The sequence below is a fragment of the Euleptes europaea genome, chromosome 11, assembly GCF_029931775.1.
Source record: "Euleptes europaea isolate rEulEur1 chromosome 11, rEulEur1.hap1, whole genome shotgun sequence".
In the NCBI taxonomy this organism is placed as follows: domain Eukaryota; kingdom Metazoa; phylum Chordata; class Lepidosauria; order Squamata; family Sphaerodactylidae; genus Euleptes; species Euleptes europaea.
The window spans coordinates 5,849,966-5,992,067 of NC_079322.1; the positions used below are offsets into that span (position 1 = coordinate 5,849,966).

Below are 142,102 nucleotides of genomic sequence, written 5' to 3' on the forward strand. Positions count from 1 at the left end.
GTGTGAGAAAAAGCAGGCCAGGCAACGGTGGGAAACGGGCGACCCTCGGAGCCTCCCTGGGGGGGGGGGGCCCTTCAGGCCTCCCAGCCTGGATTTGGTGGTGGGTGGGGACGTACTTCTCAGCAGGGATGCCAACCTCCAGGTGGTGGCTGGAGATCTCCCGCTATCACAACTGACCTCCAGCCGACAGAGATCAGTTCGCCTGGAGAAAACGGCCGCTTTGGCCATTGGACCCTGTGGCATTGGGGTCCCTCCCCTCTTCAAGCCCCGCCCTCCTCAGGCTCCGCCCCCAAAATCTCCAGGTGTTTCCCAACCTGGAGCTGGCGACCCTCCCTTCCCCTCTGCAGGGTTGCCAAACTCCAGGCAGTAGCTGGAGATCTCCCGGGATCACAACCGCTCTCCAGGCGACGGAGGTCGGGCCTCCCGGAGGAAAAGGTAGACTCTACGGCATTTAACCCCACTGAAGTCCCTCCCCAACCCCCCCCCCCCACAACTCTCCAGGGGTTTCCCCAGCCGCAGTTGGCGACCCTCCTTCCCAGCCGTCCAGGCGGCAAAGCCTTCTGGACCCTTCTAACCCCCCCCCCGCTCCCCCCAGGCTCAGGAGGGGCTTCCAGTAACGGAAAGAGCCAGGCCGTGCTGAACACCCCCCCCCCGCCGCCCTTACCGGCTCGGCCTGGCCTGGCTTCCCAGCAGCCTCCGCTCGCCGGCACGTGACTCCCCCCCTCGCCCCCAAGCGGGCTGCAACCAGCACCAGCCCACCCAAGTCGAGGCGCGTTTGCAAGAGCCAGAAACCGGGGGGGGGGGGAAGGGGGGCTCCCACCCCCAGCCGCGGAGGAGGCGCCGTTCGAAACCCGGCCCGCAGCTGGAGCCGCCGGTCGAGGGCTTGAAGCGCAAGGAGGCTGTTTAAATACATAAATAAATAAAGCAGGACTTCCGTGTTACCTTCACGGTCTACGCACGTGTTCAATGTGCACGTTCACCCAAACGATTAATGCAAGGCGTCAGTGGGGCTGCCCCAAAGACCCCTTAATTGAAACACTGGCTTAAAAAGCAATCTAAAATCAAAGAGAATTAGGTTTTGGCGTAGCTCAAGTCCACAAAAGCGCAGGATAAAACTTTCTACCTGTCGCAGGATGGTTACAGAATTTTGGCACTGCTATCTTCCCAGAAGAGTTGGCTTTGATATCCCGACTTTCTCTGCCACTTAAGGCAGAATCAAACCGTCTTACAATCTCCTTCCCTTCCCCTCCTCACAACAGACACTCTGTGAGGTAGTTGGGGCTGAGAGAGCTCTTAAGAGAACTGTGACTGGCCCAAGGTCACCCAGCTGGCTTCATGTGGAGGAGAGGGGAATCAAACCTGGTTCACCAGATTAGCCTCCACGGCTCATGCGGAGGAGTGGGGAATCAAACCCGGTTCTCCAGATCAGAGTCCTCCACTCCAAACCACCGCTCTTAACCACTACACCACACTGGTTTTTATATACAGCTTTTCTCTACCTTTAAGAAGTCTCAAAGTGGCTTACAATCAATCACCTTCCTTTCCCTACAACACACTCTGTGAGGTAGGTGGGGCTGAGAGAGCTCTAAGAGAACTGTGACTGGCCCGAAGTTACCCAGCTGGCTTCATGTGGAGCAGGGAACTGAACCCAGTTTGCCAGATTAGAGTCTGCCACTCATGTGCAGGAGTGGGGAAACCAATCCGGTTCTCCAGATTAGAGGCCACCTCTCTTTAAGTAGGACACCAGGCTGGCCCTCCCCTAATATAAGGCATGACAGGCTGAAATGGTGACGCTTTCGCTGGACTGTGCTAGTGGAGGCAGCAAGGGCTGTTCTGCATGCTCCAGTTCTTTCCTTGGGAAGCCTTCCCTTCTCACAGAAAACTGACACCTCAGAGTGAAGGTCAGGCGGAGCACCCTTTTTCCTGACAGGCAGGTTTTTGATGTGCATCAAGGTTTATTGCGTGTGTGTTTATTTGCCACCAGTTGCTCCCAACTCATGGTGATCCTATTTATTTATTTATTTATTTTATTACATTTCAACCCTGCCCTTCCCAGCCAACAGGCCGGGACCCTATGAATTAATGACCCCCAAAACACCCTTTGGATGGTCTCATCATGTGTGTGCCGACTTATGGCGACCCCTTTTGGGGTTTTCATGGCAAGAGACTAACAGAGGTGGTTTGCCAGTGCCTTCCTCTGCACAGCAACCCTGGTATTCCTTGGTGGTCTCCCATCCAAATACTAACCAGGGCCGACCCTGCTTAGCTTCTGAGATCTGATGAGATCAGGCTAGCCTGGGCTATCCAGGTCATGTCTCATCATAGGGAGGACTTTAATTCATAGGGTCACCATGAGTCGGAATCGACTTGACGGCACTTAACACACACACACAAAACACCCTGTTGTTAGCCTTGCTCAGGTCTTGCAAACTGAGGGCTTCCTTGATCTAGTTGGGTCAACCCATGTTGGGTCAAGGTTTACTGGCAGGAGAGTGTCTATTTCAGCATGGGGGAGAAGCCATGGCTCAGTGGCAGAGCATCTGCTTGGCATGCAGACGGTCCCAGGTTCAGTCCCCGGTAGCATCTCCCGTTAAAGGGACTAGGCAAGTGGGTGATGTGAAAGACCCCTGCCTGAGATACTGGAGAGCCGCTGCTGGACTGAGTAGACAATACTGACTTTGATGGACCGAGGGTCTGATTCAGTAGAAGGCAGCTTCATGTGTTCAAGGGAGGGGCTGTGGCTCAGTTTGTAGAGCCTCTGCTCGACATGCAGAAGGCCCCAGGTTCAATCCCCGGCATCTCCAGTTAAAAGGGACTAGGCAAGTAGGTGATGAGAAAGACCCTTTTCTGTCTGAGACCCTGGAGAGCCACTGCCGGTCTGAGCAGACAATACTGACTTTGATGGACCAAGGGTCTGATTCAGTATAAGGCAATGCCCCTCTGCAGCCGAGGAAAAACGGAAGCCCCGTGTGCTCCTGCTGGTGTGAACTGGCCATTCTCTTCCTCCCTGTTCCTGGTTTTTATATACTTACACCACGTGCGCCTGCAGACATGTAAATACTGTCCAGGGTACTTATTTAAACTAAGCTAGTAAAAAAGGTGCCATCATTATCACAAGGCTTCTTCCTCACACATGAACATGAAGCTGCCTTCTACTGAATCAGACCCTTGGTCCATCAAAATCAGTACTGTCTACTCAGACTGGAAACGGCTCTCCAGGGTCTCAGGCTGAGGTCTTTCCCATCACCTACTTGCCTGGTCCCTTTAACTGGACATGCCGGGGACTGAACCTGGGGCCTTCTGCATGCCAGGCATCTCCAGTTAAAAGGTACTAGGCAAGTAGGTGATGAGAAAGACCCTTTTCTGTCTGAGACCCTGGAGAGCCACTGCCGGTCTGAGTCCAAGATTCATACACTCTGACATCTTCCCCTCGGTCGGGGATGCAAAGCACAGGCACAGCCCCCACGTGCCCCCTTTTCTCTCTCTGCAAAACAGGCTGGGGGCCCTATTAAACCGGACCAGGGGCCGCAATTGGCCCCCGGGCCGGACTTTGGACATGACTGTTGTAGGTTCTCGGGGCTGTGTGACCGTGGTCTTTGAAAAACGTTTGGACACCCCTGACCTACAAGAACCGAAAAAGTAAATGGTCGATAATATTAAACATATATTTATTTTATTGGCACTTCAACAAAACCGCAACGCTAACCCAGGGATACTAAATCAGAGACAAATCACAATGTCCATCTGTAACACAATAACATTGCAGCAAATATTATTTTACAGTTCAGTCTAGTCCAGACTACTGGGCAGTAGTATTTATTGATGGCAAGTCACTCGACATGCACAGATTAGCATCGGGCCCCTATGCTGGTGGGGGCCCCGGGCAAGGGCCCATGGGGCCCATGCGTGAAGGTGGCCCTGCCCGGGGTGTGGGGGGGGGGCTTCTGGGACCTCCGTTTTAATCCAAAGCGGCCTTGAACCCGCCTCCTCCTGGCATCGACGCGTTTGGCACGGGGCGGGGAGAGGCGGCGCGACCCCCGCCGACGCCCCTGGTTCGAGTCCAGGCCGCGAGCTCGGCCAAGGGGGCGACGCCTCCGCGGGGCCTACTCGGGAGTCAGGCCCGCCCGGCCCAGCCCAGCCCCAGGACGGCGTCCGTCGGAGGGCGCGCTAGGCGGCCGCGGACCCTGCAGCCGCGATTCTCTCGCCCCGCCCTCCCTGCCGTGGGGGGGGGGGGCTCAGGCCGGCCTACCTTGCAAGGCAGGCGTCGGGGTTGTCGAGGGAAGGCGTGTGGGCGTCGGCAGCGCCGCCGGGGCACACACACACCTCTCCTCGCCGAATGACCCGGGGTGTGTGTGTGTGCGCGGCGGGCAGGGGCTCATGAACGTGTGAACGAAGGCGTGAGGCCGCCGCGAGCCGGGCCAAGGAGCAGAAGGCAGGCCTTCCCCGCCGCGGGAGGCGGGCCGGCCCGGCCCGGCCCCCTCCTTCCTTCCCTCCCTCATGGCCTCCCCCGGCTCCGCTGGCGTCGCGCGGCCTCCCCCGCGGGCCGGGCCCATGTCGGGGCGTCGCGGCCGCTGGGGCTCCTGCCCGTGGGGGCCGCTGCCCGCCCTGGCCGCCGCCCTGCTGCTCCTGCCTGGACGGGCCCAGCCGCCCGGTAAGGCCCGACCACGACCCCCCCTCACCGCCGAGGCCGCCAGGCAGGCGCGCCCCACCCCCACGCGCGCCCCGGCGCCGGGCGGTTGAGCTCTGAGGGGGGAAACCGCCCCACCCATCCCCCACCGCCTCGAATGCCCGGCTGTGGCGGTTGGCGGCGGAGAAGCGGGGGGGGGGTTTGTAGGCCGACTTTCTCTGCCGCGTGAGGCAGAATCAAAGCGGCTCGCGACCGCCTTCCCCGCCCCACCGCAGGTACCCTGTGAGGTCGGTGGGGCGCAGCCCCACCGACCTCACAGGGTGCCTGCGGTGGGGAGGGGAAGGCGGCCGCGAGCCGCCTTGATTCTGCCTCACGCGGCAGAGAAAGGGGGTTCCCGCACTTTGTATTCCCAGCGACCTATTAAGAGTTTGAAAACGTTGTAAAAAACAACAACATCGCTTTAAAAGGGTTTTCGGATACCCCGGCTTATAAAAGGCGGGAAGACGCCTTCGCAGCTCAAGGGGCCAAACAAAGGGCGAACAGTATTTTTTTTTACAACGCTTCCAAACTCTTAATAGGTTCTCGTAGGTTGTCCGGGCTGCGTGACCGCGGCCTTGGGGTTTTCTTTCCTGACGTTTCGCCAGCAGCTGTGGCAGGCCTCTTCAGAGGAGGAACACTGAAGGACAGGGTCTCTCAGCGTCAAGGGTGTAGGAAGAGTAATATATAGTCAGATTACTTTTTTGCAGGACAATGACTCCGCTCAAACCCAACCCCTTTCTGACGATATATTACTCTTCCTACACACTTGACACTGAGAGACACTGTCCTTCAGGGTTGCTCCTCTGAAGATGCCTGCCACAGCTGCTGGCGAAACATCAGGAAAGAAAATACCAAGACCACGGTCACACAGCCCGGATAACCCACAAGAACCGATGAACTCTGACCGTGAGAGCCTTCGACAAAACTCTTAATACATCGCTGGGAATACATAGGGGGTTCCCGCACTCGTATTCCCAGCGACGTATTAAGAGTTTGAAAATGTTATGAACAATATTGTCCGCCCTTTCTGTGTATTCCCACCGATGTATTAAGAGTTTGAAAACGTTGTAAAAGATACTGTTCGCCCTTTGTTTGGCCCCTTGAGCTGTGAAGACGTCTTCTAACCATTTATAAGCCGTGGTATCCGAAAACCCTTTTAAAGCAGTGTTTTTTACAACGTTTTCAAACTCTTAATACGTCGCTGGGAATATAAAGTGCAGTAACCCCCATAGAAAGTGCGAACGGTATTTTTTATAACATTTTCAAACTCTTAATACATCGCTGGGAATACAAGTGCAGTAACCCCCCTAGTCGGCCTATACAAACCCGCTCTTCTTCGCCTTCTCCCTGCCTGCCTGCCTGCCTGCCTGCTGGTCTCACATCAGTCTCTTATAACAAAGGGGGTGGGGGGAATAATTGCTGCTGCATTGCCCCAAGCCCCCTGCATGGGAGAAGCACCCCCGTCCCCCTCCATTCTCAAAAGGACCTCCCATGAGGAATGCACCCCCACCACCACCCCAGGCGCTTCTGGGGCAGGCAAGCCGGGCCACGGACGTGCTGGTGCCAGACCTCCCCTGGGTCAGACCTCGTTGCCGGGTCGAGGGTTGACTTGAGCTCTCTTTCCACACACCCCAGACCCAGTAGATTTGTCACGGCGACAGCCCTGGGAGCTGAGAATCGACCAGGCCTGGCTGCAAGTTCACAATACGTTGCCTGGTGAGAACCTGACCATCTCTTGGCTCTCAGACTACTGCTACAAGGTAATGAGGACTCAGCTGCGTGTGGGTCTGTCTTCTAAAATACTACCCTAAGAAAGGGACAATTAGAATTAAGTTGCGTAAATTGCATGTGGCTGCGTGCTTCTTAGAAACTGGTATTTTTCTAGGTTTGGTCACTGGGGAAGGAAGATGGAGGTTTTGGACCGTGGGACAATAGAGGGGCCTCCAGGAACATTCTGAGATGGGACTGCAGTCAGTTGAGGGCAAGGGGATGCTTTGCCTTCTAGAATTTCTTCTGAAGAAGCCATCCCTCATAGCCTCTTAATTTTGTAGTTATGATGGTAGAGCTGTTAAAGTATCTTTCAAGTGCCCACTGCCTGCTAAAAGTAGGAGGGGCTGTGGCTCAGTGGTAGAGCATCTACATGCCATGCAGAATGTCAAAGGTTCATTCCTCAACATCTTCAGGTAAAAGGGTCAGGTATGAGGTGATGGGAAAGACCTCTGCCTGAGACCCTGGAGAGCGGCTGCCAGTTTGAGTAGACAGTACTGACTCTGATGGTCTGATTCGGTATAAGGCAACTCCAGGTGTTTCTTGCCTGGGATTCAGAAATGGAACTTTTTAATAGGCCCTTTCCCCACTTGCATAGGTTGGAGGCACAGCCGTCCCTATAGCTGGCCTCCTTGGTCCTTGTGAATGTTTTCACAGGCAAAATGGTGGTGTATGAAGAGAAGCCTTAGCATATCCAAATGCAGTCTCCCAAGGCTGGCCCCTGTGGAGAATTGGGGGTGAGTGGGTTGTTAACATTCAGGAGCTATGCAGATGATGTCGCATTGACTTCTCTCCAGGCAATCAGATCCCAAATAGATCAATTTAAAACATTGCCACTATCTTGCCATCAAGATACAGAGGAAAGATGGGGTATTATTACTGCACGAGTTTCTCTTCACATTTATCTTAGCTACATCTCTAACTGGGGTTTGCATCACTTGCCCAGAACCGCAACCAATTTGGGGGAATTAAGTTCAGTGTCAGGGGAAACCTCTTCCTGCTTCCATGGCCTGGCTAGCTTGGAAGACTGATGCACTTGCCAGTTCGGGGGAGCAGAACGTGTGGTTTTGGGATCTTTACCTGGCTGTTGGCCCTGCGAGCTCAAAGTGCTTCTGATAGGCTACCAGCAACCATGAAATGTGTGTGTAAAGGGCCTTCAAGTCGCAGCCGACTTATGGCGACCCCTTTTGGGGTTTTCATGGTAAGAGACTAACAGAGGTGGTTTGCCAGTGCCTTCCTCTGCACAGCAACCCTGGTATTCTTTGGTGGTCTCCCATCCAAATACTAACCAGGGCTGACCCTGCTTAGCTTCTGAGATCTGACGAGATCAGGCTAGCCTGGGCCATCCAGGTCAGGGCAACCATGAAATAACCAGATCTTTTCCAAAACAAGGTTTAGAATTTATTGAGGGAAATAGAGGGGTACAGGAATTGAAAAGGTATTCAAGCATAAGAACAGTGACACTGTTGTGTTCAGAAAGATGTGTGTATGAGGAGGGAATTGAGAAGAGAGAAAGCCCACCAGGAGGAGTGGGCTTTAAGGGGCTGTTAAAGAAGGGGGAAAGAATAAACAATCTGAGTCCAGAAGAGATGGATGGAGAACATTGTCCATTTCAGTGATCCAGAAAATGAAGGCAGGAGACTTGGGCAGAGCTTCCAAAGGTCCTGGGAGATAGAAGGTAGGGCAACAGAGGGACATCAAGTCTCCGAGTTGACTCTGAGGGGAGACCTGTGAAGAGTGCGTTAAGGGGTAGAACGTTTCCTCACAGGCTGTGTACTTCAAGTAACTGTTTCAGTGTTTCTGCCAAAATAACTGGGCAAAATATGCTTGACTCAGAGGCTACAATCATGCTGTGTTCTGTTGTTGTTTTTTAACAGAAATAATTTCATATTTATTTGTATTTTATATATTCTGTATATTTCTGAGCCTGATAGGGGCCCTGGTTTGTTCATCTTGGGTTGGTGTGATTTGATTTTGATCGTGAGAATTTGTACGAGATGTCTTTTGAACTATGCCTATTAAAGGTTAATGACTGTGTTATGACTGTGACTGTGTTAAAACAGAAATAATTTAACACGATTGCATTTTCCCAGTTAAGAAAAACAATTAAGTTCTGCATTAGGAAGACTTTCTGAATATGTTTCAGAAAAAGAAGGCTACAATTGTGGATCACTTAATGATTCAGGCCCTGGGTCTAAAATTTTCCGCATCTTGTTCCTCTCAAATCAGAGAGGTTAAAAGCTGAAATGTTCTTAATGGGGGATGTTTGTCTCAGTCCTGGCCCCATCAGGTGTTCACTGCAGCCACTAAGAACCGATAGCTTACCACTCTAAGTTTTAGGGAACTGCTGAACAATTTTAACCCGCAATTATTTTTTTATTTTTTTTTAAAAAAAGAGAGCACCTGTGTTTGCTTTTGACCTCCCAATGCTTCTGCTCTCTTTGAAGTGGGGGGGGGGCTGCTCTGTTTCTTGCTGATCCGTACTTGGTCTTCCTTGCCTCCTAGTGCTTGTTCCAGGAGCTGGGGCCTGTCCCATTTGAAGAGCCTGGTGTTGCAGTGGATTCTCAGCATCCAGTGAATCTGATGGTCAATAGCACTATGAAAGGCAAAGAGCCTTGTAGGTGGGTACCTTATCCTTATTTTAATATCATATGCCCAGAAGTAACTCACTGGACAGTTGCTGTCATGGGTGATGTCCCTAAGGCTGTACTACAGTTATATCTGTTAGTGATGCTACAGATTTATAAGACAGCCATGGAAGGACTGTACCCCGCACTGGTGAGGCCGCACCTGGAGTACTGTGTGCAGTTCTGGAGGCCTCACTTCAAAAAGGATATGGACAGAATGGAGCAGGTGCAGAGGAGAGCGACGGGGATGATCAGGGGCCTGGAGACCAAGCCCTACGAGGAATGGCCGAGGGAGTTGGGAATGTTCAGTCTGAAGAAGTGGAGGTTGAGGGGGGACACGATCGCTCTCTTGACGTATTTGAAGGGCTGTCACTTAGAGGAGGGCAGGGAGCTGTTCCATTTGGCAGCAAAGGATAGGACTCATAATAATGGGTTTAAATTGTGGGCAGAAAGGTACTGACTGGATATTAGGGGGGTAAATATACAGTAAGAGTTGTTCAGCAGTGGAATCAGCTATCTAGGAAGGTGGTGAGCTCCCCCTCACTGGCAGTCTTTAAGCAGAGGCTGGACAAACACTTGTCAGGGTTACTCTAGACTGATCCTGCATTAAGCAGGGGATTGGACTGGATGGCCTGTATGGCCCCTTCCAGTTCTATGATTCTGTGACTGAATTATGTTAGATATTAGTATTGTTCAAAGATGGTGCTGCTATATGAGCATTACTTCAAGCTAGCCAACAATGGCTGTTTTTTAACAGATGTGAAGTAAGTGAAATGGCATTATCACAAAACCAGTTGTTATGCAAGGAAGTGGGGGGAAGGTGCCTTTCCTTGCTGGGTTCCTTGTAAAGCACCCTGATAACCAGCTGCCATGACTAAGGTACATCCTGAGAACACCTAGACCAGGGAGTTCCAAACATTTACAGGCTGCCGCCCCTTTGGTTCCATAAACTCATCCCCAGTGCCCCCCACCCTATCAAAAGCATTATTCAGAATAGAGGTTTGCACAGCTTATCTTTCTTTATGTCTTTTGATTGCATTAAATGGTGAAAGTGACACATCAATACCAGAATATATGTTTGCCTATTAGATACTGGTTCTCAAATCATTTTTTTAAGGTTAGTTGGGTTGTATCCTAAAACATTTGGGGTTACGATGAAAAATATGGGTAATTGAGGAGAAATTTAGGGTAATAATAAATTCTGGCAATCAGATTACAAATTATGCTGTGTTCATATAGGGGGGAAATTTTGTATATTTTTGGAAAATCAGTGTACAAAATTGGTATACATATTTAAAAGTTTTATAAAATTCATTCACCCATAGAATAATGCTTGACTGAGAATATGTGCTTCTATGCCTGAAAATATATATAAACAACTATTGATGGATACTGGATAATACATTGAAATGTTTGACAGAAGTAAATGGTATACATGAAAGGTCCTGGATGACCCCCCCCAAAAAAAAAAATTAAGGGAAACTAATGGCTTCAAGGAATAAAGGAAATGGTCTTAATTTGTTGTCTCCTTTTAATACTTCTATTTTTTTTCTTTCATTTTATTACTGGAATTCTGAATAAAGACAATGTGTTATATTTTCTTTCTCTAAAAAATATTTTTGGTGAAAATGTATCCAGATTTCCTCCTTATATTTATATTTATTTATCATAATCTTTCCTCTTATTACTGGAATTTTTATACTCTAAATTTTCCCTGAATTACCCAATTTTTTACTTCAACCCCCTATTTTTTCCAAACTCCCCAACTGTTTTCCTTTTTGAAAACAGCCTTTGAGAAATTTTAAAACCTCATATAACCTAGAAATATTAATATTGGGCAGGCTGCGACTTGATAATCAACTGGTTCAGTAACCGAAAACACAGAAAATAAATGCCACACTCAGTACTACACTCCAGAAGGTTTTTTAGCCGTCTGCTGGCTATAGAGCAGGGGTGGGGAGGTGGTTGTGAATTTCCTGCTGTGTTCAGGGGGTAGGTCTTGATGACCCTGGAGGTCCCTTCCAACTCTGTGTTTCTATGATACTATTATGTTAAGGACTTAGTGAAAAATGACAGAGATAAAAACACACAGAGAGATTACAGTTTCTCAGAACGTGGTATACTGTTTTGATTAGAGCTTTGGTGGCGTATTTACTAAAGATTCCGATAGTTTCCACCAGCTTTCAGCACTATGCACATTGCCGTTTGTCAGCATAGTGCCAAAGCCTGATCAATTGTAAATAAGTGAACAATGCAGTCAAAGGGGCCCACCACCAGCACCCCCTGCTGCCCCCTTGCCTCATAGCAGCCCCTAGGTAATCCCACTCCCCCCTAGGGCGTGTACGTTGGGAACTGCTGATGTAGGCTGACCCCCCTCCCCCCGAGAAGGTACCCTTCTAGCACAAAAGTAGACCAACAACAAAGCAACAGGGTAGAAACCCCGGAAAATGCCTTATAATAAACTGTTATAAACTTAGGGGAGATATTAAGAGAAATAGCCCAGAGAAATAGATTGTATTAAATGAAGCAAAAAGGTGTATTATAAAAGATTGGGTGGGGAAGAAAAATGGTGGTTGGATTCAAAAAGGGCTGTGAAGAGGGCAAAACAAAAAATACAGGGAAAAGGGGCACAATAACACAGCACACAGCCTTTCAAATAAAAAGCAATACAATTGATCTAACTCAGCTAAGTATGTGTTACCTAGGTAGCAGGTTTGGCAGAGCACATGCAGAGTTCCTTGTAATAACAAGATGTTGGAGGATTCTTTAACCCCTATCTAGCTTCCTGTGGACCAGAGTTTCCGCTGAAGACTGAAAACAAGGGAAAATCCCAAATAGCCAGATATTTATGGTCATTGGAATCTGACCTAAGCCAGCCCCTCTCTAAGAGTGACGAGATGATTTAGCCAGACCCATGCAAAGCCCCGTCTCTGACATCAGAGGCCCCTGTTACCGGTCAGAGAATCTGGAGGGGTGAAGGTAGTGCTGGAGAAATTAAATGGGGATATAAATAGTATAAGAGACAGGTTGAAAAGAAGGTGTTTAGAAAACAAAGATAGTAGGGAGGAGAAAGAAGAGAGATATAATTTGCTTGTTGTATTGTAAACAGGTATGATCATGAGGAAAAGTGGAAGAAAAACATGCTTTAGTTTCACTTCCTTTCTCAATAATCCCCAGCATGCAGTTTGCCATTTTCACTTCTGCATACTGAATTGACATTTTCATTGCGTTATCCACTACCATCCCAAGAGCTCTTTCAATTCCAGTCTTGGCCATCAGTATATATTTGAGGTTAGGATCTTTTGTTCCAATGTGCATCACTTTACATTTGCCTACACTGAACTTTATTTTTTTACATTTTGCCCCCTCGCCCATTTTAGAGAGATCTTCCTGGAGCTCTTCTCAGTCCATCTTGGTTTTGACTGTCCTGAACAATTTGGTATCATCAGTGAACATGGCTTCTACACCCACAATTTCAAATAATTGATATTGGCACCAGTCCCAATATCAATCTTGCAATACCCTGCTCCTCACTTCCTCCCGTTGTGAGAACGGTCCACGTATTCCCACTCTCTGCTTCCGGCCATTTAACCAGTTGGCTCCATAAGCCTCTGGGGGCAAATTTTCACAATCCGTCCCATGCCCTTGCCTGGGGTGGGGATGTGAGCTGGTGTGTGTGCTAGCCAGAGACAACTGTTCCTTCAGCATGTCATTACCTGACCATGACAAGGATCTCAATTCTGTCCTCCTCATGAGATCGCCAAGAAACTGCTCGGCACAGAAGAAAAAATCTTGCACGTGCCCTTTCTTACATCTTGGGCCCACTCGAATCATCCCACGGTCACCATGTTGCCCATGATGAGTTCTTGCGCATTGCCAATTTTCAAGTTCTCATTTTAAATAACTTTTTGAGTATTCTTCCCTTTTCTCTTTCCAGGGTAAACTATCATTTTGGAGAATTTGGAAACTATTCTTTAATAGTCAGGAGTGACCATAGCAGCCAGAACATTTTGTGCGACATTGTTATCAATCAAAAACCTGTCAACAGCTACCTCCGTAAGTTACTTTATTTATGTAGGCGTTCATACCCTGCTTTCCCCCACATCTAGAGACTGAAAGCAGCTTACAAAAGAATGCAGAACTACGTCTCGGACAAGAACGTATGCAGTACGACAGTCCAGCATTGTTGCTGGGTGCTGGTTTCAGTAGTCCGGCTCACTCAGGGTTACAGGTGAGAAACCCCAGGCTAAGAGACTATCAGGAGCTCCTGGGATTGGCACATTTGGCCAAATGCCTGGAACAGAGGACGTACAGAAGCTCAGCCCGGGTCAGACAGCAAAGAGAAGAGGTGGAGAGAACGTCTGTTTGAACCTTTCCCTCTTTAGCCAGTTTTTCACTCAATTCTTTCCACCTCCAGGAGTAATCATTGTATAATTCATCTGACTTCCCCTCTCCGCCTCCTGATGTTGTTTTTCTTGTTGTTTTTAAATGGGGAAAGATTCATGAAACTGCTCGTCACAGCCTGCTTTCCTGCACCATCCCTTTGGACAGCAAGGCCTCGATTGCCTTGGTCAGCCTTTTGCTTCTGGGCCCAATGCAACGTGCCAGCTTTGACCGTTAAAACCTTGGCTGACGTGGGATTGGGATATCTGAAGGACCGCTGCCTAGTGATTTCCACCCTGTGACATCTTTCATTGGTAGCGGAGATGATTCTGATCACTTTCAGAAGCAGGGCTTCATTTGGGGAACTCAAACTCTGGAACACCCCTCCCCCCCAGGCACTTGCCTGGTACAAGCCTTATACGCTTGCCAGGTAAAGATGCTTTACCTGGACTTCCTGTTAAGTGTGGTTTATTTTAACTGTTTTCCTCTCTATATAATATATATCCACTCTCTGCTCCACTATCTACATTGCTTTATTTGCCCTTGCTCATGTTACAATTTAGCTGCTATCTTCCTGTGCTTTTATTTAGGTTGTGAGGTGTTTCTGTCTTCCAAGCTAATTTGAATGGGTAGTATTATCCTGTGCATTTGGGTGGAGTCTGAGTGCTTTTGTACCTGTTTTTTTTACTATATCCTGTAGCCTCCTGGCTGAGTGTCCAGGTGGATATAACAGTCATTCGAATGTCACTGCTGAATTCTGCACCAGTCAGGAGGTATCCTTGCAAGGGTCACCCTTCTTCTTTCTGTAGAAAGGGCTATTCACGTTTTCCTGCTTCTCCTTGGAGATGGATCTCAATTCTGTGCCTGGCCTGCCTGCAGCAGGGATGCCCTCTCAGCCCTGCTCAGTTTCTTCTTCTTGGGCCCTCCCCTGCCACTCTTCCCCTGATCTGTCCTCCAACATTAGCTCACTTGGAGCCAGAGCTGGGCAGGGAACGGGGCTTTAAAAGGATGTTTCCAGCCCCCTTCCTGTGGGTGGTGTGTGCTGCCTCTCTGTCACGGTCCCGCTGCAGGGTGCTCAGGTGTGGTGCAAGTAGGGGCACCTCTGCACCCCTCCCCAAATCAATCTGGGTGGAGCCTCTCTCTCTTCAGACCTGCGTGCCTGGATGAAGAAGGCAGTGGGTCAGGACATTCAGACTGGCTTAGGCCAGTGGGGGTGGAGAAAGAAGCAGCTAGAAAGAAGAAGCCCTTCCCCCCTCTCCATCCAGTCCAGTTAGGGCCAGAGAAGGGAAGGTTCCTGCCACAAGCCAAATGAGAAGCTGCTTGGGATTGGCCTGACACCACCAGCACTGCTATAGGGTGGGGCTAAGTTAACTGGCCCGCATCAACTGGAAGTGGCTGTGGACTCTTGAGGGCCGGATGCTGAGCTCCCTGGCTCCTCTGCTGCCCAAGCCTGCAGGGTGGCTCTGTAGCTCCAGTCACAGGCCACGTTGGCGGGGTTCATCCCTGCCTTGGATGAGATTGTTTGGGGAATACGGGCTGCTCCCAGGGCCAGGAAGAATATTTTGAGCACTTGGGGAAAAGAACCCCTCCTTGCCTAACTCAACTATCAGCTGGATTCATGAAAAGACCTTTCAGGAGGTGCCCCCAGGCCTGTCCTGATCAGGGAGGCCAGCTCTCTTCAAAGACAGTGGAAGTTCTCCAAAGACCAGGGGACAAAAAGATTTTTGGCCTTGGGTGTAAGGCACCTAAGGTCCCTATCGGGCCAGGAGAAAAATGTCCTCTCTCTTTAACAGAGGTTTAATGTATTGAAATGAGCAATTAATCTCTGGATCCTTGTACAATTAGTTACTGTGAAAAAGAAACCAGTTTCCTATTTATTTGTCTTGATAGTATACCTTATGGCCTCTATTTTCCTCTGTGTTTTTATTTACATTTTGTTTTCCGCCCTGGGACTTCAGGCTAAGGTACGTTAACGCAAAAGATGGGCTTCAGTTGTCAAGTTTCATACTGGCAAATAGAGACATTCATTTTGTCGTTGGCAGTAACTAGACCTCTTATTTTCTTTTGCACAGCTATTTTCTTTGCATTTCTCATCTATATGGGCATCTTCGCTATACTGGCCTTGGGACAGTTTTGTATAAAGTAAGTAGATCTCTTAGTGAAAACTTTTTAAGTACAAGTCAAGTCACTGCCTTCTGCATGTTTTTGTCCTGTTAATGCTTTTCTTTTGCACATCCTGTATCTGGAACTTCAGCGTATGCCCTGTATTGCCTAGCCTAGAATATTGAATGGTTTGCAAAAGGTGTTTTCTTGCTTTCTGTCTCTTATTATGTTCTAAGGAACATAATTTTCTTTATTACTCTTCAACAGCATCGAACCAGTCAGGAATTGGCTTTACAATAAGATGAATCCAAGAGAAACAGATCGTCTTATTAATTCAGTAAGCTCAGTATGAATTGTCTTCTCTAACACTTTCTTCTCCCCCTTCCCATGTTAACAATTTCAAAAATATACCAAGAGGTCATGTAAGTTCAGGCAGTTTGATAATTGGATTTTTGTGTAGTGCTAGCTAGTTTACAGTGCAATCCTGAACAGAGTTATACTCTTCTAGGCCCATTGACTTCATTGGGGCTAGAATGGTGTAAATCTTTTTAAGGTAGCCCTGTTCAGGTGAGTTCATACATGGATTGGGATCACGTGACAAGCACAACGTCGGTTAATGACTTCCCTTTGTGGAATTACTGACTTCAAAGAGCGATGCACAGAACTTGCGTATCACCTACCAGCATCTCAAGTGTACTTCTGTATTTACTCAAAAGGAAGATTGGGGTTTCCCCCTTGGGTGTGCTCCCAAGAAAAAGGAGGCCATCTTACATTTGCATACAATTTGCAAGTAGGTACAGTTTTTTAAATTAATGTGAATAACATTTTTAGGAGGGGGGTCATCCTACGTTCAGTCTAGATGCGCAGGTTTAATGAAGACATGAAATTAAGCCTCTTCCCGTTTCACCTCTTACAGCTCGAGGGTGGCAGTAAATACATAGTGGGAAGGGAAACTGCTTTTTTATATTTGAAAGGCCCTTCTTTAAAATGATTTCTGGGATCAAATTGTGGTTAGGAGGGCCTGTTGAGAGCCTCTTGGCCAAAGCCCCCCTCCCAATATACAGCCAGCTCTACAGAAAAAAATATGAAAAATGAAGACATCCCATAAAGGAACATGCTGCAGTAGAACATAGTAGTGAGGGCTTCACTTGCTAATCTCCCTTTGGTTTTGAATCTGGCAGCTGTATTGATTTAGTACATTAGCTGGATAAATGGTTTTCACTTGCTCAATTCCCCATTGGTAAACACGGGAATCCTAGTAGGGCACACGGGTGCAGCACGTGACTGATGAACTCATGGAATGCTGAGAGGGCATGAAAGGGTCTCCCTTCCAAGCTGTGAAGTCCTGGACCCAGGTCTCCCGTTGAATTTGGTAAGACAATGGGAAAAATAAGATGGTGTACAAATGAATTTTCTGAATGGGCAGAACTTTATTCAGACCCATGAACAACATTGCTACTTTTACCCTTTTTTCTTTGTTTTTAAGGAGTTTGGCTCCCCAAGACGGACAGATTCCGTTAGCAGTGATTTGCCACCGGGGGTGTGGAGCACTGGGACAGCCATACCGAGACTTCGTTCCCTGGATACGTTCAGAGGGTAACTTGCAGCTGTTGAGAATTTCTTCCTGTGTGTTTTAAATGTTTGAAAGTAAATTAGTAATGGCCAGAGTCACTACTCTTAACCATTTTCTGTGCTTATAGAGCCCTGGAGAGGAAGATGCACTTGGGTCGGATGGCTCTGCGCTCTGCCGGGGGCCCTGAGGCCACATTCCAGGCCATTGCCTGTAAGGCTGAGCCCACCCTGCAGAACCTCGGGAGAGAAACTGGCTCACCCTAGCAGGGTCTGGCCTGGAATGTGGCCCCAGGGCCCCCGTCACGACAGAGCCTGGGCCCGGAGTCCCAGCAGGGCCCTAAAGGGCCTGAAGCTGGTCTGTGGCTCTTGCCTACCAGTAAAGTCTGAGCCTGGGGCTGGTTATGGGTGTTCTGCCCATTATTTAGAGCATGCCCCCTGCAGCTGCTTGGCATCTGCCCAGACCTCCCCACTGACAACCATGGCTCTTTGAGGTTGCCAGGCAGCTGCGTAGCCGAACAGCTGGGACCCGCGCCCTCCTTAGCTGCTCCTGTCTCCCAGCCAGGATGCCCGGGATTATAACGTCTGAATTGGGAATCATGCCAGGGGGCAGATGCGGGATCTGATATTGCTGATCTGATAGCTGACATCGGGCCATCAGTATCCAGCTGCAGGCCCCAAAGGGAGAGGCCAGGGAACATCGCGGCCAGACTATAGCACTCGAAAGTTTTCTGTGCTGCCCTGCCATTTCAGAATTAGGTTGTGGCAAGATTTTTGGCCTTGAACAGAATTTAACGATGATTCTATGATTCTAAATTCTCCCCATGCAGTGTGAATTGGCAAAAGCCACAGGGGACAAGGAGGAGGCGTTGCTGGCTTGGTCACCTGCTTGGTTGTGCTCCAACCTTTACTGGTTGCGCTGGCGACATGGTGGTTTTAAAATGGAGTGGGACTACAAAGAGAAAACAAGACTAGGAAATGCTTGTTTAAAGGGCCAGTTACATTAAAAAGGTGGAGGACATTAATAAGGGGAGGGGCCATGGCTCAGTGGTAGAGCATCTGCTTGGCATGCGGAAGGTCCCAGGTTCAATCCCCGGCATTTCCAGTTAAAGGGACTAGGCAAGTAGGTGATGTGGAAGACCTCAGCCTGAGACCCTGGAGAGCCGCTGCCGGTCTGAGTAGACAATACTGACCTTGATGGACCCAGGGTCTGATTCAATAGAAGGCAGTTTCATGTGTTCATGTGACATTAGCTTGTAAATGTCTTCTTGGTCTTCTTCTTTTGCTTTAAACTACTTTCAGTATGCAACACAAAACTGCATGGCTCACAGATCAGTTTTTAAAAAGTAAATGCCGGGATCACAAAGGGGCAGTGAGATCAGGAAATTTTAAAAAGAGCTATTTATTTATTTACTTCATTTATAAGCCACTTTTCTTCCCATGTTCTCCTCCCCTCCACTCTAGCACTTTAACTACCACACCACACTGACTTTCTCAGTACTGCTCAGGGACAGGGAAAACAGCGACTTACTTAGGATATTGTTGTGTGGGAATCTTTAATGTCCCGATAGTGCCATAATCCCTCTGCCAGGGGATTGCAGAAAAACCGTGCCTCAGCATTGCAAAAGACCCTCACGTGGGAGCAACCTCCGTTCCAGGCAGGGTCGTGTTTTCTTGCCTGTATCTGCCCCTTGAGCTCCTCCCACCTGGCTGTCGCTGGAGCATCCTTCCAGGTGCCCTTCTGGGGAGAGGGAGTGGGGTTGCACCGTCATGCGTCAGTCCCAGCCTGCCTGGGTGTGTGGGGAGATGTGCAGACTCCTGTGCATGGGTGTGCATGTCTACACCTCTCTGTGCAGTTGGGAATCCTTAGCGTGTGCACAACCTCTTAACAACCACATATGGGTTGGGGGGTGGAGACTGCTCCGCTCCCCCCATTAAATTTGCCGACAATACAAGGCAAAAGCCCCTCCTGTGACGTCCAGATTCTCCTCTTTTGCTGCTGCTTTTTCTTCCTCAAACCCAGTTCTAGCAACTGTCTCTGCTATTCTGAGTTGTTTTTCAGGAATCTCTTTCCCCTGCATGTAGGAGCTAAAAATCCCCCCTTCCACTTCCTTCGTGGGCTGCCTTAAAGTTGCCCAGAGCTGGTGTGAGAGGAAGCAGCAGAGCAGAGCGCGGCCAGGTGTGCGGGCTTGCCCCACCTCTCCAGCGCAGGGGGCAGCTTAGGCTGAGTGGTGCCTCGGAAGGTGCAGGATTGGTGTTTCACCAGGAGCAGCCCATGTCAACAGGAGTGTAATAAAAGGACTCGCTTTGAACGGGACAGCCATTTTCTCCTTCACTTGTCTTGCTCAGGAACACTCAATGACATTGTTTATTGGGTCTCATCTGACTGCTCAATAAACTACTTTGTTGGATTACTAAACGGCAGTTTTATTAAGGATAACTAAACAACCAGCAGGAAGCCTGCAGGAGGGTGTTAGTAAGTGATAGTGTCAGTAGTGAGACAGGCAAGAGCGACAGAGAACCTAAAAGTTGCCCAAGCACAATGGATTGCAAGACAGACAGCCTTTTGGAGCCAGTAGAGAATGGTCCCCACTCCTGGCACTGTAACCTGCCTCTCGGTCCCATTAAAGCCACAGGGTGGGAGACGCTGACATGGATTTGTGGCTAGGGGAAAGGAGTCCTGGGCCGGTGCACTTTTAAGAGGGAAGAAGGCCCTGTCTTGAATCTGGTCCCCCAATATCTGGGGCAGAACTTTTTGACGTACAGCATGATTGACTGTGGGCCGTATTCAGAAGCTCCCTCGCAGAAGCAGGAGACTTTCTGCCCATACAAGGAAGAGATAGCGATTTCCACAGACTTCACTTGCGATGCTCCCCTCCCCCCCGCACCATGTCCCTCAAGGGCCACTGATCCACATAAGGCAGGAAGATCCATTCCTCAAGCAGAGCTCCTTTGTGTGTGTGGAGAGGGGGGAAGGGGGAATCTCGACCCGTTGCATCTTGGTATTTGCTGTGTGCCAGAGGAGCTGAGGACGAGACAGTGAGGCTTTTGCCCGAGATAAGCCACAGGTTGACCTAAAGAACAAGACTTCTGGGCCCTGGGAAAATGTTTGTGGCAAGAGGGCTCTTGGCCAGAGGGAGGTTCTGACCGGCTGCAGCGCCACTGACCTTCTTAGATGGGCCCTTGGCTAAACTTGGGAGCCCATGTTGTGTTCAGGGGCCCAAACAAGATGGGATGTTCTCTTTTGACACACATGTAGACTGAGTTGGTTTTTCAAGCAGCTTATCCCAAAGAGATCGTAGCATCTTGAAAGGTCAGGAGGCGCTGAATCCATTTGGCAGCTGCATTTCAAACGGTGGCGTTTGAGAATGGATTGATTGGGTATTCGCCGTGTAACACCGCCTTGCTTTTCACACCTTTACAGGTTGGCTCTTGCAATTATGGTCTTTGTGAATTACGGCGGAGGAAAGTACTGGTTCTTCAAGCATCAGAGCTGGAATGGTAAAGTGTTTTTTGTAAATCCCCACAGACAAGGCCCCAAATGCTTGGGGGTGTTTCCTGCTATGATACCATCCTGCAGGTGCCTCCCTGTTCAGCTGCTCTGGAGCCCTTCTGACAATGTCTGGCCTCTGTTCTCCAGTACCTTAGAAAACAATGAATGCAGCAGCCTAGAACCCCCAGGGTTGGTGTGTCGGGGCCTAACTGAATGTTGCATGCAAATTCAGGCAGCCAAACTCTAGCTGCCCTGCTTCGGGAAAAGCCACTACAGGCCAGGCCAGTAAGAACAGAGGAGCAAGGATAGAAAGATGGCATGGAAAGGTTTCCATCTCTCCTGTGGTCTTAATGACCCTTCCCCTGAGCTGCCCCTTCAGCGTTCCAGATGTACGTTTGGGAAGAAGCACGGCTGACCTGACATGAGCAGCTGCACTATATTTATTTTAGGGACTCTATATCCTGCCTCTCAAGAGACCTGCTCGAAGTAGCTCACAAAGTGAAATACTACAATGCAGTCATAAAAGAGTAGGCAGCTAGAGGGGTAGAAAAAAAAGAGAGAGCAGCAGCAAAAGGTTCTGGGGCTAGAAGCAGACTAAAAACAGCTGGAAAAGGAAACATCCCCAGGAAAAAAAACAATATTTTGGCCTGGCACCTAAAGGACAGTAAGGTGCATGCCACAGGCCAGGGGCCACCACTGAAAAAGCCCTGTCTCCGATTGCTACTTCCCTTACCTCTGCAGGTAGGCCACAGAGAGCAAGGCTTAGAAAGATGCTGTTCGCTGGGCAGCAGGGGAGGAGGCTGACTTTCAGCACAGAAGAAACAGCGAGGGGGGGGACTCCTCCTCCCTCCCCTCTTCTCCCCAACCTCTCCCCTCCCAAAGATGGTTTATTCGGAAAAGAAGGCTGACAGGCCTCAGTTGCGTGTGTCTGCATGCAGTGCTCAATTTTCCAGATTGGTAGCATGTTAAAAAAACAGATCTAGAAGATATTGATTAGCCAGTCCTTTATCATGAAGGTTGTGAAGAACGGGGCTTCTTCTCCCTTGAGGTTTACAGGGAACCTTTTAACCATTTTCCCCCCTTGGGAAGGAGGGAGGCTGCAGGCATGGGAAATGATTCCTGGCCTCACCTGAGTCACTCTCTTAGAAATGCAGATGGAGGTATCAGGAGACAAACTGCTTTGTGGGTCAAGCTCCCCCCCCCCCCTTCTCCAAGCAGGTATCTGAGACTTGGAGGTTTTAAAATGCTAGAAGGGGCTCCAGGAATAAAGTTTCTGGAGGTTCCAGGAAAAACCAGGTTGACCTGGTTAGTGGGTGGAGACAGAAAAGGATTAAAACTGCTGAGAGCCAGGAGGGAGAGCCTCTTTTTTGGCTGGGACACTCAGGGAAGGCAGAGCTCATCTGAGGCCTGGAGGAGGCAGCCATTTTGACCATGTGCTGGTGGCCCCAGGCGCTGATGAAGACTTCCAGGTAATGGAATCTAGATAGAGACTTACAGTACCCTAAGCTTAAGAGGCTGTCCTATATTCCAACATCTGATAGGGGATGTATGGAGAGAGGGACAGAGGAATTGTGTTTCTCCCAGTTCTTTTGGATCCCTTGCTCAATCTATTGCTGTGCTAAAAGTCTGCTTGGGAATGTTTTACTTTTAATAAATACTTTTCAGCTTTGAATGCTGACCATAGTTCTCTGTACCACATAGTCCTCCACCAGCTTGGAACACATTATTGTAAAATGGGGGGGCAGGAGGGAGGGAGGCTGGTAGTTGGCAAGCAGCTATTTCTCCACTGGCAACCCCAGGCACTATCTTGTCCCCATGGTGCCCAGAAGTGGGGTAAGGGGGAGACACCGAGGCAAGGCCTCAGGGTTTGAAAGGGACACTGGGGGAGGGATCCTGACCCCCACCCCAGTGGGCAAGTCCCACAATGGTCAGGTGGTGGCAGTAGTTACCTGAAAAGAGAAAGAGGCAACCCCCTCCAGGAGAGGTTGAGGATCCCTGGGAGAGGGCAGGAGTGGAATAGGGCCTGAGAATCTGATCAGGCCCATTCCACCACAAAGGTTAACAGCCTCCCTTTTTCTCTTTGTAGGACTAACCGTAGCAGACCTTGTCTTTCCATGGTAAGTAGTCCTGGATCTCCCATGCGTCTAACTGTTTGGTCCTGAAATTGAGAATGATCCATCTTCACTATACTTGCCGTTTTCCAACATTAACGTTAATAATTGATATTTATAAACTGCCTATGTAACTAGATACTAGGGAGGGAAGGTGGCATGGTATAGCCTGATCTCAGAAGCTAAAGCAGGGTCAGTTCTTGGAAGGGAGACCACCAAGGAACACTCTGCAGAGGAAGGGAAGGGCAAACCACCTCTGCTTCTCACTTGCCCTGGAAGTCCCTTGCCGGGGTCGCCAGAAGCCGTCTGCAATTTGACAGCACTTTACATACACAACTAGATACTGTTTGGAGAGTACTGTTGAAAAGAGAAGCCGTGCTACAGGCTTACGATGTAGAAAGACGAACTCCCTTTCCCTTTTCTTCCTGGCTTGTGCAAGCAGAGGCAGATATAAGAAGCATGAAAATGGGTGTGTTTTCAAGTACTGGCTGTTTCCACATCTGTCCTGGGTTCAATACTTTTGGGAAGCAGTTTTCCCTCTACGTCTCCATAGATTGTGGCGCATTTGTGTCCCCTCTGGCAGTTTCCCCAACTTTTCTCCAATCTTTCTCCAATCAGTTTGGGGTATGATTGCAGTCAGGTTTTTCCTCTTGCCTCCAAAATGCTGGAGTCGGCCTGTCCCACCCAGCCTTGCCATTCCGTCAGAGCAGGCTGTTTGGGAAGATCAGTATATGCCCCCTTGATTGGTTCTCCGCCTTCTTGCTTCTCTAGGTTTGTGTTCATCATGGGCACCTCCACGGCCCTTTCCTTGAGTTCCATGCTGAGGCGGGGCTGTTCTAAGGGGCAGCTGCTGCTGAAAATCCTCTGGAGAAGTTTCTTCCTGTTCCTGATTGGGGTCGTGGTTGTGAACCCAAATTACTGCCTCGGGCCTTGTAAGTTCTGAGAGATCTATTTCACTTCATGTTGTCTGAGGAGTGTCGCATCATTTCCCCACAGCTGTTCTTGGGTGACTGTGGGGTTTTTATGTCCCATTGCAAAGAAGAGTTTCGCCCTGTGCTGTGTACATGGAAACCCTAGGATTGTTGGGACTGTTACACATGTCTTTCTTCTGCTGGAAGGTTGGTAGGATGCCAGAAACAACAGGAGGGAAAATACAGCATCCCAGAACTCAGTTCAGAGGGCTGTTTGTTTAACCCTGCAGAGTTTCCAGTGTGGCGAGGCTGACTTCAGGTTCAAGAGCTGAGGAGCTGCACAGCCAACAGGCCGAGCCCTCGGCCCTCTAGAACTGTTGGCATTCTCACGGGCCATGTGGGAAACCCCCAGGTGCAGGTTCTCTGTGAATATGCAATCAAAATCTTGATTGCTTTATTTTTATCCTGTTCTCGGTGCTGCAGAACTTAAGTTTCATATACAACACTTTAAAAGTTTAATTAGTTCTTGCCTGCCTTAGTACCGGAAAAGGAATCACCCAGCTGTCTCCAAGATGCCCTCTGCCTCAGAGTGAGAAGTCTTTCTTCCCTCTGTCCCATGAGGCCCTTCCTGCTTGCCATTTGCTCAGCTTCATCTGCCACTTGGCCTTAGATATTGGTGACCAGGGACTGGAGGACATAGGAGCCCTCTGAAGTCCCTTTGGCTCAGAAGAGTCGCAAGCACAGATGCAGCTGGAGGTAGCCAGGGTCTGGCCACTGCAGCATCACGGTGAGCTTAGCATCTGTGCCAGGGCGCCCTGGAATTAAAAAAAAAGAAAATCTTGGCAATAAACTCTAGTACTCGCCTCCCCTGCGGCACTGGTGGGTAAAAGGAGGGCTCAGAGCAGCTCTCGAGCCTCACAGTGTTGCCAAAATATATTAAATCATAGATTTAAAATGTGTAGCCAGAACTAGGTGCTGGCTCTGGAACAGCCTGTTTTGCACGGCTTCAGGGTCTGTGTCTTCATGTCTCTCTGCCTGACGCAGCTCCCTTCCTTCTCTTGCAGTGGCCTGGGAGAACCTGCGGATCCCGGGGGTGCTCCAGAGACTGGGGTGCACATACCTTGTGGTTGCTGGGCTGGAGCTCCTCTTTGCCAAGCCTGGGCCTGACAGCACCGGCGTGGTGAGTGAAGGGCCTCCTCAGAGCAGCGACCCAACGCAGAAGGAACGGGCCCATCTGCCCGCCCTGCCTCAACACCCTTCTCGTCCGCCTGGGCCCAATGCAGGCGTTTCTGTTCCTAGGCTGCGTGTAGACGAGAGCTTTTCAGCCACCGCTGTATCCAGCTGCCCTTGCTGTCGAGCAGGGCAGGAGGACTCTGGTCAAATCCATTCTCTGGCTTTTGCAGGGCTCCTAGGAAAGCTGAACCAGGCGCCCATGTGCAGCACCCCTGCTGGGAAGGGGTTTGGAGTGGGTGCCTGCGGGAGAGGCCGTCCCTTGCTCTCCCCCCCCAATATGTAGAAGTATTTTATGTGAAATGTATTTATATTATAAACTCTATTACAAAAACTGACATACTGCTTTTAAATATAAAGAGACAGGTTCGTATTCCAAAGCAACTAATATCATCAAATAAATTCCCTAATAAGTCAAAAATGAACAAAAAAGTGCTGATATGATACTGAAGTCTCAGGTCCCATCCCAGCCTGTCAGTGCAACCCACAACCATCGCAGCACATCCAGCGTTCAAGCAGGAGAGCAGCTCTGATGGATCAGACCCAGAGGCCGTCGAGTCCAGCACCACAGTCAAGGCTGTGTTTCTGCTGGCCAGTAGCCCTTCGTTTGTGAAGATCGGAGAAATGCCTCGATGGCCACCGAAGGGTGGGAGGCAGCCTCTTACGGATGTTGAATCAAGAGATGCCTTGTCCCCCCGATTTTCACAAAGTGGAAAGAGTCATCATTCTCTCCCCGTCACTCCATAAAGCTTTAAGCCACCTGACTTCTCAAGACGCACAGTTCAGAATAGAATAAATATCTTAAAACACAGCGTAGGCAAGAGTGTCGCTTCAAGGTGACGGTTCATGTTGTCATCTTACCCCCCCCCCCCAATCCAGCATCCTGCCAAAAGGCAGAGGTTTTCACCAAAGAGAAAGGGGGCCGGGGACTTTTTCAAACAAACCACCCATGAAGGAAAACTGCAATTAGGGAGGCCTGTTGTGGTGACCGCCCCCCCCCCATGAGAACACCAGCACTGGCCTGCTGCAGCTGGTTCCAAAGAGTAATCATCTGTATCCCACACAACACGAGTTTAAGCCCAGAAAAATACCAGTCAGGTACAAAGCCATACTGGTCAGTGGGTGGACCTTTTAAAAAAAAAATCACTTCAAAATTATTTGATGAAGAGCAGCTTCTTGATTTTAAAGATATTGAAGTAGTACATGCTCATGTGGATCTTTATCTTTAAGAATTGTTCCAGCACAGCCTGACTCTGGTTTTTATGTTCATCAGTCTCTTAACAAAGTCAGGAAAAACATGGTCAAAACTAGTTCTGAAGATAATTTAATACTTCCTTAACACTTCCTTATCTCATTTGTACGGTAACAAGACGGTAATGGTTTTAAAGTAGGGCTCAGATTTCTAAGATGAGCTATCCAAAGGTACCATATAATACTATTCAAAACCTGTTGAAAAGATTGTAATTTTCAGAGTGAATAATAATTAAACTGTAGAAATTTAAGCCTGAAGAACAAAGATAGTTCAGATGGGTGAATATCTGCAAATATTTGGCTAGGTTTGGATGTATTCCTTACTGAGGGTCCGTGTTTTCCTTTTTCTGTTTTGACAGGAAGACGCTTTCCGGGACCTCATGCCATTCTGGCCCCAGTGGCTATTCATGATGGCACTTGAAGCAGTTTGGCTGTGCTTAACCTTCCTGCTAAACGTCCCTGGGTGTCCCAGGTGAGTTGCCCGTTAGATCCATGTTCGTGTCATTTGTTTTTTCAGTGGGTCTTTTTCCTTTTATTATTAAGCTGATAGGACCAAAGGTCTTAAGCATAAAACCAATACATAACAACAGATCAAAACAGACAAACCAGTATAACATGAAAAGACAAAAAAATTAGATCAGTAAAATAAATATACTTCATAAAATCTGTGACACATTAAAAATGATATATACAGTGGGTCTATACAATTTCTCATAAATCAAAAACGTTTTAGGGAGATCACTGTTGTCAGATATTTAGCAACAGCTCAGGTTGTTTCTTCTATAAAGGAAGACAAGGCCCTCAATTTGCAAGATCTGAGCAAGGCTGTTAAGGATAGGACATTTTGGAGGACATTGATTCAGGGTCCCCATGAGTCGGAAGCGACTTGATGGCACTTCATACACACGCAGGTTGTTTCTAGATTAAGATCTGCTACTAACAACGCTACCACCCAGGGCTCGAGAGGGAGCTGATATCTAGACAAAATAGGACTAATCCAGAGAGCTGGGGGGGTGGGGGAGACCGTTGACCACAAGAGAGCAAATCCTCATCTACACGAGTCTCTGTTGCACCAGATGCACAATCAACAGAAGCATCTTTCCCAGTACTAAGTGCCTCTGAGCTGGTGGTGCAGCTACCACTGGTGGGAAGTGGGCTGTCTTAAAATTACTAAGAATTTGCGGTTGCTCAGGCTCCACGTTCACCTGCAGCAGTGACGTTCTCCCCCCCCCCCGCCACCATGGATCATCCACCCGTGGCCGTTTGTCATGCTAGCAGGGACCCAGGACACTCAGTGGTTGCCCCCCTGCCCGCCCAGCAGGTGCCTTTGATGGTGTGCTTCCTGCTAACCCTATCTGCCAGGGATTATCCATTGTGCTTCTGTAACTTCTTTTTGTCCTTAAGACTTACTGGAAATGATAAATGTAGTGACAGAATGCCTGTAAACATATAAATGTCCACCTTGGGAAAAGTGAGCTTCTGGTTTCTGGTATGGCAGAGGGGGAGGCCAAAGGCTGAGAACCTCTGCTGTGGGCCCAGCTCCCTCAGCTGGGCTCGTTCACGCTGAGGGCTGCCCGCAACAGTTTGGTACTTGCAAGATGGGGGCATTTGACTTTTCTGGAGTCCGGCAGCTGTCTCCAGCCTTCCCCTTTTCCTTCTAGAGGATACCTTGGTCCTGGAGGCATTGGTGACTCTGGAGAATATCCCAACTGCACAGGAGGAGCAGCTGGCTACATCGACCGTTTGCTCCTAGGAGAGAAGCACATCTATCAACACCCGTCTTCTAGCGTAAGTGGCTGGATTTCCCACAGGCCGGTCAAACTACCTCAGAAATGCACATGGGGATTCTTCATCCTCCAGCTCACTGACTAATGGTGGTGGGCGGCGAAATAACTATAATTATTTGGAACTGAATACAAGGCCAGGAGGTTCCTTACTTTGCCAGGACTGACTGCTAAGATTGTTAGACTATAAGCATTTTGGCAATGGAACCATTTACTGCTTGCGTGCGTAGCAGTCCCTCATTGGAGGTCTTCAGGCAGAGGGGAGGCGCTCGTTTGGGTTTCCTGCACTGAGCTGAGCGGCTCCTTCCAGCTCACTGACGGTTTGGTAACAAGAATGCAGTTGTTTTCACCAGCTGAAGACAGGACCAGCAGGTGAAAAGTTTCACCCTTCATTTTGTTCAGAATATGAAATTCCCATAATCAGGGGCACCCAATGAAATTAACTGGCAGTAGCTCCAGGAAATTCTTCCTTACCCAACAAGTAATTAAATTGTAGCATTCACAGCCAAAGGACATTGTGGCGGCTATAAAAGGATAGCTCAGTCAGTGGCCACTAGCCACACTGGCTAAAGGGAACCTCCATATGCAGAGGCATACCCAAATGCCAGCACTAAGAGGCAGGTGAAGTTAATGTATTTGAAAAAAATTGTCATTCCTCTAAGAGACATTTGCACTGCTTGGCCTGGATCTTCTGACCAGCCTTTTCTAGTGACCTTGCTTGAGAAGCTGGCTCTTGGCTCTCGTTTGTGATTGTGACCAGGCCGGCAGGAGCCTTGAGGGAACCATTTGGCTTGGATTTCTGAGTTGTTGCCTCAGCCAGTTTCTGCTGCAGGGAAGATCCAGCAAAGCTTGAAGGAGGCTCTCCCAGTGCCTGCCGTTCTGCAATGCAGACACCTGGAGCAATGATCTTGCCAACCAAAGTTTTAGTTGTGGGGCATTCCAAGTTACCTGCCTACCCGGAGAGAAATTCAGAATAGCTTAACCAACTGGGAAGTGACAGAGTTAATGGCTTGTCCAGTTCAATTGTTCATTTATACAGTCCCCTAAATATTTGAAGTCTATGTTGCCCTGCTCTTTCACCCAAAACCCCAAAACTTATTTATTTTTGGTTCTTGTAGGTTGTCCGGGCTGTGTGACCGTGGTCTTGGTATTTTCTTTCCTGACGTTTCGCCAGCAGTTGTGGCAGGCATCTTCAGAGGAGTAACACTGAAGGACAGTGTCTCTCAGTGTCAAGTGTGTAGTAAGAGTAATATATAGTCAGAAAGGGGTTGGTTTTGAGCTCAAACCCAACCCCTTTCTGACTATATATATTACTCTTCCTACACACTTGACACGGAGAAACACTGTCCTTCAGTGTTACTCCTCTGAAGATGCCTGCCACAGCTGCTGGCGAAACGTCAGGAAAGAAAATACCAAGACCACGGTCACACAGCCCGGATAACCTACAAGAACCAATGAACTCTGACCGTGAAAGCCTTCGACACTATTATTTATTTTTATTTGCTTAGGTTATTAGGCCCGCCTTTCTCCCTTAGACTCAAGGCAGAATGCACAAAGTTTTATTTTAGTTTTCTGGGGATAAAACGTTCCAGATCTTTTATGGACTCATCTGAACCGGAGTGGGGAAAGAGGGGCTCCGGCATCAGCAGATCACAGTTCATGGGGGGGTTTAGGATCTCCGAGCGCTTCTGCAATGATGCTTACAGAGAAAATGGAGAGGCTTAATTCTGCTCACGTCCTGTCAAATGCTCAGAGCAGGGAGCAGACAAAAAATCTGATGGGAAGAAGAGAGCAGAGCTGCCAGGGAGTGGATTGTGGCTCTCCCTGCTGTGGCCCCTTCCGGTTCCTCTTTGGGTGCCACACCTCTCCCCTTTCCGCCCCCTCTAGACCTCTACAAGTGGGACGCAGGGCCAAACCAGAGATGGCCGCCACAAGGGAGGTGCCACCATTTGAAAGTAATTTAAAATGCTAAGGGGGCTAACCCTGATCAGGCCTGCAAAGTGGTGCTCTTGTCCCCCACCCCCCCCACACACACACCAAAGCGGGGGGTGGCATTTTAGCACTTGATAAGACAGGGCAAGGGTGCCTCCACTTGCCGTTCTGCAGGCCCAAACAGTATCAGCCACTCACGGCATTTTTAAATCACATTACGACAGCAGCCATGAGGTTGGCATCGCAGCCTTCCCGAGCCCAACAGCCTACTCTGATCTCAACCTGTACAGAGGGTCGCGGGCAGATGTAACATCTGAACTGAAACTGTCTCCCTTGTGCTCAGCTGCAACTGGCACTGGTCAAAGGAGCAGCAGCAGAATATTTCAAAACAGCACATTGAAAAGGGAAGACGGCAAAGGAGATTCAAGCTCCGGTAAACGTCCATAATGTACACTTACTCATTCCTAGGTGCTGTACCTGACAACAGTGCCCTTTGACCCTGAAGGAATTTTGGGGACCATCAATTCTGTCATCCTGGCCTTCTTGGGACTTCAGGTACCATCCATGTCCTCGCGATCTGCACAGGCAGAAAAGTGCCATTTCCTCCTGGGAACACGAGTCAGGTCACATTACTGTAAAAGGCGAGAACAGTCTTAGAGTGGTAGAGGTAGGGGTTCCCTTGTAGGCACTTGCTGCGGCCATAAACACTGCTTAATCTCCCTTGAGTGCCGATGGCCACTTTTATAGGGTACACAAGATTCATCTGAGCTCTGGCGGCGGGGGGGAGAGACACACCAGTAAACCCCAATGCACATCAAAGAGTGCAGAGGAAAACTGACAGTCAAAAAGGGAGGTTTGAAGGTTTTGCACAGGCATTGCCGTACTGCTTTGCACCTGTCAGCCCTTGGCCCACAGAACCAGAAATCACCACAAAGTCATATAGAGTCCAAACAGATGGTTTTTACTGATCAAATAGGCATACAGTGCAAACGGATAAAATGACAGCTCTGAGAGGCTCACTAGCTGGGAGATATTATAAGGCAGGCAAGGCGGGAGATTACACGCATGAATACAGTTTCCCAGGAGCTGAGTTCCCAGGCCTAGGCATGCGACCTTGGGGAGCAGACAACACAGCACAGAGACAGAGGCAATAACGAAACCGAGATAGCAGCCTGACATTCTGCTCCCCTCAAGGCCCCCTCCCAGTTCGCAAGGGGGCTGGCCTGTTCGGGTAAGCAATGTGAAAGGCGTCGACGAGGTCGGGGGCGGATACATCCCGTGCGCGCACCCATTCGTCATAGGCAGGGGGGAAATGTTTCCAACGAACTAGATATTGTAGACTGCCATGGTGAATACGGGAGTCAAGGATCTTGGAGACTTCGAAGTGTTCTTCCCCCCCCACCATGATGGGTTGCGCAGGCGGTGGGTCCGGATGCCACCGTGGAGAAGCAACATGGGGTTTGAGGAGGCTTATGTGGAAAACAGGATGCACACGCCTCAAGGATTTGGGGAGAGCCAGTTCCACTGTGACAGGGTTTATGACCCGAGTAATGGGGAAAGGGCCAATGAATTTGGCGCTGAGCTTATGGCACGGTTGGGTGGAACGGAGATTTTTGGTGGAAAGGTAAACCAAAGCACCCACTTGCAGATCACCCCCGGGGGAGCGATGTTTGTCAGCTTGCGCTTTGTATTTACGTTTGGCCCGGTCGAGGTTGCTAACGAGCCAGGGCCAAGTGGTACGGAGGGCGTGTGCCCAGGAGGCAATGTCGGGGTTCCCCTCCCCCTCTACATCATCTGTAGGAGCGATGGGACTGAAATCTTGTCCATACACAGCAAAAAACGGGCTAAAACCTGTGGATTGATGCATGGCATTATTGTAGGCATATTCTGCTAAAGGTAACAGTTCCACCCAGTTATCCTGGTGGTAGTTAACATAACAACGCAAATAACATTCAAGTACAGCATTGACACGTTCAGTTTGACCATCAGTTTGAGGATGGTATGCACTAGACAATCCCTGTTCCACCCCCACCAACTTGAGGAAAGCTTTCCAAAACTTAGAAACGAAACCACTTCCGCGGTCACAAATTATTTTACGTGGAAACGAATGTAAACGAAAGATATGCGTCACGAAGAGGCGGGCCAGTTTCTGAGCAGAGGGGATCCCTGCGCATGGAATCAAATGTATTTGCTTAGAAAACAAATCAGTAACAACCCACAGCACAGTTTTACCCCCACTGAGAGGGAGATCAGTCATGAAGTCCATAGCAATCACTTCCCAAGGTCTGCTGGGCGTTTCAAGAGGTTGTAGCAGTCCCGGGGGTTTGCCCTGCGATCGTTTCGCAGCGGCACAAACGGGACAGCTGCGGATGAAGGAGTCAATGTCGGAACGCATGCCCCCCCACCAGAACTGTCTGCGCAATAAGTGAAGGGTCTTCAGAAACCCAAAGTGCCCAGCTGTTTTGGCTCCATGAGCTAAATGTAAAACGTCTTTCCGGAGAGTTTTGGGTACATACAATTTTGAGTCTTTGTACCAGGACCCCCCTTGTTCCAAAACACCAGGAGGTAGGGTATGAGCGGAACGTTCTAAAAGGCACTGGTCCCGAAGGACAGTTAAAAAGGATTCGGAGATGGGGATTTTGGAGGGAGCCCCCCCGTCGGTCATGGAGATCTTAGAAACAGTTATAGGGCTAGTGCTTACGTGCGGCGGCGCGCAGACTGCAGGCGGCTGAGCGGTCGGAGGGGTAGGAGGGGCGGGAACTCCGGTCTGTTGCGGTGGCGGCTGGGCAGCCGGTTGGGCTGGCGGAGCTTGCGAGTTAGGGAAGGTGTGCTGATGCTGGGATCGGGTTTGCACAGCCAGCATAGGTAGGGCCCCACGTTGCATAGGGGTGAACAGAGAGTTGGTGGGTCTCTCGAGTTTTACCGGATATTGTGGTAAACGGGAGAGGGCATCCGCGAGAACGTTCTGCTTCCCAGGGACGTGCTTCAGGGTGAAACGGAACTGAGCAAAGAACTCCGCCCACCGTTGTTGTTTCGCCGATAGCTTATGGGACCCCGTGAGGGCAGCTAGATTTTTGTGATCGGTCCAAACTTCAAAGGGTACTGTAGACCCTTCCAAGAATTGCCGCCATAAAGTCAGTGCATGATGAACTGCAGAGGCCTCTTTCTCCCAGATGGGCCAGTTTAATTGAGCGTGCGCAAATTTTTTTGAAAAGTAAGCGCAAGGGTGAAGAAGACCGTCCGGTCCTTGCTGGAGGAGAGCCCCTCCCATGGCTACATCGGAAGCATCGACTTGCACAATGAACATTCGATTTGGGTCTGGGTGCCGTAGCACCGGCTCCGAAGTGAAGAGGCGTTTGAGGGCCAGAAAGGCGGCTTGGCATTGCTCAGTCCATAGGATTTTTGCGGAGGGTAAGGCAGCTGAGCTTACTTTTCCCTTAGTTTTTAGCAGGTCCGTAATGGGTAGAGCCACTTGGGCGAAGTTAGGGATGAATCCCCGATAGAAGTTTGCAAATCCCAGAAATTGCTGTACTTGCTTACGGTTGGTGGGGGGAGTCCAATCGAGAACGGCTTGGACTTTGGCGGGGTCCATGCGAAGACCTTGGTGGGAGATGATGTATCCCAAAAACGTGAGTTTGCTTTGGTGAAATTCACACTTAGCTAATTTAGCGAACAGTTGATGGTTACGCAGGCGTTGTAGAACTTCTCTGACCAGAGTCACATGCTCGTCCATAGTTTTCGAATAAATGAGAATGTCATCTAAGTAGACCACCACCCCACGATATAGAAGGTCATGTAGAATTTCATTGATGAGTTGCATGAAGACCCCCGGGGCCCCTTTTAATCCGAATGGCATTACAAGGAATTCATACATTCCGAAACAGCTAGAGAAGGCAGTGAGGTGTTCATCTCCTTCGCGGATACGGACTCGGTAGTAGGCTTCCACCAAGTCTAATTTAGAGAACACCCGGCCTTCCTGTAATTGTCCCAAAATATCCGATATTAATGGGATAGGATAGGCGTTGGTCTGGGTAACCGCATTGAGCTTTCTGAAGTCAATGCATAGGCGAAGGTCGCCCTCTTTTTTCCGGACGAAAAACGCGGGGGCCGAGTTTGGGGCATTCGAAGGGCGAATGAACCCTCTGGCGAGGTTTTTGTCCAAAAAGTCCCGGAGGACAGTGCGCTCGGAAGCGCTCATAGGGTAAATCTTACTTTTGGTTAATGTGCAGTCCTTTACTACTTCAATCGCACAGTCTGAGGCCCGGTGGGGGGGTAAGGCATCACATTCCCTAAGGTCGAAGACATCTTCAAAGTCCCGGTATACAGCGGGTAGAGCTGGTGGTACTGGGGCGGTAGAGGTTAATGCTGGAACGGGCGGAAATGGCAGAGCAAAGTTTTGCCGATGCTGGTCGCAGGTGGGACTAGCGAAAGAGATAGTGTTTGTTTCCCAATCAATACTGGGACTATGTCCTTTAATCCAGTTAATTCCCAAGACCACTTCAAATCGGATAGGGGCTATAGTGAAGTCTATTTGTTCCCAGTGGGAACCAATTCCCATTGCCACCCCTATGGTGCGGTGATCAACTGGACCCCCCTGGAATTGGCTCCCGTCCATTTGAGCAAATTGGACGGGGGCGGGTAAAGTTTCTGAGTCGGCTCTGAGTGCAGCAAACGTGGCTTCACTTATGAGAGTGCGACAGCAACCGGAGTCAATTAGTGCTTTGACGGGGATTTGTGGACCTCCGTTAAGTTGTTGTAAAACTGCATCCACGTAGACGGTGGAGTCCACTTCTTTGATTTTGGTAGGAGCATTCGGTTTGATAGGAAGATCCTGAGAGGTCTGTGGAGATGCTCCATTCACCACAGACCGGAGCCGTTTTTTGACAAGTCGAGGGGAGATTCCAGGTTTAAGGCTGGAGAAATCCAAGGGTTTTCCTCATCCGAAGAGGGAAAGCTGTCCCCCAATGGGGCACTTGTAATCCGAGACCCGGCGGGGTCGTTGGAAGCAGGCAGGGAGGCTGGGTCCCCGGCATGGAGTGCAGAGGGTGTGGGCCTTCCCGGAGCTGCGCTGCGGGTGGCCGCGGTGCCTCTGCGTGGTGGACGACCTCGGGCGCGGGTTGTCGTGCTGGGACGAAATAATTCCTGGCGGCGTGGGCAAACGGCTGCAAAGTGGCCCATTTCTCCGCATGTAAGACAGGCACCCCTCTGAAATCGGGCTTCACGTTCCTGGAACGGACGTGGGGGATTTCGTGGGACGAGCAGTGGTGCCTTGGGTTGAGGCTTTTGGGTGCCCTTCTCCTTGTGTTTTTGACGGACAAGAGAAATAAAGCGGCGGCGGCTTTCCACTTCCTCGGCTAATAGGATCCAGCCTTCGAGGGTATCGGGATCGCCCCGCATGTAAGACCAGTTCAGAATGTCAGGATGCAAGGCTTCCCTGAAATGATGGATTAGGGTGGTCTCGGGCCAACCTACAATTTTACTTGCCAGTCGCTGAAATTCATCGGCAAACTCCCGAACTGTAGCAGAGCCTTGTTTTAATTGTAAGAGTTCCGTTTTGGCTCTTTCCCCCAGGAAGGGGTCCTCAAACCTCCTTCTCAGGGCAGTCATGAAGTTGTTGAGGGAACGAATCGCACGAGAGCGGGTGTCAAACTGGAGAACCATCCAGTCAGCCGCTTTGCCTGTCAGGAGGGAAGCTACGTACCGCACCCGGCTATCTTCCGTGGGGAAAAATTGACCTTGTTCTCGCATATAACTGTCCACTTGATGCAAGAAACAAGGCAAAGTCTCAAGAGATCCGTCATACGTAGTCCTCAATTTGAGTTGCTTCCAAGGGCCGGGCGCGGGTTGACCCGGTTGCACGGGTGGTCCGGGCGGAGGAGCAACAGGAGCTCCAGGAGGCAAGGGTGGAGCGGGCACATTAGCAGGTGGTTGCACGGGTGGTCCGGGCGGAGGAGCAACAGGAGCTCCAGGAGGTAAGGGTGGAGCAGGCACGTTAGCGGGTGGTTGTACGGGTACTCCCTGACCCGGTATCGGAACGGGCTGTCTCTGAGCTATCAGGGTGTGTTGTAATTGCCTGTTCTCTTGAAGCATAAGTTCCATTACTTCCTGGAGTTGATCAACACGGTCGGAGAGCTCCCGATTCTGGGCTCGTAAAAGATGAACCTCCTCACTTGGGCCACCAGTAAGATGAGGCTTACTGGTTCGGAAGCTCGTGGCCCATTGAGAGCTATCCCCATATAAATCCTCGTCTTCAGACTCATCTGAGTCTCGACGTCGGTCAGCCAAACGGCGTGCGCGTTGGGTCGCACGCGACGGGACAAACGCCGGGGAAAAAGTTAGACCTGATAGTCCCAGTACATAGTCCTTGGGGCGCGTGTCCACGTTCGCCTGATTCCTAATCCTTGCTGCAGCCGCCCTGGCTGCTTCCGCCGCCTCTCTCTCTCTTGCGACCCTAGCCGCTTCGGCGGCTTGCTGATCCGCAAGAACTTTGGCGTTTTCAAGTCTTAGGGCAGCCTCTGCCGTAATGCGCGGCAAAAGTTCTGTCTCGAGGAGCAAGAGTATGGGGTCAGGTTCCCCGCCCAGCAGAGGTTGTACTCGAACCGCCAGTGCGGATGCCTCGGCTCCAAACGTCGGGGTCAAAACTTGAGCCAAGGTGGCTACCGGGGTGTCCTTTGTACATTCCACAAGGAGAAGAGCGGTGCTAATAGCGACTCGCTTGGCCTCAGCCTGGCAGCTGGCCGCATCCGGGATCAGGGAAAAACCCTCCGGTGGGGCTCCCGCCATGGTAGAAAGAGTTTGTCGAGAAATAAGATTGTCCAAAAGTCCAGTTAATATTTGTAAATCCTCAGTCGCCAATCGGGCATCGTCCAGTAATTGATCCAAGTCCTGAAGATCTAAACGGGCATCAGTATCCTCCGATGTTAACATCCAGAGACGTCCTGTAAGAGATTGCCACTGCGCCTGTACCAGTCCCCTCAAGCGGCAAACCTCTCGGGTCGTCCGGAAAAGTTCAGCGATTAAGTCCTGTAACAGAGTAGGATCCTCTGAGAAGGGCTCCAGGGTAGTAAATCACCTGGAGAGCTGCACAGCTCCCATCCAAGTGGCAGGCGAACCCCCCTGGGCTCCAGCCTGGCTAGGAGAACGGTGAAGATGAGAGAGAGCTGTCATAATGTCAGCCCTTGGCCCACAGAACCAGAAATCACCACAAAGTCATATAGAGTCCAAACAGATGGTTTTTACTGATCAAATAGGCATACAGTGCAAACGGATAAAATGACAGCTCTGAGAGGCTCACTAGCTGGGAGATATTATAAGGCAGGCAAGGCGGGAGATTACACGCATGAATACAGTTTCCCAGGAGCTGAGTTCCCAGGCCTAGGCATGCGACCTTGGGGAGCAGACAACACAGCACAGAGACAGAGGCAATAACGAAACCGAGATAGCAGCCTGACAGCACCACACTTCAGGTTTGGTAGGCATTAGTAGAAACCTTCCCTGAAACATCAGAGACCCTCTTGGCAAGTTAGCAAAACCTCTCAGTATTCTTTGGCTGGGATCATCTCCAGTCATTTCCTCCTAGTCCATTGGTCGGCTCTCAGCTGAGCTGCTCTTGCTGCTTCTAATTCCCCACATTTACTTTTAAGGCAGGAAAAATTCTCTTGTTTTACAAAGAACAGCACCGACAGATAATGCTCCGCTTTTGCGTTTGGACCGTAATAATGGTAAGTCACAAAGATTACCCTTTAATTCAGTACGTTAACTCCTTGATTCTTTCAAAGCCTGTGTTGTGTTATGGAAAGCGTGGCTCAGAAGAACCATCCTTTGGTCCTGTTCAGAGGCTTCTTCCTCAAAACCTCCGCTTCAGTAAACGGAGCTCCCCAAGGAACTCCCACAGCAGTCTCTGTTGGCGAGAGACCTTCTGATTGTGAAGGGAGCGCCGGTTGCTGCCTCCGTTCAGCCGCCAACTTGTGGGAATAGGAGTGGGGTGGAGGTGCAGAAATTAACCACTCAGGTTGGCTTCCTTGGGAGGGGGGTCCCAGCCAGGACCGGAAGAGGAGGAGCCGGCCCTCCATTCCCAGGCTCTCTGCTTCTGCTCAGCCGGGCAGCCTGAAGGGCTCCGGGACCACCCACGGGAGTGAAAGAATGCCCTCACCTCAAACGGCTCTTTTACAGGGTGTCATTTCTTCCGTCTTGACCAAATGCTCCACAGAGGAAGGCGTTATTCCTGTGAACAAAAACTTATGGTGAGTGCCCACAAAACAGCTGCTCTTCCTCCGTGCCGGCCCGTGGGGGGCTCTTCCTGAACCACCCCCTTGAACTGTCCCTGCAGGTCCATCTCCTACGTGACCACCCTCAGCAGTTTTGCCTTCACCCTTCTGCTCTTGATATACTACCTGGTTGATGTCAAGAGGGTGTGGTCAGGTGCTCCGTTTTTCTTCCTCGGTGAGTGCCCTTCACACAAAAATAAGGTCTCAACTGAGAAAGGAGAGGGAAGGCTTCAGTTCCTGCTTGGGATCCCTCCCCCCTTTTAAAAATGAAGCGGCAATTCAGTTTTTTACCATTGATACTCTTGGCTAGTTTCTAAACCAGGAATCATAGCTGAATTCCTTTGGGGAGTGAATCAGTGCCCAGTTTTTCAGATTTGTGCAGATGTTTCCCCTCTCTCTCGCAGAATGGACTGGCTTGTTTGATGGGTGCTGAAACGCCGTCCGTCTGCCAGTCATCGGGCACAGTGCCCCACGGCCGGGGTTTCCGTTCACCTGCTACGTCCGTGGTCCTTGTGGTGAGGGCAAGGAGTGGCACTTCTTGGGGCAAAGGAGCCTCCTTCCCCAGGCCGTTTTTCTCCCTGCAAGGGAAGGGACTTAAGTAAGCGGAAAAGCAGCTGCCCCTATCCTGTGCCTGAGAACAGCTCCAAGTGCTGCTGTTTTTAAAAGAATGGAAGTCACTTCCCTTGGGTTTTGCCTGTTGACTAGTTTGGCTCTGACTCACGACATACCAGAAGGTATCGAAGGAGGCTGGCTGCAGCCAGCTGGAAAGCGGGCCTAACGTCCCAGGCATTTGTGAAACGTGGAGAGAAGCAGTGCTGACAATAAGCTGCCCCTGTTCCATGTTCATCCCTGTTGTAACCTGGGAGAGCCACAAAATGGCCTCTGTGTTTGGACCCCCCGCCCCTACAGCGGTGGGTGGGTTTGCAGATAGTCAGGGAAGGGGCTGCAGTTAGCCTGGAGGCTGCTTCTGCTGCACAGGTTAGTCTCAACAGCCCCGCAGTCATATCATCTGTCCTACCGGGTATTGTTGGGTAGTAGTATGGCTGTCACATGGAATTGTCTTTCTGATAACCTCTTTTGTCTTTTAAGGCATGAACTCAATTCTTGTCTATGTCGGCCATGAAGTATTTGAAAACTACTTCCCATTTAAGTGGAAAATGCGGAATACACAATCCCATAGTGAACACTTGGCTCAGAACCTCATTGCCACTTCTCTGTGGGTAATCATATCATATGTACTGTATCGGAAAAGGATATTCTGGAAAATCTAATGGAACATCCAAGCAAAGGAACAGACAGACAGGGTGCGCGAACACTGAAGCGTCATCTCTGAACACCACACGGACTTACTTTTACTTTTTTTAAAAGGGATTGTGTGTTTGGTTTACATTCCAAATAGCCTTGAACTGTATATTGAAGGATACTTAAAATTTTGTTGACCAATGTGCCATTTGTTAAAACAAAGCATTTTTCAACCTACATATATTTGATATATTATTCCATTTCTAAATAAACATACCAAACAGCTCCTAGGCAGAAGAGTAATGTTTAAAGATTTGCTGTATGTTTGTATCAAGTTTTTGTTGTTGTTGTTTTTTAAAGCTCATTTAGAGAGCCAGCATGGTATAGTGGTAAAGAGTGGTGGTTTGGAGCCTGATCTGGCGAACCGGGTTCGATTCCCCACTCCTCCTCCACATGAGCAGCGGAGGCTAATCTGTTTAACTGGATTTGTTTCCCCACTCCTACACGAAGCCAGCAGGTGGTGAACCACGCCACGCAGCTCCAGCTGCAACCAGGGGTTCTCCTTCGGCAGGCCTCACTATAGATGCTCCCATGGCAAACCTGGGCCTTTGCTAGGGGAACAGCCTGGTTTGGGCCTCCTGTTTCTGGTCCTTTGCCTTCTAAGTCTGCCTGCAGACTCTCTTCCTGTATTCCAATCCCCTCCAATGAAAAAGCCTGGCCCTACCTAGCGGGCCTTTCAACATGACTTCCGAGGCCGCTTGGGCACAGAGCGAGCAACAGCTTCATCCTTCATCTCTGATCTGCTTTGGCTGCCAATAGGATATTTTTGCTGTTCCAAGAGATGGTTGATACTCCGGGAGTCTAGTAGCCCCTTAAAGACTAACAGTATTTTTATTGCAGTGTCAGCTTCCATGAAGCAGCTTCTAGGCTTCTGCAGATGGGCTGAAATCCAGTGCCCTGGCTGCAGGCTGCAACCAAATATCTCTGAAACAAGCACAGAGATCAAATACAGGACTCCTGGATTTATTAGAAAATGTCTTTTTATTTGCAATGGCAAACAAAGGATGCACTGAAGTACTGACAGGGGGAGCCGACCGCTCTAGAGTCCTGTGCCCCCTATCAGCCAGGACTGGGGCTCAGGCCAGGGTTTGAAGCAGCAAGATCTTCTCGTTAATGCAGAATCTGTGCAAAAGCATCATCAGGTTCTCTCCACAACGGGACACCTGGCGCTCCATCGCCAGGCGGAAATCTTCCTTGACGCCTTTGGTAATTCCCCTGGTCACTGTGTGATGCCTGCAGTTATAAAAACAACATAGTCGAAAAGAAAGCAGTTACTGCTTCCAACGAAATAAATTTGACACGATGTTAAATCCAGCTCAACCTAACCATTTTAATTTTCTTTTTTTTAGCTAGGCATACCTCCACAAATGATTAAAACCATGGACAAAGCTGAAACTGGTTTTAAATATTGTGATGCCCTTAAGAGGTCAGAGGAACTTTAGGGTAGCTTTGATGCAGCACGTTAAAAAACGCCGCTGCAACTGGCAGCTTGAGGATGAACATCCATCTGTGAGGATGTCCCCGGTCACGGGCTGCTCCCGCACCACCTTTCCTAGTATCCGCTGTTCTCCAGGGTGCAGCAAAAGATTGAGAGACCCACTCACTGCAAAACCTAAAAGCTCCCTGGCACCTCCTGGGGTTTCAGTGCCGGAGCAGTCAATCACTTCAGCGGTAACCCAAGTCTCCTGTATTTGCCAGAGCCGGTTGTTTTAAGTGAGACCACTTGATACCAAGGACTCCAGGTTCTCTGGTCATGCAACACATTTTCCCACCACCCACAAGTTACTCAGACACTGCACCACCAGCCACTGTTTTCCAAGTCATCCCAAGGCCTAAGATAGATGAACTACAGCAGGCGATCAGCATGAGCAAACCCCAGTGCCACACCTCTTCCACTGAGCAGGAGATGGCAGAGCAGCAATGAACATTGCTGAGCGCACCAACCAGGCAGGCAGCTGAGAGACAAGAACTGGGAAACCGCCCCCCCCAGGGAACCCCCCTGTGCAAAGAAACTTTGTTTATGAAGACACTTTTATCCAAGACATTTGCAACCATCCTTATCCAAGATCAAAAATGCCTCAATTGCAATGCGATACAAAGATCGGTGAAGTATAAAAGATGGGGTCTAAAATTAAACCTTCCGGCTCTATTAAACATATCCCAAGCTCCTTAACATACCAGCCTGCGGCAGAGGCTGTAGAAACAAATGGATCATATTTACTTGAATCCCACATTTCTCCCAAATGAGGACCAACACGGTGCTCTCTTCTTCCATTCTATCCTGACAACCACTACCCTGTGAGGAAGGTTAGGCTGAGGCAGCAAGACTAGGCCGAGACCACCTCGTGGTGGCAGAGTGTGTGCGTGTGTAGGAGGGGTTAACCTTGGGTTGCCCAGATCCTAATCCTGCCACTATGCCATGCTTGTTTGATCCCATGACCTCCTGCCATCTCAATGCCTCCATCTTACTCATGTGGTATTTTGAGAGCTGTGAGCAATTTGCTTTTCTTGCCTCAGCTGCAGAACAGATAATGCAGTCTCTGCTTGCACTGAAGGTTACCAGCAGAGCAGTGCACCACACAAGATTTTCAACAGCTTGAGGGTGAAATATTCATGTTTTGGAGACAAAACAGACTGGTGGGGAAATGGCCTAAGAAGCTGCTGGAACAATAATAAATACATTTAGCAAAGAGATGGCCTCCTTTCACTATATTTATTTTTAATTAAGCAATTGACTGGATATCCACAAAAATCTAACTGATGCACCATTATTATACAATCGTACAGAGATCCACTAAAAAAACTGAAGAACATGTACGTGTCAGCAATTTATGGGTAAAAAAACAAACAAACAAACATGGCTGTCCGAGGAATGTAGGCACAAATGAAAAACAAAAGTATGGATAAAACCACGGCGTTAACCAAGGGCTGATCACCATGGGCAGGAAAACATGTCGACAGAAAGACAGCACACTGTGAGCAGGGAGGCCCCCTGCGCGGTACCTGTCAGCAGTCTGTACGCTGGGCTGAAGTACAGGTATGAATTCCTGCTGCAGCAACCCCAGCGGAGGGCTAGAAGTCCTTTAAGAAACAGCAAACAGCAGCATTCAAACACCACCAACGTCATGCGTGCCACAAAAATCAATGCTCCAGAGACAGATACAGGCAGAGAGGCCCCCGTATGAGAGTCCAAAGCCCTCCTGCAGGTATCAGCAGACCTTTGTGGGGAGGGTGGAAACAGAAGAAGCCCCTGCCTTTGTTTAGCACGCCACATTAAATGGAGTATCGAAGAAACCTTTGCAGGTTAAAACTCCTAACTGCGTCATACTGGGCAGTTAGAAAAGAGGAACCGTCCAAATGTTTACGGAAACCTTTTCTGGATAATGGTTGTCAATACTCGTAAAAGCATTTTAGCAGGAGTGTTAGCTGAACTTTTCATCTCAAAGCATAATGTATTTCAAGACCTCAACTTTTCTTCCAACATCTGATGAGGTCCAGCTGATATTCACTGACTCGGTTAAGAGCCTACGGGTTACGGCCCAGTGTCACTACCGGGAAAGTGAGTTAATGCAGCTGTAAAAAATACTCTCTTTCGTCTTCATTTATCCCAGATGACTCCCTGCCTTGACTCAGCTGATCTGATTGTGTGGCTCCATGCCACAGTGACCTTGAGACTAGACTACTGTAGCACGCTCTACACGGGCCTTTTAAGTCAACTTGGAAGCTCCAATTGGTTCTGAATTCTGCAGCCCAGTTGCTGTTAGGAGCTAGGGGGAGAAGGCACATCACAGCCATTTTGCAACCACGTTAGTTACCAGTCAGGTACCAGCTTCAATTCAAGGTTCTGGCTGTCGCTTAACGAAGGCCTTCATGGCTTTGGACCCATAAGCCTGCAGGATCGCCTCTCCCACTACACCTCGTCTGAGCCAAGCCTTCTGGGGGTGCCACCCTGCCAATGGCAACCGCCCGTTCATGCGCATTCTCCGTGGTGCCCCCCACAGCTCGTGGCACAGCCTGCTTGAGGAGATCGGGTAGCCCCCCCTTCTCTCATTCCGCAGAATGTGCAAAACAGAACCGTTCAGGAGGGCATAAAGGGATTAGAACTGTAGCAGAATTGGAACAGCTCAGGATGATGCTTTTATAAGGGAATAGAGCTGCAGGGCTCTTGCAGTGCTTACTGTATGTGGCACCTCGCGGTTCCTGAATTGCCTCCTGCCTCTGGAACCCACTTTCTGCATTTTGGAATGTCACGCCTTAGACAGTTGTATTTATTTAGTTATTTTGCACTGTTTTTGGCATCTGTGATCTTAGTCCAACTGGATGTCTAACTGGATCATTTTCTATATTTTCTATACCTGCCTGAGGTCTCAGTCAGAAAGGTGGGCTATAAACAAAGAAAATAAATAAAACACCAACACGCTGCCCAAAGTGTACACAGCACCGTGGGCCTCCATCCTCTTTCAAAGACGTAGAAAAAACGGTACTGTCAGATTAGGCGTCCTTTAAGAAGTGCAGCCAAGCTGAACGTCACAACGGATGTGGGCATAACACCAGCTCGTCAGCCCCTTCAGGGCAAAGGGGGCGTGGGTGGGCCATGCGTCCAGTTCCACCGGCCTCTTTTAATCAAACGTTCTTACCTGCCACTTTTCTCCCCAAAGGGCTCTGTGCCTGTGTTGAAGGTGGGGGTCCCCCAGGGAATACAGACTAGAGGGCCAACACAGCAGCACCCCCAAGCTTCTTTATCCCTTCCTGTGTTCTATGTAGTTTAATTCGGCATATATGAGAACAAAATGGCAGTTGCCTTTGTCTTCTACGACTTGTTGAAAAGTAGAAATACACAACTGACCCGTCTTAGTCACAATGACTGAGCTCCATCAGGCAACACAGGTTGGGGGCCCACTGCTGTGACCACTAGACTATTTACCCCTAACTCTTTAGCTTGCATTTATTCTTACATAAACGTTAATGCTGCGAAGTAACCCAGTTCCCAAGTAGCTCTTGCACCTAAGAGACTGTTGGACATCTCACAAGGACAGAGGTGCAGCCAACACACAGCAGACTGTGTTTCATGCACTGTGACTAAAACATGGAGAGAGAAGGTGCTATTTTGTGCGACACCCACATTTAAAACAGCAGAAGAGGAAACAATGTGAATTGATCCCCAGCTGATCACCCCGAGCTGTAAATGGGCCATAGATACCTCCTCCCAGGTGAAAAATATACGAGAGGACATGCGGAACTCCTTAAATGTTCCTTGCACAAATCAAGCAAGACAAAAACAGGCACGGCACTCCTTCAAAGGCACTACTTCCCAAGTGCCCTCAAAAGTCAGTGGCGGGAAAGCCAGCCCTGACCAAAAACGGCGTGTGCCAGCCACAGACTCCTGCAGGCAACACTCCCCCACCCTCACTGTTTTCAGTTCTTGCTACTTCACTGTCCACACAGAGAAGACTTCCCTTCATCCACTGGACTGGTTGTCGGCTACAGAAGAACCTCTTCTGCCAGCTCTTGGGGGTTCTTCCATTCCCTTGGGATGGACGACATGTTGCGTCTCCCCTCTTCCTCCCCACCCCCCAGACACATATCTATATCTGGGGGAGGGGGGGGCTGGGTTCTGCAGCCGGCTTCAATGGCTGCCCAGGTGCCTCCTACATACATCGGCCCATTTCATGCCCAACACTAGCCTTAGCTGGCAGCAGCATCGGAAACTGCAGGCCACAGTCCCACAGCACACGCCACAAGCACAAACTTTCAGCACCCTGGTGTGGCTACAGGTTCAGATTTCCACTCTGCCATGTAAGCTCACTGGGTGACCTTGGGCCAGCCACCCACTCTTAGCCTAACCTACCTCACAGGATTGTTGTGAGGATAAAATTAAGGAGAGGAGGAGGAGGATATCAGCCACTTTGGGTCCCCACTGTGGAGAAAGGCGGGGTAGAAATGAAATAAGGAATAAATTGATTTCAAAATAAGAAATGAAATCCTGAGGGAAAGGCAGATACTTTCCCTGTCCTTCATTATTCCTCGTTGCGCCCTGTTGGCTGCTTGTTGACGGGCACACCAAGCAAAGGACTGATACCGTGAGAGATTCTGAACACAGGCTATCTGCCTTGTGCTAAATCTGGCCCAAGGCACAGCATGATCAGCATGGACTACTCTGGACTGGCAGAGGCTCTCCGGGGTCTCAGGTCAGAGGCCTTTCACATCACCCACTATGTGATCCTTTTAACTGGAGATGCCACTGGGGATTGAGCCGGCCACCCTCCGCTTGCAAAGCAGATGCTCCACCACTGAGCCATGGCCCAGTCCCATTTTGCAATTAGCCTGACCCCATTCTCAGCCCACAAACGGCCATCCTTTTATGGCAGTGCAGGTGACTGCATTTACATCTCTCTCTCCAAAGAGGACCCCAAATGGCTTACGTCGTTCTCTTCCATTTTATCCTCACAACCCTGTGAGGTAGGTTAGGCAAAGTGTATGTACATGTGACTGGCCCAAAATCACCTAGTGAATTTCACAGCAGAGGGGGAATTCGAATCCTGATCTCCCAGATCCTAGTTAGACACTCTGAGCACCCCCACTGCACCACACCGGCTCTCAGCAGAGCTTTAAATTGCCCCACGCAGAGCCGCTCGCTTTTATGATTTCCTGAATATCCCTGCTAATATGATCTTATTTTTTTTCTATTCTAGCTCCCCTGAGCTTTTGCAAGGTTGGAATATAAATCCTAGTTAAAAAAAATACTCATCTGGGCACATGTCCAGCACCCACAAAAATCAAGTATAAAGAAGCAAGTTTAAAGTATGAAGCAAAGCCACAGGTGTTGGCCAAATAGACGGGCAGCACCTGGAAGGACGGCCGAAGAGAAGATCGCCTAGTGGCACCATGTGAGCTGCCAAGACATGTATCACTGGACTTATCTGCAACATCACACAACACACCATCCTCACCAGTCCACTTGGAAGCAGGCTCCAAATCTTGTTAGAACAGGACCAAGTGAAATGGGCCACAACTTCTTCCCTCCACAGGAACACCTGAGAGGCTGACATCTACATCATTGTGAACCACTGGAAATAACACATTGCTAAACTTGTGTTAGAGATTAAGAGCCACATTCCTGCAAGCTGCAGAAGAAGACTTTTCCTGACCTACCAAAGTCATTGGATCAGCACTGCGGATATATCCACAGAAGACTGTTCATGGCTTTCCCTATGATGTAAGACTTCCAGAGGGATGACAGTCATCTGCACCAACAACAAACAGGAGCCTGGCATCATCTTTACAACTAACATTTTGTTTCAGCATAAATTTTCACAGACTTCCATTTGCGGCTGACAAAGGGAGCTCTTGTCCACAAAAGCTCATGCTGGAAGAAAATGCTGATGGTTTTCAGATGCCACCCATCTCCCACCCACAAAGGAAGGCTGCACCGGACATTCCCATGACAACCAGCCCTTCCACACCTCTAAACAAACTAGCAGGCCCATCAGATGCCGCCTGCTCTTGCCCGGAGAATTCCACACCATTGCTATGCTGGGAGATGGGGGCAAGGGGGGGATGCTGATTTCAATGCCCAACAAAAACATTTTCCGCACATGCCGAATACTGCACTTTCAATCCACTTTCAATGCACTTTAACAACAGTTTGCAAGTTGATTTTGCCGTTCCGCACAGTAAAATCCAGCTTCAAAGTGCATTGAAACTGGATTGAAAGTGCAGTATTCGGCATGTGTGGAAGTACAATAAGATAAAAACTCCTTCACCATGGCTTTGTATTAAGTCACTGCCGGCCTGTCCTAAAGCAGGGTCCAGTTAAAAATCACACTAATCCAAAAACCAAACCAGCTAATGGAGATGTCACACCTCATTAGTCACACCTCATAAAATCAGTTATCAAGGAACAGATTTAATTGTAGAGGGAAAAAATGTTCTCCGTACTTTATTAACATTCCCTGATTCGGCAACAATTCCAGGTGAATTTTCCCTCCTTCTTGGGTTCTTAAGTAGGCAAACTCTTCCAACATATCAATATCTGGAAAATAATTGTTCAGGTTCCATAAAGAAATACACGCTCCGAGGGGAAGAAACAAAGCCCGTGCCGCCTTCACGGGGTCTGTCCTGGGACTGGCTTCCCATTCCGGTTCCTTGCTCTTGGCCCTCCCCTCCCACCCCCCTGCATGGGGAAGTGAGCCGTGGGATCCTCCTCACTCCAGGCTCATTCAAGCAACACACCTCTGTCTTGCAGGCAGCAGCGGTGGCTCCACCCCGTCCCCCTGCACCCAGCCCCTGACACAGAGCACAGGCCCTGCTTCCCGTCCGTATCAGGAAACTCTACAGGCATAAACCATCTAGCTCGCTCTGTCCTCTGCTCCCCACTGCCTAATTCTAGCCCATCATAGCTCCACCCTAATTTCTGAAGAACAGATCACTCTTCCCTCTAGTAAATCTGAAAACAGACCTCCTGGGGAAAGCACCCTCTGTCATCTTTTGGAAAAGGATACTCGTCACATAGTTGAAAAAGTTTTCATACTGGAAGTTTCCTTGTAGGCAGACTTTGTTGATGGCTTTCAAGAACAAGCTCTCACCTCTTGGCCATTCGTGCTGGAGTAACACGATGACGTGGCCCAGGGCCATGTCGTCCCTATTGTCTGTGAATGCTCTCAGCTGCTGGGAAGAAAGAGGCACTCGACATACTTAGCACAATACACTCCAAGCCAACGAGGTTCCAAGAAGAAGCCCCCCTTCATATTTTACTTGGCAGAACCTTCGCTTCCGAGATCTGACAAGATCAGGCTAGCTGGGGCTTTCCAGGTCAGGGCAAAGACCTCCCAGCCTAGGTTCACAGGGCAGTCTATGTGTGTGTGGGCGGAGGGGTGGGTCCTGGAGATGGATCTGTTCAAGACTCACTGACTAGTCTCACTCTCTGGCTGCATTCTCCGGAGCGACAGATCCCTATTTGTTAGGAGGCTGATGCTTCTCCGGCACAGGGGAGGGAACCTCTGGCTCAGGTGTTCCCAGCCTGGCATCATGGTCAAGAGAGGCGGACTTTAATCGGGTGAACTGAGTTCGATCCCCCACTCCTCCCCATGAAGCCTGCAGGGTGAACTTGGGTTCATCACAGTTCTCTCCGAACTCCCCCAGTTCTGCCTGCTTCACAAGGTGCCTGTTGTGGGGGGAGGTGAGGGGATTGTAAGCCTCTTTGAGACTCCTTAAAGGTAGAGAAAAAAGGGGGGTCTAAAAACAATGTCTTCTCTTCTTCCAGTAATCCCAATGCTGCCCAGAGGATGGGGTACCTGACAGATGGGGCACCTGACAACCTTCCCTTGATTGGCCAAGACTGTTTAAAGGCAAATATCATTTTTGTAATTCAGGAATGTGATAAGAGAAGAGAAGCAGGAGGCTCCCTGAGGCACAGCTCAGGTGTTGCTGGAGGCTGCCCTGCAGGGAGAGGGTAGAAAGGTGTGGGGCCCCACTCACCGCTTCTTTGGGGACGACCTTGGATGGAGCAGGCCTCAACTTAGGGCTGGCTGCCACGGTTGGGCTGGGAGAAGAAGTTTGTCTGCATCCCTTTCCCAAACCCTGTCCCAGTGCAAGAAGCACCACACTGGGGAGAAGCAACCAATGACAAGCGCTGCAGGGGCCAAGAGTGTCGGCCTCATAGCTGGTCCCCCTCCCTGGCTAGATTCATTAGGAAGAGGAAAGAAGCAGCCGAGGACATCCGTGCTTCTGAGCAGAGTTCCATCAAAGCCCTGCTCTCCTAGCAGAGCAAGAGCCAAAAGAGGCCAAAAAGGCCATCTAGTCCAACCCCCTGCTCAATGCAGTATCAGCCTAGAGCCGTGTTGGCGAACCCCCAGCTGGGCGGCGGGAGCTTTGAACCGCACAGTGCTGCTTGCAGGAAGCAGCGCGGTTCAAAGCCCGCCCCTTCCCTGGACTGCCCAGCTGGGCGGCGGGAGCTTTGAACCGCACGGCGCTGCTTGCAGGCAGTGCGGCATGGTTCAAAGCCCGCCCGGGCAGTTCAGGGAAGGGGCGGGCTTTGAACCACGCTGCGCTTCCTGCAAGCAGCGCTGCGCGGTTCAAAGCCCCTGCCGCCCAGCTGGGCAGTCCAGGGAAGGGACGGGCTTTGAACCGTGCTGCGCTGCCTGCCCCCCAACCGCCCCCCCCTCCCAAGCGATCCTGACCCCGGAGAGGGCCAGGCTCACTCTCCCCGCTGCCGCCCCCTCTCCCGTGTGATCCTGGCCCGGAGAGGGCCAGGTTCGCTTTCCCCGCCCCCCCCTCCCATGCGATCCTGGCCCCGGAGAGGGCCAGGCTCGCATTCCCCGCTGCCCCCCCCTCCTGGGCACAGTCAGGCTGCCGCTTTCTTCTCCCCCGCCCCCATGCAGGCCAGGTCTACTCATTGGTTTTTATGCGCATAGAAACCAATGGGTAGACCTGGTCTCCTTGGGGGGGGGGGGTCTCAGTCAGGAGGCCAGGTCTACTGCCATGTAAACCAATGGGTGGACCTGGCCTCTGTGGCGGGGGGGGGGGGAACCCATCTCCATCCGGAGGCCAGGTCTACCCAATTGGTTTGAATGACATTAGACCTGGCCTCCCGACTGAGACCCATGGAGGCCAAGTCTACCCATTGATTTCTATAGAAACCAAAGGGTAGACCTGGCCTCCGTGACGGGGGAAGCTTCCCAATGGGGACTCCCTCCACCCCCACGGAGGCCACCCTTCCCTGGACTGCTCGCCGCCCAGCTGTTGGCACTTTGCGATAAATAAGTGGGTTTTGGGTTGCAGTTTGGGCACTCGGTCTCTAAAAGGTTCGCCATCACTGGCCTAGAGCATCCCTGATAAGTGCTTGCCAAGCTTTTGCTTAAAGACTGCCAGGGACAGGGAGTTCACCACCTCCCCAGGCAGCTGATGCTGTTAGGGGCCCTTGCACTAGAGGTTTCTTGGTTGGCTACAAAGGAGGTTCATGGCAGAGCAGAGACTTCCTGGCACTGAGCTCTCTCTTGGCCCCTGTGCTTCATGAGCTCACATCATCATAAAGGAGGAAAATCCCAAATAGGCCATGTTTATTCAAGGCAAGTTACATCAGAAAACTATCAGCCTTAAACAGGAGCCCCGACAATCCTGGCAATGCCACAAGATCCCTCTTTATTTTTGCTACAACTGGCCAACGTGGCTACTGCGTAAGCCCCCTGGAAGCACAGTGACAGCGACTGCACCACATGGCTCCCACATGGCAAAAGCCCCTTCCCAAGCCAAAAGCCAAAGCCATATTTCAAACAGAGTGTTTTGCTGTGCCTGGGCTGAAAACTGGCAGGGTTAATACCAAACAATATTTATCCCAGCTATCCAAAAAGGCCTTCCCCAGCAAGGACTCTGCAGACACGCTTTTGACAGTGAGCCTGGCCCTGTTTGCCAAGCACTTTCCCTCCCGTTACGGCCCTCCGCACCCAGTTCTCGGGTCTCTGTTCACCAATCTGAGGAGGCCTCTGAGGGGCATCAGCAACGGCCTTCACTCCCAAGGGTCCATACGCACCAGAGCCCTTCGGATCTGCCTTCGGAGGAATCCCTCCTAAAATCACCACTACTGATACCAGAAATTGAATGGCAAAAGAGGGGTCAGTTTTCCCATTACAAACAAAACAAAAACTTACCTTGAAACAGGCCAGCAGTAGCCGCAGACAATAAGGCAGGATGGCAGCACTGGTACACGGCCAGAGCTTCAGCTCCGAAACTACGGACAAACAATTGGGTGGGGGGGGGAGGAGAGGCTGCATTACCAAATCTCTGGCCGCGATGAGAAACAAGTACCAGAGGCCTAACTGTTGCTTCCGTAACAACCGTACTGCAGCTCCTTAACCAAAGGGGGCTGTTTTCACCAGGCCTTCATTCAGAGAACCCCTGCTGTCCTCCTGCCGAGGCCTGCTGCCTGGATTCCCCTGCAGTAAGCTTCCAAACAGCCAAGCGACCAGGCAGTTTGGCCAGGGGGGCAAAAACATTTGCACAACCTCCAGAGAAAGCGAGGATGCCTGAGAAGCCCGAGCGGAGACCCAGAGCGAGCACACAGCCCTCCTGCTCCTGGTGGCCAGCCATTCCTGCTGCCTTCTTCCCCAGCAGTGCTTGCCTGCAGAGGAGGAAGGGGCTGGTCCCATCTCCAGTACGCCAAGCAGAACTGAAGAAACCGAGAAGGTAAGCGTGGGCGGGGGCAGAGGACGGGGTCTTCATACAGCAGCAGCATCACACCGAGAAGAAACTGGCCTCCGCGTCACCAGTCCAGAGGCCACTGGAAAGGCTCCCTGGACTTTGAGCACTCCTGGTTTACAAACCACTTACTAATCTGGTATCAGGGAGTTGGTATGTCGAAGCTGCGCCCCCGAAATGTACATGTGGCCTGTTAAAATCACATCACAAGGATGCACCGAAGACGGAACAACACCTTCGTTAAAGTCCTGGTGGAGGAGGGGAGGGAGCCTTTACTTCGTCCGCCCTTACTGCGGCTTCACAGGAGTTGGGGCTCCGCGGACCTGAGCCGTCATGGCAAAAACCCAACCCCCAAGAGCTGCCTTCCCCCCAACCCCGTGGGATCGCTCTTCAAGGGTGGGATGTGTGAGTTTCACCACTTCTAAAAATGTCTTTGGCCCCTCCCCCCAAGCACTTTCTGGATGTGCTTGATTTTTCCCATTCTCTCTAAACAGAGTGCTGGTCTAGAGATAATAGTGCAGCAAGAGGGGGGAAAAGCTACGAAGCAGAGCAGAGGAATTTATCCCCCAGCAACGAGAAATACAGAGGAGAATGAAGCAGCATGGGCAAGGGGCAACCTCTGGATGCCTCTCCAATTCCATAATATGCAGCGGCTGGTCTTGCCAGCTGTGGCAACAGCTGCAGGCAACCAGGAAACAAAGTGCCAGCTGTGCACAGCTCTCTCCCGTGCACAATCCCGTAGCCAGGGCCTGCTCATGGCTAGGATGACGCCAAAAGACTCAGGGGCCACTCTGGGACGGCTGCTTCCAGCCCTCCCACAGTCCCACCCTTCCCAGACCCCTCTCCTGGACCCCCCCCCCCGGCATTCTTTCCCTAATCAACAACCAAGCAGCTGGTATCGAAAGTCCCAAGAAAACCCTTCCCTCCCCAACGAAGTGTGTAGTAGGACCAAAGGTTAGAGAGCTACATTTTAAACCATTTATCATTTGCAGAATACTCTGACTATATGGATATGAGTAAATATTCATAGCCAAGAGGGTTAGGCCACTATTATGCATCATGTCAGGTAGGGCTGTTGAAAAAAAAAATCGGTATAGTTCGGCTTCGGCAAAATTCGGCCCGTTTTTATTCGGCCCGTGCCGAAGTCCAAACTCCCCCGCTTCAGATCCCCGGAAATTCGGGGGGATCCGGAGTTCGGGGGGAAATTTGCCCCCCCCCCCGCGCGCCTTCAGGGGGCCCCCCCAGCCTTTATTTATTTATCTATTTAAAGCCCCCCCCCCCAGGTCTTGCCAGCCCCCCGCCAGCCCTGCCGGGAGTCCCGGCAGGGCTGGGGGGGGGGCTTTAAATAGATTTATGCCTCCCGGCTGGGAGGCGCAAATCTATCTAAAGGGCCGGCCGCGCGCCTCCAGGGAAGCTCCCTGGAGGAGCGCGGTGGGTCTTCAAAGAGAAGACTGTCTTCGCAGACAGTGCAGAGGGTTTCCAGCCCCCACCCCCAGCCCTGCCGCGAGTCCCAGCAGGGCTGGGGGCTTTAAATAGATTTGTGCCTCCCGGCCGGGGCCAGCACCGAATTCGCCAAATTTATTTGGGACACCCCGGGACCCCAGTTTCCCCCCCTTTTTGAGTTCGGTTCGTCCGAACAGAAAAACTGCCGAATTGCGGGAAATTCGGCTGTTTTTCGGTTCGGACCGAACCGAATCAACAGCCCTAATGTCAGGCAAGATTTCCTCATGCTGGGGGAGGGGAATATTACTTTTCAGAAGTGGCATTTTCAGTAAAACCCTTGCTACAAATACAGGACAGATTTTAAAGGCTTTCCATCAATCAATTCTGATCAGCACTTTACCTTTCCTGAATTTTGACTTCAATTTTGGCTGCTCTTCCTGGAGTTTAGTCCCCTCTTGTATGGGAAGGGCCATGTAACACATCAGGTCGAGGATCTTTTCACAGGTGAACTACAAAAGGAAAACCAGGAAGAGAAGAGCTCAAGGGAATCGTTGGAACCCATCAATGGCCTCGGGTGGGGCCGGCTTAGGAGCTTCCCACATGGGGGAGAAGCAGCCTCCCTCTCCGGGGATGCATGGACCGGAGCCTTGTTACTCACCGTGAGGGCTCCTTCTGTTTTGGGGTCGAAGGGCATCTTGCAAAGTGCGGGTATTACCATCACGTGCCCAGGGAGGCAGGACCAAAATTCAATTTCCTGTCTCCCTGGGCGGGAAACCCGCTAGTTCCAGTTTTCAGACTCGCTGAGCTAAAGGAGACAGGTAAGTGCATAACAACCACAGCAACAAGATACAACAGGGTAAACAGGTACTGTAAAGAGTAATAACTATTAACCACATGTAACCAGATGTGGAGAAACCAGAAGGCATAATGGCAAGGTGGCGGACGAAAGGAGAGCCTAATTACTAACACTCGCCCTTTGGAGGGATCCATTTGCCCTGCCCACCCTTATGAACTGAGAACAATCGAGTCTTGGATAATATAAATTTAGAATTTAGGCGGGCAAGATGCCCTTCGACCCCAGAACAGAAGGAGCCCTCAAGGTGAGTAACAAGGCTCCGTTCTCGTTCTGGGGGAAGGGCATCTTGCAAAGTGCGGGCTCTCCAAGAGCTAGATCACCCGGGTGGGATCGAAGACTGATCCAAGACATGCTGCAGAACCCTCCTGCCGAAGGCTGCATCAGCAGAGGCTATGGCATCTATTTTATAATGTCTTATAAAGATGGAGATTGTGGACCAGGTGGCCGCTCGACAGATCTCCTCCAGTGGGGCTTGCTTTTCGAAGGCTGCTGAGGTGGCTGCGCTGCGCACTGAGTGTGCAGTGATCCTGACTGGTATTGGAATCTTACTAGCCCAGTAAGCCTCTGAAATGCATTGTCTTACCGCGTAGCTGAGTGCAGCCCTGGACATTTTTTGCCCCTTTGAAGGATTGGTCAGAGAAATGAATAAGGCGTCGGAGCGCCTAATGGGTTCCGTGCGTCTGAGGTACACCTTGAGTGTCCTTCTTAGGTCTAAATGGTGCCATTCTTTCTCTTTAGGGTGACTGGGATTGGGGCAGAAGGACAGGAGATGGATCTCCTGGGAGCGGTGGAAAATAGAATTCACCTTCGGAATGAAGGTGGGGTCTAGTCTGAGGACCACCTTATCCCTGTGGAAGATGCAAAATCCTTTGCGTGCTGAAAGGGCCCCTATTTCCAAGACTCGGCGTGCAAAGGTGACCGCTGTGAGAAAAATGGCCTTCATCCTCAGCACCTTCAGGGGAATCTCCCTGATGGATTCGAATGGTGGCCTAGTGAGAGCTGTAAGCACTATGTTGAGGTACCAGGAAGGGAACCGGTGAACCGGTGGAGGTTTTGTTTGTACCACTCCCTTGAGGAAGGCTAGAATGTGTGGCTGTCTAGATGGTGAAGTGCCATCTACCGAGGTTAGAATGGTAGAAAGGGCCGTCATTTGCCTGCGTAGGATGGAGGCCTTAAGACCTTGATCCACGCCGTTTTTAAAGAACTCCAAGATTTTGGGAATCCCCGGTGAAAGAGGGTCTACGTGCTTTCTCCTACACCACAATACAAAGGCTTTCCATGAAGTATTATAAATCCTCCTGGTTGAGGGTTTCCTGGATTCAATCATGGTGTTAACAATGTCTATAGTGTAACCCTGGTCTAGCAACCACCTCCGCTCAATTTCCATGAGGTTAAGTGAAGCCAAGGGGGGTCGGGATGGGGACATTAGAGCATCTAAGGACTCCGCTTCCGGAAGTACCGAGTGAAGAAGCGGGGAAGGAGGTGATTGGTCTCTGAGGCAAAAAGGTCCACTGTGGGTGAGCCGAACCTCTCCACAATCTGTCTGAAGACAGACCTGTTGAGAGACCACTCCCCCTCGTCTAGGACTTGCCGGCTTAGCCAGTCCGCTTGACAGTTGAGTACTCCCCTGATGTGTTCCGCTGATAGGGATTTTAGGTGCGACTCTGCCCAGTAGAGAATAGTCTCTGCTTCCCTGTGTAGCCTGGAGGATCTTGATTCCCCGTTTGTTGACATGTGCCTTCGCGGACACATTGTCGGTGCGTATTAGCACATTTCTGTGGAAAATAATGTTCTGGAAATGCAATAGGGCCAAACGTATGGCTCTGAGCTCCAACAGATTTATGTGGAGCTTCTTCTCCCTGACTGACCAGAGGCCCTGAGCCGTGTGGTTGTGGCAGTTCACTCCCCAGCCTTCTAGGCTGGCGTCTGTATGGATCTGTATTTGATCCCAGGCAGGCCCCGCTGGCCGCTCCCAGGCTGCGGGAAGGCGAGCGGGCCGGCGGCGGCAAGGCATGCCTGCTCCCAGGCAGGCCCCGCTGGCCGCTCCCAGGCCACAAGAAGGGGCGCGGGCCGGGGGGGGGGCGGCCGCAAGACCTGCCTGCTCCCAGGCAGGCCCCGCTGGCCGCTCCCAGGCCACAAGAAGGGGCGCGGGCCGGGGGGGGGCGGCGGCCGCGAGGCCTGCCTGCTCCCAGGCAGGCCCCGCTGGCCGCTCCCAAGCCGCAGGAAGGGGCGTGGGGCGGCGGCGGGGGGGGCGGCGGCGAGGCCTGCCTGCTCCCAGGCAGGCCCCGCTGGCCGCTCCCAGGCCGCGGGAAGGCGAGCGGGCTGGCGGCGAAGGATGACGGCAGTGGTAAGTTTTCCCTCCTCCCTCCTCCCCCCTCCCCTCCCCTCCCGTATTGACCCGCATATAAGCCGAGTTGGCTTTTTTCAGCCCTTTTTTTGGGCTGAAAAACTCGGCTTATACGCGAGTATATACGGTAAGCCCTTTTGTTATTTTTCTGTTCTTGCCTGAGTAAAGCTGAACAATTTTCCTGAGCCAGACGATGGAGGCTCTGGCCATGATAGAAGTGGCTGCTGATGCCTGGATGGCCAATGAGGAGGCCTCATGTACCTTTTTTGACAGGATTTCCGCTTTCCTGTCTAGGGGGTCCCTAATGGATCCCATCCCGTCCTCGGTGGGACTATTGGGTGAATGAACCGCTGCCACCGGGGCGTCTATCAAAGGTAGTTGAAAGAGTGACATAGCTTGTGGAACCATGGAATACAGTCTTTTGGTGCTAGAGGGGAATTGTCTGTTGGCCAAAGGTTTGTCAAACTCTGCCTGTACCAGGTTCTCAAAAAACTCTGGGAAAGGTATTTCTTAGCTTTGGGTCTTAGATCTAGGAAAGAATTCCTTATCTCCCTTTTTTCTCAATTTTGGCTTAGGTTCTGAGGCAGGGTCAGGATCCTCACTGAGGTCCAGTGCCACCAGGGCTTTGCTCAGAAGTCCCTGAAAATCCTCATTTGAGAATAATTGGGGCTGTTGCTCTTCCTTCTTCCCTGCTTTCCCCCTCGGAATCTGCCGTCCCAGATGAAGCGTCATCATGGAGGAGACGTGTCTGGTCCCGTGGATGGGCTTTCATGGCAGCCTTTGTACGCCAGTGGGGGCCAGAAGGTTCCCCCCTTGTTTGACCTTCCCCACTGTTTGGGTGAACTAAGGGCGAGTTACATTCTGCGCTCTGCAGAAGGGGGGAGATGGAATCCCTGAATGCTTGCATCATCTGAGCCTGCTTATCTGATACCCCATTAAATAAGTTAAGTACTTCCCGACAGGAGAGTGGTTCCTCTGACCTGGGACACACTACGTTACCCTCAGTAGAGCGGTCTGGATCCGAAATTGAGCGCTCTCAACAAGATGGTCCCCGGAGTGCCGCATTGCCTCCGCCCCCTTGCCACGGCTCGTACTGCTCCTCGCGTCATTTTGGGGTGGCTGGCTAGAGCGCGCCTTTTTTGGCGGGCTGGGTCCTTCGGCGCCCTGCTCCGCGGTATAGCAAAGGCGGCCGTTGGAGCTCTCCCGTCGACTCCGCCCTGTCGAGGCGACGAGGGCCATGTCGTGGTCCTCCTCAGAGAGAAGGTCAGAGTCTGACTCTCTGTCTCCGTCCGCCATCTTGCCCAGCAGGGCGAAGTGGAACGGGGAAGGGGGGGAAAGGGGAGATGAGAGACGAAGTTCAGGAGAAGTCAGGGTAATTAAAGAGAGGACGGAGGAGGAAGAGTAGACAAAGTACAACTTTAAAGAGAAAAAATCTCAAGAAGGGATCGATAGGAAGAAACCAGGTCCTAAACAGGTCGGTGCAAACGATGAAGCTGCCTCCCTAAACGAGACAGGATGGAAACTGGAACTAGTGGGTTTCCCGCCCAGGGAGACAGGAAATTGAATTTTGGTCATGCCTCCCTGGGCACGTGATGGTAATACCCGCACTTTGCAAGATGCCCTTCCCCCAGAACGAGAAGAGCCGAGCTCTGAAGGGGAGCTGCCCAGCCCCCACCCTGGCCAGAGGACCACCTGCACTCAGGCAGCCCCAATCGGCCTCCCCAGTCCAAGGACCGACCACCCTGCTTCCCTTGCAGGGAGGAGGACTGCAGGAGCACCTGTGCAGCTCATCGGCAGAGCAGCTGGCCCAAGAGGGCTTCTCTCTCCAGGGCTCGTGGAGAGCCACGTTTGCGGCTCACGGCCTCCAACCCAAACAGCCATGTCCGTTTCCATTCCTGGCGTGAGGGCAGCACCTCAGGGAGCATCGCTGCTTGCCTGTTCTTCTGGCGGTGGCTGTTTCAAGGTGGTTCCAAGGTGGAAACCATCTCTGAATGACAAGCCCCGCAGGGCCCACTGTCCAGAAAGAGCAGGGGGCTAGGATTGGGAAACGGTGCTCAGAAGAGCTGCAAGCAGCATGTGGCTCCTGAGTCACCGACTGAACCTCCTCTTTACCTCAAAGGATGCCCTCCACAGCTTAGAGGTCAGACAACTATTCCCCTGCTGTACCAGTTGAACCATTTCAATCCATCCAAGGGCCAAACTACAATGTGTGTTTAATATGTGGTCCCCACAGAGACTTACAACAAGACACCAGCTGTGGAGTCCCCCACGGTAACTCAGTTTAGGAGTGGCACAACTGGGGACCAAATTCTGGTCAGAACTTCAGTGCAGGGAGGGCTTCTCCCCCCCCCCCGGTGCCATATTTCTGACCCAAACTGCAGCACACCATGAGCGTGTGAGATGCTCGGCCAACTCTGAGGCCCCTCTGGATGGAAGCCTCAGCCTTCCTGCCGCTCAGCTTGTTGCCTGAGATGAAGATGCAGGAGCTCTGTTCAGAGCCTGGCCTCCAGGGGGCAACAAAACAGAGGACAGAAGGTTCCAAAGGAATGTGCCCCTTGCTGGAGGCTCGATGGCAGGGGTGTCAAGCATAAGGCCTGAGGTCCAGATTCGGCCCGTTGACAACTCTTATCTGGCCCACAAGCCAACTGAGGCAGCCACCCGCCCCTCACTCTCTATCTGAGCTGGCAAGGCACGGCACAGCCCAATCAAGTGAAGTTTATGTCACATCGGGCCCTCGTAACAATGGAGTTCGACACCCCTGCTCTAAGGGCTCCTTGCAAAGGAAAGCAGGAAGGCACAAAGTGGCCACATCTTGGCCCATTTAGTAAACTTTGCACAGTGAGGCATGACTCAGAACAACAAGGAAATTTTCAGAAAACCAACACAAAGCTGCTTAGCAGTGCACAGAGCAGAAGACGACTGACTTAGGATGCCGTTCTGGCTGCACGGATCACTCTGGCCATTCAACCCAGTCCCAGAATAGACCGCTTGTGCCGGAGGAGTGGGAAGGCTTGCCTGCTGCAGTCTCCTGTTCACAGGCCTCCTTCGACCACAAACAGAGACTCTACAACCCCAATAAACTACTGTGTGTCTTATTTAACAAAAATGGGGAGGAAGTTAGAGAAAAGTTATTAAAACTACTTAACTACTTCAAAACAAAAAGTGTAGTTCCAGTTATTTTTACTAAAATGTTGGTAACTAGTAGTTCAAACTACAACGGTATTTTAAGAAGCGGTTCTAGTTAAAACTACAGTACAGTAACAAGGGTCTACTCATGTCCAAAGGCCTTTAGCTGGGAGGTGCCATGGATTGAACCCAGGAGTTTCTGCACGTGAAGCCCATGCCCGGACCGCTAAGCCACGATGGCCTCAACAGTTGCGGCCGTGGACCCGGAAGGAAAGCAGAGAGACCACCAGGAGCACAGCCACCTACCCGATATTCTCCGAGGGCAAAATGGCAGGTTGCCAGCTGGATCAGGGCTTGCTGGTTCTCTAGCGATCCTTGCCCTGGGATCTGCTGCTGAGAGTGAGATCCCTGAAGAGCTGCTAAGTGATGCAAGCTGGTGATGGCTTTTTTATACTGACCCTTCCAAAAAAAAAAGGGGGGGGGAGAAAAAGCCAAACTGTTGAAGAGTACACATGTTCTAATAACCATCGTTTTGCCTATAAGATCATTTTCCAAAGCCAAACAACAAACACACAAACCGCCACATAGTCATCAAGTTTTGGTTGTGTAATTCTGGATTTGGCTGTAAATAAATTTATTCATTCATTCACAGTCATCAAGTTTCTCAAGCACAGCTCCGCTTCTGGTGTGCGCTACTTGCGCCGGAGCTCGGAGCACCAGCAGAAGCACACAAGGGCAGGACGCACAGCCATGGGGGCCAGCCTAAAGACCGAGAGCACTGCAACAGAGCCTGACAAAACAAAGCCAGATGGATCAGTCGACCGCTAGAGTGAAAACGGCGGAGATTTCCTCTGTCACTTTTTACCTGATAGATGATCATATCTGTGAGGAAGATGCGCAGCCAGAGCCAGGAGTCAGTCTTCCATGACACGCAAATTCTTGTGAATTCTGCAGGGTTAGACAGATGTATCAGGGCAAGAGTGTTGCAAATGGAAAATTCTACCAACGTTTTTTCCTTTCCTTGTCACATTCAGAAAAAAAACACATAACAAACACTTGATTGGTCTTCATAAAAGGTATTATGTGAATTGGGTTTTGGTTTTGGGATTTTTTTCTTTTGCACGGCTGTCAACATTTTTCTATGCCATTTTGCCTTGACTTAATTACCGTGAAAAACATTGCCTTATTGGATTTACGGAGTTTGTATCATTAATATAGAGCTTATACTACCATTTTTGTTGCGTGTTTGTATTCTTTGTGTAGTGTGTTTCGAAGTTGTTTCTAGTTTTTTGAAGCTGTTGAGCCTGCGTGCTGTTTTTTATTTGTACTGCTTGTTGTATTTCAGCATAGGATATATATTTTGGTGCTCCTTTGCCAGCAGTGAAATCCCAGAAGTGGGAGCCCGCGTTGGCGTAGGGGAGGGCGTTCCCGGGGCAGAGCTGCCTTTAGGCAGCTTCCTAACCCCTTTGGACCTGGGAACGCCCCCTTGAGCTGCAGCGTGGCAGCGAAGTCTCGCTGTTTGCTATGGGGGCATTTTCCCTTTTTTACTTTTTAAACTGCTTTTCATTTTCAGTGGCTGGGCAGGCTCTGGGGAAGCGGTGCAGCTGTGCCACTCCTGGCCGTCACAGATCTACCCCTCCCTTAGGGAAGGGCTGCAAGTCCCCCAATGTAACCACTGACATCTCCAACTGATGCCTATTGTGATAACAGCACACGGATGAAAACGGATTAAAAAATGGACGAAAAAGGGAAAATAAAAGCTTGGCAAATAGTTAAAGGTGAAGGAAAGAATACTCTGTGGCTGCTATACCATCAAATGGCTTCACAAATGGAAGAAGAAATAACAAAAGAAGGTAGACATTTAAGAGAGAAGACAGCTTGTCACAAGATGCACTCCCACGCCTCAGTACTCACCCCGAGTCCTTTCTTGCCCCTCTCCCAGATCCCACACCTCCCCGGATTCGACAGGCACACGAGCCGCAGGCACTCACCTGGCCGGGGAGGAGGCACACGAGCGGCGAGACATCGTGTGGCCAAAAAGCCAAGCCAGCACAGCCACCGCAGAGCCACAGCACTGACGGCAGCCCTGCTGCCCAGCTGGGCTGCTCAGAAGATGGCCCACCTCCGTCAATGCCCCACCGGCCGCACGCACTCAGGAGGACAAGCCAGACCACGTGGCTCGCCTCCCCGCCGCTGGGCGGCCATGTGAAAGACCGCCGAAGAACAGGACGGCACCTTAGGGCCTTTATGTCCTTGGAAGGGGTGGGGACAAAGGGGAAGGGGAAGGAGTTTACAGAATAAAAGAGAGGCCAAGGCAGAGACCATGGAGGAGAAACTCCAGGGCAGTCTAATGGAAGGCTCCCTGGAAGCTAGCAAAGAGGGAAAAAGGCTGACAGACAGATCAGACCTCACTCTTTGTGCTGAGGCCAAAGAAGCCAGCCTCGAGGAAGGTTTTGGGGTGACAAAGTTAGTCACCAGAAGGGGGCGCCCTGGAAGAGCCTGACACAGCTTATGAACGATTAATTACTGGAGAACTTAAGACATTTATTAGAGAAAATGCATAAACTGTTATTACAATCAGAGTGAGACAGAGCAAGTAAAAGATTGCATGATAATATGGATGCAAAATTTTGGAGGAAGCATAAACATGAGTCAGTTGGAGAACTTATGGACTAAAGAGATTAAGTTCACAGAATGTCAAATATTAAGAGAGAATTGGTATGAAATGTTTTTCAGATGGTATATTATGCCTAAAGACATGGCAAATGCTGGAAGTGTCAGAACACAGATACAACTTTCTATCGTATGTGGTGGACGTGTAGGAAGGCAAGAAAAGATACATGATGAAATGCAAAAAAAACCTGAAATTTAAGTTTGTGATGGAGCCGGAAAATATGTTAAATATCTTGCCAAGCAACATGCCAAAAATATATAATGAATTGTTTAAGTACACGATTTACATATGCAGCAAAATGAAAAGCAAAGGAATATCCAGATTTGACAGAATGGATGAATAAACTAACAGAATAAGCAACTATGGCAAAATTAACATCTTTAATACAAAACAGATCAACTTCTGAATTCCATGAAAATTTGAATTTTTAAAAATTATATAATCAAAAATTAGGAATAGAAATAGAGTATAAAATCTAGGTAACAAACATTTAAGAATAAAACTATTATCAGTTATGAAAACATGAGGACACAGAGAAGTATAAGTCAAAGAAGTTAATAATTGAAAGGTGTAAAGGAAGCCACGGCCCTCAATTTGCAAGATCTGAGCAAGGCTGTTTAAGATAGGACGTTTTGGAGGACTTTCATTCATAGGGTCACCATGAGTCGGAAGAGACTTGACAGCACTTAACACACACACACACACACAACTGAAATGTAATTTCAAAGTAAACTCCACTATTATGGAATAATTTTACTGTTTTTGTGTTGTGTTTAAAAATAAAAATTTATTTTTAAAAAAAGGAGAGACTGTGCCTGGACTCTGGACTGTTGGCTTTATACCTCATGCAACACCTTAAAACTTCTAAAACTAATCTCCCAAGATAATATAATGACTGTGACCAGCAACAGTCTTTGTCTGCAAGAATGCAACTTGAGGTAAAATTACATAATAGACTTTATACCTCATGTGACATCCTAAATTTGTCTCCTAAGTTAATGCAATCATGGCTGTTGTCTTAGCTTGCTCCTGAAAAGAGGTTTTAATTCTCGCTAGGCAGAGAGGGGCGAAGGGCATTTGAGGCTATTCCTATTTTCTGTGGAATGTCTCCATTTTATGATTTCTTGCTCTTTAAAAAACAAGAACACCTGGGAGTCACTCGATACCAGCATCAGTTTTGCATGTAACATCTGGGCACAGTACAGAAATAGGCTACAACAGGACTTTGCACTCTTGTCCTAGCATCTTTCTTTTCCTTTTGCATGTATATATATATATATATATAGAGAGAGAGAGAGAGAGAGAGAGAGAGAGAGAGAGAGAGAGAGAGAGAGAGAGAGAGAGAGAGAGAGAGAGAGAGAGAGAGAGAGAGAGAGAGAGAAACAGACAGACAGACAGACAGACAGACAGACAGACAGACAGACAGACATCCAGCTTGGAGAAGCACTCTCGAGAACTCAAAAGCTTGCACACTGTTCTGTGTCATTTGGTTGCCCCTAACAGCAGGTATTATGTGGATTGTGTTCTGGGTTTTTGGAAACTTACCCTTATCCAGTGTCTCCAGTGAGTGAAGCAGTTCCCAACTCTCCCGAGCCAATCTAAAGCTCTCCAGGACGTCAACCGAGTTCAGAAGCTCTGCTGCATGAATGGTTATGTGCCTATTTCTCCCCTTCCCGGAAGAATCTTCATCATCAGAGCTCTGCTCAAAAATCAACATAATTTCAGTATTAACTGAAAAATAACAGTTCAGGGAAGAAGCAAAGGATTACAGCACATGTTCTTTAAAAGTCACTTTGCTGGGAGGCAAATGAACAGAGGGCAGGAAAGCTTTCAATGAGCTACTGGCTCTTTTCTTTTAGGACTCAAATGACTGCAATATGTTGGCCGGCTAGGAAAAGTTTTGTAGGCTTCCAACGTCCGTGGACTTATTTGCAAGGCTGCCCTAAAACTATGTGTGAAGTTTTATTTTTTTTCCAGTACTGATACTCTAGCTCTTTAGGTGGCCAAATGTTTATCAATATTCTAGTTTGTTAAATGACCTCATGTTAGTGTCCTGACCTAGACAGCTCAGGCTAGCCCAGTCTTGTCAGATCTCAGAAGCTAAGTAGGGTTGGCCTTGGTTAGTACTTGGATGGGAGACCACCAAAGTCGTCGGGGGGGGGGTCACTACGCAGAGGAAGGCAATGGCAAACCACCTTGCCTTGAAAACCTTACAGGGACACCATAAATCAACTTCGACTTGATGCCCCCACCAAAAGTTAACATGTTAGTTTTACTTGAAAATTCTGTGGTATGCATTCTGTTTCTATGTTGCATTTTCACCCAACACAAAATCCCCAAGCAATGTCAAACATTAAAACAGCATTTAAAGTACAAATATATATGAAATATTTAAAACAATTAAGGAAAACATCAAAACACATACTAATGAGGACTAATAAGAGTTAGCAAGAGAAGCCAAACAAAATAAGAGTCTTCATCCACTGGCAGAAGTCAAAGATACAAGGAGACGACAGATAAATCTCCCTGGGGAAGAGAATTCCAGAGTTTCAGCACCACAACCAACAAGGCCCTTCTTGGGTGGCTCCCCACCTAGCCGCAGTTTGGGGTGCCTGAAGCAGGGCTCTGCAGATGACCAGAGTGATGGCGTAGGTTCATGTGAGAGTGGGCGGTCCTTAAGGTATGGAGGCCCCAAGCCACACAGAGCTTGAAAGTTCAGTTGAGTTCAGTTTATTTACAGTCATTTGACCAGCAGATAAACGTTTTTAAAAGTGATCAATACAGAGACAGGATTACAATTTTGATCCACTAACCCGAGCTCTTTGTACTCTAGTGGCAATGTAACAAGACTCTGCCACTATGTAGGAAACGTTGGCATCTTTATCCTCAAGTAAATATTTAATAATAAAATCATCTGAATGTCTAAAAACTCTGGTCAACAAGGGCAAAATCAGCCTATTTCTGATATCCTGATAAAATTCACAGTACAATAAAATATGGGTAATTGTCTCAACATCAGAGTTACAGGGCACAACCTAGACTCCAAAGGTAACTGCTGGAATCTCCTGCTGAGCCAGGCCGACGGAAAGGCATTAAAACGAGCTCCTGAAAAAGCCCATAGAAATTTGGTAAAAGTGATGGAGGTCAGATAAGGAGCCAAAGAGAATCCCTCCCAACCCTTTAGTAATCTGTATGGTCTTGGAAGAAGGGCCCTCTCATTCTGCCATTCGATGTCTAAATCGTTGACTAACCATATTTTTTGCTCTGTTCAAGCCCATTTCTAGTAAATTATCAGGGGCTAGACCTACGGAGAGGACTTTATTAGTTATCTTTCTGCTCCAAGAGGACTGAGGGTTAGACAACAAAAAGTAGGGTATAAGGCCTACAGGCTGAAGATGAATTTTTAGACAGTAATTGAAAATATTATCCAAGCCTTAGTCTCTACTTTTAACAGCCCAGCTTCCTGTCGGAGCATCACATTGGGCATACATTTTGGGACACTGAACAAGGCTCTAAGAAACCCTGACTGTATTTTCTCTAAGGGAGCATATAAGGGCCTAACTGGGCACCATATGACATATGAAAATTATGTTCAAGTAATTAGCTACTGCCAAACCAAGTACGCTCAAACCTCACAACCAGTTTCAATAATGGATAAGCTACTGTAAAATCAAATGTGATGGACATTTGTACTATAATGCCTGCCACGGAACACAGCTCACTGAGAGACACTGTCCTTCAGTGTTACTCCTCTGAAGATGCCTGCCACAGCTGCTGGCGAAACATCAGGGAAGAAAATACCAAGACCATGGTCACACAGCCCGGATAACCTACAAGAACTGAACAGCTCATGGAATCTAACTTAATGCAGCCAACTGGATCATTCATTCACAAGGCTTGCAATTTCTCCTTGAAAGCACACACAGAGGTGCGTTTCCTTCTAAACTGAAGTATTCTGGAACTCCAGAAGGGAATGAGGCAAATCAATAAGGACTTGGTGTAGAGGTGATCATACAGGCAATCTCGCAAGGCCACCCGCTCTAGGCCCAAGAAAGCCCCCCTCCCCTTGGCCAGGGAGACCTGGCTTGGAAACGGGTCTGGGTGTGGAAGGAATGGGAGACCTTTTGCTCTGGTCTGTACACTACACACAAATTTAAACGGCAGCATATATAAAAGGGCTTAGAACATAAGAAAAGCCCTGCTGGATCAGACCCAGACCCATCAAGTCCAGCAGTCTGTTCACACAGTGGCCAACCAGGTGCCTCTAGGAAGCCCCCAAACAAGACGACTGTAGCAGCACCATCCTGGCTTAATCTAGACCAGTGGTTCCCAAAGTGGGCAGTACCACCCCCTGGGGGGCAGTGGGGTTACCTAGGGGGGCACTAAGAGGCAAGGGGGCAACAGGGGGGGCGCTAGAGGTGGGCCCCTTCAACTGTGTTGTTGGATAGGGTAGGGGGCGCTGGGGTTGAGTTTGTGGAACCAAGGGGTCGGTGGCCTGAAAAGTTTGGGAATCACTGATCTAGACTATATCCACTCAGGTTTCACCTGAAGCAGAGCCCTGAGACGATGACGAAGATCACCAGAGAGCAGAGCCAAGCGAGCCAGAAGAGAGTGATGATGAGGCAGAAGCCACCTCCAGCCGAGGACCGGGACCTGCCTGGTCAGCCCTAGAGGGTGAAGGAGCAGCAGTCCGCTGCTTCACAAAACAAAACAAGCTCTAATCCTTGTTCCAGGTACCAGATCACCACCAGCAGGCCAGAACATAGTGACCGTTTGTCAAGAGTCCTTCTCATCATTCATCCACCATTAGACACCACTGGAAGGCGTGGGGGATTAACAAACTGCGCAAGGCCTGCCGCTGCACCAAACAGGCGGGGGGTCCTATTTACCTTACATTAGGGCATGATTTATCAGCAAAGGTAAGGATGCTTGCCCCAGGAAAAGGTGGGGACAATGCAGAGAAGAGAGCTGATGGGAGTGCCAGTGTTTCTGTTCCTGTCTGATTGATCAGAACCAGAAAGTGGCCCTGCAGGTCAACTGTTCAAGCACTTGCGCTAAGGGGTTCCCAAAAGGCTCGATCCTGTCCCCACTTTTTAACATATTAATGAATGTATTCTTTAATCTTATTTTATGTTCTCACTCCAATGGAGATCCAAAGTTGCATACAAAAATACCAAAATAAAATTCAAACAATTTGAATAGATCAAAATGCAGCTTAAGCAGACAGAACAGACCAAGATGTCTGGGGCAGTCCTGGGTCCCTGGGCTGCCTGGGTGAGGTTGTCCAGGGGTGTTGAGTATCATTAACTTGCCGATGACAACCAGCTATATGGGCTGGAATATGGTCAACAGACTGAGTGCAATCCTGGAAAAGAGGGTGGGGGGCAGCTGCTGGTTCACAATATAGTTGGGGGCCGAGTCCTTCCTGTCCCAGGCTAGGTCCTCCGCTCGGAAGGAACAAGCCCTGCAGCCTAGAGGTTCTTTTAGATCTGGGCCTTCAGGTGGAGCCACATGTCTTCCCTTGGGGTACCTTTAATCAGTTCTGACTGGTGGACTCACCGTGGCTCTTCCTAGAGACAGGGTTATGGCCGCCACTCATGCGATAATCTGGACTAGATTACTGCAAAAGGCTCCATATCACACTGCCTCTGAAGACACTTTTCAAGCTTCAGTGAGACCGCAATTCACCAGTTTTAAAACATCTACTGCTGTCCATTTGTTTCCAGTCCCAGTCCCAAATGCTGGTATCCCTTTTCACAACCTCCGCGGTTTGGGACCCGGCTACCTGGAAGACCACCTGTATTTCTGGGCCCTTCCATTGAGCTCTTCTGCGAGGAAAAGGCCAGTGGGCGACACAAGAGGCAGAGCTTTTTGGTTCTCACGCCTCCCCTTCACTATTCACGTGATGCAGACTCAGCTGTTGCCTGGTTTGTTTTTGATTTGATGTTGCCCACCAAGAGAGTTTTAATGTTCTTTCTTAGACCACTGCTGGTTTTACTGTTGGTTTTACTGGTTTTACTGCTGGTTTCTACTGTTTTATGTTGATTCCATTGTAAACCACCCTGATAATCGGTTTCGATTGATGCTCATTAAAAACATTACCATGGTTTTCTCCCTTCCCTCAGCAAGCTTCCGCTTTTTGTGGACGTGTTTGCTGCGATCTACTTCTGTATCACCATAAACATTGGACACGTCCTCCAAGAGAACAAGTGGAATTTGGTTTGTAGCATTTGGACCTAGGTTTAAAATAAACACACAAGTTCAAGCACATTTGCAACTGTGGGACCTGCCACTCGAATCTGCTTCTAACACCTAAAAAAAATCCTGGAAAACCGTTGCAGAGATACAATTAAAATATACCTAGTGGTATTGTCCTTGGAGATCTGGAGGCCCAATAAAAGGGAGGTGGGCATGTTTTTCCTTTTCCCCTCCAAGGACCTTAAAATTTCTCCACTAGAAAAACTGAGAAATATGAGGAAGCACGGAAAAACCTTCTATGAAACCTTGTTTTCTTTGAAATGTAGCGAAATGTCTTTTAAGATAAAGTTTTACTCACTCAAAATGTATAGCATGAAAAAAAAATCTGAGGACTTTAAAAAGTTTCAATGAAAAAAATTAAAAATTTTCAGCTCTCAAAGAATTTTTTTTTTAAATGAAATACTTTTTAAGCCAAGGACGTAACACACTTTAATTGTATAGCAGTCCATTTTTCTGATGAAAAAAATTGGAAATTTTATACAGCAGCAAAAAAACTTTATTGGGAGGGGGCTGCTTTCTGCTAAAATAATGTAGGCAGTAGCAGAAGCCCCAGGGTCCCCCCACAACGTGCTCAGACAGCCACAGATTTAGGCCTGGCATAAGGACGATGCAGGCAAATAGCAAAACCAAACCCCATGCAGGATTGCATATGGCTGGTCTCACAGGCTACTGGTCTCAATGAGCACAGTGCCAGCATACCAGAGATCCACAGGCCAGGAGCTCACAGGGCTTTATTATCAGCACAGTTAAATGGAAACCAAGCACATGGACTGTGTTTTTGACGCAGTTAACAGCGTGTTTAAACAAGGCCTTAGACAAAATCCAACTCCAGGAAAGACCAATGCTTCAGAAAACGCTTGATTATGACGGTTAACTGACCTTGGAAGAGAGAAGGTTGGATGCTGCTGACATACTGGAATGCATTCTTGAAGAAAACCAGCATGGTGGAATAGATCACTTGGGTCTTGTATTTTGTATGAGCTTCATTATCATAATTACCGATATATCGACAGACATCTTTCATTTTGAGCAATATGTCGCCAAAGCTTCTGAAGACACAAGAGCTTCCAGTCATTACAACTTCTAATTCAATATAAGTACAAATCTTTTTGCCCTGCCCCGGCAAATTTTACAAAATTTGCCCTGCCCCGGAGACGGGATGGGGGGGGGAGCCACAGTTTATCCACTAATTTAAATGCTTTCTGTAATAAGATTCGTATCCCCCAAGCCTTTTTCCATTCCATCAAGGAGGGGCACATGCACTTCAACAGGGTGCCTCCACCCCAGCCAGCCTACCCGGGGCAGAGCACATCTATAAGGGTACAATTGTTATCTAGGCATAAAGACTTTGGGGGGGGCACAACACTTTTTTTCGGCAAACCCTTCTCTCCAATTTCCCCTAGAGAATAATCGGGAAATGTGAAGACACTCTGGAAGAAAAATACTCCTATGAAATATTTTCTCTTTGAGATGAGCGAAATGGGTTTTCAGACAATATTTTACTCGACAGCCAGCATGGTGTAGTAGTTAAGAGCGTCAGACTCTCATCTGGAAAACCAGGTCTGATTCCCCACTCACAGAACCATAGAGTTGGAAGGGGCCACACAGGCCATCCAGTCCTACCTCCTGCCCAATGCAGGATCAGCCTAGAGCATCCCTGACAAGAGCTTGTCCAGCCTCTGCTCGAAGACTGCCAGTGAGGGAGAGCTCACCACCTCCCTACGTGGCTTATTCCACTGTTGAACAACTCTTACTGTAAAAAAAAAATTTTCCCCTAATATCCAGTCAGTACCTTTCTGCCCACAATTTAAACCCATTATTGCGAGTCCAACCCTCTGCTGCCAACAGTAACAGCTCCCTGCCCTCCTCTAAGTGACAGCCCTTCAAATACTTCAAATTTCCCCTCAGCCTCTTCTCCAGACTAAACATTCCCAACTCCCTTATTCTTTCCTCACAGGGCTTGGTCTCCAGGCCCCTGATCATCCTCATGGCTTTCTGTGCCCACTCGATGCTGTCCGCGTCCTTTTTGAAGTGAGGCCTCCAGAACTGCACACAATAGTCCAGGTGTGGCCTGACCAATGCAGTGTACAGTGGAACAATGATATCTTGCCTGTTATGCCTCTGTTGATGCACCCCAAGATCGCATTAGCTTTTTTTGTCGCTGCATCACACTGGCTGCTCATATTTAACTTATGGTCCACCCGTACCCCAAGATCTTGTTCATTCCTCCACATGAAGCCTGCTGGGTGACCTCAGGCTAGTCACAGTTCTCTCAGAGCTCTCTCAGCCCCACCTAACTCACAAGTGTCTGTTGTGGGGGGGGAGGGAAGAGGATTGTAAACCACTTTGAGATTCCTTGCAGTAGAGAAAAGCAGGGTAGAAAAATCAACTCTTCTAAAATGTGTAGGATGAAGATTTTAATGTAACATTACAGCACTAAATAGGAATAATTTCTTTGTGTTATATAGACATATATATATTTTCTATGATACAGTATGCTTATTGTTTAAATGTAAATAATCCTGGCAACAATTAATGTAATATGTGTTTCATAAAGCACTACTATTAAAGATTTCCATGTTTTGCAAAAGCGCAGTTAGTCTTACTGTGGTCGCATGAGGCTGTTTATGTTCAAACGCTACATCTGCTTATTTACTAAAATTGTTTTTATTTCAATTTTTTTCTTCCTGCATCTCAAATTACAAAAGTTACAATATATGTGCTAAAGTTCTCTCTTAAATACTGGGTTATGTTGGCTTGCAGAAAACTAAGGGATTTCTACTTCTCAATTACATACATTTGCCAAACAGTCGAATTTTATATGCTAAGTTCTAAGTGATGCATTTTTTCTTGCTAGAGCAGCAAAAAAAAGATTAGCTTTGATAAGAAAGTAAGCACTGCACATAGTTCAATTCCCCCCCCCCAAAAAATACTATTTTTTTCCATGGCTTCAAAATTTCTTGACTTTTTACATCTCTAGGCCCAACTGAACTGGCCGGCTGAAGGAAGATGAGCAGCCACATCTCGAGCCTTCATCTCCAAAATGTAAAAAGAATTTAAACCAGAGATGTTAACTTTTGTATCTGTGTGTTCTTGGTTTTTATATGCCAATTTTCTCTACCTTTTAAGGAAGAATCAAACCGGCTTGCAATTTCCTTCCGTTCCTTTCCCCACAACAGACACCTTGTGAGGTAGGTGGGGCTGAGAAAGCTGGAAGAGAACTGTGATTAGCCCAAGGTCACCCAGCAGGCTTCATCTGGAGGAGTGGGGAAACCAACCCGGTTCACCAGATTAGAGCTCATTTGGAGGAGTGGAACGGAACCTTGATTACTTACCCTGAGGGTTTCTTCTGCTCTGAGGTAGAAAGGGCGTCTTGCTTACCCAAAGAGACATAAGCCATTGGAATTGGAGGTGGCAGAAGCACTCCATGAGCAAAATTCTAGTTGGCAAGCAACACAGCCAGAACACTAAGGCAGACACAAGATTTCTCCAATCCTACCTGTTTCTGTTTGCCTCGTTCCTGTATATGCTATCTTGGCTTATTGAGTTATACTCAAATTATATATAAATTCCTGTCCAAAGGGACAGGAAGTGAAAGGTTTATCCTGCCTCCCCTAGCATGTGATGGGAATTGCCCAATGCTTCAGGATACCCTTCCCTCAGAGCAAAAACAAAACCTGGTTCTCCAGATTAGAGACCACTGCTCTTAACCACGACAACACACTGGCCCAGCTCTTAATGCAATCACATCAGACAGCAATGGTAAGAAATAATTATAGCCAACCTTCTTGACATATCCATCTGCCATTCACATCTGACACCCACAACAGACAGGATCTTGAACACCCGCTCCCAGGGATCTGTTATTTGAGAAGATTTCTCGGTCAGACCCTCTATGATGTATTTCTGAGAGCTCCGCTTGCTGGGTGACAAGAGGTCAGGTGTCTCCTGCACACCTGGAAACCAAAGGAAAGAGCTGTTCATCACCTGGACTGCTACATTATGGCCAGGCATAATGTGGGCAATTAAGCAGAGGAGAAAATGGACTTTGAGACCTAGCCAGGCAGAAAGACACTATCCCCGACTCTCAAAGCACATGCCAAAAAGCAAAACACTTCCAATACCTTGGCCAGAACTTTATGGGCACTGGCCCAAAACCTGTACATGGGGCTGCACAGCCAGCCTCTCAGAGCACACGCGTTGCTTGTTTGTTGCACCTACATACAGAACTGCAAGAGGGCAGGAAAGGAGGATGCTTTAACTTTCTGCACCCACCCTTCCTCCTCTACACTCTACCCAGCCACATTTCCCCTGCCTTTGACAGGGAAACCTGGTCCAAAGCAGAAGTGAAGGGAGGGGCTGTGGCTCAGCAGCAGAGCATCTGCTCGGCATGCAGAAGTTAACAGGTTCAATCCCCAGTGGCATCTCCAGTTAAAGGGACTAGGCAAGTAGGTAATGTGAAAGACCTCTCTCTGCCTGAGACCCTGGAGAGCTGCTGCCGGTCTGAGTAGACAATACTGACTCTGATGGACCAAGTGTCTGTATAAGGCAGCTACATGTGTTCAAGTTGCAAAGGAAAACTGATGGAGGGGGGAGAATAATGCCCTCCTTCACCCTCCCTTTCCAATTCTAGACTGTATTGTCCGAGGGGCAGGACTCTGTTTACCACCTAGGCTGTAAAATGCCCCATACCTGGACAGTTTTACATAAAATAATCCACCACTCGATGATGATCTGGGGAAAGCCAATTTGGCAGTAGAACCTAGACAAATGTAGCACACTCACCCCAACATTTATAACAAATGTTGAATTTTCTTTAAGCATGGCCACATTTATTTGCAAGATGGAATTAATCATTTCCATTTTGTAGATGGGTCACAGGAAGCTTCATTAAAGCAGGAATTCTTCAAAAGCTAAAAATCAGAAGCCACAATAAAAAAGCTTCTTATTTGTAGCCAAGCAATAAAGCAAAATACTATATATAGTTTTGAGGTCCATTCATCAATACAATCGCCTTTATCTAAAGTTTGTTTTTGCATTTGCCTCTGGTGCGTCTACCTTGATACTGGCTTTCCAGCTGTGTAGATCTCGTCACGTAATTAATGTAAAATTCTGCAGCTTTGTTCAAGTACTTATATAACAAGGCAGAAGGGAGCCGCACATCCGGGTTGTTAATTATTAAGGGAAGTACATCACAGACTGAAAGGAAAAAACAAAAATCAGATAAAGCAGTTGCCCTAACGTAAGACCACATTTAATAGTGAGAACTTTTTCAGGCCTGTTTTACTAAGTAGATATGGCTATTAATATCACACTGCTTTGAATTCCTGTTCATAAGCTATTGCAGGGGTAATTTTTGGAGAATTGTACTTTCAAAAAGTTCAGGGGGCAAGTGCTATCTTAGAAAAGGCATGCCTGCTCTCATGCAGATGAGAACGCCTCTTTCAGGAAGCTATATTACATGAGCATGATCTAAAAGCACAAGTACTGCTTTATTCATATGCAAGTGTACACAAATGTCATTAACATAAACGGTTAACTAAGATTTCCCTGGTGACAACTGTTCTGTTCCATGGGTATCCAATAATGTCAAAGTCACCTTTATAAGGTTCATCCGCTCTTGAAAAAACATATTTAGATCCTAAGAATCTACCCAACTACTGCCCAGGGTTGAATCTCCCTTTCCTGGGTAAGGTAGCTGAGAGAGCGGCAGCCGAACAGCGTCAGGTGTTCCTGGATTAGACATCGGCCTTGGGTCGGGCTTCTGCCCTGGCCATGGGACAGAGACGGCTCTGATCGCCCTCACAGATGATCTCCGTCAACAACTGGTTCAAGGTAGGTCAAGGCTGCTGATTTTATTAGATCTTTCAGCAGCCATTGACACGGTCAATTACAATCTTTTAGACCACTTGCCTCGCTGACACTGGAATCCGGGGCACAGCCCTTCAATGGCTGAGCTCCTTTCTCCATGTTTGGGGACAGAGGGCTGTGCTTGGGGAGGAGGTATCGCAGCTGCTTCCTTGGTGTGTGGGGTCCTGCAGGATGTGATCCTTTCCCCCCCCCCCCATGTTGTTTAACATCTATATGCGCCCCCTTGCCCAGCTTGTCAGGAGTTTCGGGCTGGGTTGTCATCAGCACGCTGATGACACCCAGCTTTATCTGTTGATGGATGGCCATCTGGACTCTGCCCTGGAAACACTGGCCAGGTGCTTGGATGCTGCGAGTGGATGGTAGAGGAAAAGCCGACTGAAACTGAATCCATCGAAGACGGAGGTCCTATGGCTCAATTGGGGCAGCTCTGGGGTGGGGTGCCAGCTCCCGGCTCTTGATGGAGTGCAATTAACACTTGCACCTGCCACCAAGAGTCTTGGTGTGATTCTTGATGCCTCTCTGACTATGGAGGCTCAGGTCACAGCCGTGGTCAAGGCGGCCTTTTTCCATCTCCGCCGGGCCAGGCAGTTGGTGCCTGACCAAGCCACGGTGATCCACGCGACGGTCGCCTCCAGACTAGATTACTGTAACTCGCTCTACGTAGGTCTGCCCTCGAGACTGATCCGGAACCTCCAGCTGGTACAAAATGCCGCAGCAAGGGTCCTTACTGGGACCCCGCTAAGGGCCCACATCCAGGCAGTGCTACGTCAGCTGCACTGGCTCCAGGTGGAGCACCGGATCAGGTTCCAGGTGCTGGTCGTCACCTTTAAAGCCTTGGACCATCGTATCTACAGGACCATCTCTCCTGGTACACCCTCCAGAGAGCTTTATGCTCTACAAATAATAATTTACTGGTGGTTCCTGGCCCAAAGAGTGTCCGGCAGTCCTCAACTAGGGCCAGGGCTTTTTCTATCCAGGTGGAACTCCCTTACCAACGAGACCAGGGCTCGGCAGGACCTTTAAGAGTTCTGCAGGGCCTGCAAAACAAAGATTTCCCGCCAGGCCTATAGTAGAGGGCAGCAACAGTTTGTCATCAGAGCTGGCCTCCCTATCCTATACTGAACTTAAAGCAGATGAGCAGGGTTGCCAATCTCCAGATGGAGCTTGGAGATCTCCTGCTATTACAGCATCTCCAGGCAACAGGGATCAGTTCCCCTGGCAAAAATGGCTGTCTTGGAGGGTGGGCTGCATGGACTTGTTCCCCGCTGAGGTTTGTCCCCTCCCCAAACCCCGCCCTCCCCAGGTTCCACCACCAAAATCTCCAGGTATTTCCAAACCCAGAACTGGCAACCCTGCAGACGAGTCATGATCAGGAACTAGAAGCAAAACGATTAAGAAAATGCAGGACAATCCGATTCTGCCAAAAATGACAGCATTATATAACATTACAAGAAAGCCACCTTAAAAGAGAATTTTTAGTTGAAAACTGGCCTGCTTTTATTTCATATGGGAAATCAAGATACAATAAAACAATGCTGGTTTTGTTACGCATTTTGCAATGCTGTGTGTCATATGAAATTATTTTTAATGAAAAAAAACCCATGGAAATAAATCAACTGGAAGCAAACAGGTCACCAATTCACACAACCTTACAATTCAAACCAACGTTTTACACAATATGGGACAATATCAGCCATTTCAACAAGGATAACTCCAGGGTTTCACCAACATACGGGTAGTTGTAACTTCCATAAAGCATTTTTGTAAGCTTCCATGTATTAAACCAGAGCTACGTAATGTTCTACCTTTTAGCATTCCAATAAGATTTATATTCTTACCAAATAACTTCCTGTAGCAATTAACTGGTGATTCTTGGTCTTCAATATTTTCTGCTTCTAATAAGCTTTCACCAAGGCCCACCTTTGCAAAATGAAAAAGAAACAAACCAAAAAACATCTGTTGGTCCCTTTCAGTGGTGTAGGGTGCTTAACAGCTGAACTGCGAGAAGGAGACTCAAATCCTTATTATCCCCTGAAGCTCTCTGGATGACCGAGGGCCCGTCACGCTCTCTCCACCTTAGCCTACCTCCCAGGGCTGTTATGAGGGCAAAATGTTGGAAGAAAGAACCATGAACAGGGTTCCTTGGAGGAAGGGCAAAGACAGACCTCTTCCAGAGGATTTTCAGAAAGCTCTTTGTTCACACTGAACAAAGGAAGTGAATGGCTTTCTGAACTAGTTCTCACCTCCTCTGCAGTCTGCAATTAAACTATCACAAACATTGAAGTTATGCTGAGGACACAGCGCTTTTTAAAAAAATGCTCATAAATCAAAAGTTAAACAGTTCAGTGTTTTCAAGCAAACCCACAAGGTAAAAAACAATTAAAACATTAATTATCTCAGTGCAGTATGATGAACAGTTTTCCCTCTATACAACTGCTTGTCCAAATGAATTAATTTTAAGACAGAACAGTCCAATGGTCCTCCCAGTAACACAGCTTTTATTGTTTGTTTTAAGGCCACGCCAGCCAACTAATTTGCATCACTGCATAGAGGCAACTGTGGCAGACAAACGAGTGACTTAGCTGGTACAGAAAGAGCCTCCCTGCCTCACCCCGTGCTGAACCACCGATTCAGGGAAACGTCGCAAAAGCAGCAGCAGCATTTCTGCCCGCTCAAGAGTATTAAAGCACTGCTCTGTGGCCTTCAGTAACATTTCACACTGGATCCGGCCAGGAAGAGTCTCAAATAAACCTGTGAGGGAAAGACAACAATGAATCAATCTACCTTACGAACAGTGATGGGGATGGGACAAGAAGAAATCATACATTCCAGGTGCAGAGCTAAAAAGGATGACAACAGGCAAGAAAATCTGATCAGGCAGCAACACCTCATTCTGCATACTTTCTAAAACTTCTTTCCCCTTTATGTCTGTTCTTTTCAGTCAATGAGACAGGGAGGACTAGAAGTACCTTAACATCAGCCAAAGCCTGCATTTGGGGATTAATGAGTAATAAAAAACATGCATTATAGTTGCATGTAGGTGTTTTAGACCAAACTCCGCTTAGTCACCTTTCAGGGAGAGCCCGGGATCTTCAGGGGACTCCTATGTACACTTTGTTGTACCCGGAATGCCTGTGGTTAAGCTCAGGGCCAACAATGCAGACCAGCAACACCTGCACGCAGTGGGGAAGGCGGCTGCGCTGCTGGAAATGACTGGGGCCCAGACAGCACCAAGAGCCCAGGGACAGAACGAGCCAGGGCACAGCATGCTGCTCTGCTCTGAGCAGGACCTTTCTAGGGGCTCCAGTCCAGCTCACAGGCACCAAAGGAGAGGCTCTACTCCCCCAAGTGGGGGAGTACAAGGGCCATGTGCCCCATGCAAGCGAACAAGGGATGGGGGAGTTCTAGTCCGGCCCCAGCGAGCCAGCACGGGGCCAACAGGAAGGGGCCCCGCTTGCATTCCCTTGCTGTTGCCCCAGGGCACGCACCCTGTTGCCTGGCAAAAGCCTGGCACTCTTGAGCACTGCCCACCCCAAGACCCAAACCTTCGTATAGAAGAGGTCTTGGGCACGGCCTCTGCTGGCTCGCTAAAGGGGTGTCCGTCTACGGCTCACAGAGAGCCAGTTTGGCAATGACTATTAACCAAAAAGCCAATTGACTTCCACCCCTGACATGAGGTCTGCACCTCAGGGAGGATTACAGCTTACCTGTTGCTTGGCAGTGGCTCTTTCAAGGCGGGAACCACCTACAAGCTTCATTGGGCAAGGGTCTTGCCCACTTTCCTGAAACACGGGGCAAGTGCCACATTGGGGAACAGACCTCAGAACAGCCACAGGTAGCAGTAATTGCATTTACTATGCTCTCTGCACCTTGTCGGGGATGTAGTTCCTCTCTGCACAGAGGGTACCGGATACTGACTAGCGGCACTCACGGCACATCAGGGTTAGGATCCATCTGCCCAGCCATTACATTTTTATAGGTAAAGGTCCCCTGTGCAAGCACTGAGTCATTCCTGACCCATGGGTGACATCACATCCCGACGTTTACTAGGCAGACTTTGTTTACGGGGTGGTTTGCCAGTGCCTTCCCCAGTCAACCTCCCTTTACCCCCAGCAAGCTGGGTACTCATTTTACCAACCTCGGAAGGGTGGAAGGCTGAGTCAACCTTGAGCCGGCTACCTGCAACTGACTCCCGTCGGGATCGAACTCAGGTCGTGAGCAGAGCTTTTGACTGCAGTACTGTAGCTTACCAATCTGCGTCACGGGGCTCATTTACACTTTTACACTTCATAAATATGCCAAACAGAACAATTTTATACGCTAACAAAGTGATAAATGATGCAGTAAAATAAGACTGATAGGGCATATGACGACCACACAGAGTTTGTAAGGAAAGAGATTTCAGAGGTGGTTTGCTGTTTCCTGCCTCCGCCTCATACCCCTAGACTTCCTTGGTGGTCTCCCATCCAAATGCTAACCAGGCCCATTGTTTAATTCCAAGATATAACGAGATCGGGCTAGCCTGGGCTATCCAAGTCAAGGATAAGATTAGGCTTGACAAAATCTATTGCATATTTTTACATTTTTCTCAATATTTCAATTTTACGGCTTCAGAATTTTATCAAATTTTACATGCCTCAACATTGTCAAGCACCGGGCTGACCTCTAAACTGCTGTGGCCGGCTCTACTAGGGGCTGCCCATTGGTACACAATGACAATGCCAGGGTATAAAGTGTGGATGATATAATCATTACAAACAGCTACTCAGCTAAGCCCATGCTCCAAGCACCATTGTATCTGAATGCCAGATTGGCATCCATAAGGAGCAGAGCCTTTTCAGTGGTTGCCCTAGCGTCCCCTTTCACAATTTGTTCATTTGGTCCCCTTCATTAGTTCTCTTCTGCTAACAGACGGGAACATAACCTATGAATTCTCCTGGTTTACTATGCATATCCTAGTATTTGTTGTGTAGAGATCTGGAGTTGCAGCCAACTAAGTTTTCTGCTGATGAAAAAGGAAGGAGAGTTTTCTGTTGGTCACCAAAAAAGGCCATGGTGGGGATCGTGCGACGTGCAGGTATCAAAGCCACGTGGGGTGGAAGGAGTAGTAAGGAGGGGACTTGGAGAAGGCTAAGTAGAAAGGCTGGCTGGATCCCACCCCTTGATTTCAACTGAGGGGCGGCTTCTGCTTGAAGAACCATTATTCATAAATGATACAAAATTTCATGCCAAATGCCAACCAACAGCAGCCCTGGAAAAAGCAAGATTGAGCGCAACAACAACGTCGGGATTCACTGCCGAAGTTCAAAGCTTCCACGCAAAATAAGATTGTTTGCTGGGAGACAGGAAAGGTGTCGGCTGGAACTGCCACCACTGTTGCTGCCGCCACCCATGTCAGACCCCTCAAATGTGCTTCAGCGGTGGGAACCATCAAGCTGACTCCTTCACGAGAAGAATTAACGCTTCCAAGGAATCCCAAAGAAGAAATCCATACCTCTTAAAAACTGAGTCTGCTTATCCTGAGAGTCATTCCTTAAAGCAGATGTGATAACACTGATCTCCCGCCACACCACTGGCTGATCTGGGAAATTCACAAATCTGAAATAAAGATTTGAGAGTGGGTAAGAGGGGAGCAATTTTAGCTCTAGGACAGGCAGCAGATCCGGTCTCTTGTATCACCCAAGTAGCTGGTGCCTCCCTGCTTTCATGGGGAGGGGGCGTCTTTTGTTTCTCTCTTCCCCCACTTCCTGCTGCTGCCCTCCACTTCCCCCACCACCAGCGGTTTCTGCTCTCAATTTCCCCCTTTTTCCCCTCATCCAACACTTGGTCATTTCCTCATCACCCTCCATGGCCTGAACAAAAGGGAGAAGCCACCTCAGTAGCACCTGCACACATCAGAGCTGGCTGCTGAAGGGTGGCAAAGCCAGGCTTGTGCCACCCACTTTGGGCCTCAATTCCCCTCCAGGCTTTCACTCTCTCCACTTCTCTGTCTGGGAGCGTGAGAGAATTCTCCCCCATCCCCGGCCCTCTCTGACTTTCATCCTCCGTGGCCTGCCTCTCCCTTGCGGATTCTCTGGTTCTGTGCCTGCCAGAGTGGTCACTGTGTCACCTGGGAAGCAGCCCCCTCTGTGGGCTCTCCAGCACCTGCTCCTCAGAGAAACCGGCCCCTCCTCCTTAAGTGGCTTCCGTTCTCAAACACTCCGCACCCCGAAGGACCACTGTGGCCACATGAGACTTTCTGTTCCAAGTTATTCTCACACCTCCTCAGCAACCCTCAGATGCCCATTCTGAGCATCGCTCCTGCCCACTTCAACTCCGCACTGCAGCCCCACACCACTCCCAAGCCTTTCTCACGCGGCATTTCTGGCCACACCAGCTCCTTCCTCTCTGCCGCCATCCCCCTGGCTCCTTGGTAATTTCAAGATTCGTGCCCTGTGGTCTGCTTTAGGGTCTAGGTTTTTATGCTGTGACTGGGGTTTGAATCAATAACTATTACTGCTTTGTTTTTTCATGTTTCGTTTTGTAAGCCACCTGGGGCAGGTTCCCTGGAGAGGCAACATAAACATTTTCTAAACGAAATAAACAAACTGCTTCCCCGGGCATCCCTTCACACCCCTTTCTCCAACCTCTGGTGGACCAACACCATCTTCTTGGCCCCCAGCCCTACTGGCCTCTCGGCTGCAGAGGCCTCCGTCATCTGATTTCCAACAGGATTGGGATTAGTTTTGCTCCTTCTGTCACTGGCAGCCCACTGAAGTTGTCAGCCAGGCAGGTGAGGAACTTGCGTGAGTGACTGGGGTCGCTTTGCAGTTTATCTCCCAGCACACATCAGGGAACTTGAAATCACCCGTAACTTTCAGCTCTATTTGTTTGGATCCCCTGTCAAGCTGCTCAAGGAGGGCAGCATCCACCTCCTCACCCTGGTCAGGAGGTCTGTAGCAGCCTTCAACCACTATACTGTTTGTCCTTCCTTCCCTTATCATCACCCAGATACTTTCCACTGGGCTGTCACCCGCCTCCTCCAGTATTTCTTGACAAGCAAACCCTCTCCTCACCTACAGCGCCACTCCGCCACCTCTTCCACCTTTTCACTTCAAGAAAAAACAACTTGTATCCATCCACTACTACATTCCAGTCATGGGAATCATAGCACCAAGTCTCTGTAACACCTACTAAATCATATCCCTCTGACAGCATTAGAAGCTCAAGCTCTTCTTTCTTATTGACCAAGCTTTGGGCATTGGTATAGAGACACCTGAAGCCCCGCCCGGACCTTTGGCTCCTTTAGACCTGGCCCTCCCAGATGGGCCTCTGCTGTTTGATCACCTTCACCTACATTGGTCGTCTCCTTCCTCTTGTGGTATTAGTTTAAAGCCCTCCTGATGAATCTCTCTGGGTTTCTTCCAAAAACATCCTTCCCCGACCTTGAAAGGTGAAATCCATCGCGTGCTAACTGATCTCCACTCCTGTTCTCATGCAACTGAACGCAACACCTCTGGAGGGGAACAAAGCGGTGGGCTGGTTCTGCCCAAGACAAATCCATCCTCTCCTCTACATTCGGCCTGGCTGAACAACCTCCGACACTCCCAGATCCACATCAATAGCAGCCTTCAGCACTGTCTTTCCACCTTTAGGCCTAACGTTTTCTTTTTCTTTCAGCTCTTCCTTTTCCTAAACTTTCCACTCTTTCCTAATTCCTCCCATCACTCTAGATGAATCAACCACCCAGCTGGCTTCTTCCAGTTCCTTCACATGGCCCCCACCCCAAATCCTATCCTTGCCCAACTCCTGGCTGTCATCTCTCCCTCTCCTCTGGCTCTTTCTTACTGCATTGACACACATCGCTGCGTCCCACATTCTCAAAAAAAAAAAAAAATCCTTTGACATCCACCCCCAATCTCCCTTTGCTTCCAAACACCTAGAATTAGCACTTATCCCTGTTTTCTCAATTTTGTCTCCTCCTTTCTCTCTCAACCTCTTGATCTGGCTGCCACCCTCCTCAGTCCATCACCAAAGTCACAGACAAACTCCTCATTATCATCTCTGACCTTCTCCTCCCTGGACGCAGCCGGTCTTGCTCAACTCCCTTTTCAAGTTAGGATTCTGTCTCTCTGTACTCGGCTGGTTCTCTTCCTACCTAGTTGCTCGTGCCATGCGCTGACAGAAGAAAACTCTTCCTCTTATTTCCCTCTATTGCTGGAAACCCAAGAGATCTCTCTTTGGCCTTCCTTCCACTGTGTCTTTTCTAGATACTCTCCCTGGAGAAACTCATCAAACCCTACAACTTTCAAGAACTGATGACCACTGAAGTATCTTCTTCCACCCACTCATGCACCTCTAAATTACCTAATAATTTCATTTGCATGCCTCATTGTCTTGTCCAACACACTCTGTCCAGGAGGGACCTTCTCATCTTTCCTCCCAAGCCTTCCTCTGCTCATAAAATTTTCTCTGTCCACTGAGATCAGCATTCTACTTGTAGAATAGACACAGTAACTTGGCTCTGGCTTCTCTCTCCTTTGTGCCCCCAAAGTCCATCTGTCCCCTTCCTGTGTGTGTGCGTGCGAGTGTAGTGCCGTCGCTTCCGACTCATGGCGACCCTATGAATCAATGTCCTCCAAAACGTCCTATCCTTAACAGCCTTGCTCAGGTCTTGCAGACTGAGGGCCATGGCTTCCTTTATTGAGTCAATCCCTCTCGTGTTGGGTCTTCCTCTTTTCCTGCAGCCCTCAACTTTTCCTAGCATGGTTGTCTTTTCCAGTGACTCTTCTCATAATGTGACCAAAATACGACAGCCTCTGTTTAGTAATTTTAGCTTCTAGGGTCAGTTCAGGCTTGATTTGATCTAGAATCCACTGGTTTTATGGCAGTCCACGGTATCTGTAACTCTCTCCTCCAACACCATATTTCAAAGGAATCTACTTTCTTCCTATCAGCTTTCTTCATTGTCCAGCTTTCACACCCATACATACCTTCCTTTACACCCCCACAAAATGCAGCCCTTTCTCTTCACCCCTTGGTGAATCATCTGGTTCCTACTTCAGCCCTGCCTCCCCTCTCTTCCCACAACCTCCGCCCTCTCTGGCCTTCTGCTGCCCCTCATCATCCTCACTGCTATTCAGCATTCTGCTGCCATCATCAGGCGCCTCTTGCTGGACACCAATCCTTAAAACTTTATGCTAACATCCTTGAAGTAAGGGTACACTCGTCCTCTGAACATCCATGGCCTTCCCCACCTTATCTCTGTTCTCATATCCTGGAACACCCCTGCCTACCCAGGACCTTCATCCATCTGTCTCCTCCATACACAGCCATCCACAGGTCTTCTGCTCCCTCAAACTCTTCCACTTTTTCTCCCTTGCCTGGAACTGGCTCCTGGAATATCTGGATCACGCAACTGCTCTCATTTCCTTCAAACCCCCCTGAATTTTCCCCATTAAGCCCTTGGCAAAATCTGGTAGTCCCCGTTCCCTTTTGAACCGAAGCTTAAGCGCATGTCACTGGAGTGAATGTAGATTCTTCCTGTTTTCTCCCTCATTCACTTTCTCCTGCTATCTGATTTTCTCTCTTACATCAGATCTTAGATGATAGCTTCTCAGGGCAGGGATCTGTTGTCTTTCATGCTGCAAATCACCCTGTACAGGGGTGGCTATACAGAAACATTAATCAAGATATTGCTATGAAGACGCATGATGTTAAAAGTGCAACACTTTTCCTAGTTGATCTGTGTGTAAGGTACTAAAGAAGAAAACCATAGAGTAATCCTGCGGGATCCAAGCAAGTGTCTCTCAAAATGCCGTAAACGCCCTTGCAGAAGGCATAAAGGCAAAGGCCTTCCCACACTGGTTGCCCCCAGGAATATCCTGTAGAACTGCAAGGTAGAAGTCCTCTGAAAACAGGTGCCACGGACCATAGCCATTGACATACCCTCCCATTCACTCTTCCGCTCTTCTAGAGTCCTCTCAGCCAGGGGCAGATGGTGCCAGTGAATTCCATATACACGTGAAGCCGCCTCATACTGAATCAGACCATCAATCCATCAAGGTCAGTATTGTTCGGTCAGACAGGCAGCGGCTCTCCAGGGTCTCAGGCAGAGGTCTCTTTCCTTTCCCATTGCCTGGTCCTTTTAATCAGAGACTGAACCTGGGACCTTCCGCATACAAAGCAGGGGCTCTTCCACTGAGCCACAGCCCCGTCTGCTGATAATTATACACCGTGAGAAAAAGTATTTTCTTGTCTGACTTGGAACCATGCTAATCCATTTAATGAGCAACCTTGATTTCTAGAAAGTCAGGACAAAAGTTCTACCTGCTTTCTCCATACCAGGCTTAATTCTATCATCGATCTCTATCGTGTTCCACCTTACCCACATTTTCTTTTTATAAGCCATCTTGTGAGGTCTTGGTTACTCATCTTTACTATCACAGCTTATGAACAGCATAAGAGTGGTTTGGTTTTCCAACAGAATTTTAGTACCTGACTGGATTTCCGCCCCCCCCCCTTAAATTTAAGATTTAAAAATATATCTTACATGTCATACAGCAATCTGCCCGCTGACGATGTCCGTTCTGCATTCCTCTCAATAGTATACATCTCATACTGAGAAACAGAAGAGCAGCTTATGAGTCACATGAAGAACGAATCTATTCTCCCCCTGGATTCCTTCATAACAAAGTAATTACCTTCTCCATTATTGAAAGGGGAAGCAGGGGAAGGGGAGGTGGAGAACAAAAACAAAAAATGAGGAAAAGGAAAGAGATGCTTCATGCTGATGCTAAGCAATGCAACTCATTACAAGCTAGACTTGCCAAGTCCCAGTTTGGGCAGAGGCAGGGCTGGATGAACCATTAAGCGAAATAAGCATGTGCTGAGGGCATCAAGGGAACGGGGGGCACCACAGAAATTTCCCATTGCTGGATTTACCAGGGACCGTATGGTGCAAAACCGCCAACGCAGCAGCTGAACCAGGGTCCACGAAAAGTAGGAGAAAACCTATCGAATACAAATAAAGTGGAAATATACAAAAACAGACAACATTATTTTCCATTTGACTGTAAGCTGGGTTTCACTTTGAAAAAATAAAATTTAATGGTGTATTTTTGCAAATATTTTGAATTACAATCTTTTGAGCGCTGAGGGCCTCTAAAGGTCTTCATCCAGCCCTGGGCAGAGGACAGCTTCGCTCGAGCCCCTCGGGGGCCCCCCTCCGGCTACGGGGGCTGGAACGGATCCGCCTGCGACGGACGCAGCACGGATCCTGGAAGCAGCCGGGCTCTCCAGCCTCTCTCCCTCTCCCGCCATGCCAATACACAAAGGGTGACACGAAGTAGGATCATCCACTACGCGGCGGGGAAACCCAGGTGGGCGGGGCGAGCGCGGAGCATTGTGGGTGGCGGCCCCGGAGAGGCAACGGCCGTTACGGCCGTTGCCTCTCCGGGGCCGCCACCCACAATGCTCCGCGCTCGCCCCGCCGCCGCACCGACCTGGATGTTGAAGTCGGCCGGGTAGAGGCTCCGCGCGGTGATGAGCCAGGCCTTGGCGGCCCACAGGTCCTCCTGGACCAGCTCGCGGGCCCGCTGCACCAGGAACTCGCAGTCCCCCTGCGCCGACATCGCGGCCGCCCGAGGAACCCTCTCCCCACACACACAGCGCCACCCGCGCACGCGCAGAGGGCACGCCTCCCTCTCCGGGACGCCGCCCCCCCGTCCGAGGCTTCTGCGCAAGCGCAGAGGGCGGCTTCCAGGAGCCGTCGCCGAATCGGCCATTTTTGTTTAGGGGCGCTGAGGCGTTGTGGGGGGGGGGCTTCCTTCATAGAGTCCATCCCTCTCTTGTTGGGTCTCCCTCTTTCCCTGTGCAATGCCTCAATTACCTTCCATTGCCCAATAAAGTAATTCAGGAGAGGTTATCAGGAGTCAACGATTCTTTTATTAGGCCAATAAAAGGAGCAGCTCTTGTGGAGCTGTCCTCAAAAAAAGCGTCAGAACAGTCCACGCAGAACAAAGGCGTCCGTAGTGTTTTATAGACGATAGGACGGGCAGCAATAATCGCAATTACGTAGAACATTAGAGCCAATACATATGAGATTCGTATATACAATCATTAGCATATCCAATTAAAGTGGTCTTAAGGCGTTTGCTTTAGGTGCCATATGATGCTTAACGAAGAACCAAAACTTAATATTCTTATCTGACACTCCTGGTGTCTTAAATCCCTGCTAGGCCTTGTTAAGGCGGCTAGCGGTACCAGGCCTGCAAGGATGATCTCACTGGTACCTGATAGCAATGGCTGCCAGCTTATGCTAACTCATATTCACACACTAGTGAATATGAACCAAAGATTAATTCTTTACCCCTTATACATGGGGGACATATGTGTGCAGAATATATATGTGCCTGATGCTATGCTCTTATACCTGAGCATAGCACCTCATGAACCTATGAGTATACGTACATGTGAAATAATATATGTTTTCCCATAAATGAAGTTTATAGGCACTTCACCTGCTGCCTTCGACGTTTCCTAGCATGGTTGTCTTTTCCAGTGACTCTTGACTTCTCGCAATGTGACAACTGAGGCGATCATACTTTGGTCATTTTAGCTTCCAGGCTTGATTTGATCTATAACCCACTGATTTGTTTTGTTTTGTTGGCAGTTTTTTTTTGGGGGGGGGGGCAGTAACACTCTCCTCCAACACCCCATTTCAAAGGAATCTGCTTTTTTCCTGTCTGCTATCAGGAAATGCCTACCGGCCCACAAAAGTTGAAAGGGAATGCAGGGGGGAGCTTGAAAAACCTGCCCTGGGTCTGGAGCAGTGGCCCCTGGAATGACGCATCTGTTCTGGGGCTGCTGGGGCCGTCCCTGGGGCCCAACAAACCGCTCTGGGGCTGTAAGGACAGCCCCCAGACTGGAGCAACCTCCGTGGAAGTGGAATCAGTGGTCTAGGACTGGAAAGCCAGCCCCCGATAACTGCAGACAGCCCCCAGAGCGGAGTGATGGTTTCTGGGTCTAGAATGGATACTAGTCATGATGCATACCTATTCTCTCCAGGATCAGAGGTGCTGTGGAGCACAGGCAGGACAATGCTGCTGCAGCCGTCTTGTTTGTGGGCTTCCTAGAGGCACCTGGTTGGCCACTGTGTGAACAGACTGCTGGAATTGATGGGCCTGGGTCTGATCCAGCAGGGCTTTTCTTATGTTCTTAATCAGTGCTCTGCAACTGGAATCACAAACCTTCGTGTGAAATTCCTTACATTTTAATTAACGTTTCTGGAGGTTATGTGGTGTTCCCCAAACCATTTCTGCCCGATTAGTTGTCCTGCTTCTTGGCTGTTCTGTTTCCTTCCTGGGTCATGGAGTCGGCATCAGCCAACTTTGTTCTGCACTGTTGACAAGTGCAAATCTTGCCTTCCACCTCCTCCCTTTTCTTCCTTGGAGCCCCGCTGCGTCCAGGAGTCCTTTTTCTTCTCATCCTCCATGTTCCTGTTGCATGTCACACCCTGCCTGGGCAGTTGCACCCCTCTGCTGACCACTGACCCACAGCACCCACCCCGCAGTCTCTCCTATCCCATGTAAGTGCAGTCAAACCGCTTCCGACTCATGGTGACCCTATGAATCAATGTCCTCCAAAACATCCTATCCTTAACAGCCTTGCTCAGGTCTTGCAGACTGAGGGTCGTGGCTTCCTTTATTGAGTCCATCCATCTCTTGTTGGGCCTTCCTCTTTCCCTGCTGCCCTCAACTTTTCCTAGCATGATTGTCTTTTCCAGTGACTCTTTTCTTCTCATAATGTGACCAAAATACGACAGCCTCTGTTTAGTCATTTTAGCTTCTAGGGTCAGTTCAGGCTTGATTTGATCTAGAACCCACTGATTTGTTTTTTTTTGGCAGTCCACGGAATCTGTAACACTCTCCTCCAATACCACATTTCAAAGGAATCTACTTTCTTCCTATCAGCTTTCTTCATTGTCCAGCTTTCACACCCATACAGAGTAATAGGAAATACTATAGCACTAATTAACTTGATTTTGGTTTCCAGTGACACATCCTTACACTTAAGAATATTTTCTAGCTCCTTCATGGCTGCCCTTCCCCGTCTCCTTCTAATTTCTTGGCTGCGGTCTCCCTTTTGGTTGATGATGGAGCCAAGGAATTTTCAACCTTAAAGTTGAGCAATTCTCCAGTAGTCATTACTTTTGTCTTCTTGATGTTCAGCTGTAGTCCTGAAATTCTCCTATCCCATACTCCAGGTGATGTGTACTTCCATATAAGGAAATTTTAATTACTTTATAGTACATAGGCCATTTGCCTATCTTGCTCTGACTGCCTGTTACTCGCTACTATCTCAGGCACAGGTGAACCATTCTCAGCTTCCTGACTTCCTTTTGACACCCCTCACCTCCACCTCTTCACCCAAACTGGTTTACTATCATCACTGTGGCTGTAGGTACTGTGGCTTGGTTGTGGCAGCCTGGGGGCGGGGTGCCAGCTCTCGACTCTTTGCAGCATGCAATTAATATCTGCACCTGCCGTCAAGAGTCTGGGTGCGGTCCTTGATGCCTCCTTATCTATAGATGCTCAGGTTACAGCCGTAGTCAAGGTGGCATTCTTCCACCTCTGTCCAGCCTGGCAGCTGGTGCCTTACCGCTCCCACCTGGATCTAGCCATGGTTATCCATGCAACAGTCACCTCTAGGCTGGACTACTGTAACTCGCCCCTCCTCGTACACCCCACAAAGAGTATTGCACTTTGGTGGTCCCTGGTCCCAGGAAGGTGCAGCTGTCCTCGACGAGAGCCAGGGCTTTTTTGGCCCTGGCCCCACCCTGGTGGGACGCTCTGCCTATGACATCAGGGTCCTGCAGGACAGTAAGACAGAGCTTTTCCACCAGGCCTATAATTGAGGGCAGCCGCAGGTGGTTTATCAATGCTGGCTTCCCTATCCTTCCTCCCCTTTTCTCTCATACAATTGGTGTTTTATAGGGGGGTGGCCTGCCTGCTTGGCTATGACAGCTTTTGCTACAGCGGGTACTGCAGTAAGTTGTGCGCCATCTATTTTAATAATTGATTAATAATCTGTAAGTTCTATTCATTATTGGATTTTTAATTGGTATTTGAACTGGTATTTATATGTATGCTTATGATTTTATTGTTGTTCCCCTGGTTTCGGCCGGGGAGTGTGGGCTAGAAATATGATTAATAATAATAATAATCATCATCATCATCACCACACTGTTTGCAAATGAAATGCGTTGGCAGTTTGATGGTGGCTGGCGGTAGGTGAGCTGCAGGAGATTACCACCTGCAGTGGCGGCAGATCACCATGCGGTCTTCTGATGCGAAGTTGCCCTGGCATGACCCCTCTATCAGCTAGCGGGAAAAGATGCTGTAGCAGAGCTTGTTCCTGTGCGGGCGCTTCGACAGCCATGGAAAGAAGTTCCCGGTGCACTTTCTGGAAGGAACCAGAAAACAGTTTTTGTTCTGTGTTCCTCCTGCCTTCGCAATTCCTGCACTAAGCAGTGCAGGGCCCTGGATCTGCAATTTTTTTTGAAGGGGGGCAAAAGTACAAAATGACACCCCCCACATATACACATTTTCTTTATATATACTTATGTAATCAATATATATTATATACATATATAATCTACAACTTTTAAACAATAGAATAAATTGTGTTGACCTCTATGAACTGTTAATTAATAATTACACTTTTATATTATCTATTATTTGTGAATAATTACACTTTTGACACTTGTTATTTGTGCCTGGACCGCTCTTCTGTTGAAAATGTAAAGGACTCATCACTTGCAAATTCATCTGCCATCTTCTTTTTCTTGATCTTCTTTCTTGTAATATGGCCTCCGCAGACACTGTAGTGGTGATATTTGTTGAATCTTAAGGGTTAGGGTTAGCCTTCAAAGCCAGAATTTCACAGTTGCTGTAAAGTAGAATCATAGAAACATAGAGTTGGAAGGGACCACTATGTAATCTAGTCCAACCCCCTACACAGTCATAGAGTTGGGACCACCAGGGTCATTTGGTCCAACACCCTGCACAATGCAGGAAATTCACAACTACCCTCCCCCCCACACCCCCAGTGACCCCCACTCCATGCCCAGAAGATGGAGCAGTGATGTCACTCTTCTGAATTTCTGTATTTATAAGATCAATCTCTCTCAAAATGCAGTTCCATTTTACCAGATACAGTTTAAACGAGAAATCCATTAGTGCATGTAAAAGATTTCCTGCATTGGATTTAGTTTCTGGAGGAAAATCCCCGGCTTGAATTTTCTTCCAATGCTTAAGCTACTTTATTCAAGTTCTTTTTAAGGGTGCTCACAGCTTCCGACTTTGCAGGCCACCATGTCTGGCTGGTTCCCTTTAGTCCAGTCTTTCCATGTAATTCTGTCCAGTAAATAATACTTTCCTTTTTCCCCACAGTATTCACTTTCATTAGTTTTCACAAAGCAAATTATTTGACTCATCTGCTCACAGTGAGATATATCTCCCATTGGGGAGAATGGTGGGGTGTAAAGGAAGTCAATAACAAATATGGTAGAAGATGAAGTCAAAGTCAAAGCTGACTTATGGCAACCACAAAGGGTTTTCACGGCAAGAGACATTTGGAGGGGGTTTGCCATTGCCCGCCTCCGGGTGGGCCGAGAGAATTCTGAGAGAACTGTGATTGGCCCAGGGTCCCCCAGCAGGCTGCATGTGGAGGAACCCGGTTCTCCAGGCTAGAATCCATCGCTCTCAACCACTACGCTACATTTGCTCTCCCATTGTTTGTAGCTGGGCACAATTCAAAATGCAGATCACAAGTGTTAAAGCCCTGAACAATTCAGGACTAGGTTGTTTAAAGGGGCACTTGCTTCCAGATGAGCCTGCCCAGGAATTAAGATCTTCTTCAATCCTTCTTCTGATGCCCTAATTTTATAGATCCAATGGATGGTTACCCATGATGGCTGATTTACTACTATGTAAACCCAAAGCTGTTTACCTGTCTCCTGCTGTTCTTAGTTTTAGGTGCCAGGGAAGCTGCTGTTTCTTCTTTCATTCAACCAGTCATTTGGTGATTATTTTAAAAATGTATTTGAGGCACTATTAATTAGATATTTTCTTTTCTGTTGATGCTTTTAGAATCTAAGGGTTTAATGCTCATTTTATGTCGTTGTTTAAATTTTGGCTTTACTAATAAGCCACTTCAAAAACAATGAGGCTGAGCAGCCAGATATAAACCCTTTAAACAGATAAGCATGCAAATAAATATAATGGCACATAAAAAACATATTTTACAATATTTAAATATCTTTAGTTACACTGCCACCAATGGTAGTTGAAGAGATGGTACTTCAATGAGTTTGAAAAGGCTAGAAAAGAATCCTTTGAAAAGGCTAGAAAAAAACTCTTAAGGGGCAGGCAGGATCTCTTTCCTGCCCTACACACCCTGCATTTGCAGGTGCTGTGGAATAAGAAGAAGAAGAAGAGTTGGCTTTTATATGCCGACTTTCTCTGCCACTTAAAGAAGAATCAAACCAGCTTACAATCACCTTCCCTTCCCCTCCCCACAACAGACACCCTGTGAGGTAGGTGAGGCTGAGAGAGAATAACTTGCCCAAGGTCACCCAGCTGGCTTCGTGTGTAGGAGTGGGGAAACAAATCAGCCTCCGCTGCTCATGTGGAGGAGTGGGGAATCAAACCCGGTTCTCCAGATCAGACTCCACTGCTCCAAACCACCGCTCTTATCCACTGGCTCTCCTGCTCTTATCCACTACACACGCTGGCAAGGCGCTGTATAAAACTTGTTGAACAACTTGTAAATATTGCACCCTAGGGTGGCCTGGGGGCGGGGAAATGCCCTGGTCACTCAGTAGAGGCTTCATGTGTGGAAATGGGTAGCTGAAACATTGCATGGCAGGGAGGTATATACACCTTGTGAGCATTAAGCCTCTGTTAAAAGGACATGATGTTTTTTTTCTCCAGACAGTTGGCAACCTTGTTGCACGCACACACATACAATCAGTTTCTTTTGCATGGGTTGAAGTTAACAGCCTGTATCTGCCCACGCCCTGCTCACAGAGATCCCGCAATAGACTGGCTCTCTCTGCCACCTGTCCAATAAAATTAGCAGTTTGCTAGTTACAGAATAACTTTTTCTATTCCTTAAAACAAACTGCTGATTACAAACAGATACTGGACTAGTGAAACCGTAGTAAGCTTTGTTTCACCATTTGTTGCTTTGTGCACAAAAACAATTGAAAACCACCACCCTGAACACTGCAGAATTGTTCAAACATTTCAACAGTTTTCTTTAAACAATTGCAATAAACCTCCTAACAGAATCCAGCTACCAAACGCTTTCAGTCTCTAAACAATCTTATCATCACACAATGGACAACAAAGCATCGATATAGTGACAGCCCAAACCCCCCCTCCCCATGGAAAGAGAATTAAATTAGGAGCACAAAACAGTGAGGCCTGCTGGGAAAGTCTTCTTCCCTGACCTCATGCCTGGCAAAGGAAACTTGGTAAGAATCCGGGGGTGGGGGGTAGTAGTCTGTTGCAGAAAAACTAAAAAGGATTCCTGGGAGAGTTTAATGCTTCACTAAATTTGTTAGTCTTGAAGGTGTTGCAGGTCTCCTCTTTGTTAGGCAGAATGTAAATCTGACATGCCGGGTGAACGTGGCTGCAATGGGGAAAAGTCAGTTCATTCAGAAAGCTGAGGATGAATTGCTGTAAGAAAAAGACAGAGGAAGAGATGAAAATCTGGATGATGCCGAATGAATACTCATAATATTCACCGCTAAGAAGCTTTTAAGGAGTTCTGAAAACTTGTGACCAGGTACTGTTAAACCAACACCCGAATCCAAACCTACTTGGAAGCAAGGACAATTAATTTCCAGTAATTTGAATGTCAGGTAAGTAAGTATTAGACTGGGAATAAGTTTGCTTTTAAATGTGTCTCAAAGCTGGGATGGTGGAACAGCTTTTCCAGATCAAGCCACAAATCAGAGAATCTCAATTATTTTGAAGAAGTGACTGATTTTGTTTTACTGAAGTTTAAACTACTGAGAACTTGTTCTTATGGTAAATGATATTAGCAGTTCCGAAGCTCTGGGCAGTGTGCATAGTCTCTCCCCCCACTCCATAGTTTCCTCTCACAACGACCTGTGAGGTAGGTTAAAGTGAGGTAGGTTAAAGTGAGGCTCAGTCTACATATGTTTTCTTCTGTGATAATTTAAAAAGACATTTTATTTTCCAAATGTGCTGCTGAGGCTGGTTTTTTTTTTCCCAGACAGGAGAATATCTTACATGTAACTGATGGGTTACGTGTAAGATTCCCCAGTGGGGCAAACAGAACGCATGAACACATGAAGCGGCCTTGTAGTGAATCAGATCCTTGGTCCATCAAAGTCAGTATTTTCTACTCAGACCGGCAGCGGCTCTTCAGGGTCTCGGGCAGAGGTCTTTCACATCACCCACTTGCCTTGTGCCTTTAACTGGAGATGCCAGGGATTGAACCTGGGATAGGGTTGCCAGATCCCTCTTCGCCACCAACAGGAGGTTTTTGGGGCAGAGCCTGAGGAGGGCAGGGTTTGGGGAGGGGAGGGACTTCAATGCCATAGAGTTCAATTGCCAAAGTGGCCATTTTCTCCCGGTGAACTGCTCTCTATTGGCTGAAGATCAGTTGTAATAGCAGGAGATCTCCAGCTAGTACCTGGAGGTTGTATGAAACTATCCCCAAAGGGAAAAATGTACAGCAACGCAACCACTAACAATTATTATATAAGATTCCACAGTCAAGCATACATATTGGCTTTTATGCATAAATTATTCAATCACATACAGCATGTATATCGTCATTTCGCCTTTAAGGAACGGAACTTTAACCACAGAGGACCTTGAATTAAGCACACCTTAGTGCTCGTTCCTTTACTTTTTAGGGCGTTGCCTTTTTTTTTCCTCTTCGGAGGACGTGCGGCTGCACTGATTGTCAACTGTACTATACTATATTTACATGCTGTATGTGATTGAATAATTTATGCATAAAAGCCAATATGTATGCTTGACTGTGGAATCTTATATAATAATTGTTAGTGGTCGCGTTGCTGTACATTTTTCCCATTGGGGATAGTTTCATACAATTTCCTATCAGTACGCTCCTTGTTTTGTTGTACCTGGAGGTTGGCAACCCTAACCTGGGACCTTTTGCATGCCAAGCAGATTCTCTACCACTGAGCATCCCTCCCCAAAGACTAGTCAAGTGAAGCAGTGGGAGTGGAGATAGAACAAAGAAACCTGTAACTGACTGTGATCAATTCCCAGGAACCATTTCAGGTCAGGAAAATGGCGGGGCTCAGCACTCTCTCCTGCATCCTGATCTGAGTCAGGCCCACATACACTTCTGAGCGCAGAACTTGCAGGCCACACCTGTCGACAGAACAGGCAGGGGAATGTGGGGACTTCACTGTATGAGTTAAATAGGTTAGGCGTGCCTGGGGAGCCATGAAGGCTGAAACACGAAGGAAGGAAGGAAGGATGAACAACCAACTTTCCAATAGATATCTGGTAGGGTTTAAGAAGCATATCTGCCATTTTAACACGTATTTCTTTACTAATTTTTATGCTGTTTTTATAGAAAAGGAATCAACATAGTTATTAAGATGAGTGCTTATTCAGTGGGGCTAATGTTTGATCTGTGAGCTAGGATGTAATGAAATCAGATGCTCTTGCATCCAATTAGAGAACCAGGCCATCTTCTGGGCATGAAGTAAGAGTCACTGGGGGTGTGGGGAGGGAGGTAGTTGTGAATTTCCTGCATTGTGCAGGGGGTTGGACTGGATGACCCTAGTGGTCCCTTCCAACTCTATGCTTTTATGATTCTATGATTCTATGAATTAATTCTCTAATAATTGATCTTTTAAACTATTTAGCCCCAGATATCTCAGGGATCTATCCAATTAAGGTAATTAAAACCTTTAAGTTTGGTAGTAGACTTGAATTAATTGTGATCTCTGTTCTTTGAGCTCTTACCAGCAAACTAGGTAGAAAATCTTCAGACAGTTACTATCTTGTATTGGGGGGGGGGGGGAACTATTAGACAAGATGTTGGAAAACATAAGCATGTGAAAATTAACCCTGTAGCAACTGCAAAAAAAAGTACACAATATACCAAATCTCCTAGCATTTCTCAACCATATTAGAATAAATACAATTTAAAGCAAACCAGATTTTAGATTATTTTAAACTGCTTTTTGGATTTTTTTCTATAAAACCGAGTCACACAACCAGAAAGAAATCTCACCTAATATCTTCTCGAAGTTTCATCTAGAGAAATCTGATTTGCTTATCCCATCAATGTGTTTATGTAGAAAAATAGCAATCTTATTTTTTGCTAAATCTTAAACATGTGATCATCATCTAGATAAATGATTGGTTAACTATTGATGAGATCATAAAACAGCTGCATCTAAAAAGATAACCGATGGGCGCTCATTATCTTTTTCAAGTAAGGTTAGCAGGCCAAAGTCAACTTTTAATCTGTATTAAAAGGCAATAAATCTAATATTTCTGTAGCTGTTTTAATTCACTGTCAAAGGGTAAAAAGAAAAACCTGATGCGATCAGATTAACCAGCCGTTGACTCTGATGGATGAGCTCACTGCTGGATGAGCAGCAAGAGAACCTGCGGTTTCATCAAAATCCTGCTACAGGGACATCGGGAGACCTTCTGCTCCTGTTTTATGTTTGCCACCAGCCCATTGAGGACCAGCAGGAGGGGGAAATGTAAATGGTGCCATGCCTACAGGACAGCATCATTTCTTTTGAATAGCTGGAAGTGACATCACTTAGCCAGCATGCAACAAAGCAGTGCTCTAGGATTTGGGCAGAACTGTATGGTTTTATCATTGAGTTTTTGCCCAAATCGTAAGTGCGTCACCTCGATGTCATGCCAGCCATGTGATGCCACTTCCGGTATTTGGTGGAAATGACGTTACGCCACTAGCGCAGCACTATTTCCTTTGTTTCCCCACCCCACTGGTTGCCAGCTGTCAGCTGGCATCCCTAGCAGCCAGTTCAAAGGATTCCTCTGCTACAGTCTCTCTACGTAGCAGCTAACTGGCCGTAGCTCAGCATGGAATTAGGTATGTTTTAACCCCATTTATGTGAATGGAGTGAAGCAGGATTCCCTCCCTGGTGGAGGAGGGCTCAGGGCTCTTGTCTTCCTGCTCCCCCTCTCAGCTTCCCGTTATTAGAGACACATGAACACGTAAAGCTGCCTTATACTGAACCAGACCCTTGGTCCATCAAGGTCAGTACTGTCCACTCAGACCAGCAGCGGCTCTCCAGGGTCTCAGCAGAGGTCTTTCACTTCACCTCTTGCCTGGTCCCTTTAACTGGAGCTGCCACTGGGGATTGAACCTGGGACTTCTGCATGCCAAACAGAGGCTCTACCACTGAACCACAGCCCCTTTCCACCAGCACTTGGCTTGGATGGCTGTGGAGTTGGTGGCGTGGCACGAGACAAAACACACACCCCTCCCCTTGTGCAAGAAGAGCCTGTGCAGACCCCACGAGTACCCTGGGGCAGGGGGAGATGATGGTCCCCTCGCATGGCAGTGAGTCCTGCTGGTTTGATGCCCCAAACCACACCCGAAAACACACGAAGCTGCCTCATCCTGAATCAGACCATCAGTCCATCAAGGTCAGCGCTGGCTATTCAGCCCTGCAGCAGCTCTCCAGGGTCTCAGGGAGAGAAAGGTCTTCCACATCCCCAACTACCTGGTCCCTTTTTTTCTCCTGGAGATTCCAGGGATTGAACCTGGGATCTTCTGCATGCAAAGTAGATGCTCTTCCACTGAGCCACAGCTCCTCCTCACCCGGAAGGCTGGATGCTGAACATGAAAAATGCTTCAAACAGCAATGCCCACCAAAGCAAGGAGGGGTTGGGACAAAGCTCCACTCTTAGACATAGGACTCTGCTGTACGTACAAACAGAATCCTCACCATGTCTCACCAGACAGACATGGAATAAATACCCGCGGGGGCGGGGGATACCTCCTGCCCCTTCTAGTTTGGCCCCAAACCACGGTGTTGTCCCCCTGGGCTCTGTGGGCTCCTCCCTTGTTGCACTGGGTGGTTTTGTTATTAGTTGTTCATGTGCTGCTAACCTTTCACCCCCTCTGGCAAGAAGAGCTGGTACTTTGGGGGTTCTCTGGGCTGCCATGACATGAAGGCTACCTGCAGCTTGGTCCCTCTCTGGCCCTGGTCCAGTAAATGCCCTGCTTTCTTCACTGCCAAAATCACGATTGGAATCAGCAGAGAGGTACCTACTTTATTTGGGAATCTGTTTTGTCCTTTTATGTGGACTTCTAGTTTAGTGGGGGGGGGTTATTCTGCACTTTTGGGGAAAACCTCAAATATCAACTTTAAAGGGCAGATAATGTAGGAAAGTGTCACCTCTAGACTGTAACTGTAGAGTGCCACAACTACATGTAGCACCTTGCTGTGGTGCAAGAATCATTCATGGGAGCACAAGAAAAGCCCAGACATTTGCCTTCTCTCAGCTAATAGTTCAGCACAAGAAGAACTTCCAGGGTCTTTACTTCACAGATCAAATGCTGCACATCTCTGGGTAAGGGAGATCATAGCCCTGGTCACTGTTCCCAAGCAGAAGTCCTGAATATGCAGATGTTTCTTTTCTCTGCAAATTCCCTTTGCTTAAACTTCTGATCGGCTCCTTTGAATATGAAAGACTCCATACTGAAGCATTTCAATGAAGGTGTAACTAGTTATGTAAAACAAGCCATGAAAAGATCAGGAAATAACCTCATGTTCCCTGACTCCCGAAATGAGGCCCAGAGCAGGAAAAGGAAGGGTGCAGCAGGGGAGGGAATCTGAATAGGAGCCTGTATATTTCAGAAAGTGCAGCTTGAGTCACTGTTTGTAGAACTCTCTAACCGAGTTCTTAAATGCTGCTGCTTTCTGTAATAAATGGGCGTATTGATCTCGAGCCGAGAGGTGTCGCTGGCCTTTCTTCTGTTAGCACAACTAAGCCTTTCACAGGATTCATGGCAGTCAAAGGCGTCGTTGTGCAACACGGAATGCGCAGGCCACAGCTGTCTGCCACAGCCCCTGTCCGGCCACCTCCTGACCTCATGTAAACTGCACAGGAGCTCCTTGTGGCCAAGCTCCTGTGCTTTGAAGCACTGGTACACTTCAAAACAACTTTGTGCCTTTTGTGCGCTCTATGGGCACATCTGTCAGAGGCTCCTTTGCATCATCCAGAGGGGAGGCTGACTGTCATTGGCGTCCGGCAGATCTGCAAAGGGTGGAAAGATGTTGAGCAGCTCACGTTGCAGAAGGCAGTGTGGATTGTGAGGTCCCTTTACAAGCTCAGGGTCCCAGAGGGTCGTCATGGGTGGACTGGAAGTCCACTGAGCAGCCTCTTCAACAGTGGGGCGAGTCTCATTCTTAGGGGGCTCATGGGGCCGGGCCAGCTCTAGGATGCAAAGGGCCAAGTGCAGGACTGGCGTGGGGTGTCCTGTGTTCTGACAGTTGAAAGCGAAGGACGTCGCAGAGTCTCTTTGCAGCAGACACAGCCGTCCTGTAAGGGGAGCCGTGGAACCAGGTAAAATCCTCCCATCTGCTCTTGTCTGTTCTTAGGGTTGCCAGGTCCCTCTTCCCCATGGGCAGGAGGTTTTTGGGGTGGAGCCTGAGAAGGGTGGGGTTTGGGGAGAGGAGGGACGTCAATGCCATAGAGTCCAATGGCCAAAGCAGCCATTTTCTCCAGGTGAACTGATCTCTATTGGCTGGAGATCAATTGTAATAGAAGGAGATCTCCAGCTACTACCTGGAGGTTGTACTGGAAAAAAGAGGCACTTGGTACTAATGAGGGTACAGCAGTTCAAAAAGGATAAGTACCAATATTCTATAATGCAAAACAAAACAATAAACATATACATAGCTCTCAAGAAGGCACCTACAAGGCTGATAGATTTGGATGTGTGAACCACAAAATGGTGGTCGGAGGAGCCTTATCTCCCGTCATTTAAACGGTGCGCTGATGAAGCCGCTGTTGCGGCGGTGAAAACGTTAAGTTAATCCGGACTGCGTTTTGATTTGATCACTTCCACCGTCTTTTTAAGAACATTCATGAATGAATAATATTTTGGACTAGCTTATTAATTCCAGACGACTACACTGAAGACTTCTTGAGAGCTATGTATATGTTTATTGTATTGTGTTGTTGACTTGTGTCTCAGTTCACCCTTGCACTTTGTTCACTCTCACTAAAGTTTTGTTTTGCATTATAGAATATTGGTACTTATCCTTTTTGAACTACTACCTGGAGGTTGGCAACCCTATCTGTTCTGCTGCTATCCCTTTAGTGCTGAGACTGCTAATCTCAGGGATGTGTCAGGCTGTTATCTCGGTTTCGATGTTTCCTTTTGTTTCTCTGCTGCACCGTCCAGACTCAAGGACGGCTACACATACCAAAGCCTGGGAACGCCACTCCTGGGAAATAATGCTCTGTTTATGCTTTGTAATCTCCCGCCGTTTCTCTGCCTTATATTTCCAAATAACGGGCAAGACAAGTCATAGCTGTCATCTTTCTTTCAATGCACTGTATTGCCTATTTGACCAGTAAAGCCATCTGCTTGGAATCTGATTGTCTCTGTGGTGATTTCTGGTTCGATGGGTCAAGAGCTCACAGGATGCCAGTGGCCAGCAGGGCACCTGAAAGGCAAAAATGTCTGGCCCGGAGAGAGGATGGTGACTGGAAGGCTGTGTCCAGGCACCATGGCAGATGTTATCTGAGGAGGGGACCAGAAGACAAAGTACGCGGAGCAGCGGCAGTCTGAGTGGGATCTCTGACATGAAGACAGGGCCCCTGTTTCAGCAGTAGGGGCCCTGCTAGGAGGCCAGAAGAGCCCCCGCTTCAGGGGTAGGGCGCCGTGGCTGCTCGCGTTGTCCTGAAACGGGAAGTCTTCCTCCCAAGCCTCTCTTGGCCTGGCACAGCTGCCCCCTCCTCATGAAGAGCGGGTAGGTGTGTGTGGGGGGGGCCGGCATGTTTTCTAGAGCCTCGAAGGTGACGTGGGGCTCTCTGTGAGCAATCCGTTCAAACAAGCCGCTGGCAAGCAGTCGCGAGGAGAGAAAAAAGCCCGCTACGTTTTACGAGGGAGATTGTTGCAGAGGGTGCAGAGGAACATCCAGAGCTTCTCCTGTGGCAAGGGACGTGTGGCTGGTCTTTGAGGTGGCATGAGAGTGGTGGGGGGGTGATCCTTCAGGAGGGGCTGACTGTCGGCCCCCTGCATACTTGTGGACGTGTGTGCATGCGTGTGCCTCTTAACTGGGTGTGAGAGGTTGGTGTGAGGGTCGATGTGGAAAGCCGGGCAGCGCCCTTCTCTGGTGCCGGAGGGAGGGGAAGGGGTCCCCGGAGCTGCTGGCCAAGGATTCCAGAGCTGACCAGCGTCCGGCTTTCCTGCCACCACAGAGGAGGGCACCATTGCTGAGGGAGTTCAGGATGTGCTGAGGCTTTGCCCTTAGTTGGGCACTGTGATACAGGCTGGGATATCGGCTGGCATCCTTACAGCGGAGGAGGCAGGAAGGGCCGAAGGTGGCAGCGAAACCAGGATTTGTTGAGACAAACCACAATTGAACAATCAACCACAAAAAATAAACCATGATTCCGTGATATGTGTGAAACCAGCCCTAATATTTGTAAGTTTTGTGTAACTGAAGTCTAGTCAGGCTGAGAGTCGGTGAGGTATGGTGGTTATAGAGTGTCAGGACGAGGATCTGGGAGGCTCAGGTTTGAATCCCCACTCTGCCATGGAAACTTGTTAGGTAACCTTAGGCCAGTCAGACACCTAACCTACCTCTCAGGGTTGTTGTGAGGATAAAATGGAGGAGAGGAGAACGACAAAAGCTGCTTTGGGCTTCCATTGGGGTATAAATGAAGTAAATAAATAAAGTTATGCCTGGGAAAGGATACCATTAGGGAAAAGGAACGGGAGAACAAGCGGGAAGAGCTTATCCTGAACCAGAAACATGCTTAGCACACTTCAAGATTCCCTTTCCAAAACCATCCATTAAAAACCACTGCCATTTTCCAAACTCAGCTTTAAATCCGGCAGCTCCTCCAGGCCGCGCCCAAAACAGAAGCTGGTTAGCCTCTGGGGTGCTGAAAACTCCTCACGTTGACTTCTTTGGGGTGGGTGCCGCTTCAGAAGGACAATGGCTGAGGGAGCCGTCCCCGCCCCTCTGCCCGGTATTCCAGTTCACCTCCTGTAAAGTAGCGACCATCTAAAACAGGGTGCTCCTTGGAAAGCCTCTGCGCCCACAAGTGCCCACGCGGCTCTGCTGAGGGCCAAGATGTCAGTCCATCTGTCCATCCTTCAAAATAACATCCCTGGTGGAAACCATCATGTCCTAACAAACAGTTGATTGCACCATTTTTTTTTCTTTTTCTTTTGTTTTTACACCATTTTCTGTGTGTAGCACTTTAACTCTTTAAAGCATTATATTATTTCAGTCCATGCCACTCCCTGGTAAAGTAGGTCCAAATTATTAATACAGATGTGTCTGGGGGGGAGGGCTGAGAGAGACAGAGAGAGAGCAGGTTGCCCTAAGGCTTGCTTAGGGATTTCCTGGTTCATAGCTCAGTCTCTTAACCAGCACACTACCGCCCCCTTTTGCTGATAACAGATCCACGACTAGCCATGATGGCTTCTCTTGAAGCAGAACGTCGACGCAGGGTCAGAGTGCCTAACTTGCCTCCGTTTTGTCCTTTAGCTTCCCATCTCTCCACCGGCGCCAACCAACAATGAAGTTGGCCTGAAGAGCGCCCGATGCCATCGGTTCACCATGCTGGCTCTTCAGCTGGGCTGCTGACGGGGCCCAGCGAGCATGTCACGCTGCCCGCTTTCCACGCACGCTGAGAGAAAAGTGTGTCCCTGTGGCCCAGCTCACGATGCAGGCCCTGACAGCGGCTTCCGGCAATCGCAGGCCTGGAAAGGAACGTGGGTAGTCGTCGGCCGCTTAGACTATGGTTCGGCGAGGCCTCATGGCTTGGCTGTCTCGGGTGGGAGTTGCGCTGGTGGCTCTCTGCTGCTCAGTCTCGGTGCTCTACATGTTGGCCTGCAGCCCCAGAGGTGACCCGCGGCAGCTTGCCTTCCCCAGGCATGAGAGCCTGGCAGGAAAAGAGGAATACCAAGCTGCCATCCACGAGAGAGAGGGGCACCAGAAGGACTACATCAACAGCCTGAAGCAGCAGGTTGCCCAGCTGAAGGACGCCCTCCAGGAGAGGAGCAGGCAACTGACGGGCCTGCAGGGCCAGAGCAACGGCACCCGGGGAGCGGGGCTGGACCAGGTGCTCCCCAAGGGGACCCAGGCCGATCTCTTGAAGTTCCTGCATTCGCAGATGGACAGAGCCGAGGTGCGCAGCGGGGCAAAGCTGCCCAGCGAGTACGCAGCCGTGCCGTTTGAGAGCTTCACCCTACAGAAAGTGTACCAGCTGGAAACGGGCCTGACACGACACCCTGAGGAGAAGCCCGTGCGGAAGGACAAACGGGAGGATCTGGGAGAGGTGATCGAGTTGGGCCTGGAGACTTTAAACAGGCCAAAGGACCATGGCCACACAGGACAGCGGGTGTTTTCCGCCTCTGATTTCATAGAAGGTGCGTATTCTTCAGAGTTATGCCTAAAAACGTGGAGTTCCCACCTAGGTGAGAGAATTCCTTTTGACCCTCAGAAACCATTCGCTTCTACAGGCTTAGCAGTGGCTTCCTGCTGTCCTTTTGCTCAACTCAGCATGAAGGTGCAGGAAAATTCTAGGATTCAAAACAGATCAGCAGCGGCAGAGGGTCTCATGCCCCCCACGTCGTGCGCCAGGGAGTCACCTCGTTCTCAGGCGGAGGATTTTCACATAATTGTTTTGTTTTAAGTACTCCAACAGTCCCCCTAGAGGGGCTCCAAAGAGCCCCCTCTCTTCCATTTTATCCTTACAATAACCCTGCGAGATAGGTGAAGTTGAAAGTGTATGACTGGCCCACATCCAGTGCCAAATGCACATGGTGAGTTCTCTGCTTGGAACTCAGTTCGGATCCAGACCATGCAGGGAAAGGGGGCTTCAGCCCTCCCCCCCCATGCCATTTCCCCAAATGGCCCTGGGGGGGGGGCTACCATTCACCATACTGGGTAAATTTATATGAACTGAAGGCTATAGGTTTCCCCAAGTGGCCATTTTCTCCAACGGAACTGATCTCTGTGGTCTGGAGATCCCTTGTAATTCCAGGAGATCACCAGCCATCACCTGGAGGTTTAGTATAACACAATTACCTATGCTGAATTACCGGTAACTAAGTTAGCAACAATGACCAGCACTTGGGCTCCCCTTTTAGATGATTTCACAAATTTCACAAATTCCACAAAACACAATTGAATGCATTGTGTTATATGCTATATTCAAATGTAAAATAAATTGTGTTAATATCACACAGAACCATACTAAACAAACAATTCAGTACAAACTTCCAACACAAGTACAAGAAGGCAAAAATCAAAATAATGTCCGCAAAAAGTGGTAAAGTGGTGAACAGTGTCTCAAAACACTGGCCTCAGTCAGTAAAGGCTGCGAAGAACAAGACAAGTCCCTTATTTTCTCTTCCAGTAGAGTCACCAACTTGCACTTACTGCATGGGTAATTGCAGTTACCCTCGGGTAGGAAAACAAACACTCCACAAACTTTACACGCCAGGCCCCTGCTTTTGGTTGGACCTCTCATCAAATGAGTTCAGGCCTCCCCAAACCAAGAACCCTTCAATTGTGCCTGACCATGAATGGAAGAAAGAGGGAGGATAAGCTGCTTTGTGGTCAAAGGGAAGTTTCTGGTGACATCTGACAGGGGCTGTTGAAAGCCAGTGCTTAGGAGATGGTCCTGAGATAGGAGGAGGTGCATTTGAATAGAGCTTGGAGAGCGTGTTCCTTCCGCTGAGGGAAAGGGCCAGATATGTGGGCGCCGGTGAAGAAACAGTAGTTTGGGAAGAGCTGGAGAAGGAGGGATGTCAACTTCACTCCGAGCTGGTTGGAAGAGCAGCCCGTGGGCCCCTCGCTCACACTCTGGGACGAGCGCTCTGCCGCTTGGTGGGAGTGGGAGAGCCGTGGATATGGGTGGTCGCTAACAGTCCTCTCCTGCTCATTCTCCTCACAGGCATCTACCGAACAGAAAGAGACAAAGGTACCCTGTATGAGCTGACATTCAAAGGAGACAAGAACCACGAATTCAAGCGAATCGTCCTATTCAGGCCATTTGGTCCCATCTTAAGAGTAAAGAATGAAAATCTCAACACGGCACGCACCCTTGTGAACATCATTGTCCCGCTGGCTAAAAGGGCTGGGAAGTTTCAGCAGTTCATGCAGAATTTCAGGTTGGCCTGTTTCTATCCAGATTTGCTTACCTGCGCCACTTACATAACGCATCAGCATTGTGTTTATTATTTATTGCCCTTTAAAAAAAAAATGCTGCCCTTCCTCAAAGGAGCTCATACATGGTTCCCCCTCCCTCCCTTTGCACCCTCACAACTACCCTGTGATGTACGTCAGGGTGAAAATGACTGATCCAAAGTCATCCAATGAGTTTCATGGAGAGCAGGGATCTGAACCTCGGTCTCCCCTGTCCCAGACCAGCAACTGACCAGGGGTGGAAGTCCATAAAGCTGGTTGTGTGACTCTGACTGAGGGCCAAAGTACATGTTGTCCTTGACATGAATTTGTCACAGCAACTCCTGTGTAAAAGTGCAGCAGGGGCTAAATTCAGACTGGGACCATGGCTCAGCGGGAGGGGCTCCTCCCTCCCTCTTGCGCTGTTTGGGTGGGGGTGGGGTGGTATTGTGGAGCTGAACACACATCTATGCAGCCTTCCGATGGGGAAATAATGCCCCATCACACATAGCAAGTACCGATTATATGATACTTTGCAAACGTTTTAATGCAAAACAAATATTACAAATGGGTTTACATGCTGCATAAAATTATTGGGTTGAAATTAAATCAAAAGAGTTTCCATCTAGACATTAGGAAGAATATTCTAACAGAGCGGTTCCTCAGTGGAACAGGCTTCCTCAGGAGGGGATGAGCGCTCCTTCCCTGGAGGATTTTAAGCAGAGGCTAGATGGCCATCTGTCAGCAATGCTGATTCTTTGACCTTAGGCAGTTCATGAGAGGGAGGGCACCTTGGCCATCTTCTGGGCATGGAGTAGGGGTCACTGGGGGTGTGGGGGGAGGTAGTTGTGGATTTCCTGCATTATGCAGGGGGTTGGTTTAGATGACCCTGGTGGTCCCTTCCAACTCTATAATTCTATATAGTCAACAATCCTCGTCTGACAGCCGTATTATCAACCAGTACAGGACTACTTGCCCTGACCTGGATGGCCCAGGCTAGCCCAGTCTTCTCAGCTCTCAGAAGCTAGGCAAGGTCGGCTCAGGCTTTTATTTGGATGGGAGACCTCCAAGGAATACCAGGACCATGGCACAGAGGCAGGCAATGGCAGGCTGTCTCTGTTTGCCTCTTGCCTTGAAAACTCCACGGGGTCACCATAGGTCAGCTGTGACTAGACAGCAAAAAGGAAGAGGGGGATACCTTCTAGTACAATAACTAAGAATATTTCAGACTCCTTAAGCCCAGAACATTGACCCCTTCCTTATTCCCCATCCTCTTATGTAGCTGACAATGGTCAGAACTTGTTTGAGCCATAATTCTAAATGATTATTTATTGTCGAAGGCTTTCACGGTCAGAGTTCATTGGTTCTTGTAGGTTATCCGGGCTGTGTAACGGTGGTCTTGGAATTTTCTTTCCTGACGTTTCGCCAGCAACTGTGGCAGGCATCTTCAGAGGAGTAACACTGAAGGACAGGGTCTCTCAGTGTCAAGGGTGTAGGAAGAGTGTACACCCTTGACACTGAGAGACACTGTCCTTCAGTGTTACTACTCTGAAGATGCCGGCCACAGTTGCTGGCGAAACGTCAGGAAAGAAAATTCCAAGACCACGGTTACACAGCCCGGATAACCTACAAGAACCAACGATTATTTATTTATTACTATTTTTAAAAAGACAGTGATAGTGATGTTATATTGGTCTAGTAGGGGAAATGATGGTTGAGTGAGGAAAATTTGTAGAAAAATGCTGTGTGGAATCTCTTTAACAGCACCCCTCCCTCCCCCTTCTCCTCCTTGAAAGATAAATTTGAAAAAGCAAAAAGAATCCACCCTTTTCTTAGGCTTTTACAAAGCTAAATCACGGGTGTGGGGGGGAATGCTGGGAGGGCCTCTGGATTCCGATGCGTGCACAGGATGGGGAAATGCCAGCGCACCCCTTCCCCTCACAGCCCACTAGAACTGTGTATCCAGATGATGAATGTATCTGAGCATGTTTTGAGTTGCAGCATTTTTCTGATAAGAGCCGGCAGTTCCATCAAACACTCTGGTAGACATTCTTAAGCTTTCCAAAAAGAAGAATGTGACGGTCGGCTCCCCCCGCCTCCCCACACTTCTGCTTCTGAAGCCACAGCAGGACAGACTACTGCCGGGTCAAGAATGAGGAGAAACGGGTGTGTGTGTGTGAGGGCGGCTGAGGGGAAGCGCCGAGATGCCCAAGTGGTCCCTGCTTTTCTCTGAGAGAGACTGGCAGGTCTGAAAACGTGTCCGTTTATATCTGTTCCAGGGAAATGGGCATCCGACAGGATGGAAGAATTCATCTCACTGTCGTTTACTTTGGGAGAGAACAAATGAGTGAGGTCAAAGGAATCCTAGAGAACACCTCCAAGTGAGTCAGCTGACCTTCTGATGCTGGTCTTCGTCCAGCAGCCAGGGCCAAAATGCTCGTTGGCTTCTTTCCCTGGTCTTCTCATGAGTAGTTCAGTTCTGAAAAGACAAGAGCTGCTGGGGTTCAGGGCTCTCTGGCCTCTGAGCTGGAAGCCCCTTGCGCGAGAGGATTGGCAGTGGGTTTCAGTGATGAGTGGAAACCACTCTGCACATGCTCAGTGGGCTTCCTCCTGCATCATCACAGAGCCCCAGTCTTAATGACAGGCTCTGGGGCTGGGCATTGTGGGTCCTGCCTCTGATGAGCTTTCTCTATGCAGAAGCAATGCCAGTTCAGAGATGTGTCCGTTGCAGTCGCACTGTTGCATTTCGTAGCAGAGCAGCTGCAGCCAAAGCAGCAAAAACAAACTAGCCGAAGGCCAGCTGCCAGGAGACATAGACATCTGCGTATGCTCAGGAGATTCCAGAAGGGATGGGATATTGAGAGCCCCTGAGTGATGGTGAAGGGTGTGCGTGGAGAGAAATGGGCCTGTACGTTTAGAGAAACTTGGACAGAGAAATGTTCAGGTAGTGGGTGGGGAGGGGTTTCTATATCAGCCTCCCTACTGCCACCTCCTTACAAGCCCTCCACTTGTATGCTCTAATAGGCAGGGACCCGACTCTCCTGTGGATCATAAAAGCGGCACAGTGGGGCCAGGCCAAGGGAAGAGAGTGGTTTCTGCATGCCAGGCTAATTCCCCAGTACAGAAAAAAAACATAACCTCCCCCACACACCCACAAAGGGGGACGGGGAAAGTCAGATGGAGGCGTGTGCATACCCTGGACCCTTCAATGTCTCCAGCATGGGTCCCCCTCTCTGTGAGCAGAGACCCGCTGAAGCAGGCAAACCAAGGGCTGCTAGCCTCACCCCATAATACTTCCCTGCTGTACACACTTGTTACAAGGACTCATAGAATCATAGAGCTGGAAGGGACCACCAGGGTCATCTGGTGAGACCATGAGTATTGAGCGCTTTGGGGAAACATTCATTCAAAACAAATATTGTGGTCTGAATTTGCCACACAAAAATTTGGTTGTCTAAACTTCTTGGCTGCCAGTGCCTAGCCGGGGACTTCACCTGGCAAGGAAAGGCTCCCCGCAGACCTTAGCAGAGCAGCAAGATCAAACCCCCACCTACAGATAACAGGAACACATCAAAGGCATGTTAAATCCAATCTCCTTTTACGTATTATCAACCAGATGATGAGCCGTCACAACAGACTAGGTTTTTGCATTATGGCAAATGATCTTGTTTGTCGTGCAATTAATGTGTTTTTATGTAGCATATTTTTATTCCACTTTTCTCCTGGGGAGGGGAGATCCACAGAAAGGAAAAACAAAACCAGCAAGAAAGGGAGGGGAGGCTTCCAATGGTCAAGCAGGCCGTCTCTTTCTGCAAGCTGATCTTCTGCCCAGCTCTAGGCTAAGCGAAGAAGGACCCCAGCCCATGGGCTCACACCCAAGGCCTCGCGCCTCTGCCACCCAGGCCTGATACACCTGTGTGCAGAGAGGAACCTCATCACTCTTCTGCAGCATTTAAAGGCAAAGTGGTGAGAGCCAAATAAAACATGTGATTCCTCCTCATAGATCAGCACACTTCAAGAATTTCACCTTTATCCAGCTGAATGAAGAGTTCTCAAGAGGGAAAGGACTGGAAGTTGGTGCTCGCGTCTGGAAAGGGGGCAACGTGGTTCTCTTCTTCTGCGATGTAGATATCTACTTCACTGCTGAATTCCTCACCACATGCAGACTCAATACTCAGCCAGGTAGCACTATATTGTGGTCTGTTTCAAAGGCACATGGCATGTTTTAATTGGGAAATTAAATATTGTAAGGCATTGCTGAAATGGAAGAGAGTTACCTATGCAAGTTACATGTGTTTTGGGCTGTGCTCTGGAAAAGCCCAGAAAGTGCTTGCCTCGAATCCTGTCCACTCTCCTCCTGTGTTTGAGTGGCTGTCTGCTTTCCCTTTAAATACCTGGGATGTTTATCCAATCAAATGGTCATCCAGTGCTTTTAATTTCAAAATGTTTGTTTACTCTGGTTTAAACATTTTGAAATCTGTTCAGAGGAGGGGGGAAATTGACTTTGTGACTGACACATTAAGACCAATCGTTCATTCGTTCATTCATTCATTCATCACATTTTCACCCTAAGGAGCTCTAAATCATGTGCCTGGATGGACCTCTCTCTTTTTTTTCTCACAACAAACTTGTGAAATAAGTTAAGCAGAGAGAGAATGACTAGCCAAGTTTGCCTAGTGAATTTCAAGCAGGGATTTGAACCTAGGTCTCCCATTCTGTCCAATACTAACTACAACTGTGGCTGTTCACTTTGTCTGAAATAGCTTTCAATACCACAAATAAAAAGTTACTACCTTGCTGGATCAGGGGAATGCAGTAGACATAGTTTATCTAGATTTCAGTAAGGCTTTTGATACGTTTCCCCATAATATTCTTGTTGACAAATTGGGAAAATGTTATTTAGATCCTGTTACTGTTAGGTGGATCTGTAATTGGTTGACAGATCACACCCAAAGAGTGCTTGTTAATGGTTCCTCATCCTCTTGGAGAGGAGTGACTAGTAGAGTGCCTCAGGGATCTGTCCTGGGCCCTGTGTTGTTCAACATCTTTATAAATGATTTGGATGAAGGAATAGAGGGGATGCTTATTAAATTTGCAGATGATACTAAATTGGAAGGGGTAGCAAATACAGTAGAAGACAGAGCCAGGATATAGGATGACCTTGACAAGCTGGAGAATTGAGCTAAAACCAATAAAATGCATTTCAACAGAGATCAATGTAAAGTTCTGCATTTAGGTAGGAAAAATCAAATGAATAATTATAGGATGGAGGAGACTTGTCTTAGCAGTAATGTGTGTGAAAAGGATCTTGGGGTCTTAGTAGACCAAACACTGAACATGAGTCAGCAGTGTGATGCAGTAGCTAAAAGGGCAAATGCGATCTTGGGCTGCATCAACAGAAGTATAGTGTCCAGATCACGCTTTACTCTGCTCTGGTTAGACCTCACCTGGAGTACTGTGTTCAGTTTTGGGCACCGCAATTTAAGAAGGACGTAGACAAGCTGGAAGGTGTCCAGAGGAGGGCAACAAAGATGGTGACGGGTCTGGAGACCAAGTCCTATGAGGAAAGGTTGAAGGAGATGGGTATGTTTAGCCTGAAGAGGAGAAGACTGAGAGGGGATATGATCACCATCTTCAAGTACCTGAAGGGCTATCAAATAGAGGATGGTGCCGAGTTGTTTTCTGTTGCCCCAGAAGGTCGGACCAGAACCAACGGGTTGAAATTAAATCCAAAGAGTTTCCATCTAGACATTAGGAAGAATTTTCTAACAGTTACAGCAGTTCCTCAGCGGAACAGACTTCCTTGGGAAGTGGTAAGTGCTCCTTCCCTGGAGGTTTTTAAGCAGAGGCTAGATGGCCATCTGTCAGCAATGCTGATTCTATGACCTTAGGGAGGGAGGGCATCTTGGCCGTCTTCTGGGCATGGAGTAGGGGTCACTGAGGGTGTGTGGGGGGTAGTTGTGAATTTCCTGCATTGTGCAGGAGGTTGAACTAGATGACCTTGGTGGTCCCTTCCAACTCTATGATTCTATGATAAGCAAAGAAGAAAGCAATAACAGCCACAAACTCATCATCTAATAACACTGGAATTTTCTCAGTTCAGCCTCATCATGGCAAGACCCTCTGGAAAATAACCCTTTTAGCGAATATGTAGAAGGTTAATAAAGATGGCATTTTATGGATCTCCTCCATGAACCAGTGGAGGGCTACAGTTGCCAACAGCCTGGAGAAAAATGCCTGTCCCTTTAGTAGAGGCTGAAGGGGATGTTATTTAGCAGATGATGTCATTTACTTCCATGCCATGAAAAGCTTCAGCTGCCCGTTTGTACACACTAACCATCTCTTAAAGGGGCATGACATTTTTTCTCCAGGTTGTTGATAACCCTAATTGAGAACAAACAACATCTACCATTGGAAGATTTCCCTTGCCAGCCAGCAGGCATCACTATGAGTGATGGATGAGTGGATCAGAGACTCATCAGATGTAAGTGGATACAGGGAGAGGCGCGTGGGAGGCTGCAAAGGGCTTTATGGGGGAGAGCTGGCACATTGCATTGGACTTGGAAGTCCACCTGTTAATCAGTGAAGCTGTTCCGAGCCTGGACTTCTATGTCCACAGTGCTCCACCCCCATATGAAGGTGAGCAGCTGCAGCCCTGAAGCTGGGTCTAGCCCTGGTCATCCGACCCAAGCTTCTGCTCGAAGACCTCTAATGAGGGGAAGCTCAGCTTCTCCCCAAGGAATGGGGCCCGTTGTCAAATCGCTCTCCCCCATGTTGCTCCTAATGTTCGACTAAAATCAACTCTCAGATATCTTAAGCCCATTTGTTATCCATCAGTGGACAAAGGCATCTTTGTCTGGATCGTGTCTCTTCCTTGCTCCATGGGCAGGGCATATGCAATTTTTTAATCCACTATCCTGAGGAGATGTCTGAAACACACACTCTGCCATGCACTGCCCGCTCTGTGGAGGTTCAAGCTTCTCCCACCTTGCTTAGTAGAAAAGCAGGAGAAAATGCCAAGGCACCCTCAAAAACCAACAGCTGCCCCTCTGCCTCCCACTTGCTGGTGGTGGCAGCAGGGACAAAGCTGTTCTGGAGGGAACGTCCCACGGCAGAAATTGGAGTTAAGCTGCCATGAGAGGACAGTTTTGCTGCTCCTCCCTCCAAGACCCTGGGACATGCTGCCATGCTGGTGCCTGTTCTTTTGCTGTGGCTCTCCTCTCCCCTGCCAAAGCATCCCTTTCGACACCGCCTGGCCAGAGATCCCAGCAAGCAGCAGTGCTGAAAGGCCCTCCATCATTCCCTTCCCCTCTGCGATAACAGCCCCGTAGGTACCATTTGTGGATACCTCCGTTGCTGGGATTGTTTTCCAGTGCAATTATTCCCAAAAGACGGGAATGGCACTTTCACAAGGAAGCCCACAAAGCCTCCAGCCGTGCCCTCAGAGCAACGGCTACCTCTTCTGTCTTCTCAGGGCGGAGAGGACCTACTGGACGCAGCTTCTGTCCCAGTCAGGGCCAAACAAGATCTCCTTCAGATCTGAATTCTCCACAGGTGCCATCCTGGACTGCTCACATCATCGTTTGCCACAACCTCTGGTGGAAACACTCGAAAGTGGACCACCTGTCCTCTGCTGGATCAGGGGAATGTTGTGGATATAGTTTATCTTGATTTCAGTAAGGCCTTTGATAAGGTTCCACATAATATTCTTGTTGACAAGTTGGTAAAATGTGGTTTACAAGAGCCCCGTGAAGCAGAGTGGTAAGCTGCAGGACTGCAGTCAAAAGCTCTGCTCACGACCTGAGTTCGATCCCGGCAGAAGTCGGTTTCAGGTAGCCGGCTCAAGGTTGACTCAGCCTTCCATCCTTCCAAGGTCGGTAAAATGAATACCCAGCTTTCTGGGGGTAAAGTGTAGACGACTGAGAAAGCCCATGGCAAACCACCCCATAAACATAGTCTGCCTGGTAACGACATTATGACCCAGTGCTTGCACAGGGGACTACCTTTACCTTTAAAATGTGGTTTAAATCCTATTAGTGTTAGGCAGATCCGTAATTGGTTGACAGATCGCACCCAAAGAGTGCTTGTTAATGGTTCCTCACCCTCTTGGAGAGGAGTGACAAGTGGCGTGCCTCAGGGATCTGTTCTGAGCTAGGGGGTCTTAGTAGACCATATACTAAACATGAGTCAGCAGTGTGATGCAGTAGATAAAAAAGGCAAATGCGATTTTAGGCTGTATCAACAGAAGTACAGTGTCAAGGTAACCCAAAGTGATGGCATCACTTTACTCTGATCTGGTTAAGCCTCACCTAGAGTATTGTATTCAGTTTTGGGCACCAAGTTTAAGAAGGATGTAGACAAGCTGGAACATACAAAGAGGAGGGCAATGAAGATGGTGAGGTTTCGGGAGACCAAGTCCTGTGAGGAAAGGTTGAAGGAGTTCGGTATGTTTATCCTGGAAAGCAGATGATTGAGAGATGATATGATAACCATCTTCAAGTACTTGAAGGGCTGTCATATAGAGATGGTGTGGAGTTGTTGTCTGTTGCCCCAGAAGGTCAGACCAGAACCAACAGTTTGAAATTAAATTCAAAGAGTTTTTGGCTAGACATTAGTAATAACTTCCTGACAGTTAGAGTAGTACCCCAGTGGAACAGGCTTCCTCAGGAGGCGGTGGGCTCTCCTTCTTTGGAGGTTTCTAAGAAGAGGATAGATGGCCATCTGTCAGCAATGCTGATTATGTAAACTTATCTGGATTCAGCGTTTGTTTCTTGGCTTGGCTCCAGCCTGCTGCTGCCTCCAGGCACCCCATCAGAGTGTCTACTGCATTACCTGATTCCAGTGGTAAGGAGAGCAAGAGCTGTATCCCATCAGTGCGCTAGCGAGCACTTTCTGTCCCCAGACATCATTGATATTGGTCTTGATAATTGGTCACATCCAAAACCACCAGGAGTTGAACTACCACAGCCTACTGAAGTGTTTGTAATTGGTTATAAGTACTGACATCCTTTGGGTCCTTTCTGCCACCATAAATGCTTTTGTAGGTACTTTTCTACCCCCATTCAATAGAATTTGGCCTTGTGGTAGGATTATACCCCCAAGTACAATATACGTGGGGGTCCAAAGAAGCCTTTTCAACAAAGGCCTCTTTTATTCTTTTACTGCAGTAAGAATTCTTCCTTCTTAGGGAAACATCCGTTTTAGACCTGGCAGGTTGTTGGCAATACATCCAGCATAATCATATTCTAGTTGTTTCTTGAATGTTCTGTTCTGCACTATGGAGTGTTTCTTCTTTGTTTTAGAGGTTTTTTTAAAAGTAGAAAACCACACATTGAACATTACACCTACAACTCTCAAAGATACTAGTTCTGAACACCCAAGAGCAGAAATATATCTCAAATGCAGCAAAATATGAAAAGTAATGTTTCCCCCCCAATACTATTGCTTCTAGGAAAGAAGGTATTTTATCCTGTTCTTTTCAGCCAGTATAACCCAAGCCTAATTTATGGGCACCATGATTCCATCCCTCCCCTAGAACAGCAACTGGTAAGTAGATGGCTTTAAAGCATTTCATCTCAGATTGCAAAAAGACTAATTATGTATCTTTAGGATGCTAGGGTTGCCAGGTCCCTCTTCACCACTGGCAGGAGGTTTTTGGGGTGGAGCCTGAGGAGGGCGGGGTTTGGGAAGGGGAGGAACTTCAGTGAAATAGAATCCAGTTGCCAAAGTGGCCATTTTCTCCAGGTGAACTGATCTCTATCGTCTGGACATCAGTTGTAATAGCAGGAGATCTCCAGCTAGTACCTGGAGGTTAGAACAATACAAGGCAGCACAAAGGCTCACTATTAAACAAAAATGTATTTGCAAACACAAAACAGCATATATACAACACATGTGACAGTGGAGTATAGGTGAGAGAACAAACATACAAAAATCCTATCTGACCATATATATATATACACGTGCGTAAGTGCCGAAATGTCCAAGAAACAGCATAAAAACGCTAAGAACACTTATGCAGTTCACAACAGACAAGGTTGGCGTATCAACAGTAGTATAACAGGGCAGAATCCAATGGAGCAGGACGCGGATTCTAGATATTTCCATCGTTTCGATATGCTTCATCAGCTATCCGTTGTAGATATTTACTGCAGATTAATTCTCCAAAAAGACTATGGATGGTAGAATCTTAAGAACAGACCTCCGCTGGTTCAGTCTTGCTTCTCCTAGTCGGATGATCCCTCCCCTCCCTAAACCCTGCCCTCCTCAGGCTCTGCCCCCAAAACATACCACTGGTGGCGAAGAGGGACCTGGCAACCCTAGATTACAGGCTAAGGCCTTTGATAATGGTATGGAAGCCTGGTTTACTCAGAAGAGTAACTTAAAATTAATGAGAAAAATAGGAAGGGATGCTGACTAGTACAGGAAGAAATCTTATGGTCTGTGCAGGACCTGATTGTTCCAGAGAAGTCTGCAAGGAAGTCTTTTAAAGAAATGGTGCTAGTTGTTCAACAACATTTATCTTCAGATTATAGCAAAGGTTCATATTTCCCAAGATTTATTCACTTATTCTTTTACTTCATTTTTAGCCTGCGTTTCTCATTGAGACTCAAAGCAGATTACGAAGTTTTAAAAAATAATTCCAATCACAGCAAGTAGTCCCAGTAGACATTGCAGGAGGACTAAGATTACCAAATTGGGAAACAGTGGAAACAACAACAATAACTGAAGTGCCTGGTTGTCTTATAGAGTCCAATGATAGACAACAAGGAGGAGGTTAAGTTAAAAGCAACAGTTCTTTATTTAGCTAAACACAGACCTGGGGTGAAATAACCACAGATAAGATGCAGGGTTACTCACCAGAGAACAAAGGAAACTCAGTATCATTTATGCATTCGAATGGGGCAGGCCCATAGCTGCTGACAAGCAGATTGATACACAAAAGCACCAATACACATTAGGTGTCTACTCCCCTTTAATTAGCATAGCCTATAGATATTGCCCAAAGGCGTTCACTGAACGAATGCTTGATCTCGTTAGGAAGTAGAAAACACATTCCTAAGGAGAGAGGTAATTCAGAGACAGCTTTCTCTACTGGTGAGAGGCAGTACCAAGCAGTGTATGATTTCTTGGCTCAAAGGCTTCTGGATGCCAACTTCCCCAAAGCTTCCATGTGTGTGCATATGAGTACATAGTATTTTATACCAGCCCTTATATCTGGGCATTACATAACTAAAACCACACAAAAGGACGGACTAAGGCATGGCATGCCATAATGCAGAAAGTGGGTTCCAAAGGTAGAAAGGTGGCTGATGAACAGCAGCAAGGTGAAACATGCCAGTCAGGTGGTCTTGTCACCCAGTGGTTGCTGCCAAGCCTGAACCTACAAATCCTCCCTCAAAGGCCAAAGGTATGTAGAAAGATCTGTCTTGTCCATTCACAGATCCAGCTACTGGATTTAAGTATCCTCAGATTTGGCTGGCTTTGCTATTAGAATACACTTGGGGCCCCCCACAAGAACTTGTGGGAAGTATCTCATTTTCCCCTCCCGCACTAATTCCTCTTTCTCTTTCCAGAAAGCCCCCATAGCCTCTCCCCTGTTGCTGCCTTCTCTCCTTCCCAGCAAACCTCCATCCTATATCTACATATCTGTCTTCGGCTTTCCCTCCAACACCCAGCAGCCTCCACCTAGGAGAACAATGGCCCAGTTGTGTGGTGATGGCCACTGGGCCAGGCCCACTTGCGTGGTTGGGACCCCTCAAGGGCTGGGGGGGGGGGGGGCTCACATTCCCCTGTATCCCTCTCCCTGCACTATTTCCTCTTTCCCTCCTTTGGCAACTCCCATATATTGAACACATGTGAAGCTGCCTTATACTGAATCAGCCCCTTGGTCCATCAAAGTCATTATTGTCATCTTGGTCTGGCAGCGGCTCTCCAGGGTCTCAGGCAGAGGTCTTTCGCATCACCTACTCGCCTAGTCCCTTTAACTGGAGATGCCGGGGAATGAACCTGGGACCTTCTGCATGCCAAGCAGGGGCTCTATCATTGAGCCACAGCCCCTCCCATTTTCCACTTTCCCTGTCTCCTTCTCAGCCATTCACCAACCCACCTTTTATCTCCTTCCCATCTTCATCTATATTTATTACTAGCGGTACCCGGCCACGCGTTGCTGTGGCCCAGTCTGGTGAAATGGAAAGGAAAGAGAAAGCGCACTTTTCTAATATGTTTAATTTCGCAATGCTTGTGGGTATACAATATTTTTTGTGGTTCCATTGTCTGTGCAGATATAGAGATTGTCTGGTTTGGCGACTCTAGAACACGCAACATATAATTGTCCATGTGAGAAGCAATCCGTGTCTAGTTCTAAACCGCACAATTCTAAAGACTGGCTCTGAGCTTTGTTGATGGTGATTGCAAACGCCAATCGAATTGGGAACTGCAATCTCTTAAATTGAAATGGCATATCCGTTGGAATGATAGGAATGTGAGGAATGAGGACATCTTCACCTTTGAAAGGTCCTGTCAAGATTTCCTAGTTACAGTTTGCTACTTCTCTGGTCTCATGCAAGAAAACCGAGGAATAAAAGCTAGCTAGCTAGCTAGGACTTGACGTCAAGCATAATGTGTGTGGATTTTTGGTCCAGTCTTAGAGCATCCCAACCACATTTGCCCCCACAACAAGATGGCAAGACCTTTGTACACAACCTCTTTTGAACCACTCCTTTTGCTTGCCTCAGATTTCTCCGTCTTCTACATAAAGTGAAGAAAAGTAATAGCATAAAGAACTGATATGAAAAGTTAAGAAGCTGTTGAACTGTAGCAAGCAGCCAGGCCTAGAGGAGTCAGGAAAGTTGCATCGTCGGGTTGCCAGGTCCTCTCGAACCATCAGTGGGGGAGAGGGGGATCTTACCAGACTAAAATGAGGCCTAGGCTTCAACGTCTCCTGCGGGATGGCATCACTTCCGAAAGTGAAATCATCACATTGATGACGATGAGGGAGACAGTCTGGTATTTGGGCTGTTTTTACCATAGAGGTTTTCCTAAATACCAGCGCATCACCACTATCGTTACCTGTGTGATGTCAAGACCTAGGCCTCATTTTAAGCTTGGTAAGACCCCAGCTAAGCGAGCCCCATGGCGCAGAGTGTTAAGCTGCAGTAGAGCAGTCAAAACCTCTGCTCACGACCTGAGTTCGATCCCGACGGGAGTCAGTTTCAGGTAGCCGGCTCAAGGTTGACTCAGCCTCCCATCCTTCCGAGGTCGGTAAAAAGAGTACCCAGCTTGCTGGGGGTAAAGGGAAGATGACTGGGGAAGGCACTGGCAAAACCACCCCGCAAACAAAGTCTGCCTTGGAAACGTCGGGATGTGACGTCACCCCGTGGGTCAGGAATGACCCAGTGCTTACACAGGGGACCTTTACCTTTAAGAACATAAGAACATAAGAAAGGCCCTGCTGGATCAGACCAAGGCCCATCAAGTCCAGCAGTCTGTTCACACAGTGGCCAACCAGGTGCCTCTAGGAAGCCCACAATCTAGACAAGTGCAGCAGCACCATCCTGCCTGTGTTCCACCGCACCCAAAATAATACCCATGCTCCTCTGATACTTAAGACCCAAGCTGGACAGCTCCAGGGGGAGGGGGCCCAACACAGTGGGGGGGGGGGGGCGTCTGGCAACGCTAGTCGGGTGGTATCAAGTCACTCAGATGCCCCAGTAAGTCCTCCCTCAAAATCCAAAACACCCCTCGAAAGAGCCCTGACTCTCCCTCTGCCTTTTACTGACATAAACGAAGCCTAGAATGATATGGTTGCCTAGCAACAGACACTGAGGACTTCTGTTTCTTAAAACTATCACATGAACACATGAAGCTACCTTATAGTGAATCAGGCCCTTGGTCCATCAGAGTCAGTGTTGTCTACTCAGACCAGCAGCGGCTCTCCAGGGTCTCAGGCAGAGAGGTCTTTCAGATCACCTACTTGCCTGGTTCCTTCAACTGAAGATGCTGCTGGGGATTGAACCTGGGACCTTCTGCATGCTGAACAGAGGCTCTGCCACTGAGCCATAACCCCTCCCCATCGTGTTGGTTTTTCTTTTAAAAAACATACACACATATAAGAAGAAGAAGAGTTGGGTTTTATATGCTAACTTCCTCTACCACTTAAGGGAGACTCAAACCAGCTTACAATCACCTTCCCTTCCCCTCCCCACAACAGACACCCTGTGAGGTAGGTGGGGCTGAGAGAACTCCAGAACTGTGACTAGCCCAAGGTCACCCAACTGGCTTTGTGTGTAGGAGCAGGGAAACAAATCCAGTTCACCAGATTAGCCTCCGCCGCTCATGTGGAGGAGTGGGGAATCAAACCCTGTTCTCCACATCAGATGCCACCGCTCCAAACCACTACTCTTAACCACTACACCATGCTGATATGTGTGTGTGTGTGTGGGGGGGTGTATCAGATTTTTCTGCAAACTGGAGTGTTTTCCAGATTTGTTTCCTCTTTTCCCTTTCCTGAAAGCCCCCATAGCCTCTCCCCTTTTCCTGCTTCCTCCTCTCTTTCCCAGCCAACAGTGAACCTACCTTTATCTGCCCCGTCTTCAGCTCCCCTCTCCCAGCAGCTTGTACCTAGGAAAACTATGACCCAGTTGTGTGACGCTGGCCACTGGGCCAGGGTCACATGCATAGTAAGCCGTCTTCAAGGAATTAAGGAGGGGCATCTCACTTTCCCCTGTATCCTTCTCCTCACACAATTTCCGCTTTCCCTCCTCCTGGCAACCCCATGTCCTCTTCCCTTTCCCTGCCTCATTCTTTCCTTCTCAACCATTCACCAGCCTACCTGTTATCTTCCTACCATCTTCAGCTCTACTTATTATTTATTTACTTCATTTGTTTCCCGCCTTTCTCTACAGTGGGGACCAAAGCAGCTTTGGCGTTTTTCGGGTTTGTAAAAAGGTCTATCTTGCTTGTCTATCCAGTCACTGGACTTACGTATCGTCAGATTTGGCCAACTTGACTATTAGGTTATATGATAGGATGATATGTGATGATATCATATAAATGATATTATAGGTTAGTAGTGTGGGGGCCTTCCGGACCTCCTCAGACAGGCCATTCCACAGGTCGCAAGCCACCACAAAGAATGCACCTGAGCAGGCAGTTGCTGATCTGCCAGGTGGCACCTTCAGAAGGTGAGCAAAGCTCATCTACATTACAAGCTTGGTTAATAGTCATTCCCTCTCTGTACAAATCTTGAGGCCTTTCATTCTGTTTCTATGATTCTGTGAGTAGAACAGGATAAAACAGCAAATACTGGAATATGACTGGATAACCAGTGTGGTGTAACAGTTTAGAACGTTGGGCTACAATCTGGGAGACATGGGTTCAAATCCTATCCGGCCATTCTTGGAGGAAGGATGGCATAAAAATGGATAGAAATGGAAGCAAATTGTCAGAGATCTAGTATACTATTTTGAGAGATAGGAGGGTCACACCATTCAAAATTTCTGAGGAAGGCTCCAAAAAGTGGTGGGCTGTGTTTGAGCGGCCGAGGATCTCAAAGAAAGCCTTCTCAGTCTCCTCACTGAACTACAATTTCTAGAACTCTTTGGAGATAGCAGCATCAGCTTTCCATTGGGTTTACACCACCTTCTGAGCTCTTTCGCAGAGTATTGCTGTTCTGAGAGTCTGACTATTAATTATAGCAAGTCCAAAGTGATGCAGTTTTCTAGGTCCTCATGTCAACAGATACATCTTTGGCATGTTAATGGTCATTTTAATGAACAGGTTACCCAGTTTAAATGTCTGTCGGCTAAAGGAGTTGCCGGGGTGGAATTTGCCACCTTCTTCTGTGTTAAATTGATATATGTCGGCTGGCAAGAGTCTGGCATGGATTGGCTTAGCAGCAACCAGCCGATTACTGCATTACTAGTCAACCTGAGAAGTTTCATTAGCGTTCTAGCTACATCAGACACTGACGGCAACGTCAATCCAGCGCCAGTTTGACACAAGCTTTTCAATTTGAGACTGGCAACTATTTCACAGGAGCGAAGGCCCAGGCTAGCCTGATCTCGTCAGATCTCAGAAGCTAAGCAGGGTCAGCCCTGGTGAGTATTTGGATGGGAGACCACCAAGGAATACCAGGATTGCTGTGCAGAGGAAGGCACTGGCAAACCACCTCTGTTAGTCTCTTGCCTTGAAAACCCCATAAGGGGTCGCCATAAGTTGGCTGCGACTTGACGGCACTTTACACTCACACACAATTTATTTCACTGTGCTCTACGAAGACTTGGTTTATATGAGAAGCAGCCGTGACACCAGACCGTCCTCCCTTCCAAGAGAGGTTTAACTGGACTACATTGTTGTATTGTTAGGACTGTAACTATACATACATATACACACATATATATACATATATACTTTGCATAGTTATCTTCACATGCACAAATAGTCTTTAGTTATTTAGATATAGATCCAGTGTGTGTGAATTATTTAATACATTTTGTTCACATGGTCTAATGTGCTGTTGTAATGTAACGCATGCAGACACTGTCGGGACTAGGGTTGCCAGGTCCCTCTTCGCCACCGGCAGGAGGTTTTTGGGGCAGAGCCTGAGGAGGGTGGAGTTTGGGGAGGGGAAGGACTTCAATGCCATAGAGTACAATTGCCAAAGTGGCCATTTTCTCCAGGTGAACTGATCTCTATTGGCTGGAGATCAGTTGTAATACAGGAGATCTCCAGCTAATACCTGGAGGTTGGCAACTCTAATTGGGACAAAGATGGGAGGGCAGCAAAAGCCAGGTAAGGGATGGTTAAGGGATTGCCCAAGACGAGAGTTGTCTAGGATTATGTTATTTTATATGGTCTCTCTCTCTCTCTCCGCACACTAATGTACATTTTCCTCTTGCAGATTGTTAAAAAGGAGACTGGATTTTGGAGAGACTTTGGGTTTGGAATGACTTGCCAGTACCACTCTGATTTTATCAACATTGGTAAGAAATTTTGCTTCTATTAAATTGGCCTGTTATGTATATATGATGTTAGACTTCCCTATGACACCATATTCTGCCCATTTGTTTTTCTGTTCTTCCAGAGTTGGACATTTGTCTGTTTTTCACTTTGCTGCAAATATTATTCTTGCCGCTGTTACCATATATTTGAATAATTCATTATAAATTTTTGGCACACTGCTTGGTAATATATTTATTAGCATACTTTTAGCATCCAACTCAAACTTAATTTTTAAAATCTTTCGCATTTCATCAAGGATCTCTACTCAATATTTTCTTGCTTTCTTCCATGACCACCACATGTGATAGAAAGGTGCATCCATACTTTGGCATTTGCAACAATTCCCACTGTATTTGCTATTGGTTTTCGCTATATCCTTGGGCGAAACATACCATCTATAAAACATTTTATTCCAATTCTCTTGGGCAGCCCATTCCTGAAGGGGGGGGGAGTGAATCCGTGGTGGTTAAGAGCAGCACAGCCACGCTGCCACCTCAGAGGCTCCCTGGCTGCTGCAGAGGAAAGAAGGGATTTTTAAAAATAAAATACAGGGGAAATGGGGGAAATGCCCCATAGGGGACAGTGAGGGGGTTTCCCGGGGCGAAAGGGCTGTGGAAGCTGCCTAGAGGCAGTGTAGGTGCCACTTTATTCCATTCTGTAAACTTGATTTATTTTAGTCCATAAATCCTCCCATTGCTTCATATATATGTTTTCTCCAAAGTTTTGCATCCGTTTTATCATACAATTTTTCACCTGTTCTGTCTTAGTATCATATTGCAATAGTTTTGTAAAATTTTCATACCTTCTTTTGCATGTATTGTTTCCAATTTTAATGTCCTTTGGTTGGGATCAATAATCCATTCCGTCAACCAAACTGGTGCAGTTGCTTGACAGTACAGCTATATATTTGGTACTGATAAACCACCTCTTTTTTTTCATCTTGTAATATTTCGAATCTTACTCTTGCCTTTTTCTACTCCAGATGAGATTGTTGATTGTTCTCTGCCATTCTTTTAAAGTTTTTTCTTCTGTATAGATAGGTAACATTTGAAATAATAAAGTTAGCTTTGGTAATATATTCGTTTTAATTGTGGAAATTCTTCCTAACCACAAAATTCTTAACTTTTTCCATCTTTGCAAATCTTCTTTGATACTTGTCCAGATTTTTTTGATAGTTGTCCTTAAAAAGTATGTGTGAGTTAAGTGCCATCAAGTCGCTTCCGACTCATGGCGACCCTATGAATCAGTGTCCTCCAAAATGTCCAATCTTTGACAGCCTTGCTCAGGTCTTGCAAATTGAGGGCTGTGGCTTCCTTTATTGAGTCAATCCATCTCTTGTTGGGTCTTCCTCTTTTCTTGCTGCCCTCAACTTTTCCTAGCATGACTGTCTTTTCCAGTGACTCTTGTCTTCTCATAATGTGACCAAAATAAGATAGCCTCAGTTTAGTCATTTTAGCTTCTAGGATCAGTTCAGGCTTGATTTGATCTATAACCCACTGATTTGTTTTTTTGGCAGTCCACAGAATCCATAACACTCTCCTCCAACACCACGTTTCAAAGGACTCTACTTTCTTCCTATCAGCTTTCTTCAATGTCCAGCTTTCACACCCATACAGTACATAGTAATAGGGAATACGATGGCATGAATTAACTTAATCTTGGTGGCCAGTGATACATCCCTACACTTCAGAATCTTTTCTAGCTCCTTCATGGTTGCCCTTCCCAGTCTCAATCTCCTTCTGATTTCTTGGCTGCAGTCTCCCTTTTGGTTGATGAAATCCAGCTTTCCTAATTATATGTTCTGCATATAGATTGAAGAGATAGACAAGGATGTATTTTATCTCCCTAACACCTTTGCCAATTGGAAACCATTCAGTTTCTCCATATTCCGTTCTAACTGTGGCCTCTTGTCCAGAGTACAGGTTGCACATCAAAACGATCAGATGTAGTGTCACACCAATTTCCTTTAAAACCAGCCATAGCTTTTTGTGATCCACACAGTCAAAAGCTTTGCTGTAATCTATGAAACACAAACTGATTTTCTTCTGAAATTCTCTCGTATGCTCCAGTAACCAACGTATATTTGCAATATGATCTCTAGTGCCACTTCCTTTTCTGAATCCAGCTTAACATCAGGCATTTCTCGTTCCATATATGGTGACAGCCTTTGCTGTAAGATTTTGAGCATCACTTTACTTGCGTGAGAAATTAATGTGATGGTTCGATAGTTGCTGCAATCTTTGATGTCTCCTTTCTTGGGAATTGGAATGTAAATGGATTGTTTCGTTTTCTATATCTGTTGGCATATTCTTGTCAATATTTTCATGGACTCCATTTCTGTGGCTTGGAATAGCTCTATTGATATCCCATCTGCTCCTGGTGATTTGTTTCTCCCAATTGCTCTCAGTGCAGCTTTCACTTCACTTTCTAAAACTGTAGGTTCTTCTTCAAAAGATTTTTCTTGGAAGGAATCTGTCATCTTTTCATCTCGTCTGTATAGTTCTTCAGTGTATTGTTCCCACCTTTTCTTTATTTTGTCCTGTTCAGTTAATATATTTCCATGGTGATCATTCAGCATGCCTAACCGTGCTTTAAATTTCCCTTTGATTTCTTGGATCTTGTGGAACAGATCTCTTGTTCTTCCTTTATTGTTGTTCTCTTTCTTTACACTGGTTATTATAATAGTTCTCTTTGGTCTTTTATGCATGGGCTGGATCTCCCTGCTTGGACCTGGGTTCATTGCACATTAAAGCAACCAAGGTTGGGGGAAACTGTATGCATTGGCTTGAATGATCAGGGACGAAACTGTGTGCTAATCGAACCATGAATACAGAAAAGCAGTCTCCCAAGCTCAGTCCTTCTTCTGTGCAGTACTAACCAGGGTTAGCTGTAGTGGCACTGCCATTGTCTACGAAAGACCCTCCACCAGTGTCACCTTCCATTACTGCTGCTGCCCAGTCGCTAACCATCAAGGATTCCTCTGCCGTCATCACCACTGGAACTGCCTGTTCTTTTCTGCTGATGTGGCCATTGATCCCTTAAGTGGGTGGATGCATCTTCGTCTGGTGTCTCAGCTGTGACCATTCTGTCTTGAGTGACTCTGCTAGTTTAGTCACTTGATAGAGTCTAGACCCCTTACGGCAGGGATGGGGAACCTAAGGCCCGGGGGCCGTATGCGGCCCCAAGGCCATTTTTTGGGGCCCTCGGGAGCTCCGGGGCCCTGCCACGGAGGCGGGGCGTAGGGCGGTCCTCCCCGAGGGTGTTCCTGGGGCTGCGGCTTACAGGGGCGCTGCAGTGCCCTTTGGACCTCCTCTCGACGACTGTCGGCTGTTGGTCGGTGAGAGGGGAGGGGGAGGGATGCTTCCCCTAAGGCTGCCCCCTACAGCCGCGGCGTGCAGGAACACCGCGGCACATTGTAAGCCCCTCTCGCTGCCTGTCGGCTGTTTTGCAGAACATACGTTCTGATTGTTTAGCTTCTGGGGACTGCCAATGATGAAAAAGCGGCTTGCGAAATAGGATATTTACCGGAGACCTATTTTGGCTTTCACCTACGCAGCTTACAGGACCTAGAGTCGTACACATCTTCAAGGACCTAGAGTCTCACGGACGAGTTGATGCATTTCCAAATGGAATTTACACATGTACTGCATTTTATTGCATCACTTGTAACCTTGTACAGATTAATGTGTGTGCATTTCATATTTTGATTAGACTTAATAGCATATTTTTGTCTGTAATTGTTTTCTTGCCATAAGTGCTTGAGATTTCCAGTAGCATTTGCTTGGGGCACTAGATCTAATTGATTGCCAAAACCTCCAGGTGGTGGCTGGAGACCTGGCAACACTAGCCTCTTCCCTCCCCCTACCGGAAGATCTACACCTGGTATGGCCCCCAAATGATTTTATAAATGTGCAAATGGCCCTTGGCAGGAAAAAGGTTCTCCACCCCTGCCTTACGGTATTGCTCTCAGCTTCCCTGACACACACAAACCCCCTCACCACATTAAGGTATGCATCCAAAAGGAGACTTAAAAGTATTCTGTCCATAAATTCCTAAATATTTTATTGTTTTTCTGGTTATAGCACATTCCGGGTTTTTTTTTCTGTTTCCTCCTGTTTTTGTTGCTGATCACTTTGGTCTTTTCTCTCTCTCTCTCTCTCTCTCTCTCTCTTTCTCTCTCTCTCTCTCTATCTATCTATTGGCACTGGCAAACCACCTCTGTTAGTCTCTTGCCATGAAAAAACCCCCAAAAAGGGGTTGCCATAAGTCGGCTGCGACTTGACGACACTTTACACACACACACACATACACACACACACACACACACACACACACACACACACACACACACGTTTTGTTACTGATATTACGTCGTCTATGTAGCATTCCATTTTATACTCCTCTTTGTCAATTTGGTCTGCTAAGGTATATTATAGTTGATAAATATTTATAGTTATTAAAAGAAGAGATTAAAAAGGTAGTTTAATAATGCTAATTGTCAATTAAATTTTGCATTCAATGTCAATATCAGTTAATTTTGATCACAAACCAAAATTTTGTCTCATAATAAAAATATAAATTAAAAATGATTGAAAATATCATTTTATAAATGAAAAATATCAGCAGATGGCAGCAGAGATCTTTTTAAATCACTAATAAAAATCCCTTTAACATTCCCAATGAGTGAAGCAGGTCCATAAAGTTTTTTGTTTTGTTCCATTCAAAGAGTATTTTCTGAAAGTTCTTAAACAGGGGGAAAATAAAAATAAAAAACCACTGTTTATAAATCCTCTTCTTTGAGCTCTGGACTATAGATGGTAATTATAAAATCCAAGAGTGCTTTTAAACCAGGTGGCAATTTAGTTCAATTAATTTAGATTTGTCTTTTGCAGATAATAAACATAAATGTCCAAAACTGCTGAGCTGTTTAGGCTTTCAAAATTCATTCATGGTTCCTACTTATCATGCCTTGCTGAAAATTAAATGCTAGAAAGTCTCTAGCCTTTAAGGTTTAATTAGTTCTTCTATGAGGAATAAATAATAAAATAAACTCCTTATGTAGGAAGAGAGAAAAACAAAGAAAAATAGCTTCTATAAACAGTTTACATTCGGTGTACAGCTATCTTGCCAATATGCTGGAATATCTCGTCTCATAAATTTGATTACTTCCTCTAAAAGATAGCATAGAGTCTATTAAGCCAAATAGGAGAGTCCGAGGTTCCAAGTTGTTTCAAGTTGAGAATTTCCAGAAGTATAAGTCAGGAATAAGTTCTGATTAACAGATAAAAAGCCAAGGCAGACCCTGTAGCTGCTTGCTATCACCTTTCGTACGGCCCCCAGTGACTTCAGTGCCTCAGAGAGATGGAAAGACTCCTTGGAAAACGAAAACCTCATCTTTTCAGCACACCAGTCAGTGGGGCTGGGGTTAATTAATAATTCTGCCTGGCATTTTGATGCCCCCGTACCGGAGACACAAGAAAGCACATATTAAAATGTGCTTTCAATCGGTCGCCATCTTGGCTTCTCCCCCAAATTACTGATTTTAAACTGGTGGTTTTGATATATTTCATTGTGTTTTGTTGCTGTTTGCGTTGTAAGCCATCTTGAATTCCTGTAAAATAGAAAGGTGGCTAATAAATATTTAAAATAATTAATTATTTCTCATAACAGCTGGCCCCCAAAAAGCCTTTTTCAATCTGTGTTTCCCCCCATGAACTTTTGCTACATATCACTATTTAAGTATGCTTTTTATTTTATTTTTAGGAGGATTCGATCTTGGAATTAAAGGCTGGGGAGGAGAAGATGTACACCTGTACCGGAAATACCTTCGCAGCAACCTCATTGTGGTCAGAAGTCCTGCCCGGGGCCTTTTCCACCTCTGGCATGAAAAATTCTGTCTAGATGAGTTGACCCCAGAGCAATACAAGATGTGCATCCAGTCCAAAGCCATGAATGAGGCTTCGCATGGCCAGCTTGGGATGCTGGTCTTCAGGAAGGAGATTGAGGCTCATCGGCGCAAAAAGAAAGCTGCCATGAAGACAAACACAAAAAAAGTCTGACTCGTTTCAAGATGGAAAGGAAGAATATCAGAATGCTGGAGGGGGTTCTAAAAACCAAATCTAGAGAAATAAGATGTTCCAGTGATCAATGTCCATCGGTTGAAGATATTCCAGTGATTGATTGATAAAATGTTCCAGTGATCAAAGTCCTTCCTAGGGCTTTTTCCTCTAACCTGCATATGCTCCACATACACAGACTTGGTCAATACAAAAGACATGAAGAACCAAAATTTAATTATTTGGTATTTGAAATACCACACAAGCCAGATGACCTTTCAAGTTTGCTTAACATGTGACCACATCCTACAAAACTTTCCATCTTACCAGATAGGCAGGCGGGCTGGCTGTCACAAATGGCTCTCTTGAAGTCAAAACGGAGGCAGGGCTTTGAAGGACGGAGGCCATGGGGGAGGGGGCTAAGCAACCCAGCAGAAGGGCTGATGCCGACCATCCAGCTCTACACTGAAGCAGCTTCCGTCAGATGCTCTTGCACACAGGTAGTGTACCTGCCAAATGAGGCCTCGCTCCACCTGCATCCCAAACCTGTCAGAAGAGGCCTGGATGCACCCTGGCAAGCTCCTGCCTTTTGCAGTCCATGCTCTGACGCCTCTGAGAAGTTTGAAACTCCTCAAAAACAAAATGAAGAGACCTGGGCAAGTTTAAACCAGAGAAAGCCACAGACAATCACTATCTAAGTACATCTGAGCTGACCCGATGACATGTAGGGAGGTGCATGCTAGTGGAGTGCCAGGGCATTTCTTATTGCTAAATAGCTTTTGGATTTGAGCTGTGGCATGGCAAGGCACAATTTCCCTACACCCACACTGCCCCTCAGAGACATTGGGAGAAATGTCTTTTTTCTTCAGTGGGGCAAATAGCAGCACAGGGTACCTTTTCAGGTTGGAAAAGGTGTGTGTGTGTGGGGGGGAGGAGTTCACCCTTTTCTAGCCACAGTCCAAACCAGGGGGCCCACAGCTCCTGTAGAGCAATTTCAGATCATGTCCTGGAGGTCGTCCAGTGTAATCTTTGGTTTGCCCAAAGCCAAGGGCCATTTATTCTTTGAAGGGTTTTGCCGCTCAGCAGACGCGCAGTTTTCTGATATGAATCTTAAAGCCCTATGCATGGGGGCTTATTGCCCCAAAGAAATCCCAGGAGTAGCAGGAATAAATTACATCAATGAAGAAACCCAGCTAAAATGTGGACCGTCAGAGTCCCTCCCCCCCCCACCCCCGTACACACTGCCAAGGGGGTTCCCGACAGCTTGCAGGTCGTGAGCCACCGCAGCAGTTGCCCAGCACCCGTTTTCTGCCCTTGTCTGCCCCATGGACACCAGAGAAGATGCCTAAGGGGGGAACGGGCAGTGGCAGCAGCCATGGGGAGCCGAAGCATTTTTTTGGTTTTATGGTGCTGTTTTAACGGTATAACGCCTAATTTATTAATATTTTAGTGTTTTATCGCTAAAATATCAATACATTAAATGTTATATCATTTTAAAAGCACCATAAAACAAAAAAAACTCCACTGCGGCTCCCCACTGGAGACTTCCCGCCCCTTGGCCACCTCCGCTGCCTCACCAGCCCAGCAGCAGGATTTTTCATTTGATCCCCTCCGTTCCCAGACACTGCTGCAACTGACCAGAGAGGATGCCAATGGAGGGGGGGGAGGGGAGCTGGCTGTTTTCCCAAGATCTTTACACCTTTGGCAAAAATGGCTTATCTGGGAGGGCTTGGATGAGGGTGGGACATGCGAGAATGGGCGGGGGAAGAGAAACCCTGAAATTGAGGCTATTCACGGAAATTGCCTCGATTAGCTTCACTCTGGGATCGAGGCAAAATTTAAATTTGTGATAAAAGAGGTTCCTGAAACTGCGGGACAAGTGTGGGGCAGCTGCGCGGTGACCCCTGAAGGACGGGAAAATCATGAATAACTCACAAGAAGACCCGGGCAGTGCCACAGGAATTGCACAGCTAATAACCAAGCATAAATTGCCAAGGAGTTCTAGCATCTAGAAAGCTAATTTCCCAAGGAATAAACATTGAAAATAAAATAAATGAAATTTAACTGCAGGAATGAAGCCAGATATATCACAGGAAAAAATCTGTATGTCTTGAAAATTTTCAGAATAGTTGGATATTCACATACATTAAATGCTGCTGAATATCATTTTTGTTTGCTGAATATCATTTTTGTTTGTCCTAATTGATGCATTTTGCCTTATATGTCAGAATGGCGACATATGCTATATAAACATCAGCCAAAGTACATTAAAAAGAATACATAACTGCTCTGTACTGAAGTGTTTAGGGATAAAATTTGGCAAAGTTATGAGGGAAAGATTGGGTGGCTTTTATTTCCATAACTTATTTTAAAGGCCTCTGCCAAGCTGTGAAGAAGAAGAAGAATTGGTTTTTATATGCCGACTTTCTCTGCCACTTAAGGAAGAATCAAACCGGCTTACAATCACCTTCCTTTCCCCTCCCCGCAACAGACACCCTGTGAGGTAGGTGGGGCTGAGAGAGCTCTAAGAGACCTGTGACTAGCCCAAGGTCACCCAGCTGGCTTCATGTGGAGGATTAGCCAGTTCACCGAATTAGCCTCCCCCGCTCATGTGGAGGAGTGGGGAATCAAACCCAGTTCTCCAGAGTCAACCGCTCCAAACCACTGCTCTTAACCACTATACCACGCTGGCTCTACACCACACTGGAGGTCTCCCATCCAAATTCTTGCCAAGGCTGACCCCGCTTACCTTCCGAGATCTGACAAGGTTAGGCTAGTCTGGGCTGTCCAGGTCAGGACAAGTGTCCAGTTCAGCAACCATATTACCCATATAATTTTCATAATTTATCATTTAATAAACATTTTGCTTCCTATTGTCTCAGTGCCCATCTATCCTGCACCTAATATATGCCAAGGTTGTGTCCACCTTTTGCTGGACATGGCCTCACGGTGGTCATCTGCAACTGGGGTTTTTTATGTGGACAAGAGAAAACAGCCACAATTGCCCACTATAGGACAACCGATGGGATCCAGAGCACATTGTCCCATAAGGGAACGGGGCCATATTCCCACTGATTCCACTGCCTGCTGCAGACCTCTGACTCAGCCTTCACTCCACTGCTGAGCCCCTCCCTCCACACCCTCAACTGCACTGCTGCAGTATTAGCATGCCAACTGGGAGCTCGATCCCGGACCTGCCAACTGCATAGAGTTACGTGTGAGTTAATTTTTTTAAGTAGTGTGTCATATTAAAAACTGAAACAGAAAGACGACTGACGAAGTGCCCTGTCGTAAGCCTCAGCCCAAAGGCTGGCGAGTAAACTCCATGCCAGGCTGTCTCAGAGGCATGCCAGCATGCTCCAAAGAGCTGTATGCAGCGAGACCCTGGCAGCAAGCCCCACTGGAGCCCAACTTTGCCAATATAGCACTGGACAGCATCAGGGCCATGCTTCATATTGCCGCAGGTGGAGTCAACTTCCTAAACCCGTCCCATCACGGATCTTATTCTAGCAAAATATTTCATCTCCCAGACCCTCACAGTAGCTCAGTTCAATCCCACAGAGGCCCAAGCAAGGGGGGGGGGGAACCAAACCCCCCACATCTCCCATGCACCAGCACAACTCCCCACCAGGGATGGGCACACTAAGTCTCTGCCCCCCTCAAGCCTTATGCAAACTCTAGTCAAGATACCCGTAGTTCCGATGAACAGGCGCGTTGAAGGGGCCATCTCCATGGCCCACATTGTGCATGCTATGAGCGCAGTCTGGGAAATGCACCTAAAGTGCACTTGGCACAAACTAGGGAGAGAACAACGTAACTTCACTTTCAGGTGCGCCATGGAAATGACATCACACCCCCTATGTTCCCCCAGTCTCCTGCTGGGTGCCAGCCATTGGCTGGCAACCCTAGCTGCATCTTGCCTGTGAGGGGTGGGCACTGTAGGACTGTTACAAGCTTTTGTTTTCCCCTATTAAGGGCCATATAGGAATACAAGCCACATTTCACTGCCAGGCGGTTGCACCATTCCTAAAAGGCTGGACAGAAAAAGTAGCTTGATGTTGTTGCAGAATAGACTGTGGGCAACACACATACACATTAGTAATCCTTTTCTGTGGCATTTGCAAGTTACGTCATTGTGCAACTGACAGCCTTCCAACTAACAGTGGGATCAAGAAAACGTAATCTTTAAGGATCAGCGAAGGATATGAAAAGATGGAGAAAAAAACTTTAGGAATTTCCTCTAGAATTAGAAGTACTAAAATGTTCTGGATGCCTAAATTAATGTATTTATTTCAGACGATACCACTAGGAATTAGTACAAAAAGAAAAATAGAACACTGGAATAGAATAAGAGGGTGGATATTCAATAGCAAAAAATGTAGAATTCAAAAAAGGTTGGTATATAGCCTTAGATCAGAATTGGGTTGGGGTACCCCGGATTTGAATAGCTACTACGCCGCCTTTCAATTAAAGTCATAATTAGAGATAGGAGAAGAAAGTGACCAGAAATGGGTTAGATTTGAAAATAAGATTAACAGTGACATAGGAAGATTTGGCATTTTCTCAAAAGTCTTAAGTAAAGATTTAAAATTAACTATAGGTCCCAGACGTACAGCACTAGAGGTATGGAATAAATGGCAACCTTTATGGCTAGGAAGGACTTCAAGATGGGCTCCGCTAGAGACTATGCATACGAAAATGAGAGAAAGTAAATGGTGGGAAACCCTAAGGTCAAAAGGATATTATAGATTGGGAGATATGTACAGAGGAGGAACCCTAAAACCTTTACAGGAGATATTAGAAGAGATAGGCAAGCAACACTGGCTAAAAACAACAGGCCTTTATAGAAGGGTTAAAATGATTAATGAAAAAGTGGAAATATGGTCAGAGGAACCAATGGAAGAAATATATAAAGAAATGCAAAAATCAAAACAAGGATTGGCAGGAAAAATCTACAGGAAAATGATTTCAAATAAAGATAAGACAATAACATATTTACAAAAAACTTGGAGTAAGGAAGGTCAGATATCAGAAAACACAGCAGGTAAAATTATGAAAGGACTAGAGGAAATAAAAGAGATTAAATTCAATGAATTGGAACATAAATTTTTTACAAAATGGTACAAAACACCAGCACAATTAGCGAATATGTTTCCAGGACTAAGCCCCATGTGTTGGCACTGTAGACAATCTAAGGGTTGGTTTTCCCACATGTGGTGGGAATGCCCAGAGGTTAGGGACTTTTGGACACAAATATTAGACATTATAAGGAGAATATGTAAAGTATCCTTAACCATAGATTTTAAGCTAATGTTAATGAGCACAACAGGGAACTCGGGGATAAACAAGAGGGATCAGGCCATACTCAAGGCTATGTTATTAGCAAGCAAAGCAGTAATAGCTCTGGGTTGGAAGGATAAAAGTAAACGGACTATAGAAATCTGGCACAACTATCTGTTTGAATTTATACAGTCGGATATCGTCGAGATGATGCGCCAGAAGACTTCATGGGAAGACAAGAACAGGGAAATCACGAGTAGATGGAAGACCTACTTAGAGTGGATATCAGTGGAAGGAAGAAAAGACATTCGGTGGAAGATCCAGGCTTTGTGCCCGTGGCTGGGGTGAAGAGACTAAAAATTATAAGGAGAAGGAGTGGGGCTAGGGAGGGGGATGGGAGGGATGGAAGGGAATGAGAAAAGTATGTTATACAAACAATGTATGTAGAATAAGAAATATATGTTTGAAATTTGTATAAAAAGAAACAATAAAAAAAATCTTTAAGGATCAGCGATGGCAAACATTCAGGCTGGTCTGCTCTGCTTGCAATTCCCTCATCCTTTGGATTCTGAGCTTTGTGGAAATCAACTCACAGTCCTAAAATGAAGAAGCAGTTAAATATAGACACAGATGAATATTCAGTATATTTCCTTCCAATTATTTAATACTGATGATTAAGAACAAGGAAATCTATTGACCACCCAGAAGGGAGCAAAAAAAAAAGAGGGCAACTGGTCTAGGACAACTTTCCATCCATGGTGTCTTTATTAAGGAAGACGGAGGTTTTTCTTCTCGGCCCAGCAGCAAGTCAGATCCGTCGGAAGGGCGAAAGCGTGCCAACGGGCCATCCTGGCAGGGGTTTATTTCTGAAGCCACAGCCCCCACTCAGGCTGAGAGGTCTCGAATCCATTCCTCCCCCTGGGAGCGAAAGCGCGCTCATCCTCTTGCTACTGCAAAGAAACTCTACTTGTTTCTCCATAATGCAACCCGTTCAAGTATTTTTCAGGAAATAATGGAAATTGTCCTTGGGAGACGTACAGCTTCACTTCCTTTCAACAATGCACAATGGCAGGCTTTAGCAGGAACAAAGATGACAGGAAGTTAAATGCTCTAATTATCTCTCACAAGGGACTTATTCTTCTGTCATACCTTGCTGGGGCTTTTTGTCTGACAGCAGTCAGCAGACAAGAGTGACCCGCCTTTTATTTCCTGGTCATGAAACGTACTTTTGTTTCAGTCAGAAACTCCACATCAAAGAGCTTTTCTCCACGTGTCAGGGGATCTAAATGGCAGGTTTCATTTGAAGAGATCCAGGTAATCGGGCACCTGACCCTACTGGCCACAGGGGTAAAGCAGAAACTCCTTTCCCAACGACGTGATGGGCTCATCCTGTCCAAAGAAACAGAGTACAGATGAGAACCTACCCTCCAGCATCCATGTACCAGAGATCTAAACCCTATCAAAATTAACAGCTCGTTTCTTCTGACGATCTACCAGTTCCATCGCAGCTGGAAGGTTCACGAACTGCTTAGCATGGCCAACCTGGTCTGGAGTGCTGCTTGGTATGATATTAACAGCTATCCACTGCAGCAGGTTCTTGATGATGGGGTATGAAAGTCACACCACGTCTTCATGGGTGACTCGTACATTTCCGCAAGTCGAGTGCTCGGGCAGCTAAGAGCACATGCCTCTCCCTGCATGCCTCACAAAGGCTGTCTGTTGTCCCAGAGGGGGATTTCTTTGGGAAGCAGAATCTTCCCATTCATGTCTAAGTCCTTTCTTCATGGCCACCTACAAAGATGTAACAACGCTGCCTGGAGAGCCACAACGTGGCTGAGTGTTCGAGGTACAAATATTTCAAACAACAAACAGAACGTTAAACTGTCCATGGCATTGGGAATGAGAGCCCAAAGACGGCCCGTTTCCCACCCCCAAGTCAAAGTAACCTCTTTTCAAATGTACAGAGCTAGTTTTTCAGAACTGAGACCCAAAGAGTCTCAGTTGTTTTGGAAGCAATGAAGATACTTCCAAACTAAAAAAAGAGGGTACTCCGTTCTAACATATTAGAGTTGGAGTTCAAAACAGACAAGGTGCTGGGAAGATCCATAGTCAGATATTCTCAGCATTTTAGGTCCTTTATGCATGGGTACTCGCACTCTCGTTCGCCCCCAGTCTGTCTCAGTTGTTCCTTGGAGTTATGCATGAGTTTTCCATCCATTAGAGATGACCTCGCTGCCAGCCCTCACAAATCCCGGGGCTTCCCGTCCCTCTATTAACCTGCTTCTTCCCTCTCTCCTGAGCTCAACCCGCTTGAAATCCCCGTGCATAAGGCAAAGCGTGAGACAAGGAAGCTTGGGGGAGGGGTGTTTCTCTCACAGAAAGAACTACAGAAAATTACAAAGCGTGTCAAGAGGCGGGGATTCAAATGCTTCCTGCTTCCTGGGAGTTCTTTCTGAGCAGAAGAGAGGCATTTAAGAAATGAGGCCAGGGTTTCTTCTCCCCCCTCCATTCCTTTTAGTGAGCTCTGTTTTGTTTTTGTTTTTTAAAATGCTTTTTTACCCGGTACTTGGGTTTCTGGGGGTGGGGGGTGGGTGATGGACCTTACGCACTTCAGACAATTACAAAACAGCATTTCAAGGGGCGAGGACTCACAAGCTTCTTGTTTTGAGCTTGGAGACTGCTGGTGCAGAGCTTTGCAAGAAGAAACTGTGAGTCCAGCAAGCAATGAAGTAAAACTCCCATGCATAAGCGACCTTAAAAAGCTAAACTGCAGATCTTCGCAATGGGGTAGTACTAGGAGATGGGGGGGGAGAAGTGGGCCCGTCTTTTCCCCTTGCATGCCTCATTGCAGTGCTGTAGTGTGCGTGTAGTTTTGAAGCTGTGGAGGGATTAGCCACCCTTTCACAGTTTCCCCTCTGTGCAGACCCAGTCCAAACAGGAATTATTCTCAACGGCAACTTATTTTTCAAAATGATGGGAAGATCCAATTAGATCCTGTCTGATTGTCTTTGCCCGTATTTTCTAGAAGGGCAGCCTCATCTTGCATTAATCCCACACAAATAAAATTTCAGGCTCCGGAAAGCTTTTACACACTTGCAGAATGAATGACATTTAGTTCTGCTAATAACAACCTCCTGGTGGTCCCCGGCCCAAATAGGGTTGCCAACCTCCAGGTACTAGCTGGAGATCTCCTGCTATTACAACTGATCTCCAGCCAATAGAGATCAATTTCACCTGGAGAAAATGGCCGCTTTGGCGATTGGACTCTGTGGCATTGGAGTCCCTCCCCCCTTCAAACCCCGCCCTCCTCAGGCTCCGCCCCCAAACCCTCCTGCTGGTGGCAACCCTGGGCCCAAAGAGCATGGTGGAACTCCCTTTCTAAAGAGACCAGGGCCCTGCAGGGGATGTCAAAGATGGAGCCATTGCGCCAAAGCAGTTACGGGTTTCCATCAGTGCTGGCCTCCCTACCCCTCCCTTCGCTTACTGTAAATTGTTTTACCCCAAAGGTGGGGATCCTTTTCAGGCCCTGCAGTGGTCTCTACACCTCAACAATGAGCGCCATCTCTTTATTCTCTTTATTGTCTTAATTCCATACTTTGTATGGGGTGGTCAAATTGCTTTTATTTCCATTTTGTGATTTTATTGTGTCTTATTGTGTTTTATTTTTCTGTACTATACTGTGCTGTACTATATTGTACTGTACTATACTGTACTATACCCGCCCTGAGCCCAGCCGTGGCCAGGGATTGAGGGCGGGATAGAATTCAAAACCAATAAAACAAACAAAGGGAAAGGAAAGGGAAAGGGTGCAAAGAAGCTCACCTTGTGGTAATCCACCAAGTCGGCCAGCGTGGAGTGTTGCAGCTGGTCCACGCCCAGGAAGCCGCAGGACTCCCCCGAAGCATCGATCAGGAAGTGTTTGCATCCCTCGGCTGACCGGTAGGAGAGGGCGTAGCCTTTGATCCTCTCACTCACCCGGATCAAAAAAGTCCCAGGCGCTGAATTGCTTAGCAGCTCTTCCGCCTTCTTTGTTGTCAAAATGCCTACATTCCAAAGTCAAAGATCAGCTAAACACGAGAAAACAATTTTGCTGGCTGGTTGTCTCTAAAAACCGCCCCGTGGGCCTTTCCCAAGAACTCAGGAGATCCCTCCAGCTTTCCTTCAGCCCACCGGCCTTCTCTCCTCTCCTCTTTCCCCACTTGACCGGACCTGCTGCTGCTTCTTCCAGCCATGCGAATCCCCCTAGAGATGGAGACTCGAGGAGATGGAGGTCTTGGGCCTCCCTGTGCCATTTTAGCGGCACAGGGCCTGATTCAGACTGGGAGCGCCTGGCAAGGAAATGCATCATGTCCCATATGGTTTCACTCATCACAACTGCCCTTCTATGCCCGGGATTAGCTCTCTAAAAGGGTGGGAGCTCTGTTAGTCTTTTATAGCCAAATGGAACAAAAAGTCCAGAGGCCCCTGAAACACCAACAATGATTTAGAAATTGTTTCACTGCAGTCGTGATTTAGTGATTTTTAACGTAATGGTTATAATTGTATCATTCTAGTGTGAGCTGCTGCCACAAATTCGGGAGCAGTTTTGCTGCCAGAAGGGGCTCTTTCAGCTTATATAGGACCCTGGCTGTGCAGCCAGCAGAATGGGGTTTTGGGATTGTTCTGTTGACAGGATTTGTTCCCGTCACCAAAATGTGGATTGCATGTGAATCATTCCCCTGGCAGGGTGCAAATGCTGCTGTTGTAGGAATGGCTCACAGAGACCCCTGGGATTATTTATAGTGCACCATCAAAGAGCCCTTGCTGGTCAGACGGAACGGCAAGCACCTGCCCCACTAGTGTTCACAGGCGGCATTTCAAGTGGGAGAGAAAATCAGGGGGAACAAGAGCAAAGAGGGGAAAGGGTCCTCTCAGGCTCCCTTCCTCTCTCTTACTCACCGTGGAACCACGGGGCGACTCGGCCCGTCGCCTTCTCAAAGCCTGCTCGGAGAGGCAGCTGGTCTACCTGGAACCACTGAATGATGCTCTCCTGAGTGGAACTTGAAGGGCTTCTCTGCACGTCCGGCTTTCTGTCATGGCAAAGGAATTGGGGGCTCAGAGGGGGTGCAAAGAGCATCTGTTTTGTACTATCTGGGAAACTTCTATAAACACACACGTTAATACTTTAGACGGCAGCACGTCCTGGACCCAGATGATTCCTTTTTTTTTTATGAATCTCTCAATGCCTCTTACAAATTTTACCTCTTTGTTCCCTTACTAATTATCGTCTCTCATTTCATATTACAAACCTCCCCACTCTTCCACAGACTAGTTCCACTGCTTCACACCCACGCTTCCGCCCTTTTGTCTGTGCTCCCTGCTTTGCGTCTTCACATAACCCACACTGTCTCACTTGTGAGCTGGTTTGCCTGGCCCTGGGAAGCATGATCAGATCATACCAAAGCACTCCGGGTGTGTGTGTGTGGGGGGCTGCTCTCCTTAACCAGTCCCCCTCAGAGGCACTCAAACCCCATCAGGTGAGAGTATTCCCCAGTCCAATGACAAAGAGTTGTGGAAAGTGGCACCGATCCTAATCTTGACTGGGAACACTGACATCCGATCTTCTTCTTGGCCCATCAGCCTACACTGAGAGCAAATAGATTCACAAACACGGTCATGTCACACGACAGGTTTTCCTGTCATTTTCTTTCCTCGGTGCCCCAGCAGTAGCCATGACCCCAAGGCTTTTCTGGTTAAAAACAAATAAACCAGCAGTTGAACATCGTTAGGACAGTGTCTCTGCCAGGTTCGCTGAATTACCAGCTTTTATTCTTTCTTTTTTTTAAAGTAATCCCATAGACTCTTTTCTTGCTCATATCTGTCTTTCCCTTGTATCCACGAGACTTCCTTTTTTTTCCTTTTTTTTTAAAGGAAGCTGGGAATGGATGGAAGGTTTGAGGCTACTGAGGCTTCTGCACTTCTCACTCAGGGTTCTTCCAAATGCCAACTTTGTCCAACCACCTCTGTGCTTTGGCGAGTGACTGCTGCCCCAATGCACCAACATGCTGGATGCCCACGCTCGACTTGCCAGTCCAGCTCACTGCCAGTCCAAGGATACAAGCAAGGGTCAGCACCAATCAATCAATCTTTATTAAAAACAGTTGGATGATGTTTTATGAAGGCCTATGGCCACATACAAATAAATTCCTCACTATTAAAAACAGTCATAGTCCAGCCCAGCATAATTTACCATTAAAAGCCTTAGTGTTACGCTCTACCCACAGGTTAATACAAATAGTAAAAAAGTTGTTTGGACTCTGTAAACTATATAGACTATATAAACTACCCATTAAAATTATTGACACACCGGTGTTCTCAGCAGCATCTGGCGGATTCTACAGGTTGCTGCTCTAAGCTGTTTCTACTGTAACCTGTGGATTTTCGTAAGCAACACTTTAGTTTGCTCCTGACCCGAATGGCTGGAATGCCGAGTAAGCCAGGGGGAGATAAACTTAGAACGAACCTCTTGGTATAATGGACAGCGTAGCAGGACATGCTCTGTTGTTTCAATTTCCTTTAAAGCACAGGGACATATCCTATCCTCCAGGGGAACCTTTCTGTATCTCCCATCCACAACTGCCGAGGGAAGAGCTTGACATCTGGCAAGGGTGAATGCTTTCCCATATCTAAAGATCTCTAATTGGGAAAGGTAGGCGGCAGGAGAGGCTATATATCTGTTCTGCTGACAGGAAAGTTGGTCCCTTCTCTAGATCTTTTTGGCGCTCCATATCCAATATCCTTTGTTTTATAGTTTGCCTCGCCTGATCATATCCCATTTCCAGGGCTGATTGAGGGGAGAAGCCCATTTCGGCCAACTTGCCTCTGACTGCCTTCAGCCATGTAGACTGATAATTATCTCAAAGAATCAAGGGGGTTAGGCCTTGAGGTTTTAGGTTTAACTTAGGCCAGAGATAGATCGAAGCAAGACATGCTGGGATGAGAACAGAATAATCGTCTCGCTGTCTCAAGATAATCTGCTTCACCATTTTGTTTCCAAAGGCCCAGAAGCAAAAAGTTAGGCCAGTCCTCCCCCACCCCCCTGACGTTCAGACTTGCTTCCATTCAGCAGTCATGGCTAGTGCCTGTATAGCTCTATTGCCAGCTATCTAAGCTTCGACTGCATCCCACACAAAGCATGAGGGTAAGTGACTCAAGTGCGGCAGCGCTCTGCTAAAGGACCTTCAGCAAAGAGAGTTGCTCAACACAAGCACACAACCAGGACAAGAGATTTCCTGTCTCCCTTGCAAGCACCTTAAAGGGCCCTATGAGAAATGGCAGTTCTGCAAGACAGACGACCAGAGCATGGCCCGCCGGAACTGCCATGCTTGCGGCCTCAAATATCCCTCCTTCCTTCCATCTCGGCCAGACCGTTGGATTACTCACCGAGCCAGTGGTCCGTTGGCTAACCTGGCTGTGGGAGGGAGGGTCTTGGGCTTTGGTGGCAGAGGCGGGGGAGGAGGGAGCGCCCGCCTCTGCTCCCCCTTCTCACAGGGCCTGGAAACGCCCACGGCTTCCCCCTTGGGCTTGCCTTGCAATGAGAGCCTCTTGTAGTCGTCTCGCGCGTGTTTGGCAAGGGAACGGCGCCGTTCGTCGGCTGCTTTGGATCGCCTCACTGCAACCAGAGGAGCAAGACTGTTCACCGGTCCATTGAGGAATGAACAAAAGTGTAGCAGCCACCCAAAGATCTCCCGTTAATAATTGGCTTCCAGATTGTAAGGGAAGAAGGGGAAGGAAATATCTGCCTAGCTACAGGCTTCCTTACTGTGTGCTAAGTAATTGGGTCAAGAGTCATGGAGGGTTACAGTGAACCATAACACAGAACTGGGTGAAACTGTTACTATACTGCCGCCTCTCTGTCTGTAATACAATCAGATATGCCCTGATGGGCTGTCATAACTTGAATTTGGATAAATATCTCTCCCTCAGTAAAATCTGGATTCAGAGATTTTGGCTTGGTAGAGCATCTGGGTCACAGCTGCCAAATAACTGTTTTCTTGAAATAACGGTCTCAAGTCTCTTTCCCCCCACGAACCCCAGTTTTCCATAACATTACTTGGTGCCGTGAACTCGCAAAGGGGGGAAAGACGGGGTGTTGGACCCCTCTGGCTCACTCGGTTAGGGCTGCCAGGATCGGGGTGCCTTTGAGTTCTTTCTGGCGCCGCAACCCTTTTTGGTTGAGAAGGTTATGCACGGACACCCTGATCCTGGCTGTGAGCAGGGAGCTGTTGGAACCTGACAGGACCGCAAGAACCAGTTCTGCACCTCCGGAGGAAATAAGGTGAGAGTTGGAAAGGGATTTTAGTTCAGTCTGGTTACCCTCTGCGTTCAGAGGAAGAAAAGTCTGATCAGGAGAGGAGGGGAAAGGGGGGAAACCTGTCTGGGCTGTGCAGCAACCAGGATGTGCTTGAAGGGGGGGGGGAAACACCCTTCTGAGGCTTGGGGAGACTTGGAAAGTTAATGAGGCTTGCCAAGAGCTTTGCAGAAATTGCCACCTCACAAGCAACGAGAAACATCTTTTGGGTTTTGGATCTGTTCTCCTGACGGCTGAAGAAAGCAAAGAAGATTTTTGAGGGTTTGAGAAAGGGGACAATGGTTGCTAATTAGGTTCTGAAATATTTACTCAGTCTGTCAATAGGTCTCTTTCCCCCCACGAACCCCGGTTTTCCATAACAAAAGGAACAACCTTCAACCTCCATCCTCCGTAATGACGCCCAAGATAGCTCACAGCACGTCACAGCAACATAAGACACATGAAAAACATCTCCATTGCAATATCCTACAATCCACAGAAAGAAGACAGTCGCCCCATCGCAGAGCACGGGAGCTCAGTAAGACACCTCCGAGGCCATTCCAGAGGGTTGAGGCTGTGAGTGAGAAGGGGGTCCGCCTGAAGGAAGAATGAAGCTGGCACAGGGGTTCATATCCACAGAGACCATCCTGCAGATATGTGGCCCCAGGTCACTTTTTTGGGGGGTGCTCAGGCAGCCCCTCCACAAGGGCAGGATTTGGGGAGGGGAGGGACTTCAATGCCATAGAGTCCAATGGCCAAAACGGCCATTTTCTCCAGGTAAACTGATCTCTATCGGCTGGAGATCAGTTGTAATAGCAGGAAATCTCCAGCTAG

General features: G+C 48.1%; 4 protein-coding genes across 5 annotated transcripts in view; 2 read left to right on the plus strand and 2 right to left on the minus strand.

The window, feature by feature from the left end:
- The first annotated feature begins 4,551 nt into the window (after window positions 1-4,551).
- Window positions 4,552-39,378, plus strand: HGSNAT (heparan-alpha-glucosaminide N-acetyltransferase). Its single transcript, XM_056857849.1, has 18 exons — window positions 4,552-4,651; window positions 6,302-6,426; window positions 8,939-9,054; window positions 12,998-13,116; window positions 15,516-15,585; window positions 15,814-15,883; window positions 17,033-17,142; window positions 20,540-20,616; window positions 22,695-22,725; window positions 23,491-23,651; window positions 24,695-24,810; window positions 26,471-26,583; window positions 27,773-27,899; window positions 30,296-30,382; window positions 37,471-37,548; window positions 38,000-38,070; window positions 38,157-38,269; window positions 39,184-39,378. The coding sequence occupies exons 1-18, from the start codon at window positions 4,552-4,554 to the stop codon at window positions 39,363-39,365; spliced, it is 1,866 nt and encodes a 621-aa protein (XP_056713827.1). The 3' UTR covers window positions 39,366-39,378.
- A 1,093-nt stretch (window positions 39,379-40,471) lies between these two features.
- INTS10 (integrator complex subunit 10) lies at window positions 40,472-85,778 on the minus strand. 2 transcript variants are annotated; one of them, XM_056857662.1, is made up of 18 exons: window positions 85,647-85,778; window positions 84,695-84,762; window positions 79,658-79,761; window positions 76,775-76,914; window positions 76,002-76,083; window positions 73,351-73,491; window positions 72,077-72,248; window positions 69,172-69,341; window positions 68,137-68,270; window positions 63,580-63,733; window positions 60,226-60,308; window positions 59,667-59,819; window positions 53,432-53,540; window positions 51,042-51,121; window positions 47,898-48,063; window positions 47,335-47,428; window positions 42,400-42,477; window positions 40,472-40,629 (listed from the first exon to the last, which is right to left on the minus strand). In XM_056857662.1, exons 1-18 carry the CDS (start codon window positions 85,773-85,775, stop codon window positions 40,473-40,475), a joined length of 2,214 nt encoding a protein of 737 aa, XP_056713640.1. In that variant the 5' UTR covers window positions 85,776-85,778; the 3' UTR covers window position 40,472. The 2 variants fall into 2 exon arrangements, with proteins under 2 accessions (XP_056713640.1, XP_056713642.1); XM_056857664.1 differs by lacking the exon at window positions 42,400-42,477 and having other exon boundaries at window positions 47,898-48,060.
- A 16,428-nt stretch (window positions 85,779-102,206) lies between these two features.
- Window positions 102,207-127,662, plus strand: CSGALNACT1 (chondroitin sulfate N-acetylgalactosaminyltransferase 1). Its single transcript, XM_056857850.1, has 7 exons — window positions 102,207-102,837; window positions 104,370-104,586; window positions 106,879-106,980; window positions 108,603-108,781; window positions 114,051-114,145; window positions 121,503-121,584; window positions 127,367-127,662. Exons 1-7 carry the CDS (start codon window positions 102,207-102,209, stop codon window positions 127,660-127,662), a joined length of 1,602 nt encoding a protein of 533 aa, XP_056713828.1.
- Window positions 127,663-134,271: 6,609 nt separating this feature from the next.
- Window positions 134,272-142,102, minus strand: part of SH2D4A (SH2 domain containing 4A) — a 35,173-nt gene continuing 27,342 nt past the window's right edge. Inside the window, exons 6-9 of the mRNA XM_056857851.1 lie at window positions 140,386-140,590; window positions 137,878-138,032; window positions 136,762-136,982; window positions 134,272-134,328 (exon numbers count right to left, since the gene is read on the minus strand). Coding sequence (XP_056713829.1) covers window positions 134,272-134,328; window positions 136,762-136,982; window positions 137,878-138,032; window positions 140,386-140,590 — 638 coding nt within the window. The remainder of the gene's footprint in view (window positions 134,329-136,761; window positions 136,983-137,877; window positions 138,033-140,385; window positions 140,591-142,102) is intronic.

What these genes read in the sequence shown, in the direction of transcription:
- INTS10 (XM_056857662.1), bottom strand. Translation starts at nt 85,775, where the DNA reads ATGTCGGCGCAGGGGGACTGCGAGTTCCTGGTGCAGCGGGCCCGCGAG. An exon ending in CAGATGGATATGTCAAGAAG is followed by an intron (nt 69,342 to 72,076) that starts GTTGGCTATAAT and finishes TTGTGTCTTCAG; the next exon opens with AAGCTTTGGCGACATATTGC. An exon ending in CCAACCTTCTCTCTTCCAAG is followed by an intron (nt 68,271 to 69,171) that starts GTCAGTTAACCG and finishes TTTTAAACCTAG; the next exon opens with GTCCAAATGCTACAAACCAA.
- CSGALNACT1 (XM_056857850.1), top strand. Translation starts at nt 102,207, where the DNA reads ATGGTTCGGCGAGGCCTCATGGCTTGGCTGTCTCGGGTGGGAGTTGCG. An exon ending in CAGACTCAATACTCAGCCAG is followed by an intron (nt 108,782 to 114,050) that starts GTAGCACTATAT and finishes TATTGCTTCTAG; the next exon opens with GAAAGAAGGTATTTTATCCT. An exon ending in CTCCCCTAGAACAGCAACTG is followed by an intron (nt 114,146 to 121,502) that starts GTAAGTAGATGG and finishes TTCCTCTTGCAG; the next exon opens with ATTGTTAAAAAGGAGACTGG.
- HGSNAT (XM_056857849.1), top strand. Translation starts at nt 4,552, where the DNA reads ATGTCGGGGCGTCGCGGCCGCTGGGGCTCCTGCCCGTGGGGGCCGCTG. An exon ending in CAGATCGTCTTATTAATTCA is followed by an intron (nt 15,884 to 17,032) that starts GTAAGCTCAGTA and finishes TTTGTTTTTAAG; the next exon opens with GAGTTTGGCTCCCCAAGACG. An exon ending in AACGTCCCTGGGTGTCCCAG is followed by an intron (nt 26,584 to 27,772) that starts GTGAGTTGCCCG and finishes TTTTCCTTCTAG; the next exon opens with AGGATACCTTGGTCCTGGAG.